The sequence below is a fragment of the Barbus barbus genome (assembly GCF_936440315.1).
Source record: "Barbus barbus genome assembly, chromosome: 8".
In the NCBI taxonomy this organism is placed as follows: domain Eukaryota; kingdom Metazoa; phylum Chordata; class Actinopteri; order Cypriniformes; family Cyprinidae; genus Barbus; species Barbus barbus.
In genome coordinates this window covers 5,591,693-5,706,601 of record NC_136736.1, presented here as the reverse complement: position 1 = coordinate 5,706,601, position 114,909 = coordinate 5,591,693, and the positions used below count along the sequence as shown (strand labels likewise).

The 114,909-nt window shown below is 37.6% G+C and overlaps 1 protein-coding gene across 2 annotated transcripts; it reads left to right on the top strand.

The window, feature by feature from the left end:
- Positions 1-544: 544 nt before the first annotated feature.
- LOC306873648 (cilia- and flagella-associated protein 58-like) lies at positions 545-113,626 on the top strand. Of its 2 annotated transcripts, XR_013784515.1 has the most exons (19): positions 545-777; positions 1,821-2,081; positions 2,216-2,364; positions 2,603-2,759; positions 3,406-3,600; positions 3,927-4,064; positions 7,561-7,720; positions 17,048-17,130; positions 18,730-18,921; positions 29,047-29,208; positions 30,795-30,941; positions 52,856-52,996; positions 56,260-56,483; positions 75,127-75,238; positions 75,324-75,428; positions 83,692-83,789; positions 85,298-85,417; positions 88,978-89,111; positions 113,307-113,626. XR_013784515.1 is itself a non-coding variant. In XM_079423091.1 (18 exons), exons 1-18 carry the CDS (start codon positions 772-774, stop codon positions 113,446-113,448), a joined length of 2,628 nt encoding a protein of 875 aa, XP_079279217.1. In that variant the 5' UTR covers positions 545-771; the 3' UTR covers positions 113,449-113,626. The 2 variants fall into 2 exon arrangements, 1 of the variants encoding a protein (XP_079279217.1); XM_079423091.1 differs by lacking the exon at positions 83,692-83,789.
- The last annotated feature ends 1,283 nt before the right edge of the window (positions 113,627-114,909 follow it).

The following is a 114,909-nucleotide window of genomic DNA, read 5'->3' as shown; positions in this document are numbered from 1 at the left end:
ACCATAAATGTTCAGCAAAGTGTGCCTAAAAAAAAAACACGTTTCAGTTTAAAATACATGGTTCATATAAGCTCATTAAAGTTCGATGACTAATGACTATATTCCATCAGAACAGTTTTAAAAAGTGCCCACCTTTACCCTACAGCCAGTAGGCTATTACAACATATCATTACTAATAACGGTGCATTCAATAATAATTTTACAAAGTTTTAAGTAGGTGATTTCTATTCTGTTAGATGTTGAAGCGTGATGATCCACTATTTTTATGTCAGATAAATTAAAACACTTCCAGAATGACAGTGTCCTTGTGCAATTATTAATGACAATTTTTAAAGGGCAGTTGGTACTAATTTGTCCCGCATTTGCTGAACTCTATGTTATGCATATGTTTAATGAAACTCGGTGATAATGACAGCTGATAAGTATTTTTCACTGCTTTTATTACAAGGCGTTGCACTGTGTAAAGCTGCCACCTAGTGTAAAGAACAACACAAACAAAGCCTGATGCACGCACTAAAAACTTTCCTAATTTCAAAGTGTCTTCTCTCTTGTATAATATTCTCTCCATAATATTTGGGAGCGCTATGTCCCGTTGCAATCATTTTGTGACAATAGTGCACAAAGTGTTCAGCGGGTTGCCAGGCAACGAGGACGTGTATCCCTGGTGACAAAAACAGTGTAGTGAGTGTTGTTAAAATATGTGTTACAGTTCACTAAATACAAAACAACAACATCTTGCTGAGGTTTAGAGTGGAACGACAAACGACTACAATGGAGGTATGTTAATCTGTGGAGTGACTTAACCACTGCTAGATCTTAGAATAAGATAACACCGCTAAAATGTAGTGTTTGAGATGCTAAGGACTAAATTAGTTATTAGCATTTCAAACACTACATTTTGCTGTGGTCCCAGTGAAATATTTTCAATATGTATTACATTACACTATATCCTGAAGCATTTCAGTATTTCGAGTTGTTACAGTAAAGTGAAAAGTAGGCTACAATCTTTGCTAAATGAAACAGCTGAAATATACGCTAAATATAATAGTATTTTATATGCTAAAAGATAAAATACAAACAAATACAAAACTGTTCAGTTTTATGGAACCTCGGTTTATAAGCCTTTTCCAGTTTTTTTATTTTTTTATTTTTTAGAAGTAGGCTACATTTTGTAGGATTGTCAACATTGTTGTAAATATTAGCAACTTAGTTTATGGTTTCTAAATACAGGTAGTGGGACAGATACTTGTAATTCAATTTGAAACAACACAATGGAAAATTATCAGAAAGTGTCCCAAGCACTGTACTCATTATTAGCCATTTACCCTTTTAATAACACAAGGATAAAAGCATTTATCCATTTATACAACAGAGATTGAAAGTAACAGTTCTTCTACTTTTTTTCCCTCTCCAGTTATTGCTTTTCTGCCAAAAAATGCCTTGGGCTTTTTCACCCCGTCAATCTTTTGTTTTAATTGCTGGGAGATCTGAAATAATGATTTCAAGGAATGATTGACAGCAATCGATAAACTGTATATTTAGATGGATTAGACAAAGCTTCAGTGAATGATCCCTTTAATATTTTTCTGTGATGAATAACATGTTCTGTATAAAAGGCAGCCTGCTGCCTTCTCTTTGTTCTTTGTGTTTGATCATAATATTTCAGTATGCTATCAGCAGTGCTACTGTAGATATGCACACTGTTACAAACTCTCTTCAACTCTTTCACACTTTCTTCAACATTTACATTGTCAGCATAGGTCCTAATTCATCAGGCAACATCTTATAATATCACTTACTATACATTTTCTGATTTTCAGACTGAGGACAGCACCTTTGAAACCTTGGAAAAAGACATCCAGGAGGTATTAAATGAGTTATTAGGAGACGAAAAATTCGAGAAGTTTCGTGTGGAATATGAGAAGGTCGCCAAAGCTCTACAGAAGTCCCACGAGAATGAAAAGAGACTGATGTCCAAATGCAGAGAGCTGAATGCAGAGATAATGTCCAACACTGTCAAAGTATCTACAGCCATGAAACTAGCTGATGAAGATCAAGCCACAATCACCTCCCTTAAAATGGTACATTAGCCTGAAATTACTGCACTCTATAATGGATGTTGTGCTCATTGTGTCTTCAGAAGTAAACACGATGACATCTGCACGATGTCCTTATTTGCCCTAGCAAATGGTCTGTTTATTTTACTGTTGACTAGGAAATTGACAAGGCCTGGAAAATGGTTGAAGCTTCACATGCAAAGGAGTTGCAGTCAAAAGAAACAATCCAGAAACTAAAGGAGGAAATAACTGGTCTCAACAAGCTCATTGAAAAAGGAGCTGGAGTCTCTGAGGGCCAAGAATACAGGTGAACAATATACAACTTTATGTTCAGCCTATTCTCAGTTTTTCTTTTGATTCTGGTAGAATAGAGGCAGTTACACGCTTTCATCTTACAGATAGGTTTTCTTTTTGTAAAATGTATTTTTATTCATAACTGTGTGCTATGGTATATGCTACGCGATGGCCTTCAGAGGACCTTTTTGAGGTGTTCTGGTGAGGATGAAGAACAAAGCTTGTTCACAAACCTTTTTGAATGTGTCTAGCGTTGGCGATCTGTTAAAGATCAAAGAAGAACTGACCAAGCAGAGAGACAAGCTTCTGTCAGAGGTCGTGGCTCTCCGGGAGAACCTCACTAAAGCCGCTGATGCTCAGCAGGAGATAGAGGCTGAGAAGAACAAAGCGATGGACACGATTGCTCAGGTATAACATAAAAAACAATGTGTATGACACCACTGGGTCTTGTGATCATTTTATGTGCGTACATATGCAAGTGCAAAAACATGAATTCAAAAATAGAATTCGCTCATTTTATAACAGGCATCAATATCAGCAGCGCTTAACTCCAATTTTGAAAACGTTTTAGGATAAATAAAAGCATTTTTGTCTCAAATGTCCATCTGTGTCAGCAAATCAATATTTGAAATATGGTGTGGGGTTTGTTACTTTTCATACGTATTAGAATTTCTAGCAGTTCTTGTCTCGTATCTTTGTATGTTGTGAGAAACGGAACATAAACCTTGTGAATGTGGCACTTAAACTTGTACATTTGGATGGATTTCATTCCTTTGTCACCTCCCTGGCAAAATAAACTAGCTTAAAGTGTTTACTGAGAATAGCACAGTAAGAAAATCAATAAGTGGTCTGACAAAGCACTTTAAACTTTGAATGTATTCCATTTAGAAGTGTCTCCAAAAGTTAAAGCGGTGAAAAGGTTGAAAGTAATGGTCATTTGCAGACACTGGCTGCTGCTAGTTAGACAGACAGACAGATGGATACTGTAGATATATAGATAGATAGTAGGGACAATTTATGCCATTTGGAACAAAACTGTCTCTCTCTCACACAGCTCCAGCAGGACATCCAGGTGCGTCAGAATGAGATTCATCGGGAAACCAGGAGGAAGGAGAAGTTGGAAAAAGAAGTGAAGCAGCTTCAAACTGACCTGGAGTCCAAACAATCTGACATTAAATCACTGACTCAGCAGAGTCAGCGTCTGCAGGAAGATCAGCAGAAACTGGAACAACAGCTTCAGGAACACAAAGTAAGAAACTCTGCTCTAGAGTCAGTGGATGGAGGAGTGATATGAAGTATCATGAAATTGAATGGTACGGCATCTTAGTTATTTTAACTGCCATAACCCTAATAGAAAACAACTTAATGTAAAAGCTACAAAAGTTGCAAAAGTATCGGTATTTTTCAACTTTAAGAACAGCATTTCCATTTGAGAATCTCTCTAGAGGGTGGGTTTGTCAAATTTAGCTAATATCTGAAGACATTTTTTCAACTATTTTGTCATACAGAATAGCTAGGTTGGGAACAAACGTATACACATGAACTTTTGAAAGTAATTTGTATTCTTTCTGACAGATTATAAATGAGAAAAGCAGTAAAGAAATGGAACAACTCCAACATCGAAACACTAAACTCCAGCAAGATTATGAACACAACGGCATGAGCCTAGAGCAACTCTCCCAACAGAACCAACAGCGCGCATTGGACCTGAAGGTACACACACACACACACACACACACACCAGGGATGTGATTTTTCTGTATAAATACGGATTTCCGTATTTTCCAACCTCTGAGGTATGACCCATGTGATTTGCGGAGATCCAAGGTTTTTTGTTTTTGGGTGGGGGTTACTGCATGATAATTGAAATCACGCAAATGGCCTTAAGCTATTACCTAAAATAAACTGTGAAAAGATTTTCTAAAACATCTTAGACTGAATGGTCTGCGAGCGCTGCACGAGCCCGCGGTGCCATCTGCAGGACAGTTAAAAGCGTTCAAATAATTCAAAGCACCAAACGCGAGTAGAATTAGCGCTGAAACGTGTTACTCGACCCAGTGACTTTTCATGAATGGCGGTGAGAATTTGAGATTGCTCAGTGCTGTCATAAAATTTGCAACGGTTGTGATGTAATTATATAATAGGCTGTTGTCTGATGTGCTACATGTCTGCTGTTACAGTACTGTTTTTAGTTCCGATTCACTGTTAGTGCTAGCTTTTGGTTTGAGCCGCTTTAATTTGCATTTGGGAACGCACCATTCATCATTAGAAACGTTTAGTTTCAGTGTCACATAATCCTTCAGAAATCATTCTAATATGCTGATTTGCTGCTCAAGAAACATTTCTGATTATTATCAATGTTAAAAAGTTTTGCTGCTTAATATTTTTGTGTAAACGATACCACTCAAACATTTATATAAGATTTAAAAAAGAGAGAAATTAATAATTTTATTCATCATGCATGAACGTGATAAAAAGTGAGTGAAAACGATTTATATTTAATAAATGCATTAACAAATTTAATTCATATACATATGCAAATAAATGCTGTTCGCAAAAAATCCTGAAAAATAAAGTTTATAACCATTTCCACACAAAATATGAAGCAGCAAAATTGTTTTCAGCATTGATAATAATGAGAAATGTTTCTTGAGAGTCAAATAAATTGTAATGATTTCTAAAAGTGACATGTGATAGCAACTGGAGTAATGATGAAGAAAATTCTGCTTTGCATCACAGGAATAACATTACATTTTATAATATATTAAAATTGTAATAATATTTTACATTATTGCTGTATTTTATTTTTTTTACTTTATTTTGATCAAATAAATTCAGCCTTGATGAGCAGAAGATATTTATTTCAAAATCATTAATAATTGTAATGTTTCCAAACTTTTGGAAGGTACTTTAATAATAATAACAATTCTCTATACTTTATTATAATATATTATATTGTTATGATTATTGATTATTATTTTACAGGACAACAGTATGTATTATTACAATATCAATATATTTGTGCTAAAATGTATATTTTTAATAATAAGTGTTGGGGGCGTGGCTTGGGGGTGTGCCCTGGGGGCGTGGTCAGATTTTCTTTCTTTTTTGTCTCTAGCCGATCACATGCCACACACACACACACACACACACACACACACACACAGGTATGTTTTTGTGAATTGTGGGGACATTCCATAGGCGTAATGTTTTTTATACTGTAAAAACCATATTTTCTATTGCCCTACACCAACCCTACACCTTACAGGAAACTTTATGCATTTTTAATTTCTCAAAAAAACTCATTCTGTATGATTTATAAGCCTTTTGAAATATGGGCACATGGGGAAATGTCCTCATAAGTCACCTTCTCCTTGTAATACCTATGTCATACCCATGTCATTATACAAATTTGTGTCCTCACGTCACAAAAACACACACATCTTTAATTAGTTAACTACATAAGGGCATACTATGGACTAATCATAAGAACTATATACTAACCTCTAAACATGTTTATACACTTTTCATTTTTTACAACTATTTATATATATTTTAAGTAATTTATTTATTAATTGATTTGTTTTCCAAATGAAGATGCCCCAAAACGGGATTTTGCAATTTTAGGTTTTTATTACAGCATTATTTAGAATTTATTCATCTATTTTTCCTATCATTGATTGGGTCTAGATATTGTAGGCCATTTTTAATTTTAATTACATATACTTTTGTATATGTTTTGCATTTTACAATTGAGGTCAGAATTTCCCCGAAAGGAGATTTTAACTACTGAGCTAAAGTCTGGGGACAATTTTATCCCTACAGTATCCTTATAGTACTTCACCACATTCCTAGACTAGAATGTACAAACCTCTACTCCACAGTACTTGGCAATCAATACTAGACATTAAAATGTAGGTGCACACACACAAACCTACAGATTTATGGAGCTGCCCTCTTTAAATCTGACAAAATTGTCTCGCTCTTATATAATTAGAGCTCTAGAGGACGAAGGTTTCCGTTCCTCTTCCTCTCCCGTCAGACTAGTGATGGATATTTCCTGCTCGAAACTTCCGTCAGGCTTCCAACTGAGTCACTGTGGGGGTTAATATAGCAAATGTTACATTTAATGAAATGCCCTGTATTCTCTTTGTTCTGGCATGTATTGTAGTGGCTTGAGTCTGATGGGAGATCATTGGGATGAAAGCACCTCTCTGCAGGATATACTGAAGCTGTATAGTTAAGCATTCTGTTTAATATGGGCATGTCTTTTGTATTGTAGTATTATTGACCAATAAGGCAACAAAAAAGACAAATTTTGTTTCACACAGACTGACAGAACACGGGAGGCTTTCTTTCTATCTTCATTATCTACAGCACTCTTGAAAGAGGGGCAAAGTCAACCTGCACAACACTTCTGCAAACTAGATTCCCATTTCTAATTTACTGCACCCTGTTTGTAGTGTTGGCACTCCCAGCTCGCCCTGTGAGTCAGTGTGATGAATGAGTAATGATCGCAAACCTCATGTTGGCCACAAGAGGGCACAGTTTCAGCATCCTAGAGCACTCTTGCTCCTAATACATGTACATGTGTTCAGCTTATACTCTGCAATTTTCATCTTGTGTATCTATTGGTATTTATATTAGTCAATTAGTCAGTTATTCAATTCACAGTGATGATATAAGCACGTAATCCACACAATACACACTTCAAGTCCACAGAGTACACTACCATTCAATATTTAAGGTCAGTATTTTTATTTATTTTTAAATAAATTAATACTTCTTTTTTTCCCAACATGGATTTGTTAAATTGATCAAATTATTCAAAAGTGTAGTAAAGAGTTTTCTGTGACACTAAAGATTGGAGTAATGGCTGCTTGAAAATTTTGCTTTGTTTCACAGGAATAAATTACATTTTAAAATTGAAAGTGTTATAAATGACATATAATAAATAGAAAAGGCTATTTTAAATATTACTGTTTTTACTGTATTTTTGACCAAATAAATGCAGCCGAGCAGAGACTTTAAAAAACATTAAACATATTACCGACCCTAAACTTTTGAATGGTACTGTATATATTTGATTTATGACTTTGTACAGGTCTTCTGAATAAACCTAGTTGTTTTTAAACTAGTAATGACTAGTTTGGGCTTCACATGTACACATACAGACATACACTAATAGCTCATCTCCTGTGTGGTTCAGATGAAAGAGGAGGAAGTAATCCAGCTGAAACAGGAGATCACTAAACTTATCAAAATGAGAGAAGGGGTGCAGAGGAGACTCAGACAGATGGAGGAACAGAAAGTGGAGGTGGAGAACCAGAGAGAAACACTCAAGAATCAGATCACTGGACTGGAGAGAGGCAAGAACACACACATACACTCGCACACACACTTACCCACAGTTGAATTCTACAGCATAAATGTATTATTTAAATCTGTATGAATATGAAATGCCACTATAGTAAAATTAATCCCCACATTCATATAGCATAACTATACATTTAATTGAATTTTTTGCAATTCCACAGCTCTATTCAGATCTTTACCACTGTACTGGTACTGTACTGTCCAGCCTACATTATTTCTTTCCATGCAGGTTCTAATTTATTTAAAGGAGTCATATCGTGGACAGCAGAACTTGTGATGTTTTTTGTTTTTATATAGCCTAGCTAAGAAATAAGACATTCTGAAATCACATTGGTCATAACTGTCATGAATCTGGTCCATGCATTTCCGGTTAATCACCACCAGAGGTCACCCACTCACAGCATGGACTCTTGCATTTCACTACAATCCCCATCATTCATTGTACTGACGACACATACAGCTGTTTTCACTGATTACACAGCTGATCACACTAATCACTCAGGCTTTATAAACCATGGACTTCCTCTTGCTAGATGCCGAGTATTGTTTGCGTATATCCTAGAGATAGCTACTCTGCGGAGCACTCTCAGTGATTATTGCCTTGCCTTGCCTTGCCATGCCATGCCATGCCTTGCCTTGCCTTTCGATATCTGCCCGTGTTTCCTGGATTAACCCTTTGCTTTACCGTTCGGACTCTGTTTGCACCTCGTTTGGATTATTGCTTGTGTACCTGGATTATCTCTCTGCCTTGCCCTATTGGATATTGTTCACCGATCGTCGACCCACGCTTGCCCTTGGATCTCTCTTGTGTCTTGCCCGTGCCATATCTGTTTGCCTGTGTCTTGACCATGTTTGTAAATAAAAGTTTGCACATGGATCCGCATGTCTCATGTCTTGTTCGCCCCGTTACAATAACGTTTCTCTAAGAAATGTTTCTTGAGCCGCAAATCAGCATATTAGAATGAAGGATCATGTGACACTGAAGACTGACGGTTGAAAATACGGCTTTTTCATGGAATAATTAAAATATTAAAATAGAAAAGTTATTTTAAATTGTATTAATATTGCACAATATTTCTCTTTTGCTGCTTGTTTCATCAAATATAATACTAGTATATTTGGGCAGCTTTGATTGGGGTGACAACCTGCACAAAGAGAGGTTGCAAAGTGGACAATTTATTATAATAACATTATCAAGAAGACTTGAGTTAAGACTTTTCTTTTCCACATCTGTTCAAAAGCCATCATCTTCCTTTCTTTGTTCTATTTCTTTTTTTTCTAAACGGAGGGAATACGTTTTGAAGGAACATAGAGCTGGGAGTAATTACATTCAAACAACGAATACATCTAATTTAAAACAAATTTTTCGATTGACCTCTTTACTCTCTACATGTCTGATTAAAATTTCCACTGGCACATACTGTCCTGTTCGTCTCCTGTTGTTCCCTGCTGATTTGAAAATCTAGATAGCAGGTTTTTGGTAAGATAAATTATAATTTTGTTGTCTCTCTCATTGTCTCAGATTGTGTTTATTTATTTATTTTTTTAAACGCTGACTTCTCACATTCATTGGCTCTCTCTCTCTTTCTGACTCTACTAATTTTAATCATTGCCTAGTAGGGATCTGAACGTTTCTGGAGGTAACAGTGGAGCGTGGAGACGTTGGAGAACAGGGATAGGAACACTGGAGCAACTGGTAAGTAGACAAAAGGTAAAATGGGTCAGGTTGGTCAACATGGAAAGTTTGAGACCAGACAGTGAGTGAACAGGAGGAGTGCAGGGATATAGTGCTGACGGGGCTCCTGACGCCCTATTACGGCAACGGGGTTGGCCACGGCCTCTGGGTGCGGGACGGTCAGGGTGGTTCTGGTGAAACTCAGCCTGGAGAGAGGGATCCAGCACATCGTCCCGGGCCACCCAGGATCTTTCCTCCGGCCCGTATCCCTCCCAGTCAATAAGATATTCCAGGCAACCACCCCGTCGCCGAGAGTCCAAGATGTCCTGCACCCTATAGACTAGGGGCTCCTCGATGATCTTTTTGGAGGAGGTACTGCAGGCTCGTCGGGTTCTGTGACAGAGGGAGAGAGGACATGGAATGCTGGATGGATACGATACCGTGCAGGGAGTTGGAGATGGAAGGTGACCTCATTTATCTGCCTCTCGATGGAAAAGGGACCGATATAGCGGGGACTTATCTCCAGGATGATAGACGGGGGTGGCAGATCGACAGGCATCTGCATAGGTCTTTTGTCTCTGCACTGCCTGCTGGAGTTGGACATGAACTGAGTCCCAAACTCTCTCGCTCGCTCGGAACCAGTGGTCGACAGCTGGAACGTCGGAGGGCTCTTCTGTCCAGGGAAACAGAGGGGGTTGGTAGCAGAGTATGCACTGGAAAAGGGTGAGGCCGGTGGGTGTCCAGAAGGGAAGTCCTCGAGGAGGTGGGCACATAGGTTTTGCCCTCTTGGCCTCTCAGCGGAGCAGGTTCGGTGATGGAGGCGATGCGGATCTGTTCATCCAGGGCCCACCGGATGGGGCTCACAAGGACGGCTAGAAGGAGTATGGGTTCAGGTGTGGAGGGTTCATCGGGGGCATGGATACGTGAGAGGGAATCTGCCTTGACATTCTTATCTCCAGGTCGATACGTGATGGAAAACTGGAACCGGGTGAAGAAGAGGTCCCAGCGAGCCTGCCGGGGGTTTAACCTCTTAGCACTTCAGAGATATTCCAGGTTTTTGTAATCAGTGATAACCGTAAAGGGGTGTTGAGCTCCCTCCAGCCAGTGTCTCCATTCCTCCAGCGCCAGTTTAATGACGAGCAGCTCCCAAATTCCAATATCGTAGTTCCGGTCCGCTGGGGAAAGCTTCCTGGAGAAGTAAGCGCAAGGGTGGAGTTGGGGAGGCTCTCCGTGGTATTGAGACAGCACTGCTCCCACGCCGGTGGTGGAGGCATCCACTTCCACTATGAATGGGAGTTGGGGTTCAGGATGTGAGGGGATGGGAGCAGTACAGAAGGCCTCCTGGACTGGAGCTGGACTGGAAGTGAGGGGGGCTGAGAGGAGACTGAAGTTCAGAATGAACCTCCGGTAGAAATTTGCGAAGCCGAGGAATCGTTGAAGTTCCTTTACTGACTGAGGCTGGGGCCAGTCCCGGATGGCTTGGACCTTCCCCTGGTCCATCTGGATCCCATCTGCAATGAGGATGTAGACGAGGAACTGTGCCGTGGCGCGGTGGAACTCACACTTCGAGCTTCAGGTAGAGGTGGTGCTTCCTGAGTTGGCGTAGGACCTGCGTCACATGATGGCAATGTTCGGCCAGGTTCCGGGAATAGATCAGGATATCGTCTATGTACATGATGACAAACCGGTGGAGGAACTCCCGGAACACCTCGTTCATAAACCCCTGGAGGACGGACGGAGAGTTGGAAAGGCCATACGGAATGACCCGATATTCATAGTGGCCTGAGGGGGTAATGAACGCCGTCTTCCACTCGTCACCTTCCTGGATGCAAATGAGGTTATAGGCGCTCCGCAGGTCCAGCTTTGAGAAGATGCGGGCCCCACGGAGTTCCTCGAGGGTGGCCGGGACCAGGGGTAGAGGATAAGGGAGCTTGACAGTGTGATCATTGAGGGTCCGGTAGTCGATGCAGGGCAGCAAGCCTCCATCCTTCTTGCCCACGAAGAAGAAGCTTGAGGCCGCCGGAGAGGTGGAAGGGCGAATGAACGGTTGTTGGAGAGCCTCCTTGATGTAATCCTCCATTGCCTTGGGCTCCGGGATGTATAGGGGGTATACTCAACCCTTGGGGAGTATAGCTCCAGGCAGCAGGTCGATGGCCTGTTTGCTGAACACATACTGGAACGGCAGGTAGTCAGATGGGATTGTCGGAACCTCACAAGGGGCACAGGGACATTGGAGAGACAGTTTTGGATGCAGGTTTTACTCCATCGGAGGATCTCGCTGGTATCCCATCTGACTTCGGGGGAATGTTGAGATAGCCAGGGGCGTCCCAGGATGATATCGACGGTGGGTCCCTCCAGTACCAGAAAGGAAATCCTCTCCTGATAAAGACAGCCTACTTGCAGAGTGATCGGCGGAGACCGGAACTTGATGTGCCCACGCCCGAGCGGTTTTCCCTGCATGATCTCGATCTTCAGCTCGGCTGTCTCTGGCGGGGTAAATCAAGCTGTTTTAGGAGGGCTTGTGAGATGAAATTGCCTGAGGATCCCGAGTCCACGAGGGCAGGTACTGAAATTAAATGACGTGGGGTGAGCAGTTGTACCGTTAGCAGTGGTAGGGTAGAGATAGCAGGCTCCAATTGGAGGGTACTCACCGCTGGATGTGGGGGGCGAGAGGGGCACACCCGAATGAAGTGCCCTGGAACTCCACAGGAGAGGCACAGCCCCGTGGCGAGACATTGAGCACGCTCAGTGTGTGAGAGGTGATTAGTATCATTTGCATAGGTTCTGGTACTGGAGGACAGGCAGCTGGTGAGGACGGAGAATGAGCGGTTATGTCCGGCTGACAAGCCGTGAGACGTTGGGAGATCTTAACGGCCTTCTGCATAAAGCTCTCCAGTCCGACAGTATCATCATAGAGCGCCATCTGGGCTCTGATCTGTGGATCCAAGCCCTGACGGTAAGCAGTGAGTAGCGCTGCCTCGTTCCATCCACACGAGGCTGCCAGAGTCAGGAGCTGCAGAGTATAGTCACTGGCCGAAGAATCTCCCTGACGGAGGCGGATGAGTTGGTCGGCAATGGAGAGCGAGCCGGTGGATAGGCCGAAGACCTCCTTGAAGTGCAAAGAGAAAGCATCGAAAGAGTTAATTATAGTGGTCTGTGGTTAATTCAACCACCTCACCCGAATAGTTTGCAGGGATGGCCATGGGACTGACAGAGGTAGACTGAGGGTGTGTGACCGGAGAGAGAGCTGTTCGAAGAGCGCCGACCAGCTCTTCGAGGGGATCCGCAGCGGCGGGGTTTGGGAACTCCATCTCCGGTCGTCGGTTCTGGTCTGGTCTTCTGTCAGCAGATAGACACAGGACACAGAGGTAAGTGCAATACAAACAATGGGTTTATTGAGTAGTAGCAGAGGGGAATGAGATGAGCAGAATGTCCAGGTATGCAGGCGGGGAATGGGAATGTCTCTAGGGGCTTATCTGAGTGTGAATGTCCTTTTTCCTTTTCCAGAGGATCCAGAGGTAACAGTGGAGCGTGGAGACAGTGGAGAACTGGTGCGGTGGAGAACAGGGATAGGAACACTGGAGCAACTGGTAAGTAGATAAAAGGTAAGTGGGTCAGCTTAGTCAACATGGAAAGTTTGAGACCAGACAGTGAGTGGAACGGGAGGAGTGCAGGGATATAGTGCTGCTGATTAGTGCTGACAGGTGGCGGTGATTAGAAATCAGGGGATTGGGATCTGGTGGGATGGCATTAACTATCAAAATCAGTTTGAAAAGCAATGTTTACAGGATCATGCGTAAATCAGTGTATTGTAAATCAGTACTGTAAATCAGTGGGTTGTGACCCAAAAATGGGTCGCAGGTCTGTTGTAAAAACGTTGTGTAGGGGCAAAGGGAAAAAATAATGCACATAATAAAATGCATTTAACCGTATAATTGTGCATAGGACAGCAAAATAAATGGGTCTATCAAATTATAAAAGCCAGGAATGGCTTACCAAATCTTTTGTTGTGCACCTCAGAGGCAAATGTATCACTTATATAGAGCAAAAGCAAAACCATTTAAAAACCACCATTAAAGAGGTCCATGTGCTTATATGTTTAAAAGTTGTGTGAATGTTTCATCTTCTGGTGGTTTGTGTTTTAAAATCTGAGACGCACACCTACGGTGAATGACATATGATCTGAATCTGTTCTTTGACAGATTGGTCTCTCTTTTCTTGCCTCTCCCCTCCACACCTGCTCATTCCGTCTTTCTTCTTCCAACCACTATGACCTCTCACCAACACCAGCATCCATTACCCTGATGATACCCATGATCTGTCCATCGCAGCTGAGCATGTGAAGATAGATTTCTCAGGGGACTCAATGCAGGAAAGGTAGTGGATCCTAATGGCTTCAGCTGTGTCTGGGCTAGATAGCGTATAGTGGTAAAGATGTAGTGTTGTAACCAGAATGCTGCAGGTTGAGCCGTCAGCATTGTGTCATTGAACACAGCACTTAGGTTGCTGCAGTGGGACTGTCCCTGTAAAGCTGGTCACTTTAGATCAAAGCATTGGCTAAATGATGAGGTCTGTGGAGTGTTGGTGCTTAACCTCAGTCTTATCTTCACACCATACAGTCTGCACTGCTCAGGGAAACCCTAAGGCCAGTGTAGCTGGACACTTCTGTCAGTCTCATCAATTATTGACTATCAGACCTGTAATCCAGAGAGCTTTGTCTGAGTAGTTTGTGTTAGTAGAATTGCTGCACAAAAGACCATCCTTCTGCTATTCTTTGATGTGAATGTAAACTTTGAAACAATCTTTTAATGTGGCTGTTTCATGATGTTCTATGGCTAGAAACTGTTTCTTGTGCTCTGTGTTTAGGAATCTATACAGTGGATCTACAAAGTTGGTTTTGCTTCAAGACTTCTGAATCAAGATTTTGTAGACATGAAGCTGCGTTTCAACATTGTACCAGAATGCATGAATATACAGTAAATAAATAAAAAATATTAATACAAAATAAATACAATATACTTTATAATTTTATTAATATGATTATTGTCAAGGTCATGATCTGTTTTAGTTTAGTTATGTCTCCGTCAGCCTACCTAGTTTGTTTCCATGGTTATTAGTTAATTAGCTCCACCTGTTACGTTTGCTCCAGGAAGGCAGACAAGGACTGGGCAGGCAGGAATATCAAAAACGATAGGCTTTAATCACAGAGAACTTGAGACGTGTAACACAAACAATAACTGCCTTAATGTAAGGCACGCCTGCCAGCGAAAAGTCCCAAGGAGAATTTTGCCGCTTGTGTGGAGTGGGTGCTGGAGAATATTGGACTGTTTTTCTCCATCTGCCCTGCCGAGGACAGCTCCAGCCCCACTCCCGATCCAGAGCCCAGCCAGCCCTCACCATCTCGCTGCACGGAGTGTTCGCCAGAGCCCACCGCAGCCGCAGAGCCTGAGCCGGCCGCGATTACAGAGCCTACCCCATTTAAAGTGACAGAGCCACTCATCGCCCCGGAGCCTGAACTCAATGCGACTGACCAGGTGTGTGAGCCAGCAACACCGTGCGTCATGGGAATTATAGTGGAGATCAAGGGAATGGAGGAAAACCCCGCCCACGCTCCCACCACTGAGGGTGAGCTGTTATCGGACTCTGAGCTTTTGGACTGTTTGAGTGAGGAGGATTTCTGGTTTCTCCCTTTCCCGTTGCTCCCACCCACCTCCCCATGTTCTCCAGAGCCCCTGCTGGTTCCGTCCAGATCTCCAGAGCCCCTGCTGGTTCCGTCCAGTACTCCTTCCTCAGCCAGCTCCTCTATGAATGTCTCAAGGAGGTTCCCTCCCACTCCCTCCTCTGTATCAGCCAGCCAGTCCATCAGCCCTCTCTCAGCTGCCTCAGGAAGGCCCCTCAGCTCACACTCAGCACGCCATGTCCGGTGGGTCGGTTGCGCTTCGGGACTTCCTGTTACCAGCTACCTCGGGGTTGGATGATCCCCAGTCTTCACCTCCAGCCTTCGAGACCCATCCTCGGTGTCACCCAGGCTCTGCGGCTGCTCAGCTCCAACCTGGGCTCCTACTCCACCGGCGTCATCTCCGTCAGTCGGCCCCCTGGTGTCGGCGGTCCCATCTCCACCATGGCTCCTCCCGCCGTCGACTCCATCGTGGGCCGCCATCCTGGCTGGCCTCTGGACTTCCACCTGGCTCCTCCTGCTCCTCCGGTTTCTGTCAGCCTACCTAGTTTGTTTCCATGGTTCTTAGTTAATTAGCTCCACATCTGTTTCTCCTTGATTGTGTTTAGCATTAAAAGCCTGTGTTCTCCCCTGGTCCCTTGTCCGTTATCATTTGCTTTGTGTTTTGCTACCCCATGCTCCTGGATTTCCTTTGTTTCTTCTGAGAATTATTATTAAAAGACTATTATTTGAAACCTTCCTTCGTCGTGCACTTTTATAGCATAGCACCCGTAACAATCATGAACTATAGGATCAACAATATTCAAAATAAAATGTATAAAATAATGTAATTAAATCAAAATAATATAATTTATAATATAATTGATATAAAATGAATAACGGATAAAAGTCATTTAAATTATTTATTATTAACACAGCATCAGAAAATTTGAACAGGAAATTTTCATTTTTAAATGTCTCCTGAATTTAGTTCATGTAACCTGAAAATGTTGTCATCTGCCTATTTTATTAAATGAGATAAATTTGATATTAAGAACAAAAGAGAAAGTTTTCTCCTCCCCTTTAACAGTTGTTATGGCTATTAATTTAGCTGTTTTATCTATTACATGCTTAATTGCTTCTTATTATTAGCATTTAGCATGTTTTTCTCTGTTGTCCTGAGATACAATTACAACCCACTGTAATATATGTAACATTTCTTCTTATTTCGTATGTGCTTTGGAATTGTCAAACATGGAGGGGAAAAATTGTGTGTGGAAGCTTCATGAAACGACAACAACAAAACCTCCTTACTCTGCACTTAATTTATTGCAGTGTCCTTGATCCCATCTGTGCAGTTTGACAAATGATCAGACTTGTCATCAAGCCAGTAATTTATTAAGAAATCCTCATATTAGTGAAAGTCTCCAGGCTCTGATTGGACGTTCGAATGTAGGGTGTTTGATGGCTGATGGATGGAGCCAGAGCCCTGTTGTCATCTTAATCGGGGTTTATACGGTGATGGATGTTGTCATCTTAATAAGGGTTGGTTGGGAGATTGATGAGATGCTCTGTGACAGCAGGGTCAATGAGCTGGCCGTCCGTGGAGAAGAGGAGGCGGGGTCATGCGAGGACAGAACATGGAATGGCCATTTCACATGACAGCGCAGTCCCACAATGTCCACTCATGCACGCCTGCTCGCTGACGACAGAGACATCATTTCTCTCATTCCCGCTCTTTCTTTTATTCTCTCCGTGTTCCAGTTCTCTTTTCTACCATCTTATGCCTGCAGCCGTATAATGGGCTTTTTGAATTGTGTAATTATTTTACATTGGTCATTCACAGACTGCGGAAAGTGCTTCTGAAAACAACCCTCTTAGCGGAAAGCCTTTCAAAGAGAAAAGTAACAATTAGCACTATATCCCGCTGACTTTGAAAGAAGAACTAAAAAATTTAATAATAAGCACTTAATTTTCTGTTTTTCTTAGAAATGGAGACTGCAAAAAAGCAGATGGATACGGACAAGAAGGCTATAGATGAACTGGTGCGGGAGAGGGACATCCTGAATAAGGTGTGTGTGGACACGAGTTTCTAACTAACTAACTTCTAATGATTTTTCCCAAGAATATGTCTCGAAAATGACCTCTATAGAATGTACAAAATGTAATAAAACCACCTTAAAGAAATGCACCTACAAGGAAAACATAAACGGACAAAGCAATGTTCATCTATAGGGCTGTACATTACATTCATACATACATACACACACACATATATATCATTTTATTAATACAATTTTGTTTATTTTGATTATTTGTGTTTAATTAAATTATAAATCAAATAATTATTACATTTCACACACATAAAAAGCCCCTTAAATATAGATTTATTTATTTATTTGGATTATTATTTAATTTAAAAATATATACAATAATTAATCAAATTAATCACACACATAAAAATTACATAATTATGTTTAATTAAATGATATATCAAATAAATCATCAAATACATGACGCACACACACACACATTAAAAGCCCCTAAAACATAAAAAAATATTATTTGTTTGTTTGTTTGATTAATTAAATAATATATCGAATGAATGAATGAATGATGCATTTATATAGTACTTTGTGTATTGCTGTACACCCAAAGCGCTTTACAATCATGTGGGTGGGTCTCTCCTCAACCACCACCAGTATGCAGCATCCACTTGGATGATGCGACGGCAGCCACAGTACAACGGCGCCAGTGCGCTTACGACACACCAGCTACAGGTGGAGAGGAGAGAGAGTCATAGAGCCAATCAAGTGTATGGGGATTATTAGGAGGCCATGATAGACAAGGGCCAGTAGAGGGAATTTGGCCGGGACACCAGGGTTACACCCCTACTCTTTACGAGAAGTGCCATGGGATTAATTAATGACCACAGAGAGTCAGGACCTCGGTTTAACGTCTCATCTTAAAGACGGTGCTTTTTGATGGTATAGTGACGGGGACACACACAGACCACAGGTTGAGCACCCCCTGCTGGCCTCACTAGCACCTCTTCCAACAGCAACCTAGTTTTCACCGGAGGTCTCCCATCCAGGTACTGACCAGGCTCAACCCTGCTTAGCTTCAGTGTGCAACCAGTCTTGGGCTGCAGGGTGATATGGCTGTGGTAAATAAATAATCAAATGGATCACAAACATTAAAAAGCCCTTAAAATCTTATTAATTTATTGTTTTTGTTTAATTAAATGGTATATCAAATAATTTTCTGCAGCGGTTCTGCATTTTCACAGTTCTCATAGCTTCCCCACGCTGTTATGATGCACAGATGGATTTCAGAAAACAAGAGAAGGTGCATGATGTTTCTGCTGACATGCTGAATATTGCATTGCTATTGTGCTTATGAAAAAACAGGATATTCATATTTAATTGCACAGGAGACACTCTGTCTCACACACACACACACACACGCTGTGGCATACAAACAAGGCTTTTGATATCAGCTTACCTTGGAGAATCATTCCTTTGATCTATTGAACAGCAATACATCACAGAATAAAATCATCCTATTCTCAAGCTCGGTTTTTTACGCCTGTTTTCTGAAAATCTTGAGTCACTCTTGCTAAGTATATTTACAAATTGATCTTTGCGTCAGCATGTGCATGTTTTTTCCAGAATATGATCAAGGCGGCCAATGAAACAGACAAACAGCAGACCATTGTTAAGCTACACGAACAGTCAAAGAAGTCTCTGGAACAGGAGATTTTAAACTACAGGGACGAAGCCCAGAAACAACGAAAAATCATCTACCAGCTGGAGAAAGAGAGGGATCGCTACATAAACGAGGCCAGTGAGCTCACCAAGAAGGTACAGCACACACACACACACACACACACACACACACACACACAAATTAGCCATTGCTCAGTGAAGGATTGAGAATGTCACCTTGAAGTTAATTTTGTTATTTTGAAATATTTTGAAATGTTGATGTTATCATACTAGTTTCTGTATTTTTTCTATCAAAACAGAATGATTTAAAGTGAGACAAGCCAACTAAACAAATAAACATGATGTCACTTCCTGAAGGATGATGTAATTAATGGTGGCTTTTATTGTAGGAAGTTTACAAAAGAGGATAGAAAGTAAAATTGAGGACAGAGGAAAAACCTACAAAAAGACTATTGATTAGTGCTGTCAAATGATTAATCGCATCCAAAATAAAAGTTTTTGTTTACATAATATATGTGTGTATACTGTGTATATTTATTATGTATATATAAATACAAACACATGCATGCTTTTATTTAAGAAAAATGTTATATTTATGTATTAAATATATTTATATCATAAAATATAAGAATATGAATATATAAATGTATAAACGTAAATATTTTCTAAATATATACTGTATGTGTGTGTATTTATATACACATAATAAATATACACAATACACATACATATATAATGTAAACAAAAACTTTTATTTTGAATGCGATTACTCGCGAATAATCGTTTGACAGCACTACTATTAATTTAAAGATGATTTGTATAAAATATTTAAATTAGAAAAGGGAAAAAGAAACACAATTAGGTGTAGGATTTACTTTGAAACAATATTTACTCAGAAATTGCTTGTAAATGGCTCAGATAATTACAAAGAAGCAGCAAGTAACACACTGAATTAAATGAATTGTGGAATTTTTAAGTATTAGACTAAAATTGTATTTTTTAAAAACATGCTACAATAATCTGTTTTAAATAAATCAGTCCATCCATCCATCTATCTATCTGAAGATTGAGTGTAATCTATAGTACAGTACTGAGAATGCAACAAATAATTGCGCTGAGATGTGAATTGAATTTGAACCCATTTCAAAACATGATAAATTAAATATTTTATCGTTTGTACGTTTAAATGTTTAATCGTTTGTACTAAAACGATTATTCGCGATTAGGGGAAGTCGTGGCCTAATGGTTAGAGAGTCGGACTCGTAATCGAAAGGTTGCGGGTTCGAGTCCCCGGCCGGCAGGGATTGTAGGTGGGGGGAGTGAATGTACAGCGCTCTCTCCACCCTCAATACCATGACTGAGGTGCCCTTGAGCAAGGCACCGAACCCCCAATTGCTCCCCGGGCGCCGCAGCATGGCTGCCCACTGCTCCGTGTGTGTGTGTGTGTGTGTGTGTGTGTGTGTGCGTGTGTGTGTGTGTGCGTGTGTGCGTGTGTGCGCGTGTGTGCGCGCGCACCTGGTATTCATCACGTCCTGGGGACCAAATGTCTTGTGGGGACATTTTTTGGTCCCCATGAGGAAACAAGCTTATAAATCATACAGCATAAAGTTTTTTGAAAATCTAAAAATGCAGCATGTTTCCTGTGAGGGCTAAGTTTAGGTGTAGGGTTGGTGTAGGGCAATAGCACATACAGATTGTACAGTATAAAAACCATTACGCCTATGGGATGTCCCCATAAAACATGGAAACCCAACATGCGTGTGTGTGTGTGTGCACTTGGATGGGTTAAACGCAGAGCACCAATTTCGAGTATGGGTCACCATACTTGACAATACGTCACGACTTTTAAATATAGCTTGTGTAGTTTGATGTATTTACATTCATACTTGCATAAAGTATGTTTTAGGTCTAAGAGTGAAAAAAATTTCAAACCCCCTCACATTTCTTTCTCTTACGATGTTTTACTTTCTAAGAGTTGGTGAAAGTCGAGAGTCTCTTGGTTTCTGTCTTGTAATCCCTGAAGGCATTTCTTCACTCTATAGTACTTCAGCATGCTTGTGTGAGTCATCTTACTGATGACTTTATAAAACTGTTGCTATCGCAACAGTGCGATGTGTGTGTGCCGTTTTATACACACTTCAAGGCAGTAACTTTTAGGCACTTATGGACAAACTTGTTTAGGTATAATGGGAAACTATCAAGTTAAATCAAGCGTGCCGTGAACAACATAATTAGAGAACGGTCTGATTGGGTCTGATGTTTAACCTGTTTTAATTACATGACGGTATTTCAACTTTATATCAATAATCTACATTTCTTAAGGGGCCAGTCACCCAAAAAATTAAAATTCTGTTATTTTCTGTACAAACTTCTTTTGTGTTCCATGGATGACAGTAAGTCATAAAGGTTTGAAACAACATATGGGTGAGTAAATTATGACAGGATTATTATTTTGGGGTGAACTATTCCTTTAAACGAGCTCTGCAGTTTGCTTCATTATCTCACCATGACCTTTTATAAGAGACCTTATAACATGAGGAAATTACAGTTTGGTTGATGTGTCGCCTGCTATTCTTAGTTAATGTCATTCATTTAAATAGCATACATGTGGAAATGCATTAGATGCAAAGAAGAAAAAAGTTATTTTTAAGATGACTGATTGGCCAGTCACTTAGTAAGAAATTACATTTTCTGCTAGAATGTTTCTGCTGCTCTCAAGTTATTCTTTTAAATGAAATTTTCTGATGATTAAAACCATCTGTTGACTGATTTTCTTTTTCTTTTTCAAAGCGGTGGTGTTAATTATAATTACAGACTATGATGTGATGGTCATTAAATAGCTTTGTACTAAAACTATCTATCTTGAACAGTAGTCCATGAAAAATGTGTCTTATTTTTTTGGTGTTGACACACCCCTTAGCATCCTGGCATTTGCCCTGACATTTGTTTTCTCAGGTTTTATGACGAGAAAGTGCACTGCAGCATGAACCAGAGGATTCAGGTTTACATTCAGCTCCAGGCACATCCTCTAACTCTCTTTCTGTCTTGGACAGATAAGACCAAACATAATATATTCCATATAATAGTGTTCCTGTTTCTGTGTAAACTAGCTGGATCATCCTTTGAATATCTGCACTGTAAAATATTGCCAGGATTTTACAAAATTTAACAGTGTTTCTTGCAATAAAATAATTATTATATTACATTTACAGAGTACAGTGACAGGCTGTTTCTATCTATAGATTCTTCCTTTACTCACAGCTCTCATTATACCGTCTTACACACCAAACAGTGCAAGCAGTCGCCTTCAGTTTTTAGTTTTCAGCTACATAAAGGTTGTGCTGCAGAAGGTGTATATTTTCGAACAGCTATCACAGTTTCCTAGGAACCAGAGGCTATTTGAGACACAACATCGCTTTCATGTATTCAGCACTGCTAACATTTGCTTTCTTTCAGAGAGATTTTTTTGAAAAGTTAATAATCTAATTCCAGGTAAAAAATGCTCAGCTGTAAGCATTAGTGAGGCCGCGTGTTGAAAAAGCTCTTAGCTAATGGTTTTGAGATTGCCTCCTGAGATCTGACTCCACAACTGTAGCTTGCTAGTACTTTGCAGAGAATAAAAATTCTTCTGATTTATAATAAGAAACACGGTTCAAACAAGTAGGTCTATAATGCCTGAAGAAAGCTATTCGTTTGCATTCCCATTCAGCTGGTGCAGGAAGCGTGCAAGAATGCCATTTTCCCAAAAATGAGTTGGGGAAGCCATTTGATTGTATTCTAGTTAAAACGAAAGAATCGCAAAGCTCGGGTGAAATGCTACAGAGCCGGTGCCGCTATAGAGTTAGAATCGGTGAATGCGGTTTACAGGTTTCATAGACAGAGGATGTGCGCCAAATGAGTCGCTGTAGAAACCGAATACTTCAATGGTTGCGTTGAAATAGCTCAAATCGAGAGCCAACGCAGTGACACGTGAAATAAAACGTCCTCATGTATTAAAGAAGAGTTGCTTGATTAAGTGCTGGAAACAGAGGATGATGGGCACAGAACGGTAACAAAACTCTGAGACATTTATAGTCACACACAGGTGTATTGTGCAAACTGTACTTTAGGGATGTTTAGATAGCTATATGAGAATTCACGTTCACATTTTTTTTTTTTTTTTTATATTTAACTTACAGATCTCAGTTTAAATGCTTCAGTTTGTTTTCTATTCTCTTCTATCAGTTTAAATGCTTAAGTTGTTTTGATATTATATTATATTACGTTAGGCGTATATTATAAACCTAATAAACAATTGACCTTGCTTTTTTTAATGGAGTCACTTATGCTCATCAAGTCTATATTTATTTGATCAAAATACAGGAAAAAAAGTAATATTGTGAACTCTTAGGCTATTGCAATTTCTAATATTGGTTTTCTATTTTAATATATTTTAAAATATAGTGTATTCCTGTGATGCAAAGCTGAATTTTCAGCATCATTACTCCAGTCTTCAGTGTCACATGGTCCTTCAGAAATGACTAATATTCTGATTTATTATCAGTGTTGAAACTGTTGTGCTGCTTAATATTTTTTGGAACCTCTTTTTCTTTGATTCTTTGATTAGGCTAATAAAAAGTTAAAAAGAACAGCATTAATTAAAAATATAAATATTTTCTAACACTATAAGTCAACAATCACTTTTTATCCATTTAACACATCCTTGCTGAATAAAAGTATTAATAAAAAAAAAAGAAAAAATTGACTGACCCCAAACTTTTGAATAGTGTATATTGTAACACAAAATTTCTATTTTGAATGAACACTGTTCTTTTTCACTTTTTATTTCTCAAAGAATCCTGAAAAATATCACAGGTCCCAAAAAATATTAAGCAGCACAACTTTTTCCAACATTGATTATAAATTAGCATATTAGAATGATTTCTGAAGGATCATGTGACACTGAAAATTCAGCTTTGCTTCACAGGAATAAATTATATTTTAAATTATATTAAAATAGAAAACTGTTATTTTAAATTGCAATAATATTTCACAATAATATTTTGCGAAATATTATTCAGTATTTTTTATCAAATAGAGCATTGAAGAGCATAAGAAACTTCTTTAAAAAATGTACTGATCCCAAACGAACGGCAGTGTATTGTACTGTAAAAAAATTTTCTCAGGTAACCTAAAATGTACATTATTTAGTTACATCAAGGGTCAAATCAAATATAAATAGCACATTAAAGTTAAAAGTTGCACACTTTTTTTGTGCGCGCGCTGTACAGGTCTGGTATAAAGAATGTTTTTGCTCAGGTGGCCGAAATGCCGAAAAGTTTTGCTCAGCAAGAAAAAAAAAATAGAGGGAACATTGCACATAAGTTTGTTATAAATATCAATTTATAATAAGAGTGATATTAAACATTTATTTGCAGTATTGCCTGTTGCCCCCTTCACACATCAGCATTGCATTACATCCAGTAGTTAATTAGAAAACAGCTGTCTTTTCAAATATAATTTTAAATGCAAATCTGTAGATCTTCAGTCTGTAATTTGATAAGGCCAGCGCATATCATCCCCAGACTGTCTCATTATATTTCACCAATGTTCCGCCATCATTAATGGCATGTTATTTATAGAAAACCATTAAGGGTGATCGTCCTTTAGTCCTGTATAATAAGATTGATAAAAATTTCTTAGCATTTTATTAGTGAACCTTTAAATAATGAGAGCATGCATGTTCTCCTTTATATCTGTACATGAAAAATCATTTGTAAACATTATATAAGCAGTAAATGTGAAGCTGTGTGATGAAGTGAGGTTTTTGAGCACATACAATTTTGATATATAAATCCTTTTTCCTTTAAAAGAGGACATGTGTTTTCATAGACGTAATGTAAAGATATGGTACTGTAGTGCTATTTCTCTTTGAACTTTTTCTAGGTTAGATTATTTGACATCTGACACGATTAATTACTCTATGCACTGCAGTGCTCCACATAATCCCCCAGTGGACAAAACCAATGTGTTGTCCTATAGGATGACATTTAAGGGGATAAAAAAGTATGACTTTTGTCAGGTTCAGATCAGTGAATTTAGCTTGGTTTATAGAGGAGGTGATGGAGAAACTCTACGGTGTTCGCAAGTTTGATTTATAAGGTCCTGGAGCTGACTATGAATTGTGAGTTGCTCAATTTACGGGAAGTGGCTGGCGTTATTTTCTCATGCTTTGGTTGATTATATACACACTACTTTCAGAAAGGCTGAGTATTTACAACCAGTGGGCTCATCTGACACATGCACCTTTCTTTATCTCTACGGACACAATATGCTTGGCCTGTATGTTTGAAAGCTGTTGTCAAAATATTTCTACAGGAGCTATTTAACCTTCAAAATAGCACATGTGAGTTTGAATGGCATGGCCTTAGACACATTCTGCTATCAATTTAACGTAAAAATCCCATGGATTTTTGAAGCCTGTACTTAAAGTAAATATATATTTTTTGTCATTTCAACCAAACCCTTCTAAAACGGTGTATTTTTGTGCTTTGCTAAATGCACAAGTGAAAAGGTTAACATGGATTGGCAACTATTCAGATTGCAGTGAAATTCAATAAAGGCAAGTTGTTCGGTTCTCTAAACATGACATGTGGTGAAAAAGGTAAAGGCAGTTCTGAGTCTGTATTTGCATCAGTGCAAGGTTGCATAACCTCTTGATGAATAACATAAACACCATTCCAAAATTTTGGCAGAAAGGCTGTACGAAGCAGCAGGCAACAAAATGATGTTGCCTCACATTATACCCTGTTTTGACCAAAATCTGTGGGAGCATCACTTTTGTCTTTCACAGATAAAGCAATCATACATTACGGTGGCCTAATTTTCTTTCAAAAATTATAGCAATATTTGAAAGCGTCCTAAATAATATTAACTGTACATAATATATTATTCATTGAAAGTGGGAGTGTTGAGTTGTCTGTTCTTTTCTAAAAAAAACTATAGGTATTGTGGAAAAAATAAAATAGATTATGTTTTTATTAGCATTTTCATTGTTAGATTATTTAAATATGATTATTTTAATGATTATTATTTTAATTTATTATTTTATTAATTAATTATACATATTACTCATTGGCTCATCATTGGGCCTAAGAACCACGTGTATATATATATATATACTTTTATATTGTAATATGCAGGTTTTTTTTTTCTGCTTATTAGCAGCATCATATTTACACTTCAGGAATTATGCAACTCCAAAATGCACTGTGATTGTCACGGTCGGTGGTTGTAGAAAGGCGCTCACAACGACGAATAATGAAAACGTATATTTATTGGCATCAACCACCAATAGCCATTTACAACATTAAGATCCGACAAACACAGAGGGAGAACTGAGGACTTATAAAGGGAGTGGAACAAACGAGGAAACAAGGTAATTAATAGAACACAGGTGATGAATATAACTAATTAACAAAACTGGGTCATGAACTAAAACAGGAAGAACCAAATATGGGCAGAAAGGAAACTAAACAGAAACAGATATATTACAGTATCTCCCCCTCCCGGAAGGTGCGTCCCGCACCGTAACAGTAACATCGGGGAGGGGGGGGCGGGCGTCCTGGAGGCTAGAGCAGGACCAGGATAGGACAGGGGAGCCTCCAGGACGGATCAGGAGCCTTGGGAGACCATGGCAGGACTGGAGATTCGGGAGGCCATGGCGGATCTGGAGCCTTGGGAGGCCATGGCAGGACTGGGGATTCGGGAGACCATGGCGGATCCGGAGCCTTGGGAGGCCATGGCAGGACTGGAGATTCGGGAGACCATGGCGGATCCGGAGCCTTGGGAGGCCATGGCAGGACTGGAGATTCGGGAGGCCATGGCGGATCTGGAGACTCAGGAGTCCATGGTGGATCAGAGTCCATTGTGGCCTTGGCCTTTGGCCTGGCCACACAGACTGGGACTATATGGCCCCCCCCCAAAATTTCTTTGGGAAAGTTCCCCTCTGGGGGCCACATTGGAGGAGCGGGCACTGGAGGGCGCTCTGGAGGAGCGGGCACTGGAGGGCGCTCTGGAGGAGCGGGCACTTGGGGGCGCTCTGGAGGAGCGGGCACTGGGGGGCGCTCTGGAGGAGCGGGCACTGGGGGGCGCTCTGGAGGAGCGGGCACTGGGGGGCGCTCTGGAGGCGCGGAGCTGGACGGAACCAGCGGAGACGAAGGAGAGCTGGACGGGACCAGCGTAGATGCAGGAGGGCGCTCTTGCAGCGCGGACTCCTGAGGGCGCACGGGAGGCGCGAAGCTGGATAGAACCAGCGGAGACGAAGGAGAGCTGGACGGGACCAGCGGAGACGCAGGAGGGCGCTCTTGCAGCGCGGACTCTTGAGGGCGCTCTTGCAGCGTGGACACTTGAGGGCGCTCTTGCAGCGCGGATTCAAAGGGGCGCTCTTGTAGCGCGGACATTAGAGGGCGCACGGGAGGCGCGGGGCTGGACGGGACCAGCGGGAACTCAGGTGGGCTGGACGGGACGGGAACTCAGGACGGCTGGACGGGACCAGCGGGAACTCAGGACGGCTGGACGGGACCAGCGGGAACTCAGGACGGCTGGACGGGACCAGCGGGAACTCAGGACGGCTGGACGGGACCAGCGGGAACTCAGGACGGCTGGACGGGACCAGCGGGAACTCAGGACGGCTGGACGGGACCCTCTTGCGAGGTGCGGGGATAGGCGGACACAAACGAGGAGCAGGCACAGGATGGCACTGGCGAGGAGTAGTTTCTGGCTTGAGCATGGGAGCCGAGAATTCCGGGGGAAGAGCCTCATCCAATAGCCCCCTGTCCTTAACCTGAGGCGTAGGCGGCGGAACCCTCTTCACCGCAGCTGGCGCAACGTTCATCGCCCTTTTCGGCGGCTTCCTCCTCGCCGCGGGCGGAACATTCATCGCCGGGTACGGCGGGATCCTCTTCGCCGCGGACGGCGCAACGTTCATCGCCCCTTGCGGCGGAATCCTCCTCGCCGCGGGCGGAACATTCATCGCCGAGTACGGCGGGATCCTCTTCGCCACGGATGGCGAAACTATAGGGTTGGGCAGGCGGGAAGAGCCGTTGGCGAGGTATGTGGAGGACCCCGGCGAGGAATGAGCTGGGGAGACGCTGTGCGTTCCTGCTGGAGCAGAATGACGAGTTTGGGGAATCTCCTCGACTTCTTCGTCGAGTCCATTGAGGAAGAAGATTAAGTTAATGAGCTCGATCAGGGAAAAATCACCTCTTGGAAGATCGCAACGTATTACCTCGTCATCCAACCCCAGCAGGAAACGCGCACCCAGAGCTGCGTCGTGCCAGCTCACCTGGTTGGCGAGCTCGAGGAAAACCTCCACATATCGCGCCAACCTCAGGCCGCCCTGCCGTAACCTGCACAGCGCGACTTCAGCCGGGGTCATAATTTCGGTGGTCACCGGCGTTCGTCTGGTTTTCTGTGTTGGTCGGATCTTCTGTCACGGTCGGTGGTTGTAGAAAGGCGCTCACAACGACGAATAATGAAAACGTATATTTATTGGCATCAACCACCAATAGCCATTTACAACATTAAGATCCGACAAACACAGAGGGAGAACTGAGGACTTATAAAGGGAGTGGAACAAACGAGGAAACAAGGTAATTAATAGAACACAGGTGATGAATATAACTAATTAACAAAACTGGGTCATGAACTAAAACAGGAAGAACCAAATATGGGCAGAAAGGAAACTAAACAGAAACAGATATATTACAGTGATGACCTAAGTTATGAATTTCATCCATAATGTTCTATTTAAATAAAATATATCTGTATTATTCAGTACTTGAATTTACTATGCATTTTGTGCTGATTTAGAGCGTTAGCTCTAGAATAGTGTTTTTTAATTTATGACTAAAGTAAGGTTTGTGTTTAACATATAAAGTGATTGTCATGTTTTGTTCTACAACATAAATCATACACAGTCGTGCCTTAAACATAAATTTGAAAACAGTTCTGTGTTTGGAAATGCAAATTTACTTCCTGGTTTTAAGACTACAATCTGAACAGATCTTTTTGAAAAAACTGTAAGTGTTATTCAAGTCTGTTTTGATCATGTGATGTAGCTAAATATGTGTGCATGTGAGTTACAGTTGTACTCGCAGTCATAAGGTAGGATACTTAGAAAGTAGCAGCCTATGTAGACAACAGACGGGTTTCAAACAGAGCTATAGACTAGTTGTAGTTTTCCAGATTTATCCCCACTGTCTCTGTCTGTCTTTTCAGGTTCTTGAGAATATTGAGGACATTAAACTGAAGGAGATGCAGATATTTGAGTATAAGAAGAGAATTGCAGAAGCTGAAACAAAACTGAAGCAGCAGCAGAATCTCTACGAGGATGTCAGGACAGAGAGGAACCTCTTCAGCAAGAACCTGATTGAGGCCAAGGTAAGTGTGTATATGTGTTTGTGTAGACCTTCATCTTACAGATCTACTCCCCATGAGCTTGAGAGCAGACGTAGAGGCCAGTAGATCCATGGGATGATGTCTTTGGGAAATTCGCCCCACGGAAGCTTGAGTAGGGTGGCGTGAACATTAATCTTTGTCCAGGAATTCGCCCATTTGCACGAAGTCGGAAATAGCAGGTAACCTTCCTGCTGTGCGGACTTAGACCTAAAACTACATGTAGCTTCTAGCTTCTAGTTACACAAAACTAATTTCCACGCATTGATGCATTGTGAAATGTGTCAGAATTCAATTCAAAATGCAACACAAGTTGCATTCTCAGCATTGCCGTGAGGAGCTCGATAGTGGAGAATTATAGTGTGAACTGTCATTTTCTATAGTCACTTTTCTCTTTCAGGTCTGATACTGTCATGGCTTGAATGTCTACTGCCACTTCTGTTATTAGAAGTGCTAAGCAAGTTAGTAAAAGAAAAAGTTCACCATGAATTGAAAATGCTGTTATTATTCACTCACCCCAATATTTTTCCAGTATGTTTCTGGCTTAAGTATAAGTTTAAATAGCAAAATTTATCCAGAAGCCTTGAAACCTTAATTAGTCCATTCACTGATATCAATAAAATCTAAATTTGAGTTTAGTGGCTTTTAGTCAATGTATATTAGCTTTGAAGCCATCTGTATGCTAATATTCTGCTATAAAACTTACCTTTATATGCACTACCGTTCGGACTTGTACCAAGGCTGCCTTTATTTGATCAAAAATAAAGTAAAAATAGTTATATTGTAAACACATTATTTTAATTTAAAATGACTATTTTCTATTTGAATATATTTAAAAAATTTAATTTATTTGTGTAATGGCACAGCAGAATTTTCAGCAGCTTTAGTCTTCAGTGTCACATGGTCCTTCAGAAATAATTAATTTCAAATTTATGTTGATTTAGTGGCCAAGAAACATATTGTCAATGTTGAAAACAGTTGTGCTGATTAATATATTTGTGATAAAAAAACATTTCTGGATTTTTTTTGATGTCCCTGCTGAATAAAAAAAACATTTAGTGTATATGCATTTATGCATAAATATACAGTATTTTTCTTTCAGGAAAATGGATCAAAATATTAATGACTCATCCTGCACTACACAAACTTTTATTCAGATTCCATTTAGAATGATAATATTCAGCATCCGAATGACACATGCAAACCGCTAGCAAATCATTGTTTATAGCTGTCATGTGAACAAAGTCTATTGCCTATATATAAAAAAAAAAAAAGGACAAGCCCAAAAATTTCTGTATCAATAGAAAATATGTCAACGTAGGAAAGGGAACCTTGAAAGCTGCAGTAAGAAACTTATTTTTCTGGTCTATAAAGGACTGTCCTTGTTGTCAGTTTTTTGCTGATGACCCATTCCTGCTGTCAATTTTTCTCACTTCACTGAAGAATAAGTGTGTGTTTGTGTGTTTTGAGTGTGAATGTGCTAGGGCGGTTGTCTACCTGTCTGCCAGGCTGTCTCTGTGTCTGTATAAGTTTGGCCAATTTCTCACACACCTCCATGTGTTCACTTCTAGGATCAGAACGCTGAGATGAAACGCAAGGTGAAGATCGTGAACCACATGTTCGAACAGCTAAAAGATGAAATCACCACAAAAGAGGTGGCTCTAGACAAGGAGCGCCAGGAGTTCCAGCGTGTAGAGAGAGAAAGGGAAAATCTCAAGGTAACCCATTTCATCCTTTACTGCCACCTGTCTCTCGCCATCTTAGTTCTGTATACTTTCAGTTCTAACATTACTATGCCTAGTCAGCTTCCTCACTAGGCATGATGGGACACGTTTCCAATGAAGCATGTACTAATCAGAATCAGAATCAGAATGAGCTTTATTGGCCAGGTATGTTTATACATACGAGGAATTTGTTATAGTGACAGAAGCTCCACAGTGCAAAAGAAAGACAGCAACAGGACAGGACACAGATAATAAAAGAATAATATACAAATATACAAATAGGAAATGTACAAAATAGCAAAAACACAATATATAATATAGACAATTATGTGTGTACAGGTCTGATATGTGCAAATTTGAAGTGAAAAAAGTATGTGGGGTGAATAAATAATGTTTAATAGTGTTGAGTGTTCCACATTTAATGTTAAGTGTTCATGAGATGGATTGCTTGAGGGAAGAAACTATTTCGGTGTCTGGTCGTTCTGGTGCTCAGAGCTCTGTAGCGTCGACCAGACGGTAACAGTTCCAAGAGGGAGTGTGCTGGATGTGAGGGGTCCAGAGTGATTTTGCCAGCCCTTTTGCTCACTCTGGATGAGTACAGTTCTTGGAGAGTGGGGAGGGTTGTACCAATGATTTGCTCAGCAGTCCGGACTACCCTCCGTAGTCTTCTGAGGTCAGATTTGGTAGCTGAGTTGAACCAGACAGTTATTGAAGTGCAGAGGACGGATTCAATGATGGTGGAGTAGAACTGTTTCAGCAGGTCCTGTGGCAGGTTGAACTTCCTCAGCTGGCAAAGGAAGTACAACCTCTGCTGGGCCTTTTTGACAATAGACTCAATGTGATTGTCTCACTTCAGGTCCTGAGAAATTGTGATGCCCAGGAATCTGAATGACTCAACTACAGTCACAGTGCTGTTCATGATGGTGAGTGGGGGAAGTGCAGGGGGTGTTTCTCCTGAAATCCACGATCATCTCCACAGTTTTGAGCGTGTTAAGCTCCAGGTTGTTAAGACTGCACCAGACAGCCAGCTCCTTAACCTCCTGTCTGTAGGCAGACTCGTCACCATCCTGGATGAGGCCGATCAGTGTGGTGACGTCTGCAAACTTCAGGAGCTTGACAGAGGGGTCTTTAGATGTGCAGTCGTTCGTGTAGAGGGAGAAGAGCAGTGGGGAGAGAGCCCTGAGGAGCTCCAGTGCTGATGGTACGAGTGCTGGATGAGAATTTTCCCAGCCTCACTAGCAGCCTCACTAGCTGCTGCCTGTCTGTCAGGAAGCTGGTGATCCACTGACAGACAGAGGTGGGGATGGAGAGCTGTGTCAGTTTATTCTGAAGGGTGTCTGGGATGATGGTGTTAAAAGTGGAGCTGAAGTCTACAAACAGGATCCTCACATAAGTCCCTGGTCTGTCCAGATGCTGCAGGATGAAGTGTAGTCCCATGTTGACTACATCATCCACAGACCTGTTTGCTCTGTTGGCAAACTGCAGTTGGTCCGGTAAGGGTCCAGTGGAGGCCTTCAGATAAGCCAAAACCAGTCTTTCAAATGATTTCATGGCCACAGACATTAGAGCCACAGGTCTGTAGTCATTAAGTCCAGTAATTTTGGGTTTCTTTGGGACGGGGATGATGGTGGAGCGTTTGAAGCATGAGGGGACTTCGCACAGCTCCAGTGATCTGTTGAAGATCTGTGTGAAGATGGGGGCCAGCTGGTCAGCACAGGTTTTTAGGCAGGCTAGTGACACACCGTCTGGGCCTGGTGATTTCCTTCTTTTATTCTTACTGAAGACCTGGCACACGTCGTCTTCACTTAGGGGGGTTGCAGGAGGTGTGAATGGTGTTTTTTCAAAGCTGCAATAGAACTCATTCAGGTCGTCTGCCAGTTGTTGATTCTCCAGAGTGCTGGGGGATGGTGTCTTGTAACTGGTGATATCTTTCATACCTTTCCACACTGAAGCAGAATCACTGGAAGATAATTTGTTCCTTAGCTTGCCAGAATAATTCCTCCTTGCCAATCTGATCTCCTTTTCCAGTGTGTATTTGGCCTGTTTATACAAGACTGTATCCCTCTTTCTGTAAGCATCTTCTTTGGCCTGACGGAGCTGTCTGAGTTTTGCAGTGAACCATGGTTTGTCGTTGTTGTAAGTTAGATGAGTCTTGGCAGGAATGCACATATCCTCACAGAAACTGATATAAGATGTTACAGTCTCTGTGAGCTCGTCCAAATCGGTGGTAGCAGCTTCAAAAACAGTCCAATCAGTGAGAGAGAAACAGGCTTGTAAATCCCGCTCCGTTTCATTAGTCCATCTTTTAACAGTTCTTAATACAGGTTAAGCAGATTTAAGTTTCTGCCTGTAGGTCGATATGAGATGAACCAAACAGTGATCAGAGAGTCCTAAAGCTGCTCGTGGGACAGAGTGATATGCGTCCTTTATCGCTGTATAACAGTGATCCAATATATTACTGTCTCTGGTGGGACATGTGATGTGCTGTCTGTATTTTGGCAGTTCTCAGGAGAGATTTGCTTTATTAAAGTCCCCGAGAATGATTAAAACAGAGTCCGGTGTTAAATGGTATAAGACATGTCTTAACTATAATTTCAAGAGGTCTTACAGTTGGAAAAAATATATTTTAAAAAATATATATATTAAAAAATATATATATTTTTTATTTGGGCTAGTTAAATTAATTTTCGGGCTACCAAAATCTGAAGAGTACCTGCCCGAAGGCCTACCAGGGATTTTGAAATTTTGCAAGCCCTGGGTGGAATGTAGACACTCACGAACAAATCTCCCACGGAGAATAGAACGGCTTGGAGTTAATGAAGAGAGTTTCTAGATCAGAACAGCACATCTTCTTTAACACAGTTACATCTGTACACCACCCCTCATTTATGTAAAAGCACGTCCCGTCGCCGTGCGATTTCCCCGTTGATTCTGCATCGCGATCTGCTCTGATCAGCTGGAAGTTAGGCAGATGTAGCATGTTTGTCCGGTATGGCGTCATTCAGCCAGGTTTCCGTGAAACACAGAGCAGCAGAGTTTGAAAACTCCTTGTTTGTCCGGGAGAGCAGAAGGAGTTCATCCGTTTTGTTGGGTAGAGAGCGGAGATTCAACAAACAAAAACAGTACAAACACCGAAGAGCAAAGCATTGTAGCTGCCATCTGCGGCACTATCTTAGATCTTTCTTAGATCTTAGATCTAATGCACAGCTTTGTATTTGTATCCAATGAGATTGCACAGATGGGCTACACAGTACAATGTGCAGAAATAGAAACCATGCAAAAATTATTATTTTTTTTTGTCATTCCAACTTCAATTATGATATATTACATTAAAATATTATTTAAAAAAATTATATATGTGTACACACACACACACACACACACACACACACACACACACACACACACACACACACGTATGTATGTATGTATGTATGTATGTATGTATGTATGTATGTGTATATATATATATATATATATATATATATATATATATATATATGTATATGTATATGTGTACAGTATCTCATAGAAGTGAGTACACCCCTCACATTTTTGTAAATATTTTATTATATATTTTCATGTGACAACACTGAAGAAATGACACTTTGCTACAATGTAAAGTAGTGAGTGCACAGCTTGTATAAATTTGCTGTCCCCTCAAAATAACTTAACACATAGCCATTAATGTTTAAACCGCTGGCTACAAAAGTGAGTACACCCCTAAGTGAAAATGTCCAAATTGGGCCCAAAGTGTCAATATTTTGTGTGGCCACCATTATTTTACTGCCTTAACCCTCTTGGGCAAGTATTGTCATAAATCTTTCTATAGAGTAATATTTGGTTTAAATTCTTAATTTAATTTAATTTAATTACTCTTTTGCGTCAATAAAAAAAGTTACATATACGTCCATAGTGGACAAAAATGTCCATGTCAAAAAACGGTCATAAAAATTTGAAGCTTGGGAGCACAGACTTAAGTGTGGTCTCATTATAAAGAAGATCTATGGCAGATTATTGTTGAAGTAAAAAAAGTTTAAAAAGTGAAACAAAAAAAAGTTATACAGGTTTAAGTTTATGAAAATGATTTATGAACAATATTTTATATAAAATATATATTTTATGAAACATGTTGTGAACTCTCAACCTGCTAGAAAATCATAGCCATAAATCTAAACAAGTTTTGTTCCAAATTTGAGGTTGATATCTAAAAAAATTAGCTATCAGTAAGATTTTGTTTGTGTGCAGTACCACATTTGCCCCATTAGATGCCAGCAAAACTCCGCTGGTGCACACAGTGGTTGGAATTGTGATTCACAGTATAGAGTTTTTCTCTCTCAATCATAACAAGAACACACACACAATTTTTTTTATGACACGTTCAAACCACACTCTGACATCCATACCAACACACCCACACAATTATAACTGCATTATTTATCCAATTGGCTCTATAATATGCAGAAGCAGAAAACAGGAATAAAGCGAGTATTTGCTTTATAGGCCAAACCTGAAAAAAGGGCACCATTTGGTAAAAAAAAAATAGTAAAAAATTTAATTTTGAAGCCTTGCCAATAGATTGAAAGCCTATTAACAAAAAATGCATCATTTTACTGTTAAACGACACTGCAATTAAAAATAGCAGTTTTAATGGGTTTCAATGGGGACATTTTTGTCCAACAGGTCCTTAGAGGAACTATTTTGTACCTAGTGCAAAATAGATTTATTAAAGGAAATGGGGGAGAAATAATAAAACATTTGTGTTTATTGAACTATTGTATAAAAGTAATGTCAATCACAACTGTGTTGTTTTTCTGACTATGATCGTAGTTGTGATTACCTGATATGCATGCATCCTTTATTTTTACTTCTTTAGCTGGTTTATTATTAAAGTTGAAGCTGATGTTTTTGTGTGTGTGTGTGTGTGTGTGTGTAAACACAGTGATAGACTGGTCACTGTCCTTAAAGGTGCTCATTTGTGGTGCTTGATATGACCAGACAACATAAGAAAAGTAACCTTGCATTCAACTTTGAGGAGATATTTTTCATAATCTTTTCATTATTACTTTCCAGATCTTTGTGCTTATCAAATACAATGGCACGTTTCTTCTTCTCTCTGTCACAAGCTTTCAATATCACCCTCACAAAGGATAATATTGGAATATCAAATAGGATGGCACAAAAAAGGACAGAAATAAAAGAAAACACAAAAGATCACTCCATATTTTATGACAGAAATATAAATGGGAGTTCAGAGAGGGCTTTGACTCTACGCACTTTCAAATTCAACATCTGACATGAAAGACTTAATGAATATGCAATGCTTTTTGGTGGTTATTGGAGTTGTAAATTATACATGACCTTGTTCTGAGGTATAGACTGAGGGGTGTGGCCACAGAGAGAGAGAGAGAGAGAGAGCAACAAAGCGAGAGAGAAACAACTGCTGTCAGATGACTGATGGTAAAGTAGCCACTAATCCTAGTTTAGCTTTACATGCATCGTGGACCTCTATAACAAGATACATGCAGCGGTGGATTTATATATTTTAGGTTTTTTTATTTCTAGTGTTAAACCTGGAAAGTTTACTTTTAAGTTTAAATAATGAAATGTCTTTAAGCTATAAAATTATATATAAAAAAATAATATCACAATTTAAATTTCATTCATTTATTCTAGTGCTGTCAAACAATTAATAGTGATTAATTGTGTCCAAAATAAGTTTGTTTACATAATATGTGTGTACTATGTATATTTATGCATATATAAATACACATGCATGTACTGTATATACTCATATTCTGTCACGTTTTGCTGGGAGCAAGGAGAACGCAGGAGACGAGGAGAACAATTAACGTTACTTTTAATGAAGATACCAGGAAACATGGAGCACAGGGATCAGACAAACACCGAATGACGATTAAGACCGGACACAGAGGCAGCGAAGCACAGGACTATTAAACTCTGGGGAAAACTAGATAATTAATGAAACACGGACAGGGACAAATAAACTAATAATGAATCAAAACGGGGCAGAAACAGGAACTAACCAAATATGGGCACAAGAGGGAGGGAAACACAAGACATGTTTTGGTGATTAGTTACGCTACAATAACAAACAAAAAAGATGCCTATTGTAGACCATTGAATTTTGAATCACTTTATGCTTTCATGTTGGTTTTTATCATTTTGAAAAATGTTAAACAAAGAAACCAGCATAAAATCTCAGACTTTTAGACCCCACTGTATGTTAATATCTGGAGCATGGTGAAATCGCTCCATCAGCCTGAACAGATTGTTTCAGAGGAGTGTGGACCAGTGGTCCGAACAGATGGTTTCAGACTGGAAGGTTCCTCTATGCATGGGGTGGAGGGTTGTGGAGTTCTGGACGACAATGAGTGGAAAATTTCAACTCGCACAGATCACAGATTATGAGCTGTCTCAGAACTAAATAGATCCACGGATAACTGACAGTCTGTTTTGATTAATCCAAATGCTGTCTTGGGAAGCGTATAGTCAAATGCTCTTAAACATCCTCTCCTGGTATCTGACTGCGTTAAGCACTGTTGAAGATCTTTAAAAGCTCATTCTGGGTGAAATATGGTGTGTGCATTAGTAAGGAACTAGACAGAAAGATTCATTAATAAAAGTAAATGGGTCTCGAGGGCTGGTGGGCAGCTACCCAACTTGAGCAGCTTTCCCAGCATGCCACAGGAGGTGCTGTCTGGCTCCCTGACTGGTTCTCAGGAAGCATGATGGCTATGATGTTCACCTCTCCTTTGAACCATGAAGTGAAAAGGCAAGACACCCAATGGAAGAGAAAAGGAGAGACAAGACCAAAAGATGCACTGAAGACTGACATGTCGAGAAACTTTACAGAGCAAACTAAAGTCTGTGAACTCGACAGATGCTGATGATCTCATGATAGATATCAACATAATCATTGGAGAGCACACTTCACTCTTGCTAATCAAAGTAAGAGGCATGTTTGAGCCAAGCTCAGCGCTCCCTGTGTTTAGATTCCTGTACTAATGAAGGAAAGCCACAGAGAACAGTAGAGAAAGACCAGTCGTCATCAAGAACAGAAGATCACTTGCAATTACTTCCAGAGGACGAGAAATTCAGACAAGATCTTTTGATAAACATTACACATAGTCAGTTAATTCATATTCATGAAGACTGAGCCATAAAGATCTGTACATCCTGCAGCAAAAATAGCTAAAGTAGAACTTTCTTTTTCTTCCTTCCTTCCTTCCTTCCTTCCTACATTTTAAATCAACATTTACCAAGATTTACACTACCCTTCAAAAGTTTGGGATTGGTAAGATTTTTTAAAATGTTTTTGAAATAAATATTTTATACTTAAAGCCCACAAAAAACAAATAAAAAACAGTAATATTGTAAAATATTGCTACAATTTTTTTTTTTTTTTTTTACAGTTTTAATTTATTGATTTCTGTGATTCTTTGATGTATAGTAAGTACAAAAGAAGTGCATTTGTTTTGATATAGAATTTCCTTGTAACAATGTCTTTACCAGTGTTGGGTAAGTTACTTAAAAAAGTAATCCACTACAAATGACTAATTACTTCTTTAAAATTGTAATTTGATTACTGGATCTAAAAAGTAATCCGATTACTAATTACTTTACTTTCATGTTACTTTCAAGTTTACTTTACTTTTCAAACCTAAAAAATACACTACAAAGAGAAACTCATAGTTCTTTCATTAATTTAATATTCACTGAAAAAAAACATAAGTAGGCCTATTATTTGTATATCCTGATTCACTCCCAATATCAACAAAACTTTTCTTTTTTTGGCTTTGTAAAATAAAGAAAACAAATAGGGTGCGCTTTCTGCATTCTCAGTCTCTGTGAATAACTTCTTGAAATGAGTCACTAGAATGAACGATGAGAAATACAGTATATCTAAAGAAAGCTTGTGTCTATTATTCTCTGGTGATTTATTAAAGGGCATACTTACGCACAAAACATGATTTTAACTTTTTTTTAACACCGTATTTGTAATTTAAGTAACGTAATTTTATTGACAAAAGTAACTGTAATAAAATTATATAAATTTAAAATATAACTCATTACTTTACTGTGTTTCCAGGAAAAGTAATTAGATTACAGTAATGTGTTACTGAGTAACACCTTATATCCAACTCTGGTCTTTACAAAGTCAATACCGGTTTTTCTGTATATATACTGTAATTATAGTTTAACTCATTGATTCTTTTTATTTGTTAAAAGTCATTTTGTATTTCCAAATTATATATATTCTGATTTAAGACAGAACTAGGGTCAGATGCACTATTCCCTAAATAGCCTACTTAAGATGTGGAGACCAAATATAACACTAGAATGAATTTATCATATTTGTGATAACATCACTACATTATATTCTATGGGTTTAATGCATTTGCAGACAGTGTCATTTCCTATAACATATAACTGTATATTCACTGTTTTAGAGGAGAGTGCCATTGAATGTGTTGCTAAAATGAAGTGAGTTTTCATGAAAAGAAAATCTAACTAAAATCAGAACTGAAAACTGCGCGAGAGCACCGAGATCATGAGCGCGAGATATCCGAGAGCGCGTCCGTTTTTGTGCGAGAGCAAAGGAAATCCGCGTGCGAGCGGGGAGAATTATATTAATCTACTTTCGCGCTACAAAAAATGCGCTCTCGACATTTGGCAGTAAAATAACGCCATAGGATGTGAATCCGTCTCTTATCTCGGTGCATCTCGGTGTACAACAAAGAAAAGAAGACAGGATCGCGGCCGCGCCTCTCGTTTCTCACGGCCGCTCCATACGCGTGCTGGACGGTGATCAAACGGACAGTGCGGCGCTGTCAGGAGTGGAGGTTGTCACTCCGCAAATCAAGTCATTTTCTTTTATCTCAGATGTTTTGTATTAATTTTAATGAGATTTAGCAAAATTTAGTCTAACAAAACCCCAAAAAAGAAACTAAAGTGAAAGTAAATGCACAGCTAACAAACACTTTAAGTAATTGCTGGAACTGTTCAATCACTGAGTAAAACTGTGTCATGTGATTAGTGTTGCATGGAAACCTCATTTTTCCTGTCATCAGAGTATAATTTTTCAGGCGTCATTTTACAAACAAAAAGCAAAAAGAACTTAAATAGACTGATGGGAAAGAAAATGGGAGCAAAGAAGATCGACAAACAACTAGAGAGAGAAATTACAAACAAAGGCAATCTTTCATGTTTTGAGGTGCCGCAGGGACATGATGCAGAAAACTTTAAATTGATAGGGAGTTCACTGCAGGCTTATGTAACCCTCTCTGGCATTTCCTTTCTTTCACCTTCATTCATTTGCTTTCTTGGTTTTTGTGAGCCTGTGTCTCACCCTTTGCCTTTTGTACTCTAAATCATACAGGTGCCCCAGAGCTGCAATATACCTATGCTTTCTTCTCTGGTTCCTCTGCCTTCTCCTTCCTGTTTTCCACCACTTCTCAAGTCAAAAGGAGGAAGAAAGATCCAGAACATGTGAATGAAGACAGGCTTTGCATTCACAAATCTTGTGAAGCATTTTTAGAGTTATACCATTTGCCAAAACTAGTAACGCTACTGCCTATATTTTTTGTAGTCTTTTTAAAGCACTCTAGCTTTTCCCAAAACAAGTGGTATGAATGCTACAAATCCTGCAAGTTTCTTTTAAACTCTCTGCTCTCTTTATGTAGAATTGGGAAATCTAAATAATTTTAGACTGATTCAGTTCATTCAAGTGGTTCACTTGTGGTACATGAATCATCTGAACCATCAGTTTGTTTGAATGGCTTCTGTCAAGGCATGGAATATATTGAGAAGCAATTGAACAGTTAGTTTTGGAATGTCATGTTTTTGGAAGTGGGAAAAATGAGCCAGTGAATTTTACCAAATAGTGATGGCTGGACCACTGGGTCAGAGTATCTCCAAACATTTTGAGAGTTCATGGGATGCAGAGGTGCAATAAAGGACAATAATAAAGGTCTGGACAATGAAACAATGGAAACAGGTAGCCTGGTCTGATGAATCTTGTTCTCTTTTAGATCAGGTGGATGGCTGGGTATGTGTGTGGGAAGGGATGGCAGCAAGATGCACTATGGGAAGAAGTCAGGCCGATGGAGGCAATGTTATGCTTTGGCCAATGTTCATCCGGTCCATAGACTTTAAATATAAATTATCATTAAATAATCAATAAATAAAAAAATCCATACTTAAATAGATTCAATACAATTAGCAACTCTTCTTAAGCAGAGTCTGTTTTCTAAAGAGTAGCTTTACTGTAATTTTACTGATTTGATAGTAGCTTGTAGTTTGGGATGCTTCAGTTTCAAAGCAACTTCCCAAACACTGCTAACACAAGAAGTCATGTTTAATTTTGCAAAATGTCACCATGTCTGTTTCACCCTCTGTGCTTTGAGGAGTATATAATTATGTAAAGTGGTTGGAAGCCTTTTATCATGTCGTTAACAGTAATTTCTGTATAGTTTTTACCTTATAATGCTTTTTTTTTTTATTTGTCACTTCACTTGCTTCCATAGAATGTGAGAGATTCATTATTCAATAAAGTCCTTAGCCACATGCACATGGAAGGAAGCAGGAGAACATGTCATTTGCCCATTTTCTCATAAAACCTTAATTTATCTAATGTATTATTCTTATGAGATGTCTCTTGGTTAGTCTTGGGTTTGTGCCCGTAATGAACTGCAAAAGAAGACATGGGAATCAAGAAAATGTTATGTTTGACAAGCTTTGGGCCGATTTTGTGATTGACTGATTGAACTTCTCATGACAGGAACATATATATTTGCAGTGAGGTTCAAAATTCATGGAAAGTCGTAAGTTTTAGTTTTATTTTAACCTAGAAAATGTCTATGGAGTTAGAATAAAAGGGAAATATATAACTAAATACCTAAGAAATCCTTGCTTCACTTAGCAGGTTTGTGACATTGATCATTTGAACTCCTTTGTACATACAAAAGGTCAGATTTTCTTGCTTCCACTGAAGCACAAGATGCTCTTTGGAACATTCACGAATCATGCTGGAGAACATGGATCATCTAACAAATTAGTTTATTCCAGTATAATTATTTCATTAAAGAGAAACATTTTTTTGCTAGTGTTTTAACCCTCATTAAAAAGTGGAAAATAATGACTCGGAAGACATCTGAGTGTTTTGTTTTACACACAACTCTTTGTGTAAAATGTCACGCTTCGTTCATTTCTTCAGGCTGAATGGTTAAAAAACAGGTGATTTGCACCTCCGTCATTGTCACCTCTGGTATTAATTTGTCAGATGTACTTTGTCAGCCAACCCACATATCTAACAATTGTCAGCAATATTACGCCTATGACGGAAAGTCAATATCACCCTTTGGTAAATGGTGACAAACTTGGGTTCATTACATTTCCATGGAGCAGCTGTCACAGCAGCTCATTCTCGGCTTCACGTTTTACCTCCAATCCTGTCAGGATGCGTCATTGTCAAAGCATAACCCATGCAGGTGATGGGAGTCATTGTCACAATACCATGTGACGTTTGGGATAGTGTTAAAGTTACCCACTCAACAAAATGGCCTTGGAGAGCCAGGTGTATTCTTGTTAATCTTTGTATTTATTTGTGAACACTGGATATATGAAATGGCAGGTTGATGGTAGTTGTGACAAAATCTCACTCGGTCAGCAGAGGGCACTCAGTGGAATTTGAAATCACATTTTTTACATAGTTTGATCTGTCTTTGATCTCTTTGTACTGACCTTGAATACTGGTCTGGATATTCTTCTGCATTATGTCTATCGTTGTTCTTGTTTTTCATAAAACTATATGCATCCTAATTCTAAACTTCAATGAAATGTTTGTTTTTCCCAGAATAGTATTTTTTTGAATTACATTTACCACATTTATGAAAAATGAGAAATGAAAAACACATGGGTTTACTATTGCTTCATCCTCTTGTTTGCCTTTTCCCCCATGAAGTCCATTCTGTGTCTTTGAAATGTATATTAAGCAGTAAACTGAGAGGAGAGTTGAGCTCTGAAGTATCTGCTTTGAAATCATTCTGAAATCAGAGAAATCTGGGAGCGTATTTTACTCCAAATTCTTGCAACATCAAATGACTGTGACTGAAATCGGTATGATCTAGTCCAGTGGTTCTCAACCACATTCATGGAGCTCCTCAACACTGCACATGTTGCATGTTTTCCTAATCAAAACCACCAGATTCAACTCATCAGCTCATTAGTAGGGGCTCCAAGGGTGAAATGGGTTTGTCAGACAAAGGAGACATGCAAAATATGCAGGAATGTGCCAACACTGATCTAATCAACAAAATTAGACAAAATATGCATCATGACAATCATGACATGACTGTTGATAAAATATATATTCATAAAAGAATGATTTCACTACTTGAGAGACAAGAGCTGAACACCAGTGAACTGAACTGCTTATAAATAAGATTAATAAGCTATATCCACATTATAAATATAATATTACAACTTAAATTGTGTAGGAAATTAAGTAAATTAACATGAATTCTTGATACATAAATGTGTATACTTCGTAAAATGAACTAAAATGAATATGATATTGACAAAATATCGACTACACTGTAAAGTTTATATAAGAGATTTTTCTTACGCACACAAAGATACTATTTCAGTCATTCTACTTCAGAATTTCCTGCCACTTCATTGTAATGATTTTTGAAATTTACTAGCAATTTCTGAGGGAAAATTGTTTCAAGATTCCAAAGGTTCCAAATTCAAGATTCAAGATTTTTATTTGCCACATAAACAGTTATATACAAATAAAACTGGCAGTGAAAAGTAAAACTGGACAGCTACTGAAACTGTACATTAAATGTATAAATAATATTAGATAAAAGATAAATTAGTAAGCGAAATGTGCAAAAACAGGAAGCACAAAATTGCAGATAAAAACTAAAATAGTAATAATAGTTGAATCATGTGCAAAAACAAGAAGTACAACATTTCAGGGTATGTAAATTCAAAGTAATCCTACACCATTTTTATTTTCTGTGTAAATTTAACAGTTTACCCAAAAAATTAGGCCACATTCACACAGCACCAGAATACTGTTACAGGGCGAACGAGACGTGAGACATGCAGATCCATTTACAAGCTTTATTCAAAAGCGTGGTTACAAAACAAGCGAGGTTCATTCAGTGGCAAACAGGAAAAACACATACAATACAAAGAGTAATCCTAGGGCAAGCGTGGGTCGACGATCGGTGAACAATATCCAACAGGGCAAGGCAGAGAGATAATCCAGGTACACGAGCAACAATCCAAACGAGGTGCAAACAGAGTCCGAACGGCAAGGCAAAGGGTTAATCCAGGAAACACAGGCAGATATCAAAACACGAGAAAACAGGCAAGGCAAGACTATAACAACTGAGTGGGCTCCGTAGAGTAGCTATCGCTAGGATATACACTATACAATACTCGGCAGAGAGGAAGAGGAACTCCATGGTTCATGTAGGGTGTGTGATCAGTGCAATCAGCTGTGTGTGTCGTCAGTGCAATGGATGATGGGAATGGTAGTCTGAGGTGGCGTGCAACAGTTAGTGTGGTGCAAGAGTCCATGTGGTGAGCGAGTGACCCCTGGTGGGGAGTTAACGGAAGTTCATAGACCAGATTCATGACAAATACATTGTCAGTTCTGTATTTCAGTCATTAATATGGTTGCATTCACACACATCTTGGATATTTACTGAAGTGACAACTGCATTCTATAACCAAACTCACACCCGTACATTTTCAGGACTCACAACTGTATTTTCAGCAAACCCCTGCTGTGTGAATGCAACCAGACTGGACAACTAGTTGTCTGTCATGGTGTATTATCTGCACATACACGTCTAGTGTGTTATGCGTTTTCATTTGTGGTTTCGGTAACTTACAGAGATGCAGATACGAGCTGTGTATCATCTGACGTTTTAGGTTCAGTCACTGTTCTCCAGCGGAGCTGCTCCTGTCAGTTTTGTGGTCTGTGCATGACTCAAATGCTTCGCTCTTTACTGAGGAATAAAAGCTGCTGTCAGTTAATTAAGATTTGATGGAAGAAACCGTGCCTTAATTAAACTTTTGTCATATCAAATATGACCCGGCGTTCTTCAAAATATCTTCTTTTGTGTTCTGCAGAAGAAAGAAAGTCAAGACAGGCTTGGAACGACATAAGGATGAATAATCTTTTTTGGGTGAACTATCCTTTTAAAGGGCATTTTCAAGCATTTAGATGGCTTCCCTCACAGACGGCTTCATAGGAAGCGATGCCCTTTTGTCCTGCTGGTCTCTTGTCTCCACACACAAAGACTATTGTGCCAAGACATTGACCTTTCAGCTCTTCTTGTTGTTGTTTATTACCTCAAGCCTTCACAAACTTACCAAGAAAAAAGCTCTTGTGTTCTTTGAAGCCAGACAGCACCGAGTCTGTCTACTGGCTAACCCTCACCCCATGAAAAAACAATTAGGCCACTTCATAAGAATTGATTAGCATGTTAATGAATGGGCTACACTTTCTCATCACGAGAGGCTACGGCAGGGGGTAATGAGGGGAGAGGCTGCTCTCGGCACCAGCTCCGTCCAGCTGGTTGAAATGCATGCCGAGAGGCGACATCGATCTCGGAGAAATCTTATTACATGCTCCAGACACTGTCTGCAAATGTTTAGCACTGAACCGAGAGAGGTGGGGAGAAAGTTTCAGAATTTAATGGCGTAAAAAAGGAAGTGATGATGTGTAAAGCATGCAGCAGGGTTCTAAACGATGTTCTCCGCTTTTTGAAATTTCATCAGCGTTTCACAGTAAACGGGAGATGTGGCGAACGACCTTTAAAATGACCTCGCGCAGTTGTTCCCAGTTTAGTGTTAACGAGCCAGATTTTAGATAGAGTCAAAGGTCTTGTCATCTTATATGAACACTGTTTTCCGTTTATTATGCTGTCAGAGCCCCTTCATCAAGGCACCCGATGAAGAAAACGCCTTCTGAAGTCTCTGAAAGCACATTTATTTCATTTGTCTGCTAACAGTGCTCAAAGTGGACACATATTTTCCAATGATATATAATATTTTACTCTGTTATTATATTTTTAGAATAAAATGGCAATTTAATAATGAATATTTCATATTTTAAGATAGAAAGTCCATTTATGGGACAAGTGTAAAACATTAAATCTGTACATACACTGACCAAAAAAAAAAAGTATGCTTTACTTGTCCCTCAGAAATTGATAGTAAATTATTGAATAAAATGTGAATTTTTGAAGTAGACAGACTGAAATCGTATTTTCTTTACTGTTTTATTTGATGTATATTTTATAATTTGGTTTAACATTATTTTTAAGTTTTAAAAGCACCAAACAGAAATGGGAAAGGCATCCCAAGACAGTAATTCTGTATAACACGAAGAAAAAAAAGTTAAAATCACTTAGTTTGAATACAAATCAACCCTTAGACAAAAGTGCCAGAAGCTGAATAAAAAAAGCTTAGATGTAAAGTTTTCCTGACAGATGCCAGTGGTGATTAGATTGTAAATTATTGACCATTTTCGTCTGGAGCCCTGATTAATTCTATAATTTTAATATGAGAAAAGAACAAATAAATAAGACAAATGGCTGTCTGTCTATTAAATTATAAAATTGCAATTAATTTAATAATTTGTTAACATTAATTTACATTTTAAGGAAGGAAAAGAAAAAAGGGAAAAACAGTTTCTCTAATTTTTGTAGATAACATTCGTAGTATAATTGTATGCCATAGCATTTTTCTCGTCTCACTTTTATATGCACTGTTCAAGTATTTGGTTTTCTTTCTGCTTTGAAACATGCTTTCACTCGGCAAAGACTGAATTGATTAAAAGTGACAGTAAAGACATTTATAATACAAAAGATTTCAATTTTAAAAAATTAAGCAGCACATTGATAAGAAATATTAGAATGACTTCTGAAGGTAATAACCACTGAAAATTCTGCTTTTCCATCCCAGGAATATTGCACTTTAAAATGTATGAAATAAACAACAACAAAAAAACAGCCATTTTAAATTGTAATAACATTTCACAATATTTAATATTTTACTGTATTTTTAACCAAATACTTGCAACCTTGGTGAGCCTAAAGAGTCTTCTTGCAAAAACATTGGGAAAAAAATAAAATAAAAAAATTTAACTAACATTTTTCAACAATATTGTTTATATAATATGACTTGCACCTGAGCTGGTTCTGAAAACAGGATCTTTAGTCTTTAAGACAACTAGCCTGCTGCTCCTACAGCCTGACTCTGGCTCTGTTGCTCTCTCTTTCTCTCTCTTAGGAAATAAAGGTTAAGACTGGAATCAAATGAAGTGTAAAGCACTCACACCTGTCTCCCCTCGGTCTCTTTTTATCCTTCCCTTCCACTTTTTTTGTCTGTTTTCTACCTTCTTGGCAGACCTATATGTTTACCCCCCTGTATGTGCCGCAGGCAAACAAATAAGTGTCAAAGAGGGGTGAGAGACAGATGGATTTTGAAGTCAAATGTCTTGATGAAGTACCACAGTTTCCCACCAAGGGACAATTACAGCAGCGTTTCGACCTCTTGTACAACTTCTGACAGACAAACATCCTGACTTCTTGATCAAAATGCCTGTCTTAGCATAATATTAGGTTAAACGCAGCAAGCTATGTCTCTATGAATAGGTGAGACAATACAAATCTGATGTCAAACTATGGGATCTGCCTAACAGATCTGTCAGCATCTATTATGTCATTAATATTTATTAAACAACATTGCAGAAGAAAAGAGAAACCCCCCATTGCTCTTGGATGGATTAATTTAGTCATTTTAATAAGCCCTTTAAAACCAAACATGAACACATTTAAGTCTAAATGAAATAACTGTAAAGCTAATTTAAATTACAAGCCTCCTGCTTCTCAAAGTCAGACAGTGTTCAATTTATATTAATGTATTAAGCTATGATTCATGCAGTGCAAATATGACTACTTATTCATTTTATTACAGGCTCTGTTTAATCCTCTTGAATAATTTCTTTATTAGAGAGATTTTATTTTACCGATATCACGAGCAAAAGCATTATAAAGAAATAATTTCTAATATATAGATAAAACAAAAGTTACTAAACACTTTTTATTAATATGTAAATTACAGTGTGTTTCTGTAACAATAGTCCACTGAACGGCAAGTTTTAGAACTCAAGTGAAGTTTTATTTACTTTAAGTTTTATTAAGTATAATCCAAAATCCAAACAAACGAAGACTTGAAACACACTTGACTTGGCACAGACTGGACCAGAGACAGACTTGACTTGCCGACAGCGGGTTACAACATCAATACACGACAGCAGACAATGGCAATAGGATACTTATAGCAAAGTCTCTTTAAGACAAGTCATGTCACTCGGCGGCCATCTTTGAAACGCCTCTCGGGCATCCAAATGCAGCTCCTATCACTTTGTATGGGGCAACATCAAATTCTCCAAAACTGTTCACTAAGCTTACGATTAAATTTCATATTTGAAATCACCAATGAAATCGGACAAAAACTGTCATAAATGTTGTTTTTTTTGCTCAAATAGCGTTATAAAAAGCTTATTTCTCAAGCCTGATCTCACAAGCTGACTTTACTGATTAGCGATTGGTTCTTTCATTCAGAAGGCGGGGCTTCCTGTGATTGAGCAGCCATATTAAGCGTTGCATTTTTCCCCATTCAAAACTATACGAGTGACATGTCTTGGGTATTCTATAGTCTTTGCTTATAGCAAACAATACAGATCACATGACAAGAACCAACCAATGAGAGACAAGACACATGACTAGGACAACCAATCAGAACATTTGACACAATGAACAAGAGAACCAACAGCATGAATACATGAGGGAAAGGGAAGCATGAAACAAACAGTGACCATGCCTAAACTCCAAAATAAAAGACATGAAAACAAACAAAACCCAAAACCCCACTTTACAGTTCAATAGTTATCAAAATTGGTGTTGAGAACCATTCAATTTCACTTTTATTGACTTAACTTATTGACTTAACTTTATTGGCAAAACTACAATATTGAACACTGAAATGTCATGCAATAAACTGTTTTAGGGGTAAGGCACAACGAGACTTGTTTACCAACAAGTAGAATATAAAAACTGAAATCACTATCAGAATCTGACTAAATTAATGGATTAATTATTATTAAAACTGCAGTCCGTAACTTTTGGCGCTCTAGCGGTTAATAAACAGAACTGTGTGCGTCTTGTGGAAGAACATTGTAGCCGGAGCTACTTCTCTCTGTTTATGTCTATGACGAATCACACTCGTACCAGGTTATTGCACACTGAGTCCGAAATTTTCGTGTGTTTTTTCCGTTTATTCGTATTCCTCATCCTATCAAAATGCATGCAACGGATGCGAAAACGCAGAAAATCAAACTGAATTTTGATCCAAATTTTTTTTATGACGGACGAAAGTTTCGGAGGTATTGTGCAAACGTGATTGACACAACATGAGGTCGTATTTATATTATTTAAATTTAGTAAATTTTGAAGTTTACAAAAGTTACGGACTGCAGCTTTAACTGATTAAATTAATTAAGACTAGTAGAATTTTTAGATTTTACTAAATGAGACAAAATTTTGCAAGCAGATTTCTGCAAAAAACGAAACATAAAACACCAGATAATACCTGCAGAACAAAATTTTAGCTGTGATCTCTGAAGGCATATTCACAAGCCTGATCTCATAACGAAAACGTACCTGTGAGAACTTTTCTGCAAGACGCAAAATACGTAGCACCATGTACGTTTCGTGACATATTCGAAGTGAAATGTCCACTGAGTGGCGCTAAAACAGTGTTAGTTTTTTTTTTTCCTGGAACAGATGAACGTACAGATGGTCCGTTTTTATGTGACGTTGGTTTTATACGTGTCACCGCAGTTCTGACTTGAAATGTCCATTGAGTGGCACTATAACTCTAATGCTCTGCGACGTTTTAAAATGACACACCATCTGCACTACTCCTGAGTAAAGTAAGTAAAGTCGTGACGTATTGTCAAGTATGGTGACCCATACTCGAAATTGGTGCTCTGCGTTTAACCCATCCAAGTGCACACACACAGCAGTGAGTAGTGAACAAATCCACACACACACACACACACACACCGTGAACACACACCCGGAGCAGTGGGCAGCCATGCTGCAGCGCCCGGGGAGCAATTGGGGGTTCGGTGCCTTGCTCAAGGGCACCTCAGTCGTGGTATTGAGGGTGGAGAGAGCGCTGGACATTCCCTCCCCCCACCTACAATTCCTGCCGGCCGGGGGCTCGAACTCGCAACCTTTCGATTACTAGTTCCGACTCTCTAACCATTAGGCCACGACTTCCCCCCAAACCCACCTGATAGTATGAACAAAAGGGGATGTGATGTAAAAACATGCCGTTTTAGCTCGTTTTTTGATCTCTCATCTTTCAGCTCTTCCATCATGAGTCATGTTTTTCGCGAGATTTGTACAGGTCCGATTCTGTGCCGGTTGAGCTATCGAGCAAACTTGTTACGTCTGGAAAGCGAAACATTCTGTAAGGAGCTGTTATCATAACTGTGTATGAAATCGATTAAAAGTGCTCGCTGATTTACCACCTCTGGTGTTCAATTCTGTTGGAAACGTCAGTGATATGCACTTATTGATACGTATTTCGCGTTTTGCGAAAAAGTTCGCACAGGAACGTTTTTGTCATGAGATCAGGTCAGAGTGCACCAACAGATGCAGACCAATGCCAATAACTGACTGAGTACAGTAAATCACTTCTCAGACATTCCAAGACCCGACAAATACCAATTCAGCCTGTTTAATTGGTAAAATAAGCACTGACCAATGGCAACAGGCATAGCACACTGAACATGTCTTTGGCCATCTGTTGGTGCAGTGTGAATTGGCCTTAAAATAGCCTTGTTCTCACCGAGTCAGAGCAAAACATGTTCAGCAGGACCTTATAAGTAAAAAAAATGAATCAAGCCAAATTAGATTATCATGAAATTAAACAAAACTACTTAAAGCTGATGCAATTTGTTCTTAATATTGTGTATTCATCAGGAAATAATGCAGGCTGGGGTTTAAAAAGTGAACAAGTGAAGGCTTTGTTATTACTAGTTAAAGTTATTTTACTCTCACAGTTCTCCCTTGGATACATCAGCAAAAAAAAAAGCTGCAGAGAAAAGGATTACCTGTTGCTGAATGACTATAAAAACAAACATTGTTTTCTTTAGAATAATATGTGCTGATGAATTGCACGTAATAAAACCAGGGACATTTATTAGGAGAGTAATTAGAGTCCATTTTTATTTCAGGTTTTCTTTTGTACTCCAGGCGGAAATTACAACAGAAGGAGAGAAATTGTAATAAAATACATCATAACAGAATACCTGACTACCGTGACCAACCCCGAACTTAAACTCTTGACTGCTTACAGACTCAGCAAACATAGCCTAGACACAAAGAAAGCCAGACACAGACAGTCCTCATTGCTGAAGGAGGACACGCTGTGCTCCTGCTGCACACAAAATGAGTTGGAAACACAATTGCACTTTTGAACCTCACGCACTACACATAAATCAGCAACATATTCGATCTTTTTTATGCAAACCACTATAAAGAGCATCTATTGTGCATGTGTGTAACGTTTACTAATGCTTTGTGAATGTAAAACAGTTTATCATGTCAGTAAAGCACATTTTAATCTTGAATCTTGAGAGAGAGAGGAGAGAATGTTAATATCAGTGCTAAATGGCAAACAAAATTATATGTGATAAATATTTTTTTTCCATATATTTTAACAGCAATAATCAATATGAGATTAAAATAATATATAATATTATATTATATAATATATAAATATAATATAATAATATTTATATAATTAAGGGATTTTAATAAAAAAAATGAAATGGCAGATGTTTTTGTAATTTTTAACAGTCAACTTAAATGTTTCTGTTGACTAAAATAAATTTAGAAATAATTGTCCTATTAAGGTTAAATAGACTAAATTTCATAATGTAAGTCTCTCTCTCTCTCACACACACACACACACACACACACAACCATACATTGTGTTAACACAGTGAAATGCTTTTAAAAAATTAAGATGTATGAAAATATAGAAATAAAATTTAAAAATTTACAGAATCAAAATTATATTCATTAACATAAATCAGATATATATAATTTACAATGCAATCCAAATAAAAAAAAAATACAGTGCTGGATATTAAGTGATTTTATGTAATCTTGAAAACATAATCAGAAATAAAGTACTTGTAATCACATTATATTCCATTTTAAAATGTTCATAATCAGATTACAGTTACTATAGATTACATGATTGCATATTATTCACACAATGACAGTAAATTATTCATAATTTGATTTGCCCTATTTCTTCTTTTTTCATCTCTCTTAAATTTTATTTTCTAAAATTGTACCGCTTTTATACATTTGGAAAGTCTTCCATCTTTTCATAACCTCACAAACCCCTTGTAGTTTACTCATGAACCCCAGTTTCAGAAACCTTGGCATGACACAACATTTAATACACTTCTAAAGAATGGAATCTATTTTTGATCAAAAGTAATCAGAATACATTACCTAATATGTGTAATCCAAAACATTGTTACAAACTATAATTTCCATCATGTAATTTGTAATCAGTAACAGACTACAATGTGTAAGTAATCTACCCAGCACTTTATAGTGAATATAACATGATAAACTTTGACTAAAGCATGTAGAGCATTAAAAAAACATAAAAATGAACATTGACATATAGAGAGGTAATTTCAAAGTTTTGTTTTTAACTGTTTTTTGTTCTCTTTTGCATCAATTACCCTGTTTCTACAGGCAGAGCTACAGAAGATGAGGCAACAGGCTCATGAGACGAAGCAGTTCATTGAGAAACAGGAGGCAGAGGAACGCGAGCTGCTGAAGATCATAGCAGAGGCTGATGTTGAGAGGATCCGACAGAAAAAAGAGCTCGATCAGGTACAGACAGGTGGAAGGTTTCAGTGAGTGTCCGCGTGTCCTTGTGTTCCTTCTTCAATAGGCTGTTTATGCTAAAGATGAAAGAGACAGTAATCTAGGTTCACTCAAAAGTCATTAGATCTGGAATCTCACTTCTGAGAAAGTCCAGCGGAAAAAGCAAATTGAGTCAGTGGGGAGGCCTAAATTTGGTCTTGGCATTTTGAAACATTTAGTGCTTCTGATCTCAGTAAGTCAGCAGTCGAAAATGATTAACCAGCAGTCAAATAATTCAAATAGTAGGCACTGATGTGATGATCAGTTTTTTGTGCTTTAATCTATCAAGTTTATAAAAAAAAAAAAAAAAACTTGATTATGCATCTTATGATGAACATGTCAGGAGAATGTTTTGAAGTTAAAATTGAAAGGCTTTAAAATAATTTTAGCCTAATTTTTTATTAATATGACTTCATAAATTCGGTAAAGTGTTGTTGTTTTTTTTGCGCACAAGTTAATCAATTTTTTATTATTCTTATTATAAATGTTTCTTATTTTCTTATTATATTTTTTTTATTATTCTTATTATTGTAAAACAAAAAAAAGACAAATTGTTAAGGTAACCAGCTTCAGCAGATTTCTCTGAACTTATGTTTGTAGGACATTCTCAACTTTTTGTTGTATAAACTTAAAACAACAAGTTGAGAAAACTCAAAAATCTGCTGAAGCTGGTTGCCTTAAGTTCAAGTTTATTTGTATAGAGCTTTTTACGATACAAATCGTTGCAAAGCAGCTCTACAGGAAATTAAGTTTCCACAATATATTTATATATTGCAGAACCTTAATATATTTAACTTATGGCAAAATTGGTTAATTCTGTATGTTGTCTGAGCGTTGGCATCCTCTGAGGTCCTCTGAGGGGTTGGCATTATCTTTTCTCAGGTGTTCGGTCATCTCAGATCATTTAAGGGTTGGATCCAGAATGAAGCTTCTGTAATTCCTAGTTACCATGTGATGTTAATCCCGTGACAGAAACAGAGAAACAAATAGAGACATAATTAGCATAGCTGCTGTTCCATCTAAGCAAAAATTATTTGTTCAACCCAAGCTAAAGAATAATAATAATGTACATTTGATCCGATATAACTGCAGTGCAAGATTATAAAATGCATTATGTGAATGCTTGGCTAAAGAGATGTGTCTTTAATCTAGATTTAAACAGAGAGAGTGTGTCTGAACCCCAAACGTTATCAGGAAAGCTATTCCAGAGTTTGGGAGCCAAATGTGAAAAAGCTCTACCTCCTTTAGTGGACTTTGCTATCCTAGGTACTACCAAAAGTCCAGAGTTTTGCGACCTTAGGGAGCGGGTTGGATTATAGTGTGGTAGAAGACAAGTTAGGTACGCAGGAGCTAAACCATTTAGGGCCTTATAGGCAAGTAATAATATTTTGTAAATGATACGGAACCGAATAGTTAGCGAGTGCAGAGACTGTAAAATTGGGGTAATATGATCATATTTTCTTGACCTGGTAAGAACTCTAGCCGCTGCATTTTGGACTATCTGTAGCTTGTTTATTGAAGATGCAGGACAACCACCTAGCAGTGCATTACAATAGTCCAGTCTAGAGGTCATGAATGCATGAACTAGCTTTTCTGCATCAGAAAGAGGTAGCATGATTTGAAGCTTGGCAATGTTTCTAAGATGGAAGAATGCTGTTTTTGTAACATGGGAAATATGATTTTCAAAGGACAAGTTGCTGTCGAATATAACACCCAGATTTTTTACTTACAGTACAGTACATCCGTCTAGTTGCAAATTGTAATCCAAGAGATTCTGTGTACTGTTTTTTGGTCCAATAAGTAATATCTCTGTTTTATCTGAATTTAATAGGAGGATATTATTGGTCATCCAATCTTTTACATTTTTTACACAATCTATTAGCTTAGATAGTTGAAAAGTTTCATCTGTTCTTGTTGAGATATATAGTTGAGTATCATCAGCATAACAATGAAAACTAATCCCGTATTTTCTAATAATATTACCAAGGGGCAACATGTATATTGAAAATAGCAGAGGACCTAGGACAGATCCTTGTGGTACTCCATACTTTACTGGTGATAATTTAGATGACTCCCCATTTAAATGAACAAAGTGGTAGTGATCGGACAGGTAGGATCTAAACCATCTTAAAGCCTGCCCTTGAATACCAGTATAGTTTTGTAATCGATCTATGAGTATGTCATGGTCTATAGTGTCAAACGCAGCACTAAGATCAAGTAATACTAGCAATGAGATGCAGCCTTGGTCTGAAGCAAGAAGCAAGTCATTTGTAATTTTAACAAGTGCAGTTTCTGTGCTATGGTGAGGCCTGAAACCTGACTGAAATTCTTCATAGAGATAAAATTTTAAGTTTGCTCAACTTTTTTTTTTACAGTGTAGAGATCATAAAGTGGATGTAATGTTAACATCTGCTGCTGTACATTGCTGACATTGGTTCTTTGGTAAAGGGTAACCCATTCAAAGGTCATTCTGTCCAAATTGCCTCTGCTGAAACTAGCTTCCATACCCTTCTGGATATCCATACACATTAATAAAGCTTAATCGTCTGTACATCCCTCAACTCCCCAAACCGTATCATATACTGTATGTCATGCAACAAATACCTTATAAATACCATACAATACACATATAGCTGTACATTTCAGCATTGCAGAATTTTGTGCATACAGTTTAGCTTAGTGAAAGTTCAGAAAGAAAGTCAATTACCATTTTACATAACTTCCTTCCTTATACATATGGTGTGAAGAATAACACAAAAATGATTTAGATGTAGAAGGAAATGTTATGTTTATTTATTGCGTATGGCCTTCCAAATGTTTTCCCCCGGACGTTTTATTAAAATCCATTAAAGTAACACCACTATGTAAAAGACCCTAAAACTTCTTTAAAAGACATTTTCCCACAACATTTGTCATGTTGCATGAAGTTTTTGGCTATTATCCTGAAAAGACTAAAACTGCTGAGTCATCAAATCTTTGCAGAAAACACTGGCCTGCCTTTTATTTCTATAATATATGGTCTCACCTCAGTCAGAGGTGAAAGTACTTTGAAGGCTTTCTCACAGATGCTTGAAGAGGTGTTAAAAGTACCAGGAATTCGGGAACAAGCTAGTATAAAAATAAAAAGTAATGTAACAAAAGAACCAGCATTTATACACAATCAATGACTTAGTATGTTGCCTTTATCTACAGTTGTGTATTGATTGTGTATTTCTGTGTTTGTTTTCAAGGTGAGAAATGAGCGTGACCTCCTGGGGATGCAGTTGATGAAGAGAAACGAAGCACTGGCATTGCTGTACGAAAAGATCAAAATCCAGCAGTCCATCATGAACAAGGGTGATATTCAGTACAATGAACGATTGGAGGATATCAGACTCCTGAAGCTAGAGATCAAGAAGCAAAGACGAGAAAAGTACATTCTCAACAAGACCGTCTCTAATGTGGAGGACCTCAGGTAACACACAGTTGCTGCAGTATGTCATTTCTTTTCAAAGTATCTGTCCACACATGGAAGTGTTTCGGTTTGACGTTGCACACTAAGAGTAGGTTTAGGGTGGTTTCACACTAAAACGTGTTTGACTTCAGAGATTGATTTGTTTGGTTGGTGTGAAGGCTGTTTACGGTTCATATGGAATGGAGTAAGCCTGAAAGTATTTTGGCTTAATGTTGTATAAGTGAATCACTTTTGAACCCCTTTATGGCTTATATACAGCTATAATTTCTTTTTTTTTTTCAAACATCTATTGCTCTAAAACCTCATGGAAGCATGTGTTTGATTGCTTTTCTGCAACACTCGTGCACTCTTCAGAGGTATAATGATTATGCCTCAATCACAGGTACATACAGCACAAAGAGACGGAGCTAATTGAGTGCTTGTCAGATAATTCTCTTGTCTGTATTGACCCCCGCTAGATGTTTATTGATGCTTTCAAAAGCTGTAATTCACCACTCTCAATAACAGTCACTTTTTCGGTCACAAAAGACGTGCGATTAAAAATCACTTTTAATGGAGTTCTTAGCTGAGTAAAAAGGAGGTGGCAACAGCTCACTGTGGAAAATGAGGGAACGTTTGAAAGCACTGGCAGGTCTCGCATCTAAAGTCACACCAGATCTATAATAGATGGGTTTTACGAAGCTTCTATTCGTTATTTTAGTAACATAAGGGGTGGTGATGACCTCACATTCGCCTCCATATCTCAAGCCAATTCAAAATGACTAAATATTCAGTGAGTCAGAGTCTGAATTATGGACTGAAATTTCCATTTCCCCAAAATAATTTAATTAATTTAACCAGGTTCTCTCCAGAGAATAAGAAAGACAGTCACCGAAAGAGACTTTTCTTCTTCTGCTTTTTTGGTTAAATTTCACTGATCTTTTTCAACCACTTAAATGAGCAAAAATCTCTATATACATCTATATACAAAGAAGTGATAACAAGCAACCAATTTGCTCAAAAACACTGATTCAGGAACAACAAAACTGTGTTTAAGTAAGAGCAAGTCATTGAATTATTGAATTGTTGAATCACTAATTGATTTAATGAGTGCCTCACTGAATTGTTCACTCAAATTATTTTTCACTGCTTTGATTCATTCATGAAAGAAATAAGTGGCTATGGCTGAATGCAGAATCACATACTCGTACTATTTCTGCCATATAACTATTTAACAAAAAGAAGTTCGCAGTTCTAAATTTAACCTATCTTTATGAGCTAGTCATTGAATAATTCACTTGAATGATTCATTCACAACACTAATTGATTCTGGAAGAAAACAAGCAACTGGCTTTATTAGTGAGTCTTTGGATGATTCACTGAAATAGTACGTTCACACCTCTAATTCATTCATGAATGAAACAAGTGACTTGCTGAATTCCAAACCATGTACTAGCATTGCTACTCTTACTGATTCTGCCATAGAAAGATATGATAAAATAGTAAGAGTAGTATTATAGTACGTGGTTCTGAATTCAGCAAATGTCTTTATAAGCGAGTCAATGAATAATTCACTAAAACTATTTATTCACAACTCTGATTCACTGAAGAACAAAACAAGAAACTATCTTTATGAGTGACTCATTGATTCATTCAAATGGATTGAAAGCTCTGATTCATTCAGGAACAAAACAAGCTACTGTCTGTATGAGTGAGTCATTGAATCATTGACTCAAATAGTTTGTCCACAACACTGACCGATTCAAAAACCAAACAAGCAACTGTTTTTATGAATGAGTCAATTAAATGTTCGCTTGAATGATTCATGCACAACACTGATTCATTCAAGAGGCAGCTGTCTTTATGAATGACTCATTCAACAATTCACTCAAAATGATTTAGTTCAAATGGCTGATTCATTCAAGAATGCAACTAATGTGTGTTGCTCAGTGCAAACTTAAGGGCTTGTTCTTTTTTAATAACCCATAGACATTCATTTATGCCACTTTCACATACTATGGTTTGCTACATTCTATTTGGCTGCAGTTGAATTGGCAATAAATGATTCTGCTAATAAATGAGCAGTCACATCTCTCTTCAGATCAGCCATGTCCTTGAAGCACTCTTAATGGAAAACATACACGTATCATTGTATTTCCTATACTCTGAAACATGTGAAAATCAATGAGCTAGTGGTAAGGTTTCAGAGAGACTAGTCAGCAGCCGCTGTGCCAGATGGGTTGACTTGATGCCCGAGCTTGGATGCCAAGATCTCTGCTGATATACAAGCCTCTATGGTAAACAGGTGGCAAATTTTAGTCATTATTGCTGTCATCAGTGCAATGTAGTTCCCTCAAAGACACTGACTGTAGCATATCGGTGCCTGGCTGTGGAGCAATATTTCCTTTAGGTTTAAGGGTTTCTGTGACAAGTCCATGAAAGAAAAGTCTCATGAGGAACTGACATCCTTCTCTGTTTACATTTATACACTTAGCAGACGCTTTCATCCAAAGTAACTTACAAATTAAACAAAAGTAACTTAAAAAACTGCTTCTTGTATTCGAGCAGCTAGGTTGAGTACAACAGAACCAAACAGTTGCTGTATACTATGCCCCTTAAAGTATCTACTCATTTGGGGAAGAAAAAGTACACACTTTTGAGTTTGTAGTAGAAGAGTACCATCACGTCACACAACTGCGTCTTTAATGGACCGCTCTGTCGCATAGTTACACGCAACCTGTCACTGTAAACTGTCCTGTCAATCATCTAGTCACAATTAACATCCTCCAAATTTCATTTAATTTAACTTTCTACCGTATGGAAGACAAAAAAAAGTAGCTTGTTGATCTGCCAGTCACGGGTCTGCTGAGAACTCTGCTCATATTTTCTGCATAATGATGCATTTGAAAGTTAACGACCAAACAGATGTTTATAAAAGTTCAAATTGCTGTTGCAGATGAAATATAAAACAGATAACATTAAATGTTGATTATTGGTAAGTTAAACCCCTTTTTCTAAACCTCTCTACCTAACCATCAATTGTGTACATGCGCCATGTTTGTAGTTTTTTTTTTACACTTTTTTTTTTTTTTCGTGTTTGCACTGAATCCTTCTCCAAAGCGCAATTGCTTATGGGTGATATTAGCCATTAGAGTGTGCATGGATCCACACTTCAAAAATCGACCTGAAATAGTAGACCATCCGGGAACTTTTGGCATACTCTTTTCAACATACTATACTTTGGGACACACTTATTTAATCTCACATACTATTTACCATGGATAGTATGAACATTGGGATGCAGGGAGTGTGTTTATAGTGTGTGTGTACTTTTTTTTACTCCTTTTACCATTTATTTATTTATTTAACTAATTCATTTTTAATGATCTTTTACTTTTTTGACAGTCCTCAATAAATGACGCATATGGAATGCATTTGCACATTTTGCGTGATTGGCTCATTTGAAATGTACATCTATGCTTATATCTATACTGAAGATACATTAAAAGGAATGGTTGCATGCGCATTTCGAGAGAAAATGAGAATCTGTTATGGCACCTTTTATTTTTGGTCCACTTTAAAACTTGATGGACATGCTCTCTGTGAACTGTCATTGTATACCAAGAAATGTGTAAAAATCTACTTTTGTAATTCATCGAATGGTTTGGAACAATGCTTCTACTTCATAAAAGAATATCTAGGAATCTCATAGGAAAAGATTCTTGAAACATTTGAAAATAGTCTGTATCTGTGGTGCTCCAAAAATTCAGATGGGAGTTCATCTATTCCTGTAGAGTGACCTAAGGAGAGTTTACTGCTGTTATCACCTACTAAAGCGGAAGGTGCTAGGGTGATAACTTTGACTTGACGTCTCTGTGTTAGTTTGTCAACTCATGGACCCCTGAACGCTTGTCAACATGCTTGTGATTCAGTCACAAATAATTATCTGCCTCTATGCAACTTAGCAATTAAACAGTACTATATACAACCAAAAATAAAGCTGTAGAAAAGACGGTTGAAAACTCCTCCGGTCCATAAGAACTGCATTCAAACATGCCAAGGAAGCTTACTTCTCCCAACATCCACTCAACAGAGACAGAGAATGATTGGAATGTAAATGCAACCATTTTCTTAATAATGACAGTCGAATGAACTGTACTTCTCAAAAGAGATTGCAATCAAGGCTCATGTACATAATGATAATGTATGCAATTTTAAATCATACATAGATACATGCTCAGACTTTTCACACTACCCACAAGGTCACCCCGTATCATGATAAGGTACTTAAAATCTGCTCCTGTAACAGATGGAAATTACAATTGAGAGATTACTTGTGCGTTCTTTTGAGAAGGTTTGTGACCTCCCCGTTAAGTTTTAGATAGGTAGAACTATAGGTCTGCACAATTACTAGAATAAATAATTGAGATTGAGGCAACTGTGATAAACAAATCACATTCAGTTGGCGCCAACAGCCTCATGGCACACAGCAACCCAAGTTCGATTCCCGTCTTGAGGTCTTTTGCCGATCCCACTCCCCTCTCTCCTCCCAGTGCTTTCCTGTCATCTCTCTACTGTCATATCTCAATAAAAAGGCATAAAAGCCCATAAAATAACTTTTAAAAAAAATCACATTCAAGTCTTTACATTGTGTTTGTTTGAATGTCCTTTGTGTGCATGAATGCAGTGGTCAATTGGAAGCATGTATATTAGCCACTGTTCTATATAAATGACTGGATTGCTTATATAATTCTAAACCGCCATTAGATGGTGAAGCCACCAAAAGTTTTCGATGCTGTTCCACAGCAAGTTGTTTTTACTTAACAATGTTTGCAGTAAATGAGACCACGATAATTAAAGCCATAATGAACTAAATTCTGTTGCATTTTGCCTGAAATATTCATTAGAAGATTCAAACCACCGAGTGGAATGAACAATACAGAGCATGGACCAGTGATGTGAAAGTGTGTGTTTATGTGTGCATGAGTTTTTTCTTTGATCCAGCTTTGAACCAAATTGTTACATTGTGTGTTTGTCTACTGTAATGAGGAGGTCTTTCCATTTCAAATGATTTGAAAGAGCCCATACTCCAAAATAAATTATGTTTGGCTAACTCTGCCCGAATCACAGGGTTACCCTTGCGTGCACTTCACGTCAATTAAAACAGCGTTAGTACGTGTTCTACTGCTCTCAAACTTCTTTCCCTTGCTCCATTCTCCCTTTTTCTATTGCATTAGAGGAACATTATATAATTGCTCCTCTGAAATAAGGACCGAAATAGAAAGAAAAAACAGAATGAGAAAGAGAGAGATTACAACAGATAGACCTTACCTTTGACATTTTAGCTCACTACTGCACATTTTCCGGACAGAGGCCTTGGACTCTATCACAGCTCATTGTTTTATATGTGTACTGCTGTAGGCACATTTCTGTAACTGCTCTATTTTTTTTCCTCTCTCTTTTCCTCCATATCTGTCTCCCACCGATGCCTAGTAGCACTTGTCTTCCATTCTTTCTACTTTTATTACTCTATTTCTTCTCTTAAGCATGAACATTTGTAGTTTAGCGGTCAGTATATCATTGAAATATGCCACTTTCTACAAATTAAGAAAAGGTGAAGATTTTTTTTGTGTGCGTGTCGATCATGGCAAATGTGAACTGTGATCAAGTATGAAACATTATACTCTTTCATTCTGCTTGAAAGTGCATTTAGTCTTGCACACTAAGGTTGCATGGCATGGTGATAAAAAATAGTTCCCAATTAAAAATAAACGTACTACTACTACTACTACAAATAATAATTTAGGAACAATGGTTATTCCTCTTCTTCTTCTTCGTCTTCTTCTTCTTATTATTTAGCAGATTTAGATCCCTGTCTCGGGCGACAACATGCTCTGTTTCAAAAATCTGTCAACAAGACTTCCATCTTTTATTCACCTCTGGTTGAGCTAGGTGAAGCATATGGAACCATATGTTCCTCCCATCTTCTTTACTCATTAGAAAATGGAAACTTGAAAAGCAGCTGAGTGGCATCCTGACAGATGAATTCCCAGTAATCCGCTTCCATTTAGATCAGCATGAATATTTCATAAGAAATTAAATAAATGTACTTTAAGCATTGTCTAACTGCTAGCTGCGCTACCTTGAGCCTTACTTGTAACATGGCATTATAGGCCGCTTTTAATCAATCAAACCAAAGATATAATCCCTCAGATAAAGGGGGCGCCATCTTGGAAAGTGTGAGCGGCAGGTCGTCAGGTGTGAGCTCAGATTTGATGGGTGGTTCTGTTTTTGTTAATGGTGCTGATGACAATTGGGCCTATACATAGTAACAAGGCCAGTTCATGACACAATTGCCTTATGTTTTACCATTTTCTGCTTTTGCCTGCAAATTTGTGTAGTTTCAGTGGGAAGAGACTGCGTTCTGCAACACAGGAAAATGTGTGTGTGGGCGAGAGTCCTGAACTCTATATGCGTGTTGATTAAAGTTTAAGTCCCTGATATCAACCCTGCCTTCCTAAATAAATCAATCTATATACCCCATCCCACTCTTTCTCTCGCCTTCCATATCTCCATGCAGGTCTCAGTCGAAACAACAGCAAAAATAAGGAATCCAAACTAAAACAATGACTAAGAGAAACATATGGATAAAATGCATGTGGGTTTCTTTTTTCCATTATAAATCAGTTATTTGTTTGTCATAGTGGAATTAATTTGTTGACGGCGAAAGATGGATGGCTTGCTTTCTTTTAGTGGACAGTGATGTATTTATGCAAAACACAATTGAGAAGAGAGAATAGTGAGAGCAGAAAAACAAAAGCTTTGCCAAAATCACAATTAAAATGCATAAATTAAAGCCACAGCCAGCAAAAGGCAAGCAAATGGAAAGGCTGCTTTTATTTTTCCCAATCTGGACAGGAAATCCTTTCAGGGTTCTATTGTCTGCTGTAAGGTGTAGTAAAATGACCAATGACTAAGATTAATATGGTCTCCCTGGTGCACTAATGTCAGTAATTACTGTATGCTCTTGTTTCACATGTAGTATATTCTTTTCAAAGTAGAATATACAGTTGGACAAAAAAGTATTTAGTCAGCCACCAATTGTGCAAGTTCTCCCACTTAAAAAGATGAGAGAGGCCTGTAATTGTATCATAGGTACACTTCAACTATGAGAGACAGAATGGGGGGAAAGAATCCAGGAAATCACATTGTCTGATTTTTAAAGAATTTATTTGAAAATTATGGTGAAAAATAAGTATTTGGTCAATAACAAAAGTTCATCTCAATACTTTGTTATATACCCTTTGTTGGCAATGACAGAGGTCAAACGTTTTCTGTAAGTCTTCACAAGGTTTTCACACACTGTTGCTGGTATTTTGGCCCATTCCTCCATGCAGATCTCCTCTAGAGCAGTGATGTTTTGGGGCTGTCGCTGGGCAACACTGACTTTCATCTCCCTCCAAAGATTTTCTATGGGGTTGAGATCTGGAGACTGGCTAGGCCACTACACCCCAAAGCATGATATTTCCATCCCCATGCTTCACAGTAGGTATGGTGTTCTTTGGATGCAACTCAGCATTCTTTCTCCTCCAAACACGATGAGTTGAGTTTTTACCAAAATGTCCTATTTTGGTTTCATCTGACCATATGACATTCTCCCAATCCTCTTCTGGATCATCCAAATGCTCTCTAGCAAGCTTCAGACGGGCCCGGACATGTACTGGTTTAAGCAGGGGGACACGTCTGGCACTGCAGGATTGAGTCCCTGGCGGCGTAGTGTGTTACTGATGGTAGCCTTTGTTACTTTGGTCCCAGCTCTCTGCAGGTCATTCACTAGGTCCCCCTGTGTGGTTCTGGGATTTTTGCTCACCGTTCTTGTGATCATTTTGACCCCACAGGGTGAGATCTTGCGTGGAGCCCCAGATCGAGGGAGATTATCAGTGGTCTTGTATGGCTTCCATTTTCTAATAATTGCTCCCACAGTTGATTTCTTCTCAGCCTGGTGCAGGTCTACAATTTAGTTTCTGGTGTCCTTCGACAGCTCTTTGGTCTTGGCCATAGTGGAGTTTGGAGTGTAACTGTTTGAGGTTGTGGACAGGTGTCTTTTATACTGATAACGAGTTCAAACAGGTGCCATTAATACAGGTAACGAGTGGAGGAAGTGTACCTATGATGAAAATTACAGGCCTCTCTCATCTTTTTAAGTGGGAGAACTTGCACAATTGGTGGCTGACTAAATAGTTTTTTGCCCAACTGTACTACATGTCATGCATATGTGTGCACGCAATACTACGTAGCTTTCGTTAAGAACAGAACAAACTGAGTGCCACTAAAAGTGCTGGCTATATTTCCCACATACAAACTTATGTTGAGAACTGGAGTAATCGAAATGCAACGTGAAGAGGTCTTAGTGTTTCAGGGTTGGATTAGACCTGTCTTGAGCAAAGTGAAAGAATACTTCCTCTCACCTAATAAAAGTTTGGACAAATTAAATGGAAGTGGCATTGGCAATTGTGGGTTTCCAATAGATTGCTGTTTTGATGTTGTTTTCTTAATAGTGCTGTAATAGTAGATTTGACTATATGTATGATAAAATACGTTTACATTTTTTTTCCAGATTGTCTGTTGGAATTTCCAGTGACTATTTCTGAACATTACATCTGCACACCAGTATCTGCAACATATCTATTGTTGTGTATAATTTAGAAGGCTACACCCTCCATAGGCCACATTCACATAATTGAGGCTGTCTCAATTCAGAAAAGTAACCATTAGATTCCAAAGAAGGTAAGAAATTACAGTAATAGGCTTCAAAAGGAATAATGGTTACTTTTCTGAAAGGAGATGTGAGAAACGCACAGTATCTGGCCGACAAATGCAACCTACATATGGGTTTAACCTTAAAAATGAAACACAGGTTATATAAAGTCGCTGAATCATTCGTTTACATGATTTGTTCAAAAAATTGTTCAGCAACAAAATGAATCACTTACTCAAATTACCAAATGATTAGAAATAAAACATTTGATTGTGGTTATCATTGATTCAATTTGCTTATCCATTCAAAACGATTAATTGAGGAACGAAAAACCACCAACTGTGTGTTGCTCTGAGATGTGCAGTGGTTCTGTTGTGGATTTGTTTGGAACTATTTCCTTTGGTGGAACATGGTACATATAGGGCTGGGCGATTTTTCCTGTTTTATCGATTAATTTGAATTTAATGTTTTGCCACGATTTTCTTTTTTAGATTAGAAATATTACCAAATGTCAGAACTAGACACTTTGACAATATGCCGGTGATAACAGTAAAGAGAAAATAACGATCCAACTGCATTTTGGCACACATGATTAACCGCTCACGTGTAATGCGCTCAGTGAAGGACTGTGAGTAGAATATATCGCTGGGTGCTGTTCACGCAGAATGCGCTTTTGTGTTGAGAAAGATGCGACATGGGCAGAGGAATAGGAAAAACATGCAAATAAGATGGGAGTAAACTTCTTTTAACTTGAGCGCCACGTTTTTAGAATGCTGTTTCATGCACGAGACGCTGCAAGAGACGCGAGCGCAACAGTCAAACACATCCATGTTTACATAGATAAAACAATAGAAAAGTGCAATCGAATAATAATAATAAAAAAACCTGTAAAGAACTACTACTGTATGTCTGATATTTCATGTTTTCAAATCGAGATTTAATTTTTTTTTGCCAAATCGCCCAGCCCTAGGTACATGGAATCCATAATGTGTAATGTTGTGTTGTAATATGTAATGTTTTCTTTATAAAGACAGTTTTCCTGTACACCAGCATAATCAGAGAACACCAACTGTTTGTGTGTGTGTACATCGTTGCCTGACAATGATGCAACAAGTGTACAAGAGGATTCCTCTTCACATCAAAGTGCCTGAGGTCTTGTTTGTTTGCTTTGCCATCAATTTTAATGAAGGAAGACACTTATTAAAGACTCAGGTTAGGGCCTAAACAATTTTTTATAATTTTACATCTTTAATAAAATCTATTGTAATTAGCATTTCTATTAAATCATGGGTAACACTTTAGTATAGGGACCAATTCTCACTATATTAACAAGTTGCTTATTGGCATGCCTATTATTAACATATTGGCTGTTTATTAAAAATTATAAAGCACTTATTTTGCACGATCATATACTACATCCCTAATCCTACCCAATACCTAAACATAACAATTACCTTACTAACTATTAATAAGCAGCACATTAGGAGTTTATTGAGGCAAAATTCATAAATAAGAGAATTGGACCTTAAAATCAAATTTTGAATGTATTGTTTTTCACAGAGCTTGTTGATTTTTTTAGCAATATTTTTTTTAAACTTAATTTGGCTAAAAGTGCCTTTTGTGGCAGCATAATAAAGTTTACCGTCTAAAAAAGGCTTTTGCAGTCAGGAGCACGGCTGTGATGCCTTAAAATTCAGCCTCTGTATAGCTCAGTAGGTTTTGGAACGGAGCCGTTGAGACAGTTATACATATTAAAGATGACAAGCAACCCAAAACAAGAGCTAATGCCAATTTTTTCTCCCTCATACATAGCAAACACTAACAACATTGATTTTGTCTGAATCATCAATGACGAAAAAAGACCTTGTAAGTCTTGAGAAATCAATCCATGCCATTAAGAAGCAATTCCACTGTCTTTTAGCACAACAACATTTGCAAAAACCTCTCTAGTTTACTCACATTGCTAGAGAAATGACAGTTCACTGACGATTTTGGTTTGGAGTCTTTTTCCCCAAAGGAAATTACTTATTGATAAATTTAGCATGCTAATCGCTAACACCCTCATAAACTCAACCTGCATTGCGCTCAGGTAAAGCTGAGCTGTGCGTTGTGATCATCCATCTCTCTCCATTGCTTCACAGAAAAAGTTCTAGGACATACTGTTTGAACAGAGCGTCATATCATTTCGGTTGAGCATTCAACTGGTTACAGTGTGACTCTCTGTCATCTCTAGTATACAAGGGTTAAAAGACCCTCTTAAAAACCCTCGTTTTTTTTTTTTTTAACAGTATTTTTTCGTGTCGCATCACTCCACATCCAGTGTAGCCAGACATCCAAAATCTCACACACTGTATAGTACATGCAGGTACTCCATTCGGTTTGAAACTTGCTTTGCAATGGTTAAAAAAGTTTGTTCTATATAGTATGATTGCGTGTGGTATGAATGAAATTTGAATGTACAGTACTACATCTGTCATGTTTTACTATCATGGGACCAGTTTCAAGCCTTAGACTGGCCCACTTTTTTTCTTTTTTTTTTTTTTTTTTTTTTTTGCTGGCCTTTTCAGTGCCTCCTTTGTGCTTTCTATTATCCATTTTTTTATCTATTATTTTTTGCTCGCATATCTCCAACAACTGACTTTTTTTTTAGCAAGGTGCAGCTGTCAGGGAAGTCAGATGACGACAGATAATTACGTCATCATTAGGGTTGCCAATTAGCTTCAGAAATGGAAAATAAGGGATAATTGTGATTCTTTATCTTTTACTCTTTGAGAAAATAGGGTTTATTCTTGTATTCTTGTAGAAAATAAGTGTTTATTCTTTAAGAAAATAAGGAGCAGAATAAGGGATGCACCAAATATTTGTACTGTACTATAATGTAGGCTGTTTGCCTGCAGTTAAAAAGAAGTAATAATCTCTGTGTAAATTGTAGCATTATAGAACTATGACTTCACAAGTGTACTAATTTAGGAAGTGAAAATACTGTGAAATTGCATACATACAAATGGCATGAAATTTGAAAGCATAACAACTGAAGGTCTATGAAACGTCAGTCAATAAAGCATTATTTTTTTAAAACAATGGCACTTAAAGTTTTGAACTAAAATATTATTGCAACTACAGCCTTTGAATGAATGAAAATGCATATTTTTCAATTAAAGAAAACTTACAGAGTGTGGCGCTTCTGGTGCTTGGATTTGTAATTTAATAATGAGGTCCAAGTTTAAGAATAGGCTACTAGAAGTTTATTTATCTTTATTTTTATTAATGTATTTTTTTTTCTCTCTCTCTCACTCTCTCTCTATTTAACAGTATTACAATAAAATATGTCTTCCCTCAGGTAGATTGAATGTTTTCCTGCCTTGCTAAATGTTGGTCTCATGATCAATAAGTTGTTTGCATTGGCCAAAACTGATTTGGCAGAGTCAAAAGGGCTACCAAGGGCTCTCCAGGTAAAGGGCTACCAAGCCACTTCTGAAACAGAAAAATCGTCAGAAGCATCTTACCTGGGCTAATGAGAAAAAGAACTGGACTGTTTCTCAGTGGTCCAAAGTCCTCATTTCAGATGAAAGCAAATTTTGCATTTCATTTGGAAATCAAGGTCCCAGAGTCTGGAGGAAGAGTGGAGAGGCACAGAATCCATGTTGCTTGAAGTCCAGTGTAAAGTTTCCACAGTCAGTGGGCTGCCATGTCATCTGCTGATGTTGGTCCACTGTGTTTTCTGAAGTCCACAGTCAATGCAGCCATCTACCAGGAAATTTTAGAGCACTTCATGCTTCCTTCTGCTGACAGGCTTTATGGAGATGCTGATTTCATTTTCCAGCAGGACTTGGCACCTGCCCACACTGCCAAAGGTACCAAAAGCTGGTTCATTGACCATGGTGTTACTGTGCTTGATTGGCCAGCAAACTCGCCTGACCTGAACCCATAGAGAATCTATGGGGTATTGTCAAGAGGAAGATGAGACACTAGACCCAACAATGCAGATGACCTGAAGGCCGCTATCAAAGCAACCTGGGCTTCCATTACACCTGAGCAGTGCCACGGGCTGATTGCCTCCATGCCACGCCACATCGATGCAGTAATTCATGCAAAAGGAGGTCCAACCAAGTATTGAGTACATAGAAATGAACATACTTTTCATAAGCCTGATATTTCTGTTTAAAATATCCTTTTTTTATTGATCTTATGTAATATTCTAATTTTCTGAGACACTGAATTTTGGGTTTTCATTATCTGTAAGCCATAATCATCAAAATTTCAAGAAATAAAGGCTTGAAATATTTCACTCTGTGTAATGAATCTATATAATATATGGGTTTCACTTTCTGAAATGAGTGACAAAAAATATTGACCTTTTTCACGATATTCAGATTTTTTGAGATGTACCTGTACTACTTGATTCACATACCTTTTTTTTTTTGCCTACAATGTAGTTTGGAAGTAGGTATATTTGGACATAGGGACTGATTATATAATGGGTTTTCGTGCTTTTGTTGTGTTGTGCCAGGGTGTTATTTTATCTCCTTTTCATTCACTTTTCTGTTCCTCTGTTCCATGATTTTTGTGTGTGTGTGTGTGTGTGTGTGTGTGTGTGTCCTTAGAGAAGATGTTGGCATTTATTTATTTCCAATGTATTTCAAGAGGCTTTACTATTGTGGCTGAAATGGCGTAATTTGCTTTTTCCAGATTTTGGCAAGCCACTAGTGCTAATAGGTTGGCTGATGGAGCTTTCAAGTTGTTTATTTGCAGAGTTGAATCACTGTAGCAGGTCAAAGGAACACTGGCTGTAGCTAGACTTGTCATAAGTGACACTGTTGTAGGGGTGGTGTACACACAGAATATGCTGTTGTGCAAAATAACAGGTGGATGCAATCTAACAAAACACAACAGAGCACAGGGATCTTTTCTCCAGTTGTCCATAATTACCACAACACATCAAGCATTGCAACAGACAAATGTTACAAACTAGTAAACCCTTGAAACGCTAGTTCCACCCCCCAGATTTTTCTGATTTGTTCAGTGAAGGAATAGTTCACCCAAAAATAAAGATTTGCTGAAAATTTACACTCAAGATGTAGATGAGTTTATTTTTCATTAGAACTAGGGTTGTCAATGATTAATTGACGATCAATTAATTGTCGATCAATTAATTGTCAATAAGAGATTTAATCGATAAAAGCTATCGATGGGCGATTAAGCAATTTCATTTTGCGGTGCATGCGGCTCATGCGCAAAACACGTGCAAACGGCTGTGAGTGAAAATATCACAAGGATTTCTGAGATAACACAAAACAGGCTGAATAATATATTCAGAATCAAAAATAAAAAAACTAAAGTGACTTCTACATCATAAAAGCTGTTGTGTTCAGCCCTTTAAATGTTCCTTTCACAGCTTAAGTATGAAAATTATCATCAATGTACAACATAACACAAAACATTTTGAAATAAATAAATGAAAGCAATCTGAATTATGATTCAGAATCAATTTGGAGAAACTCAGCACCAACAAATGCTATTATGGACAACCATAAATGATATGCATTAAAAAAACAACATAAAAAAAAAACAGAAAAGCTGCTCAAAAATGAAATCTATGAGCAATTTTCAGCCTAACCACAAATTAAGAGTTGCATGTCACCAACTTAAGTAAGCTGTGTGTATTCAAAGTGCAAAATCTGCAGTTGTATAAAAACAAACAAAAAAACACAGCATTTTTCCTAGCAATACAACGTAATGAATTTAATATAAAATTAGTGTTCTAAAATATAACAAATGTCACTGTGGCTACTAAACAAACAAATATTTTTAGTTACAAATGTGTGCTTATTTATTTGAAACAACAAAAAGTGTTTACTAGCAAGGACCTGAATGAATGTTTGAGTTGAGTTTTACCCTTCAAACCAGTGGTTGTACCGCATGAGAAGAAGTCTCTCAAACCTTTGGTCAGACAGCTTGTTCTTCTTTGGAGACAGTACCAGACTTCCCAGGCTGAAAAGTCTCAACAGGTGCACTGGATGGAGTAGCTGCATTTTTCTTCAAAGAAATTTCCTTTATTGTGGGAAATTGTTTGAGAATCTCCATCCCTGTTTCGGCTGTTCTCAAGTAGGTCATTAGTTCAGTTTCCACAGTGCTGAAGGTATCATTAGCCTCCTCAAAAGAGAAAAAGTCATGCAAATTGAAGGACCTTGAGTCTGGTGTTGTCGGAGACACGGGCATCTTGGCTACTTGCTGAACAGGGCCAGGGCGAGGAATGAGCTTGTGACACTCTGCTGCCAGCATTCCTTTGACCATCTCTTTCTTCCTATGGTCTCTCAACCATCGCAATTTGAACATAGGAAGTGGGACAGTTGCCAGTATTGCATTGTTGCTTTCCAAGAGAGATGCAAATCGTGTTTTGATTGCCTGCCAAAAAAAAAAAACATAGTGACACAGATATTAGAATGAGTGAAAGATTCCCTCTATGTACATTCTATGAAAGCTGTACACCATTATGTGATTTTTGACCTATAGATATGAGTTGTAAAATCATTTAAACATCATTAAAAAACACACATTAAGAAAATATATGTGCAACTGATTTACATTCTTTGCATTTCTTAGGCTATATTAGTGCTTGCTCAACTAAAAATATTAATGTTTACATCTATAAACTTTTTTTGAATATTGACAAATGTTTCTTACCTGAACTATGGCATCAGGTAGGCCAGTTGCAATAATCAGGCCTTCTTTAATCTCCAGTATCTTCAACATCAAAACCTCTATTGTGGACAGGAGGGTGCCATAGTAACAGTTTTCTTCTCCTTGCAGGATATCTAGAGCAACTGTGAGAGGCTTCATAATGGCACAGTATTCCCTCAGAAACTGAAACTCCCTCTCACTAATACATTTTAGCTCTAAACGATTAGAGATCGTACTTAAGTCAGTCATGGGTATTTCAACTATTCTTGCCACAGCATCATAAAATGAATTCCACCTTGTGGAGCATGACACAAGCAGTTTTTTTCCAACCAAATCGCCCACTAACTCTGAAGCCAAAGTCGACCGGCTAGCCTTACTCCATAGTGCTGTGCATTTGGCGGTAGCACTTCTGTAGATAGCTTTAGTCCCAAGATTTGAAAGCAGCCACTTGTCCACATCAGAGCATGAAATTAAGTTAAGTGTACCTCTGGTGTGGTGGTAAAACAATCCCCTCCTCTGTGGAGGTGTCAAGCACGTCTGCAACATCTGTGAATGTAACCTCTTCATCATCATCATCGTCAGAGAGCAATTCCGGCTGATACATTTGGAAGGCTTTTACAAAGTTAGAACCGTTATCAGTAACCGTAGCTGTAACTTTCGTTGACAGTCCATATAATGAATGAATGTGATCGATCTCAGCAGCAATGACATCATACCTGTGTCTACCTTTGATCCTTTTACAGGCCAACGCAGCTTTCTGGCGTTGAAGAGTAGCGGTGTTTATCCAGTGAGCTGTCATGCCTAGGAAGCTTCTGTTGTGGACAGATCAAATGTCTGCAGTGGTCGCGACGTAGTCTAGCCCCTGAAATGTTGTTTTCAGCTCACTTTCCATTTTTGAATATTCGTTTTCCAAGTAGTTGGAAAAAGTTTTTCGTCCCATTTGCCGTGCACCGCCTAAACATGTTATCATGTTAACGAGCTGCCTGAAAGCCGGTGACTCCACAGTAGAAACAGGCTGCATGTTTTCAACAACATACCGTGCAGTAGCTTTGTTGATCTGTCCCTGGCTAACAGTCCGGTTAAAATCTGTTGTTTGGCTGGAGGGGCTTGACTCACATCGAGCGTGTCTACCGACACCGGGTTTGCTTCTAGCTTCGTCGAGGCATGTAGTTTCCGGAGGTGCTTCGACAGATTGGAGTTGCTGTTTATCGCAGTAGATAGGACCTTCGAACCAGAAAGACACAGCTTACATTTGACTAAAATGTTTTTGTCTTTATGCTCAACTAAAGTGAAATAATGAGCATATTTCCACTTTGAGAAACTCGTCTTGCTCTCGCCTTGACTCACCATGACCGCCGCACATACTTGAATAAACGCAAACACGCCCACAATGCGTCGCCGCTGTAGGCTACACTTCAGCCAAAATTAATGAATTGAAAAAAAAGTAACGGACAAACGCACCATATTGTAATGGTAACGGAGTTATTTTATTTAAAAAGTAATGTGTTAGAATACTAGTTACTGTCAAAAGTAACTAAGATACAGTAACGCGTTATTGCCCAACACTGCTAATCAGCATCTTGATATGCCACACCTGTGAGGTGGATGGATTATCTCGGCAAACGAGAAGTGCTCACTAACACAGATTTAGACAGATTTGTGAACAATATTTGAGAGAAATAGGCCTTTTGTGTACATAGAAAAAGTCTTAGATCTTTGAGTTCAGCTCATGAAAAATGGGGGCAAAAAAACTGTGTATATGTATTGTATTTTTTCAGTGTATATACATACACATTTATAAATTCAATATATATATATATATATATATATCATTTAATTTCCATTTAGTTTGTTGAAGTATTAAAATAACTCAAATTAAATAAAACTAAAACTTAATAAAAGACCTATACAGACATAATAAATTCAGACATTATTTAACTAAAATTAAAATAGATAACAAATACAAATCTCAACAGTATACTTTATCAGTAATCCTAAGAAATAACACTGCCAAACACACATACTAAAAACATCAACTTAATTACACATAGTAAGAAATGGTTATAAAAACTGAAACAGAAGTGAAACAAGTAGAAAAGAGAAGAAATAAAAAATGATTCTTATATCTTTTGCCGGTGTCCCTGCCCGGTGGAGTCGCACGGTAGAGTCGATGGTCTTTACACTCTTCGGTCTTCACACAAGGACGCCTTCACGTGATGGCTGCTGCTGTAAACTAAGCTTTTTTTATACCCATCTAACAAAATACTAATTGAATTTAGCTGAACATACTTTCGTTATTTTTCCACAACAAATGGCCAAGCAAGCATAGACACTGACAAGATACGCGAGACAGAACGAGACCAAACGCGATATCAGCACGTCTCCACAGAGTAAACAAAACAAGGATCCGGTGATAAGGCAGTGGTGTCATGTTCCAATGAAGTAACAAACTAAGCTACACCTTGGATGGCTTGAGTGTGAATAAATGTTCAGCAAATTTTCATTTTTGGATGAACTATTAATTTAAAGTAATGCTAGCTAAGCAGAAGTTTATTACTTTTCTAAGCCATCAGGCATACAGATGGAAAAAACATTATTAAAAATTATTAAAAGAATCCACTTACATTGAGAAGCCATATCTTGAGACAAAAATATCATAAGCAACCACTTGTAACACCCTAACTGCACAGCAATTTTGGAAGCAAAATTTTACTGGGAAAATCCCACTCAGAATTTCTTCAAAATGGAAAAAATCTAACTTGAAACCAAATGCATACCTAATCTGAAAAATGATGAGACTATGCAGTCCAACCCTAAAATAGCTGCGAATGGTAGAATATATTGTGTGTGTATGCCTATAGAAAGCATACATGTCTACAAGTGTCTTTTCAAACATGCTTGCTGCAGAGAGGGAAAGGTCAGCTAGGATTATGTTATGAGCCATAACCTGTCGATTTGAGATCCAAGAGATTTGTTTCTCCCTCTCGCTTCCATTCACCCTCTTGTTTGCATTTCCTTGTTTGTGCCTGTTGTGGTGCATAAGTAAATAAGTGAAGTGCAGGCTTTTAGAACCTCTCACAAAAACTCATTTTCAAAGTGCTATTGCATCCTGCCAGAATGCAGGGGACTTTAAATGACTCACTATAAATTAGTAGATTATTGTTGCTTTTATTATGGCCTGGAAACCAGAGTTACTCTACCGGTGTTTCTTTGTTCTGATGGCAGACATGAAGTGTTTCATATTCAGAGGGAGCTGCTGAAAGAGAGGACAAGGTGTCGAGCTCTAGAGGATGAGCTTGGCAATCCTTTGAATGTACACCGCTGGAGAAAACTAGAGGTATGGGCTTACATTGGCTTGTTAATGAAACAGTTATATAAATAATACAGTCTTCCAAAATAGTTTGATTTTGCTTTCTTTGTAGGCAAGTGATCCAAGCAGCTTTGAACTTATTCAGAAGATTCATTCTCTTCAGCGGAGACTGATAGCAAAGACTCAGGAGGTTGTGGAGAAAGAGCTTATGCTACAGGTGAGATGATTCTCTAACTGGTGCTAGTGCCCCTTCTGCCTCACCAATCACTGTCCTACCACTGATTCATATCATTAGTTGAAGCTCAAATGTCAGACAGCACATAGAAAATAGAGAAATAAAAATGATATACACTACTGTTCAAATATTTGGGGTCAAGAGGTATATTTATTTATGCATTTATTCATGCATGTTCCTCAGTAAAGTGACAGTAAAGATATTTATAATATATAATGCTGCAAATAAATGCTGTTCTTTTGCACAAAGCACCACATATTTCCACATAATCAGAATGTCCACCATTAGTTTTACTCTTCCTCCGTGCCATGCTTGTTCCATTATTACATATTTGGACTAATTTGATTATGCTTTCATCTCCTAATAACAGTAAAGTACTCTCTACTTTTATAATTTAAAATCCATTCCACAGAATTCTGCAGATTCTGTCTGGACTGATAATTAGTGATTTTTTACTGGAATCCATTTTTAAAGTACTGTATTTGAGAGACATATTTTAATGTCCTCCCTGCCATTCAATTCAATAATATACAACAAGTCTATCATTTATACGTTTAGCCATACATTACTTACATTATAGTCTAGAACTAGTTATTTTCCCCTCTTTGTCCTTGTGTATGGTCTAGTATTCAGAGAGCCCTATGTTATCTGTAATAAAGTGATCCGTGCTGTTCATTGCTCAGACTAGAAACAAATGTGATTTCTCAGATGTAGCAGGTGCTCGAGTAGAGCTTCTTGAGGGAGCAACGTTTGTTTACATAAATGCACTTGGAATCTCTGATTAGGTTATGAATAGAGAGATGGAGAGAGGTGCTGTTGTAACTTTTTATGCTTTCATGATTCTGTATTTGAGATTTTTAATTGGGTTTGTTTGTTTGAAGACTATAATGGTGGCTCCAAAGCAACTAACCAGAATCGTTATAGAACTGAGAGAGGGTTAAATAAATACGATGGAAAAGTTCGCAGTTTGTCTGAAAGAGACAGACAAAATGTTCTAGGAGTAACTGTCCACTTTCACCATTACGAGATGGGTAGACATGGGCTGTGATGTTCAGTTTGATGGTGTTAAGAGTTTTTTTCTCACTTTGGATCTTCAGCTCCGATGCAGTGGAAATGATCAAATTATTCAAAATGCCATTAACATCAGACAGACAGCCAGTTTAAAAAGGTTCCTTTCACTGCCTGTATCAAATGAAGCTTAACAGACTGGATTGCAATCTTAGGACATGAGCAGCCGTTTTCAGGCATCAGATGATATCAAATCATGTTTGATTTCTTTCAGGTCATCACTAGATTCACCGTTTCTTCCTAAACTCAATTCAGAAAACACTATTGATATTTACACAAGCTGTGGTGGAGAGTAAATAGTGTCCCACATTATTTCTATTGGACCTTTTAGGCTATACCAGAGCCATGCAGTCTTTCACTTCATAGCGTAAAGATATGTACACAATAAGATTAATGTCTTTGCCCATTGCGTTGTTGCTCAGTGTTGATAATTTTCCACCCCCAGGTAAATGTCTCTTAAAGGAGTTTTTCTGGTAATATAATTTTATAATGGAGAAAACAAAACCTTGTATCAAGTTAGAAAAATGCCAAATAAACCACATTTCTTTTTGGGGTATTACTTTTTTTAAATTGTAATTTATTGTGATGGCAAAGCTGAATTTTCAGCATCATTACTCCAGTCTTCAGTGTCACATGATCTTTCAGAAATCTGTACATCTGATTTGCTGCTCAAGGAACATTTCTTATCATGATTATTTTCAGTGTTGAAAATGGTTGTGCTGCTTAATATTTTGTAATATATATTTTTTCATTGTGATATATTTTCCTGATTCCTTGATGAATAGTATATTGAAATATAAATCTTTTGTAACATTTTAAATGTCTTTACTCTCACTTTTGATCAATTTAATTAATCCTTGCTGCATAAAAGAATGTATTACTTAAAAAGAATTCTACCCTAAAACTTCTGAACGATGAAAGAAAAGTCTTTAAAATAGTCTCAATGTGCTGCTGTGTGGTTTGGAAATATGTGTTGTCTTTATAGTCTTTGTGCAATTCTGTTTTATGCAGCTATGAACTTCTTTTAGAATGCATAAATGAACCAGCATTGTGTGATTTCTCACAACTTCAGTTCCAGTCTGAAAATCAATGAATATGCCGATGGACTGCAGATGAACATTGGGATGCAGTGCTAATTAGGTTAAAGCTGACTGCCTTACGACACCCCTATAACTCATTGTGTAATTATGAAGTCGCTCAGCTCGGCTCTGTGTATCGGCTTGAGCACTGTGTGAGTCTTGAGCTGCCTTTGATGCCTTTTAAAACAGCCCCACCACAGTTGTTAGACAGCAGGGCATTGTTGTATTGTTTTGTAGCTGTTTGCAGTGAGAATTGTGACAGCGTGTACAATATAGCACCGTTTAGGACACAATAGCAAAAATCCATTGCAGTCAAGACAATGCTGCACTTCTGTAGACGGAGGACAGTGGTGATTCAGAAACGATGTGAGACAGGCTTCATTTTGAATACATTACCCATAATAGATCTTGAAGTATTCACAATGCAGCACTTTATGGCAAACAAAGAGCAGGCGCTGTTTTTCACACAGATACAGACTCTAATTGTCGCATTATTTGCTTTGAGGCAGTGCGATAATAAAAGAGGCACAGAACATATCATGTCAGTTAATATTCGTGCTGGCAAATCTGGAGAGGCGATTAGCGGTTAACTATTTATTCATGCATGGTGGCCGCAAGATATGGCCCAGTGACTCACCAAATTACCAACTGAGGTATGACAGGAAGGTCTGTTTTGCCTGAGTTTATTAAGCCCTATACAGTTAATGTAATATAACACTGTAACAGTAAGGTCTGCGAAAGGTTTGCATTGGGTGCCGTAGAGTTAGATTGAGTTTTCCGAGTTGAAGTTTTCATTTGGGTAAAAGAGAAAGGAAGGTGATATTGTATCGCAGGAGATCCAGCACTCAGAGAAAGCTTGTGACCTCTTATTTCCAAAGCTCTGATGCATGAACACTTCCTGTCTTTCAAACACTATACTCCAGTCCTAACTCTCTCGCTGCTTACACACACAAACCTGTTTAGTGCACACTACTATGAGCTATGTTAAGCGCCATGGACATGACAAGATCTTCAGGTATTTGGTGGTGATCCCTAAAAATAATTAGAGCCAGTTTCTGAATCATTTCTTCTTGGTGATTTTGTTTTGAGAATCAGGGACAGTTGCCCTAGGGGTGTAATGAGTACAGAGCAATTGCACTTATGGGTATTGTGTCAATTCTTTTTTCTTTTAAATTAGATTGAAGTATACTAATGTTCAGCAGTTTGAGGTCAGCTAATATATAAAAATATAGTATATATAAATACGCCAGCAGGTGGCGAAAAAGAGTGCCTTATGTGTTATGTATGAGTCAACAAACGTATACTTGCTAAAAAAAAAAAAAAAATGATTTGGCTTCATTAAAGTTCATAATTTGTGCCTAATCTACTCATTGTGGTTCAGATGACCAAGCGCAAGCATTAACATTTTAATTGTTTGGGCAGACTTACACATTCATAAATCTGGGATTATGTTTAACGTGTTGTGGAGTTATGATCTGTATGTTAAATATGAATTTATGAGCAACTGTGCACAGTACGCTTTGCATCCACTTTCTGCTGATTGCTGAACAAGACTGACTCAAATGACCGGCGACATTCATTCAGGAACGACATGTACCAGTTCGTTCAATTTGTTCACGAACGAGATCTCTCTCTCGTTTAGACTCAAAAACGCGACTCGTTCAGTGATGTGTGTATTCGTTCAGTAGATCCAATTGTTTGTGAATGAACCAGTTGTTTAACGATAATGAACAGAGCAAACAGAGCTCGGCGCGTGTAGTTTGGCATATTTACAGCAAATTTACACTTTACCATTGTAATGAAAACTGGCCAACTAACGTTACGGTGTTTTAGACTTAGTTTTGTGGTATATTTGTCACTTTTAACAATTTACTTGACTACTGAATGAGTCTGAATGAGAGAGATCTTGAGAGAATTGTTCAAAGTGCAAAATACACCACAAAACTAAGTCTAAAACACCTAGTAAGTCAGTTTTCATTACAACGGTAAAGTGTAAATTTCTTTCTTTGCTGAAAATATGCCAAACTACGAGCTCTGTTCGCCATCTTTATCGTTCAACAACTGGTTCTTTTCATTCACGAACGAGATGTACCAGTTCAGTTATTTCGTTCATGAACGACATGTTCATTCAACACGTTCACAAACGAGATCTCTTGCTGCGTCCCAATGTGCCTACTTATACTACACCCTTAAAGTTTGTACTCTTTTGGTGAAGAAAAAGTACACACTTTTGAGTGTGTAGTAGAAGAGTAGGCAAGCTTTGGGACATACTAACACGTCACACAACTGCGTCTTTAACACACAACTGTCGCATCTGTTACATACACCCTGTCACTGTAAACTGTCCTGTCAATCATCCTGTCACAGTTAACATCCTCCACATTTCATTTCATTTAACTTCCTACCGTATTGGAGAGAAAAGAATAGCTCGTTGATCTGCCAGTCACGGGTCATTCATGCAGAGAACTCTTGCTCATATTTTCTGCATAATGATGCTTTTAAAAGTTAACGACCAAATGGATGTTTCTAAAAGTTCACATTGCTGTTGTAGATGAAATAATAACATGGATAACAATAAATAAGTATTTTTTTACCAAGTTAAATGTTGATTATTAGTAACTCAAACGCCTTTTTGCAAACCTCTCTACCTAACCGTCGATCGCGCGCATCTGCCACGTTTGTAGTTTTCTAACGCGTTTTATTCATGTTTGTAGTTCTGGACCGAATCCTTCGCCAATGTGCAATGTATTGTGGGCAATTACTAGCCATTAGAGTGTGCACCGATCCACTTGATAATGTAAATGTTCTTTACTCTCTGTAAAATAAGTGTTATAATTATTTTACTATATTGTTATTAAATTCACATTAAATACAAAGTTAGTCGTATTAAAAACATTTTATGGCATGACACCCATATCTGGTACTTAAGTAAAAAGTCTGGGTTTTATGTGTAGTTATTAGATTACACTAATAGTCTACTTTGCCATCACCATTTATTTATCAAATAACAATCTACAAAGGTGCAAAACGCATTTACTTCGACTTTCCATAAAGGAAAAAAATAAAAATAATACAAGTCTATATCAGCTATACAGTGCTATCGTGGCTGCTGTGTGTCACATGACATGCATGACCCCCCACGTGCCCCCTCAAAAATCATGAGTGCATGACACCCCGATTGCATCTATTGTTTTTTTCTGTTTGTGCTGTTGTTGACCTTATGAGACCTGTGACCCACTGATTGAGACCCACTGCTTGAAGTCACAAAGGCTTTTCTCCACTCATTTGTGACAGAACTTGTGCCATGACAGCAAGACCAACAAAATAAAGTAATTGCGATTGTCAAAATCTTAGCTGTCAAGGGAGGATGTCTCCATCGTAAGACAGGTCGGAAGCCGGTAGACGTGCAATTGTCGTCCGAATTCTTTGGCTGAGAAATCTGTTGCGGGGGTGTGAAAATTGTCACTGTCAGTCACAGCGTGTCTTCTTCATCTCTGAATGGACTGACACACAGAACATCAGTTTGCTTTTAAATCGCACTTGTTGTCTACCGATCTTGCTGAACAGGGACAGCAGAGCTAGTCCAGTTACTTCAAGTGTTCTTCACGTCACATAGCCTCATTCTGACTTCATTTCCTCTATATGTCAGACTGAATAATCACAGAAGCCTAAGCAACGTGACTTCCTGTTTGTTAACAATGTGTAAAAATACTTCTTACGTAAGAGGATGACTGTAGAAGACATGCTGTTAAATATGAGTTTGGGGGAGAGAGATGGAAATGGAGTAAAAGAGAAAGAAAGTGAGTGAGAATATGGAGAGATGAGGATTTGAAGGGCCCTGTGGTGGGGTCATTGGATAAAAGCCAGATATTATTTGTCATTTCCTTAGGGAGGATGAATTATTATCAGAGTATTGTATTTATAGACACTCTTTTTTAATTCAGTAGGTAAAAGATATTTTTAATAACTATTATCATCTGAGAGAAGCATTGCCTGTGTTTCACAGTAGATCATTTGACCTATGTTTTACATGTGCCAGTTCATGTTTTAGTTGCAAAGCTAAGAATTTCAGGCTATAGGTAAAAATGAAATGAAATTAGACATAAGCTATACTTTCATATTGTAATTTTTGTGAAAGAAATATTGTGAAAGCAGTTCCCAAATAAAGCAGTATTTTTATATAATGTGTTCATGAGAATGAAATACTTCCAGGGGAACTTGTGCAAAAAAAAAAAAAAAAAGATTAAAATACAAAGGTATTTTATGTCTTCCCATCATAGTTCCCACACTGTTCAAAAATGTAGAAGATTTTTAATATGCTTTTGAAAGAAGTCTCTCATACTCAACAAGACTGCATTTTTTAAGTACAGTACAAATAGTAATTTTGTAATTTAAAATAAAGGTTTTCTTTTTTAATATATTTTAAAAATGTATCTTTTTTTTATTTTTATGGCAAGCTGATTTTTTAGCTGCCGTTACTCCAGTCTTTAGTGACGTGATCTTTATAAAGTATTTTAATTTGCTGTTTAATGTGATTATTCTAAGTAGTACTCAAGAAACATTGTTTTTTCTTTTTCTTTTTATCACCGTTGAAAACTGATGCTAATAATTGAACGTGTCACTTGTAGAATTTCAGAAGAAATCTCAGTCGTGCCACAAACTGTACTCAGATGTGCCCAGATGGCAAGCTCTGCGATCGACCGTCTGAGAAAAATAATTTGATAGCGCTTAAAAGGAGCCACAAAAGACTAACCTCAGAGTAATAAATCCTTTCCTCTGAGAAATCCTAAGGCTCCAAAATATATGTTGACATTATTCTTAGTGTTATATTCATGATAAATAGAGTAAGACAGACCAACAGAACAAAGCTGGAGACTGAGGTAAACAGACAGGTTGCGGGGTCTCCGTCGAGGACACATGCAACTGCATTAGCATTATCAAAGCTCAGCCCACGTTGGGCCATGGAAATGTTTTCGGATGCTGAAGTCATGTATTCTTTGATAACGCTCCATGAGTGCAGACGTTTGCGCGAGACACAGAGTTGGTGAAAGGTAGAGTCTGAGACTGGGTTTGATCTTGGCCTTGTTGTGATCCTATAAAAATCAGTGTATTAAAATCCAGACGCCTCTCAGTCATAAATCATTCATCGACTGACTCGCTCTCTATCACACACACACTTCACTATTGATGAAATTATGAAGAGACGGCCACCATGGCTGTGAAGAAACGGCAAAAAGAAAAAGGACAGAAAATATCTTGAGAAAAATCCTGGGAGCTTCAGAGGAAAAAATGTGTAAAGCTTTCAGCTTTGCGGTAAATCTATAACGTGCGTGTGTGTTTATGTGTGTGTGCAGTAATGTGTTTGAGACAAAGAACTGTTTTGTGGTTGTTGAGGCCATGAGTGTGTCTTCTGATTTTGAATGCTGGTCCTTTTGATCATGAACGATCTTCTTTCAGTCGTCCTAAACCCCCTGAATTCATGATTTCTCCTGTGGCACATCATTTATATTCCATTGAAAATTCAGAGCCTTTATATTAGTGATCCTTTTAGACACCAGACAGTCTGCATTTATTAGCATTGATGAGTTTAAACTGGTCAGTACTCCCTCTCTAATTAGCAACATTGATGATCCATATATATGTGTGTGTGTGTGTCATTACATGGTCAGTGCTGCGATGGAGTGTTAGTTATCCATTTTTCTTCTCTCCACACACTTGGATAATTAACACCAGCTTACAAAATGAATTAGCTGTCAGTCCCCTGAATCTAGCTGTAGCTTTTTTTTCTGTGATGTGACACTGAAAAATAGCATCATTGCTTAAAATTGTACGACTGACGTTAAAAGAGATCTCATGCTCTGAACTATCAATGAACTAACACATATCTCTTTTGAAAGCTTTCCAGGGGAAAAAGAGTGACAAATTTTGAACATCTCAGAGAATTTTCATAGGGTTTTATAGGATATGATTTATTGTAGAGTTAGTTATGTTCCTCAATTTCGTTTGAAGATATTTAGGGTGTATTCACACCTGTCTTGTTTGGTTTGATTGAATCGAACTCAAGTTCGTTTCCTCTCTTGGTGCGGATCTTTTGGCAGGTGTGAATACAGCAATCGCACTCGGGTGCGCACCAAACAACCGCACCGAGACCCAGCTGAAGAGATGGTCTCTCGGTCCGCTTCAAAAACTAACTCTGGTACGGTTGAATGGATGAACCAATGAATGAATGACCTTAAGCACACGTGGGGTTTTGTTTACAGCTTCTGGTTCACACACAGGGCAGTGTGAAAGCGAACCGCACCAAAAAATAAATAAATAAATAAAAAATCAACATTGTATTAGGTCCGGACCAAAGCAAGTGAACTAGCAGACTTTCCTGGTGTGAATACACCCTTAGAATAACAGCACTGGGATTTTTCACTTTGTATAAAATAAAATAACAATAGTGAAAATGTTAATGTTATGTACTATTTGTTTTAAATTAAATTAAATTATATATGTGAACCTGGACCACAAAACCTTAAGTTTTTCTTAAGTCGCAATAGCCAAAAATACACTGTGTGGGTCAAAATTATTGATTTTTCTTTTATGGCAAAAATCATTAGGACATTAAGTAAAGATCATGTTCCATGAAGATATTTTGTAAATTTGTAAATAAAACTGTAAATATATTTTGATTAGTAATATGCATTGCTAAGAACTTAATTTGGACAAATTTAAAGGCGATTTTCTCAGTATTTAGATTTTTTTGCACCCTCAGATTCCAAATATTGTCCTATCCTAACAAATGGAAAGCTCATTTATTCAGCTTTCAGATGGTGTATAAATCTCAATTTCGAACATTTACCCTTATGACTGGTTTTGTGGCCCAGGGTCACATATTAAATTAAAAGTTACATTGATATTACATTTTTTATTTGTTTAATTTAAATTAGTAAATTAGATTAAAAATGACATAAAATTTGCTTAAATTCAATTTGGTGTTTTACGATACTTCATATTTAAAATTAAATTACATTTATTTTCTAAAATCTTTGTAAAAATATTTTATTGTTATTTGTTTATCTATTAATATTAATTAATGTCTTTATTATTTATTTATTTTTTGATTCTACCAAGGGATGGGATGGGTTGGGGTGGGTTTTAAATTTGTACAGCTGCTTTTTTTTGTACTACCGTTCCACAAAATAAAACATAATAAACAGTCGTTAACAAATTTAATTTACATTTAAAAAAAAATTACATTTACCTGAAATTTAAAAATAAATTAAAAATGGTGCTTTATGATTTTCATGTTTAAAATTAAATACAAAATTACATAAAATGTTATTAAAAATGTAATTAAAAGTTACATTAAATTATGATTTTTATTTGGTTAAATTAAACCATTAAATAACATTGTATTAAAAATGTAATTAATTTAATGAAAATTAAATTAAATTAAATTAGGTGCTTTACAATACTTTGTTTAAAAATATATATAAACTACATTCAAATTTTATTACAAAATTAAATTTAATTAAAAATTTAATAAATTAGGTACTTTATGATTCTTCATGTTTGCAATTAAATCAAATTAAATTTGGTGCGTTATTATTAAAAATTACATGAAAATTGTATTAAAAATGTAATTAAATTTACTTTGTTACTTTATGATACTTCAAGTTTAAAATTAGTTTGATTTTGCTTTACTTTGTGTTGCAGGAGAAAGAGAAACTTTACATCGAGCTGAAACACATCCTTGGTCGGCAGCCTGGTCCGGAAGCAGTGGAAAAACTACAGGTTTATCAACAAACACTCCGGGAGAAGACCAAACAACTGAAGGTCCGGTCCTCTCCTCTCCTCTCCTCTCCTCTCCTCTCCTCTCCTCTCCTCTCCTCTTCTCTTCTGAAAGAAAGCAAATAAATAATAAAAAAAGTAGTATTACAAAATAAAGAATGTATTGTAAAATAATTTATATTTTAAGTAACATTTTTTATTAAATTATTTAGTACAATAAGTTTTTTTTTTTCTTTCTGCGATATGTCAGCCGGATCCCGCATCCTTTTCTCACATAAATCATTCCTCCTCTCAGGCCTCTCCCATCATTTTCATCCCCTCTCACCATCACACAAATGAATAATTAGTTACTTCACCACTTAATTAAGAGTTCAGGTCCATCTGGAGACAGCGACCACTAATGTAATTTTTAATGAGTCGGTTCGGTTTAAGCTGCCTCGTCCTGTCCTATTAAATAGGGAGCAGTTAAAAAGTTATGAGTCTCAGCTGAGCCTTCAGTGACCTTATAATGTCCATATGGCATTGATATACGTTGATCTTTGAGCTGCGTTTTTTGATGGCTAACATTGGGATCTGAAAACCAGTCATACCATCATCTGCAGTCAGGACAGCAGAAAGTGCTTTGTTACATTCGCCATTCTTTACAAAAATGGATGTAACAAACTTTAAAGACTCCAAAGTCCTTAGCTCGGCAGAAATTCAGAGCTGATCTATTAGAATATCTGCAGTGTGGAGTATAAAAATCTCAGGCGCCCTTGAACTTAAAAAATAATGGCCCGAAGGTAGGCATAGGGGGGCTGGGCTTTCTGATAATTTATTGCCAAGCTTAAAATGAGTTACGCACCGCAGGCATCACTAGCAAAGCTTTAAATAAACAAAGCTCAGCGTAATTATCATTAGAACAGAAGCCTTACTAATGAGCCAAACAGAAAAATCATCCCATTCTTTGTTTTGATTGAAGCATGTCCTCCCGCTCCAGCCCCCTTTAGGAAATTAACATTAATTAACACCGGTCTTTTGACTCTCCATGCTTGTTTGGAAGATGTTTCCAGAGTTTGGTCTTTGTAAAATACCCAGTAGTCTGAATATTATTATACACTGTATGAAAACTTCACAACAGATGAAGTATTTTGTTCATTTAAAACTGTGCCAAAAGTACAGTTTTTGCTTGAAAGTTGATTAAACAATGCAAATTTTGGCCCAATTCACCACCTGCATCTGAATTTCCAACAAACATGTTTCAGTAGTTGCAGATTCCATTGGAAAAATAGTAAAAATAAATAAATAAATAAATAAATAAATAAATAAAACAAAAATAAATAAATGAAAAAATAAAATAAAATAAAAATAAAAAAAGATAAAATGATAATTTGTGGCAGACTTGGAATTGATTAATTTTTTTAAGTTGTTGTTATTATTATTATTATAGTTTTGTATTATTTAAAAAAAAAAATCTTTCAATGAACAGAAACATTTTGAATGTTTGAGCAATACTCAATATGAAAGCAATTTCTCAATATGAAATAAACAATAACATTTAAAAAAATGCTATAAAATTCATAAAAAAATTTAACAACTAGTTTGCCAAGAAATATTGATTTGGAATAAATGTATTTAAATTATATTGTTTTGTTTTCTAAAAAAAACAAAAAACAGACTGCCGTAATATATATGCAATATCTTTCCCAAATTGTCCAATAATTATTATCATGTTCAATAAATAATCAAATAAAAAAATGCAAATAAAAGTAATTCAAAAGTACCAAAAATAATTATGATTGTTTATAGCTAAACAATTATTCTGCCAAATAATACTGATTTGGAATTGATTTATTGAAGATTTCTTTTAATTTCATTAAATTATTATTATTATTTAATTTTTTAAATTATTTTAATTATAATATTGATATGGAATTGACTTATCGGCCACGCACACACTACAAGTTTCAGGAGTGACAACCACATTTAAATGCGGGAGTGAGTCCCGTAAATGATCATTCCATGTGTGTACGGAACATCACTCACTAACCATTTGTAACCATAGCAACATTCTGTCATCTTGCGGGAGTGAGTAAAAGTTTAGCCGTTTGTTATGTGCCATTTTTGTGACTAAAGACTCTTTTTGTTCGTCGATTTTAACTAAACTACCGCTGATAGACGTGCAGCGTTGTGTTTATGCCCGGGAGGCTGCTTTAGAGAGCTCTGTCTTGCAGTGTTGCCATGTCCTCATATTTACAAGCGCTTTTAGGCATGTTGTTTGGTCTTATCTCATAAAGATAGGCACTTTATGAAGTTAATAAAGTGATCTGTTGTGGATATGAGATGTTTTTTGGTGTTATAAAACAAAATGTTAATAAATATTTGGGTGTTTTAGTGTTTTTTGTCTGTGAAGATCTGGCAACACTGACACTTTACTGCAGGGCTCATGAACGCAGCTAGCCCCGTGCTAAGTTAAGACTTCTTTCACTGTTATTTTCTTGCATCTCACATACAGACGAAGACACCGATACATCATTAACAACTAGTTGTCCAGTTCAGCACATTTAAATAAAAAAAAAAAACTTTCAATGAGCAGAAACGTTTTGAATGCCTGTCGTGTGCAACACCCTTCACAAATCATCCAATCCAAAGCCAGCTCTGCAGCAGAGCACATCCGAGATTTCTTCATTTATTACTTCCTCTCTCTTTCTGTCCATCTTCCTTCTTCTCTTTAGCATCTCTCTTCGCTCTGTTCCTTTGATTACTGAGCTCTGGGCTGTTGGGTCACCTGCACTATGTGGGTGGTTTTGGAGCACATTGGATGAATGACAATTAGAGCTTGACTGATATGTGCAAAGATTGACGGAGATCAATGAGATGCCGCAGAGGAAATCACTCCGTTCCTTGCTCGGAGGGAGAGATGAGGTGACCGTGTTAAGCCGAACACCTCATCAGTGATAGATCACAACTGTACAACTAGGACACATTTATAGCAAAGAGGTGCCTACTGAAGGGTGAGCGCAGCTTTAGGAAACATTTCAAAGTAATTGACAAATGGGCTCTTAAACGCTTTGCAATATTTAGATGGTTTGCAACATAACTGGAAGCACCAAAGCAGTGGATATAAAAGCAATAAACTGCTTGAAGCTGTGAGTTACAGTGTTTTACTGTGATTATGTGGAGCGCTTAATCATGCTGAAATCATTGTAAGAATGTATTGCTTTCATAATTAAAAACATTAATGTTCAGTATATAATAACATGAAAAAGATTCCAATGAAATTAATTAAAAAGTACAGACATAATCACTGTTGTTAATCACTAAACAATTAGTCTGCAAATTAAAAAAAAAAAAAAAAAAAAATATATATATATATATATATATATATATATATATATATATATATATTTATTATTATTATTATATATCTTTTTTTTCATAAAATTTTTTTTTTTTTTTTTTTTAAATAACCATATTTGCCTACAAATTTTTCAAATTATGAGATGTACTGTACCATTTTGTGCACTTGACCCGGTTATGGTTGCCAAGCAAGTTTGAAGCAACCAAGTGCATAAATATAGAATTCACATGTAAAGTCACAATATTTGAACGGTTTTCTTGCACAGGTCCTAACAGCAGAGCTCAACATGCATGAGTCCCAATCAGAAGACTACAAGTATGAGATCGAACGTCTGGCCCATGAACTCCAAGAAGTCAAGAAAAAATACCTCGCACAGAAACGGAAAGACCAGGAGCACAGGTGAGAAAGGAAGGTTTAAACCCACAAATGACATTGTCCTTCTAAACCTGTATGACTTTCTTCTGTGGAATACAAAAAGACAACTTTTTCAATTTACAGTAAATGTGGACTGAAGCATTCAAGCTCAAAAAAGGATGCAAAAGCACAATAAAACTATCATAAAAGCAGTCTAAATGGCTCATAAAGCTCATAAAGTTCTAAAGTTGTATAGACCACGTTTATGATGCTTGTGGTGCTTTTTCATGCTTTTAAAAAGCTTTAAATCATCAGTCACCATTAATGAGGCTGAGTAAATGATGACAGAATTTTCATAAGCGTTTAAAAACAACCGTGTGCCAGTATTTGAGTGTGTGTGTGTGCATGTGGGTTCAGGTGGAAGACGTTAATCCCAGATCAGCATAAAATGTAACGTTATACCCACAGTATAAATCAGACCAGCAGAAAGCACTTACAGTGTTTGTATGTGTGTGGTGTCTGTGTATCCGTATATTTCATGGTCCTGACAGCAAATGACCTTCGATATTGCCAACAAGCAGACAAGAACGGCACCCTCTGACACGGCCGAAAATGATACCTCAGATAACGGTGAGAAAGGATAAAGGCATTTGGAGTTGGAGAGAAATCAATGAGCCAGTGAATTGGAAAGATTTCTCTCATTTCGTCTCTGTGTTCTTGGGAGCAAATCGTGACACTGAAAATTACAGAGTGATGCAAAATCGCTCTCTTTTACTCGCTGATTAGTAGGACCCTGCCAAGTTTCACTGCTATTGGCCTTCGATCTAATGAAATTATGACTAATCGTGTGGTATTTTGGAAGCATGTATGTTGTTCAACCTGGGGAGTCTTATTTTGTAATGCAATTGCTTGGGAGAGAATGTTGTTTTAGGGGGGCTGACGATTGATTTGTATGCAATCTACTAAACACGACTGTTACCCATATACACACTTCTCACACCAGCCACTCTTTCTGTCCCACACACACACATCCTTTTAGAACACACACATTGGGCCTTATTTCTGAAGCATGAGCAGAGCAAATTTGTGTGTAAATCCATTCTTACGTAAATGACTTGTTGAATTAAATGGGACAATTTATGTAAGACTGTTTTTACTAATTAGTTCTGCAGGTGTTTCTCGAATAAGGCCTATACAATGCATGTTTCTGCCTCAAATATGAAAAAAATTAAAATAAAATGTAAAGTACCTTAAGCTTATTAAACCGATATGACAAATAGGTGGGCTTTTTTTGTGGTTGAAGGGCTGGAAATTTGGATGTTTCTTTTTTTGAGATTCTCTCTGCTTACAAAACAGAATTGGACAAGGCTTTCTTCAGTTAGAGGTTGGCACGTCTATGGTAACAGACACAGATTGCATGGATCTGATTGGCCGGTCTCTGCTGCCTGGTATAGAAGCAACACTGCTCTACTTCCTGTCACATCACGGAATGTCCCACTGTTTTAACTGGACATGTTTCAGACTTCATGGTTGACCAATAGGAATCTAAGGAAAATGCCTGGTTGCCTTTGTGTGGTGTCTTAATAAGAGTGAAATTAATAGCATCCATCATCTCTGCTGATCTACAATTTCATAACTGTATCTCAGAGAATGGCTTGATTTCTAATTGAGATATATAGGTGAGTTAATTATTTACTTTTCTCAGATAAAAGTTCCATCAGTCCTCACGGTAGATTTATTCAGTGTGTTTGATCTGTCTATTAATCAAAGTAATGAAGTAGAAATACGTATACTAACGTTGAAAAAGTTTGGGGTTGAAAGAACTCTTTTTTGCTCACCCTGGCTGCATTTTTTAAATCAAAAACCCAGTAAAAATAGCGAAATATTATTACAATTTCAAATAACTGATTTCTATTTTAACATATTTTAAAATGTAATTTATTCCTGTAATGGCAAAGGTTAATTTTCAGCTTCCATTCTTCAGTGTCACAGGATCCTTCAGAAATCACGATAATATCCTGATTTGGTGCTCAAACAGCAATTCTTAATATTATTAACGTTGAAAACAGTTGCTGCTTAATATTTTTATAAAAACTGTGGTACTTTTTTGATAATTTATTTAAAATATAAACTCTTTTGTAATAGTATAATTGATTTTACTGTCAAGTTTTGATCAATTTAATGTGTCTTTGCTGAATATTTATTTTACCATCGCAAAAAAAAACAATAATATATGGACCTCAGCAATAATGTAAGTAATATTCTAAAAAGTACAAATGTTCTAAAACGCACAAATGTTTATGTTTCTGTAAACTTGTACTTTCTCACTTCTTTTTTTAAAGAAAACGAATAATAAAATTAAAATGAACCTTATTGTTAGTGTTAAAAGAAAACTGGTTTAACCCAGGCTATGATGGTTTGCTGGTCTTAGAAGGCCAAGAAGCTGGTTTCTAAGGCTAAACGAGCAAACCATCATAGCCTGGGTTAAACCAGTTTTTCAGCAGGGCTTGAAGATCTAAACAGAAGACACAATCAATATGAGCTTTAAATGTGTTTTTAGATATAAAATAAACCTGATACCTTGTTGGCTTTATAAACATTGTGAAATGCTGATGAATTAATGTGCCTTGAGATTAGGTTCATATTGCTGGAGTCTCCCGCTGTCCTATCCCGGTGAACTGTTTGCATATTTATCAGATATAACATTCATAAGGTAATGAAATGTGATTACCTTGTCCATTTTACCAATTGTGCCTTATAGTTAATATAATGTCCTTGCAACTGTTTTCTCATAAAACCGTCTAACAGTATTTACTAAGTAGACAATGCTGCAAAAATCTCATAGCTTTGTCTAGTTTTTTTTACATATACAGCTTTAAACTCTTTGTCTAGTCCAAGCACAGACATCACTTCCTTCTCTGTTTTGAATTCTCCTGGCTGCACGTTTAAACATTGCACTTAAGCCTTGCTGATGGGCAGCATATTGATTTCCTTTTTCCCCCTCTGACATCTCGTGAGCTCAGACCAATGACTTAATTCTACACAAATCCCACACCAGTGTTTTCACACCAAGTAAAACAAGTCGTTCATAAGTAATGGAGAAGGTCTTGTTTTCCTCACACCAGCAGAGGGATGAAGGCATTTAGCTGAAGGACAGAGATATTTAAGGAGAGCACTAAGCGATTCACAGACTGTTTGAGACAAAACAGCTATTGTACATCGAAACAGCTCTGTTATGAAACACTAACACCTTGATATCTAACTGAATCCTGGCTAAATTAAACTGTTTGTTTTTACAAACAGTATTCACAGCACAATGCTATCGGTGTTATGGAGTGATTGTGGCCTTTTTGTTTTTATTGTGGCCATGTTGTAGTAATTTGTTCCTTAATCTAAATTTAACAAGGGAATGCATAAATAAAATGTGGCCACAAATTAATAAGTCGTAGGAACAAATGAAGTTTCATTTCATGTGCAGGGCTCCGTTGTACAATTAAATTTCATTTTCCTCAGCAGTGCAACATCCAATATAAATGTCCTGCTAGTATGGAAGTTATAATTAGCTTTTCTGACCATTTACAAACAGTATCAGTTGCGTTAAAATATTGGGAGAAAACAATGTTTATATTAAATTATTTATATTGAATAATAAGTGGTTTGGTAACACTGAATGCTGCATGCTATGAATTTTACATTTTCAGTATATTGGATGAAACAGAGATTGTCGTATTTCCTGAGATAAGGCAGGAGATGAGAGGAACACACACACAGCATCAAGGGAGCAGATATATGCTTGCTTAGCTTGTTTGAACCTTTCTGGTTAGCGCATGTTGCAGCCCGTCTACATTCGTAATGGGCAGAAAATCTTTCATGGCTTAAAGCAGCAATTAAAGCAACATCAATGAATAGATTTAGATGGGTCAAAATGAGTGGATGGATGGATTTTGATGGTTAAAAGGTTGAATAAATAATGCAGGACCTTCGTGTGTAAATGTAACTGACCATTATTAATTGCTATTAAGTCTAATACAGTTAGGTTCGAAAACCCGAGACTGATAGCGAAAATTATTTTTCTAATTTAACACATTTATTTCCCCTTTGTAAATAATATTGTTAGCATAAAAATAGTTTAACTGAAAACTTTACATGAATTTCTTACAATATGTCCAATATGTCCTCGTTTTGCCATAGAAAATCTTGAATATTTATTTATTTATCCAGCCATCCATCTGTCTGTCTATATGTATATTTATTTATTTATTTATGACATTTGGCATCATAACGTCTTTTAGATTTTTTTCTGACTTTTGGACCGGACTGTCTATAGCAGATAGTGTATGTGTAAATGTAATGGGGTAAAGTTCACTGCTATAATGGCATCAGTGGTGTTGCATTGGAACAATCTACTTTGAATTATGCATTTACACATTTATATGTTTAGCTTTTGGGGAGTTTGGGGAATGTAAAAGGTTTAAAATCCAGTGCATATGTTGTGAATGGCATTTCAAAGAATCGACAATGGCATTATAAAGTAAATGAACACTCACACTCCCTTTGTTCCTAATAGCAGTCTCTTGCTGATCAAAAGCTTGGCGCTGTGTAATTTTGCTCCTAATGTTAATGATTGTATGGTTGCTTTCAAGACCAAATGAAATTCTCCTAATTAATTTTAGATTAAAAATAGTTGCCCCCGCCTTTTTCCCCGCTATCAAATATTCTGTCAGCACTGAGCAGAAACTAAAGCCACTGTGTTTTTGTTTTGATAGGTTCAAGTGTGTTTACTCTTCTGTATTCTTTCCTGTCCTGTTGGGTTTTATTCTCCATCTTTCACTTAAAGGCTTTTATGCTTCATGCTATTGTTTTCCATTAAATTTCTTTTGTCTTCCTCTTTTTTTTTCATTTTCTCTCCTTCGCTTTTCAGATGTGCTCACAGACCATTTAAAACTTAATCTCGACCAACCCTTTCTGTTCTCTCTGCTTGCATGGTTCAGCTCCACTGAGGTGTGGTAACTGGCTCCATCTGCTCCAAAACTCCGGAAGACATATTGGTTCGCTCAGGACATTTGGATTAACTGCTTTAACCACACAATGGTGGTGTTTTATTTTTTTCATACACCTTGGCTTCATGCAAAAAGTGCTACCTACTTGTAAACATGAAGGCTTGGCAAGCTGGTGCCGTGTCAAGAGTAAGCTAGACGCCCACCGATATGAATGCCATTTTTTTCTGGTGTTACTGGATAACACCGCTAGTATCTTACCATTCAGCAAAAGCAGTGCAGATCATTTTGCTTTTTAAGAAATAAGTAGATGAGTAGAAGTTCATCAAAGAGTAATGGGTTTTACTTTTTGGATTCAATTTGCTGTTTAGTTCCACTATTTCAGTGTACACTTTTATGCATTTTTATTTTCTTTTTCCAGATCAGACCACAAATCTCCGTTTTAGCATTGCTAAAGAGCTCATAAGGTTGGACATTTAAGTCCAAATTAAATATTGCAATACCACAAAATAATTTTCAGAAGGGGAGTGGGTGGCAAAGCCTTCATTTCTAAGAAATTTCTGTATTGAACCACAGCACCACACACACCACACAAATTTTATTTTTTGTACTACATTTATAGAACCGTTAAGAACACATTGAGAGCAAAGCAAATAAACACTGTTTGCTTCCTTCTTGTCTCCTAGGGAAAACACGTAATAAGCTCCAAGCATTTTTTTTCAATCTATTGATTGAATAAGGCCTAACAAACCACACATCGAAATAGACCTTGCTTTTCCCTTCTCTCTTACAAAGAAACGTAGGCCGTTTAAATGAAATGTCAGAACGGCAAAACCAAGAATTCAATAGCAGTTAGGAATATTTTAATGCCATTGCTTGATGTCCTAAATGTTATATGAAGTTTTTTGGTTTTTTATTTTGGGGTTTTGGGACAGTGAAGTAATATTACTCAAAGATTTCTTTTAAATCAGAGCACAGCAGTTTGTTACATGTGCCGAAATTGACTTGAAGAAATAAACTTGTGGTGTCAATTAACGGCTCTGTGTCCCTAGACAGCATTTTATCGCAAGCCATCAATATTTCGCTAACCACTGCAAAACAAACAAATCACTTGAAACATCTTAAACTTTCTGATCATCCATTTTCTGACTTTTTTTTCTTGCTTGCTGAACGGAACCAAGAGAAATGTAATCACAGCTGGCTCGGCTTGTAAATTCTCTGTTTCAGATGACGTGCGATGAATGATGGTGTCTTGATGCCTTCATTTGAAATGAGAGAATAGACAGGAGGCAACCACGACGCTGACAAGTTCACAATAAATTGCATGCAAATGAGGAGATGTGGATTATTGCATTCTGGGTAGCGAGTGAGACGGGCGGCATCAGTAGCCATGTTTATGAGGTGTGATGCAAACAAGAGGCAGTAATGAGAGTTGATAAAGCGTGACAAGGTGCAGAAACACTCAGCGTGCATATAAGCAAATTTGAAAGTACAGCCCTTCAGGAATAACTTCTTGGCTCATAGTTGAGTGAGCGCTTACTGACTGGAAATAACTTGTGGAGGTTTGGTTGAGAACAGAGTCGGAGGTTTTAAATAGGAATTCCTTACTTGTAAGACTCACAGCTGCCACAGTTTTGTCAGTTTCCAATATGCAAGTTGTTTTTGTTTACTCCACTTTTGACTTTGTTGGAATTCACATTGATTTCACAAGATGTGGACACAAGAATATGCTACAGCTATTTAGACTCCCCCTTGGAGTCTAATCACAATTAATTGTGATTAATTAAGCTGTCAGCAGGTGCATTGTTTTTTGTTATATAAAAATCTCACTGTATATTTAGAGTGGTTCTCTTAGAGTGGTGGTTCTCGAAATAATGCCACCCAACAATGCTGTTATAGCACTTTTAATGTGTAAATGAGCTTAATATTTTAATGTGTTAATTGCATGTTATAATGTGTGAAATATAATGTGTATATTTCACTTCTTTGTTTAACAATCATTCATACATATGTGAGATGTGTTAGAGTAAAGCTTGACATGATTATTGTGAAAGAAAACGTTTTCAGTTAATTCAGGGGTTCTCAAATCTGGCCCTCGAGATCCACTTCCATACACTAGAGACATCTGTATGCTGCTTGCTGCCAATTACACACACAACATCAAATAAGTATATAAACTTGCATAAAGCTTCATGGGTGAAGCAATATATATGGGTAGTCACAAGCTTCATTGCACAGGATATGCACTATGAGAAATGTGTTTATTATTTGGCAATGTGCAGTTTCACCCACTATATTTCCAACGCTATCAATACCAATTCGTACGTATTTTACATGGTGGCTAATTTGTAAGAATCCGAATGACCTCACTCGTACGATTTTGTACGATTTGTCTAGACTCCATTGATATTTAGGTTTAGGGGCGGGGTTAGGTGTAGGTCATTCGTACAAATTCATACGAATTGCGCAACTCGTAAAACACGTACGATTTAGCAAAAATCGTGTGAATTTGTACAAGTGAGGTCGTACGAATTCCTACGAATTAGACACCTCGTAAAATATGTACGAATTGCCGTGAGATCGGGCATACAGTGTTTTACCTTCCAAATGCTCTGAAGGCATCATTCACTCCATTTGGAATACATTCTTTGTGTGTGTTCGTTACAGTATGCTGCTATGTGTAACTCTGCTTGAGCAGTGAAATGCATTTGCATCTCAAATTGCTTGTATGCTGCAAAATTACAGAGTTATGTCTTAAGGACAGGACAAAGCATTTGGAGTGTTAAAATAGATCTGCCCATTAGACCTGCTGTCTATGATGTCATTAAAAATAATCAAACAGTGATAATGCTGAAGAAAAGAGAAAAAAATGTTTTTGGGAGGCTTATTTGGACTTTTTGGTCTTTTTAAGCTAGCATTAAGGTCAGGTCAGTTCATGCGTATTTGTATACAACATCTTCACAATCCATGTTGTTTCAAAGGAAAAACAAACATGCCTTAACGTCTCAAAGACCTCAGTGACTGTTGCAACTGTGATAAGGGAATCAAAAACCATAACATGTTTAGGTAATGGACGGAAAAACCTTGAGAGGAACCAGGCTCAGCTGGAGGAGTCCATCCTCCTTTGACATTAGGATGAGACGCACTGTATTTAACCGTACTGCGATCACTGTCTTCAGATTGAAAAGCAGCATCTTGCACTTTAATTATGGAGGGAATCTTGGTATTTAGCCAAGTCTTGTGGTTAAGGAGTAGTCTACTCCAATCTGCTCTAGCGATTCGCTGAGTCATGGGTGTGGTTGTAGCCACTTTTAGGCCATTACAATAAAGATCATGGTCTCATGGGATAGACGTAGAGAAAAAAAAAGTGGAGTGAGATTAAGTGAAAGATGGCGAGATGGTTCTTGGTCTGTCTAGAGCAACCTCCAGTTAAGTCAGTGTTTTTGCGCCAAAACATAATGCAAATTATCCTCTGTTGAGCACTGTGGAGAGATTACATTCCACAGACGGCAGCTTTCAATGTCTAGCTGACATTGACATTGATTACATTAGTATTCGGTTGATAGATGGAAACGCGCCCAATGATGTTAAAAAAGGAATCATTTGTTTGGCTGTTTGCCTGGACTTTAGAGATTTGTTTGACGTCTCTGTGAACTTCATTTAAAGTGGGATCAGTTTCAGATATTTCATCTGTAAAGGGAGATTTGCTTACATCGATACACAGAGACATGAAATTAGTAGAGAAGAAAAAATAAGTTGGAAGTTTGATTGCTCACACAAAACACATAAACACTCTCAATGCTACATTAAACTGGCACCAGCGTTGGATTATGTGAAGTTTGAATGTACTGAAAAACCATAACCTACATCAAAACGCCTCCTGAATAGACTCTCATTGTGATGTCTGCTGGATTGAAGATCTCTGCTTCGTGGAGAGCTGTGTAATTGCTCTCAGGTATGAGAGGTCTTGTTCTGACCTCTTCCCGCTGAATGGGACACGTCCTTGATATAGAAGAGGTTGCTTCTTTTAGAAGAGTTTTGCAAGCCGGATCATAGCGTTCTGTGATGGCAGATCTCTATTGTCTTAGCAAAGGAACCAGCTAAGTCAAAACACACACACACACTGGAGTGTGATTAAAAATGCAGTATAATGTCTTTGCTACTAGCAGCATAGTGCAGAGTTGTAAAATAATGAGTGGCAGTGCCTTGTAGTCTGATTGCTATTGTTTGTGAAACTATTTTTAACTTGACAAGCTTTCTTGTGGATGCAGTAAAATATGAATGCAGCAGGTTTTTTGGCTGTGACCAAAGAAGTGCATCTTCTAAATTAAAGTTAATGATTTTTTAATTTATTTTTAGCATAAATGTTAAATAGCACAAATGGATGCCAGTACTCTGTTGATTTATTTGTAGAGGACTAAAATTACCAGCATGCTCATCCCTAGGTGCATTTGATGTATTATTTGTTGCACGAAAATTTAGAAAGCTATTTTAGATCTTTTATTAATCGTTGATTGCATCATTGAATGTAGGTTTGAAAAGACATTAATATGTGCTAACATGTTAAGTGTTCCTATCTTTCTATCATCCTTAAGTATTTAACAGAATATTGTGAGGGAGAGGGCATGAAGACCGGTTGAGCTGTTTGAAGAAAGAAATGCGTTTGGTGGAAGATACTGTATCATTTTGCTGATGAGAAGAAAAACAAAAAAAGTGTGAGAGGAATATTCACTGCCGTACTCCTAAAGATGTGAAACCTTCACATTCCAGCCACACACAAATCACTGTCTGTTATTGATTTATAATCTCTAGAGCGGCTATTCTTCCCTCCCTCTTTACTTTATTCTCTGTTTCCCTCATTATTTCCCTGCCTACGTGGAACTATAGATCATAATTGAATTACTGTGGTAGAGGGGACGTATAATCAGCCAGATGGAGTGAGCTGCCTATTTGAAAGACAGGCAAATAATCATATCTTTCCCTTTATTATTTCTGCCGGCATGGGGACGTATTGAATAAACTCGGCACGTAATGTAACTGCTTTCTGCATAATTCCATATAATATGGTTATGTCCTGATTCCTAATTCACAGATTTTTAAACTTCCCGTAGATTGTTACTACAGCGCTGCTAAACATGCTGATTGATATATTTGCTCCAGTAAATGAATCATGCTTTTAATAAACAATAGATGGATGTAATTTGATGGAGGGCCATAGTGTAATTAAAGACCAGAGACAATGGGAACACTGTGGTATACCTTGTTTTTATATACCCATATAAACAAGTAAACAGGTGTTAAATTGGGCCAGAATGATTCAGAGCTGTGTTCAGCCACCTTTTATTCAAAACAGACAAAAATACTGGCTGTTTGTATCTTTTCTTTTCATTTCTTGGATGCTGCTGTAGTTCAATTTACCACACTTGCTGTAGACTTAAAATCTGGGCCCGGTTGCATGAAAACCCTTAAGTAAGGGTATCCCTGAAGGGGAAAAGATCCCTGAGGCAAGGGATTTCCTTAAGAGAGTTGCAACAAACGTCTTAACCGTCACCCTTACCTAAGTGTTTATATTAAGCGTTTCACTGTAGTTTCTGGCAGCGCACGGCAACGCGAGCTGCGGTTGCCATAGTTACTCTTCCATATCGCACTATAAACATAACGGACCGCAAAAATAACCTTACAACTACAGCTATAAAATATTTTTTATTTTTTTACAAAATATAATTTTTTTGACAAATTGATCTTCATATAGGTGGGGGGCTTGAATTCGCACTGATGTGAATGTGTTCCATCTATCACTCCGCAAACGCGTGGGAAACCAGCAACTGCAAAAAAACGCTCCGCTAATACGTCCTGCTCATCTCTGGAAGGAAATTTTACATATGTGTCAATTCGGCGACACAGGGCTAAGGCCACTCGATGGACAGCTCTGCAGACAGTGGATTTGTGTACTCTGAAAACGTCGCCAATGACAGACTGAAAAGTACCGCAAGCGAAAAACCTTAAAGCAATCAAAACTTGAAGCAGTGCTGGGAGTGCACGACTTCGTCGGGTTTGGTGTTCAAGGTCAGGCTCAAGCGTTGCGGTGAGATGAAGGATTGACTGACGATCAAACCTATATTCTCTCAATAACTGCACATCATTCATAGTCTCCAATGGATTATTTCGATCATTAAAAATGCGCCTATGTACTTGCTCCTCTTCTATGAACATGAAATCAGCCATCGTGCTAGAGTAAAAGATGACTTAAGGGAGCTATTTTGGTCCCTTAATTTTTTAAGGTGAAACGGTTACTAAGGACTTTGTAGCAACGCATAACAGAACTTAAGGGAACACTTAAGGGAAGTTAAGGCTGTCACTTAAGTATTTCCCTTAATTGCTTAAGTAAGCCCTTAGGTTTTTTTCTTGCAACCCATGTTTCACTAAGGGTACCCTTAACCTTATAATTAAGGGTTTTCTTATCTTAAGGGTTTTCGTGCAACCGGGCCCTGGACTTTTTAGGGTTAAAGCATGTAGTACTAAAACCCTATTGTAATTGTTATAATGGCTCAGCTCACCAAGGATCAGCAATCTCCACCTAAAACTGATCGGGCAGACCAAAGTGTAAGTCGTAGAGACTTGAAACTTGGAGGATAGTACTTAAACCGTCTACAACGTCACTAAGGCTCACCCTAATCAGCTTGACAGTGGCGCTACAGTAATCAAAAGTACAAAATCGTTCATAACTCCTAAACCGTTCAGGCTCAAGTGTCTTATATCGTTGGAATCCTTGGCTCACGCCGGACAAAACGCATGCCTCACTGAAATTTTAGGGTATTTAGCATTTTTTGATAAACCTACTTTTGCAAACTAGTCCTAGGTTTTTTAGCTGATCATCAACCAAACCAGTGCAGAAAGATTCTCTGGAGGGTGAATATCAGTAATTATCCAAAAAAAGTTGAACATTTGACTCACTGTCATGACGGGATTCCAAAACTTTTTTAAGGGGCGGAGCTGCTTTTACTAAAACGCCTAGTTTGGCCACTTGATGGTGCTGCATCATAATTCTAAACAACCATGCAAACATTTATGGAAATTGGGGAGAAAAGGCACTATAATAGTGAAAAAGATTAAAAACACTATTTCTATGGTAAATTCCCTGAAATTGCTTTATACATTATTAGTATTACCACTTATTGGCTTATTCTTCTCGCTGATATGCTTTTTTCCCCCTCGGGTTTTACTTTTGGATTCACATTTAGACATTATACAATCAATATTATTAATCCATTAGTCAAAGTTTACCACTTCATTTATACAGTCAGTTTTTACAATTATGCCAGATTATGATTATAGCGAAACCTGAAAATTATATATAAATTCTTAAAAAAAAGAAGAATCCATCTATTGCTAAGAAAATATGCTATTTAGCTTGAACAATTTAAGCTTTTAACCCTCAAGAATCTTTTTTCCTTATGAGAGAATCCACTGCCTTTATCTCACAGTGTCTGGCGGACAACCACCGTATAGCATTTCTCAACTTTTTAATGTTCTCTCCGCTTTCCCTGCTTGTCAATCCCATAATCCCCTGCGTGAGTCAGCTCCAATAGAGAACGCATTGGAAATGCACATTCGACTCTGCGCCAGTGGACACGTACGGTTAACCCGCTGCACAGCGGAGACGCTCTGATATCAGCAACTAGTTCAAGTATGCCACACTCAGAACTAGAAATACTGTTGAGTCAGTGTGCAGCTCTGACACAGAGGAGACCTGTGAGCTCAAGCATCTGTCAACAAGTCTGCTTGTGCTGTAAAAGATGGAGATCATCGATAAAAGCAGGTTTTCAGCAAGATAAAAAACTGCTCTTTTACTACAAACAATTTAAACGGTCATGAAACATTAAATGACATTTTCTGATATTTTAACAGAGGTGTGTGCTGCAAACCACTGAAGATAATGTTAGCATCAGTTGATTTTAATTCTAAGAGAAAACTGGTTAATTTTAATCTTTTTTGTTCTATTTTTATCTTTTGGGTTTGAATTCTTCATCATGTCAGTGTCACAGGATGTGATGTTTTCTTACATTTTAGTACAGAGATGACTCATCGGTGTCTCATAATTATTCATGAGACTGCGTGTTCTTATCCAATGAGAAGATGCTTTACTTAATTATTCACGACAGCGCGTGTTGATTTGCTATGACAGACACTTCAAACTCTAAAAATCACTTACAGTAGTAGAGACACATTCATGGATCAAAAGGGAGTAAAAACAATCCTTTTGTGAAATATTATTAGAATTTAAAGGGACTGTGTTCTATTATTTAGAATATATTTTTAAAATGCATTTTGGTCATTCTAATATGCTGATTTGCTGCTCAAGAAACATTTCTTATTTTTATCAATGTAGAAACCAGTTCAAAATATATTTTTTTAAGTAATTAATAATAGTAAACAGTAAAGACATTTATAATGTTACGAAATATTTCTATTTTCTATTGAAAATTGTACTCATCGAAAACAAATCCTGAAAAAATTTATTTTGGTTTCCACAAAAATACTATGCAGAAAAAAACTACTTTCAACATTTATAATAAGAAACATTATATATATATATATATATATATATATATATATATATATATACACTCACTGGCCACTTTATTAGGTACACCTTGCTAGTACCGGGTTGGACCCACTTTTGCCTTCAGTACTGCCTTAATTCTTCGTGGCATAGATTCAACAAGGTGTTGGAAACATTCCTCAGCGATTTTGGTCCATATTGACATGATAGCATCACGCAGTTGCTGCAGATTTGTCAGCTGCACATCCATGATGCGCATCTCCCGTTCCACCACATCCCAAAGGTGCTCTATTGGATTGAGATCTGGTGACTATGGAGGCCATTTGAGTAAAGTGAACTCATTGTCATGTTCAAGAAACCAGTCTGAGATGATTTGAGCTTTTTGACATGGTGCATTATCCTGCTGGAAGTAGCCATCAGAAGATGGGTACAATGTAGTCATAAAGGGATGGACATGGTCAGCAACAATACTCAGGTAGGCTGTGGCGTTTAAACGATGCTCAATTGGTACTAAGGGGCCCAAAGCGTGCCAAGAAAATATCCCCCACACCATTACACTACCACCACCACCAGTCTGAACCATTGAGACAAGGCAGGATGGATCCATGCTTTCATGTTCTTTAGGCAAAATTCTGACCCTACCATCTGAGTAATATAATATAAATGCATCAATCATTCATTCATTCAAATTCCTGTGTGTGGGAGAGCGAGAGAGCGGAGCCGATCCTGAAGAGCGACAGAACAGCATTTACAGACGGATTTTCTATCATTAAAGTTATGGTGAGTACTGAGCTTTGTATTTATTAAGTCATGTTTCACGCACTACATTATATTTTGCAGAATAACAGTGAATTCACGCCTTCACTGGTGTCATGTTGGCGTTTATAACCTAGATTAGCCCATACTGATCTCTCGGTAGGGGTGTGCGATAAATATCGTTTGTGATAATATTGTAATTGTTGTTTAAGGATGAGGGATTTGATATTGTCCTGTATCACAAAAACCAAACAAAACACGCCTAACCTACAGAGTGCACGAATACATTAATGTTACGTTACGTGATGAAGATTAGACTAGTGCGCATGTGCATTTACAGTGCGTTTTTACACTGCATTATTCAGTCTTTCACAACAGTTCAATAAACAAGATGCGTTTTAGACACATTATTACCTGTTTTTTCTCTATTTTGCCAACAAAAATCATTCATATCAAAAACTTTAGGAGCCGGCTGTCCATGGTAGTCCTTAAGATGCCAGCACAATAATACAGTCAGCAAAATATTGTCTAATTATCATTAATTGATAAAGTCCCAGAAAAAATATTGAGTCGTTCCAAACCCATTAGACATTTGTTCATCTTCAGAAAACAAATTAAGATACTTTTGATGAAATACAATGGTGAATTTTTTTATGAAACAGTCCTATTGATGTGGAACGACATGAGGGTAATGAATGGCAGAATTTTAACCTCAAAGTACCTCTTATGAGTTTTTGTTTTGTTTTGTGGCAAACATTTGAAGTGTAAGATGCAGTTTCATGCAAAGAACCTCTTGTGAGAATGATATAGTTCATGTGAAATTACTCTAAACACTGGGTGAAGTAACCTCCCCATTCCTTACATTTGATGGTGTTTTTGACATTTTTAATATGTGAATTTATTTGATGTTTAATGTTTAAATAGTTAAGATGCAGTTTCGTGAGCTCAGAGTACCTTTTGTGAGAATGGTAATATTCAGTGACATTAACCTAATCACTGGTTGAAATAACCTCAGGTAAATTATCATTATTAATAAAATTGTTATTTTATGGTGTTTGACATTTTTTGCATGTTTGTGAATGTATCAATATATAAGGTGCAATTCATCAGCTTTGTGTATCTTATGAGAATTAAAATGCATGATTTTGTAAGGTATATTGTCTAGAAAATTTCAATCTATTTATAATTTTAAGGTATTTTCACAATATTGTTGTATATTTCTTTAAAAGATTTCAAATGTGGCAGTATCATTTAATAACTTCATTTTCTTTTGGGACAACAAGGAATAAACAATTCAGTAAGGTTGCTTTAGCACCAATATACATTTTTAAATTAGGTAAAACCAAAAATGTATGCTACTACTATTTAAAATATTTAATTGGCCCAATAACTTGGTTTGGTAGACTTCGTTTTTCTCAACATACTATTTCTCATTGAGCCAATGTTAACAGACTGTTGCCACAATTGATCAAATTCAGTTAGCAGAAATCAAATTGGGCCAATGGAAAAATTTAGATGTAATCAGTCACTAGAAAATTTTGAGTTGGGGAGGTCTGAAATTTTTTACAGTGCAGATGTCTAGAGCCACATCCAAGAATCAGCATATTTCATCTTACCAGCAACATTCATTTCATTCTGTTTGTTTACCAGTGGGAGAAACAAAGGTTGGACGAGCTGCATGTTTTCTCATGTTTAAAGCTTGTTGCCAAATGTCTTCATCGGCCTCACTGTGAAATTGCATTACACAGTCAGTGAATATTAATTTATGGCATTTGCTATTGGACAAACAAAGTAAGTGAGAGATGCGTGTGTGTTTGAGAGGTCCTGGAATAATAGTGTGCTGAACGAGAGATCCATGATCACTGGAGCACAGTTAAAAGCAAGCTGGATAGTAACAGATGTTTCCTCCTGGGAAACAGAAAGAGTGTGTGGCTCTTTTTGTCTGGTGTGTGGGTGTTGGACGGGAGCGTAAGCTACAAGAGGACAGAGAAAGTGTATATAAATGTGAGTTTGTGTGCGTAGCTTGAAATGTTTTTTGTGATTTGTTTAGATGTGGGTGCTTCACCTCTCAGTGGATGTTTATCTGTGGGACGGTAACAGAAAAGCATACCCAGCTGTGCATCTTTCTGCACTTTAAGGGGTCGTAAACACTCAGAATGTTTTCTTGCGTTTAACAGCCGTTAGACGAGTGCAATGGAATGGAACATCTCATGGTCTCGAGACATTTTAACAACTTGTCACTAGTTATTCGTAATGAAGACATAAATGTTACCGTAGTTTGTGTGAACACTCAGTACACTCAAGATCGTTGTCCCACTGCCAGCTTCTTTTGTTTGGTTTATTGATTTAAAACTAACTTTGAAGCACTGCATAAAAATTTTACTCTTTGTTTGTTTGCTTGTTTGTTTTTTGACATGCTGTTTTAAGCCTATTATGCCTATTATTATTGGAATTTCTCAATTATTGCCATAAGTTTTGTGAAGGCCATATGATACACATTCACATTTAGTGTGCTGTTTTTACAGAATTTTTTTTTTAATACCCCTATATATATATATATATATATATATATATATAGATAGATAGATAGATAGATAGATAGATAGATAGATAGATAGATAGATAGACACTCACCGGCCACTTTATTAGGTACACCTGTTCAATTGCTTGGTAACACAGATTGCTAATCAGCCAATCACATGGCAGCAACTCAATGCATTTAGGCATCTAGATGTGGTGAAGACGGCTTGCTGAATTTCAAACACAGCATCAGAATGGGGAAGAAAGGGGATTTAAGTGACTTTGAACGTGGAATGGTTGTTGGTGCCAGACGTGCTGGTCTGAGTATTTAAAAAACTGCTGATCTACTGGGATTTTCACGCACAACCATCTCTAGGGTTTACAGAGAATGGTCCGAAAAAGAGAAAATATCCAGTGAGCGGCAGTTGTGTGGACGAAAATGCCTTGTTGATGTCAGAGGTCAGAGGAGAATGGGCAGACTGGTTAAAGATGATAGAAAGGCAACAGTAACTCAAATAACCACTCGTTACAACCAAGGTATGCAGAATACCATCTCTGAACGCACAACACGTCAAACCCTGAAGCAGGGCTACAGCAGCAGAAGACCACACCGGGTGCCGCTCCTGTCAGCTAAGAACAGGAAACGGAGGCTACAATTCGCACAGGCTCACCAAAATTTGACAATAGAAGATTGGAAAAACATTGCCTGGTCTAATGAGTCTCGATTTCTGCTGCAACATTCAGATGGTAGGGTCAGAATTTGGCGTAAAGAACATGAAAGCATGGATCCATCCTGCCTTGTCTCAACGGTTTAGGCTGGTGGTGGTGGTGGTGTAATGGTGTGGGGGATATTTTCTTGACACACTTTGGGCCCCTTAGTACCAATTGAGCATCGTTTAAACACCACAGCCTACCTGAGTATTGTTGCTGACCATGTCCATCCCTTTATGACTACAGTGTACCCATCTTCTGATGGCTACTTCCAGCAGGATAATGCACCATGTCGCAAAGCTCAAATCATCTCAGACTGGTTTCTTGAACATGACAATGAGTTCACTTTACTCAAATGGCCTCCACAGTCACCAGATCTCAATCCAATAGAGCACCTTTGGGATGTGGTGGAACGGGAGATTCTCATCATGGATGTGCAGCCGACAAATCTGCAGCAACTGCATGATGCTATCATGTCAATATGGACCAAAATCTCTGAGGAATGTTTCCAACACCTTGTTGAATCTATATATATATATATATATATATATATATATATGTGTGTGTTTTAGAACGCTGCTGATTCGTGTAGAGAAGAATAAAAACGGAAGTGCATGTACACCTGAGTAGTAGGGTGCTTCTCAAATGGAAGGCTGCATCCTACAAAGGCTGCATTTCTCGGCTGCCACATCATCAAACGTTGCTGAAGGCCATCTCAATCGGAAGGATCCTTGGAAGGCAGCCTTCGTTTCGTGTCCTTCATTAATGAGCTTGTCTGAATTTATTATGAAATGTTAGACAAAAAGAATGTTTTCGGGCATGAAAGCATAGATGTTATTTTTTGTTTTGGTGTGTATTACTCAATAAGCACTAAACTGCCATGGGGAGACTGTAGACAGCTGTGATGCATTGTAGAGCATTAATAGAAAGCCAAATAATATAAAGATTTGTAATACAAAGCATTTTTCCAAAACTAAGTTTTATTAGTATTTTCGTGCCGTGACGGTGAGGGCGGGAACATATGTGATGTAGCCACGCGCACTTACTAGACAGTCTTATTCTAGCATTTATGTGCTGAGGAGGACTCTATACTACAAGACTCTGAAGGACTGAACTAGGAAGGACGCTGCCTCAGCAGGATGCAGCCTTCCGTTTGAGAAGCACCTGTAGAGTGTGCTGAGCAGCACTCATGGCCTTGCTACCCTGCGCTGCTCAGATGTCGTCTGATTTTGGAAGCTAACGATGAGAGTTTTGGATTAACTATCTGGAATCTTAGTACTGCGAGAGCTGATCTAACTCCTTCTGAAGTAACTATGGATTAAATCTGACAACAACTACAGAAAGTTTCTGAACTTCCTGATTCATAAACAGCGGCTGAATCTTCATGACTGACGCTACGGGATGAACAAGTGTTTCACTGCTTATTTTCTTTCTGTGTTGGTAGCCGGATACCATGCTTCTAAATGCTTTAAAGGGGTCATATGATGTGATTTCAAGTTTTCCTTTCTCTTTGGAGTGTTACAAGCTGTTTGTGCATAGATAAGATCCCTGAAGTTGCAAAGACTAAAATCGCAAAACCAAAGAGATATTCTTTATAAAAGTTAAGACTCTGCCACGTCCCCCTAAAACGGCTCGTTCAAACACGCCCCCAACATGTCTACGTCACGATGTGGGGAGATTTTCATAACACCGCCCAAATGTATACGCAATGAAAGAAGGCAAAACTATTATTCTCGCTGTAGTGTTGTTGCTGCCGCCGGCGCCATGTCCTGGAGACGCTGTTTCATTGTGAAAGCGAAAATACTTTGTTTGGGCTTCCAAAAAAGGACACAACTAGAAATCAGTGGTTAAGTTGTATTTACAACACTGTTCCAGAGCAGTATAACGCAAATATTAGAGTGTGTGCAGCACATTTTACCGAGGACTATTTCCTGAACTTGGAAGCTACAATGTTGGCTCGAACAAAGGCTGTTTCTGTTTCTAAATCTGTTCAATTCCAACTTTGCAAGGAGAGTCTGGCACTTCTGACTCACAGCCTGTAAGTACATTTCTGCCACTGACGATTCAAACACGAGTTTTGAGCAGTGTAGAGTAGTGCTTGTTGTTTGTCATTTCTCCGATCACAAATGCAGACATGGTAATGTTTATGCAGCGCATTGCAATGCAACGTGTAAAAAGACAGTATAAGTCATTATAATCAGTAATTATGTCCCCACTGGATGCAGTAAATGCCTCGTTTGTAATGGGATTTATTTAGGGATGCACGATATTGGATTTTTGGCAATATCCGATATGCCGATATTTTTCAACTATATGTGCCCCGTGCTGGCAAAATGAGTCGGAATGCGCAAATTTTCAAAAATAAGTTCTGTATATGTTCACATTCTCCATTAAAATACCTTCAAAATTATATATGACTTGTTGGAATTGGACAAAAAATGACTGAGCTACAGCCGTTTGAAAGCAATGGAGGCAGCCGATCTGATTTCGAGAAAAAATCGAGTTAAAGATTCCAAAGCAAAATCACAAAGCAACATTGCTTATTTTCCTCCAATTCTTTTCTTAATAATAATTACTATATTATTAATCAAAATATAGCTATTTTTCTTTTATCTTTGTTATTAAAAATAAGAACAAAAATGCAAATAAACTGTAGCCTAGTTTAATCAAGAGCAGCGAGTGATTCCGTCTTTTCTTTTAATGTATGATTAGCATTGAGACAGATCTATATTAAGACCTACTGTAATGCATGGATCAAATATAATGTTACACATCAGATTTTCCCCCAACCATTAACTAAACGTTCAAGAAAGACATAACAGATTATGATTGTGTGAATCTCACTAAGCCATATTTCGCAATAATGTACTTTATAAGGGAGATCACACGCTCGCGGAAAGGCACACGCTTTGCAAATGTCAGTCAGCGCGATCGTTTTGTTTTCATCAGCATGGGTTTAAAAATCATATTTCACTGGTTTGGACTCATGTCATTGAGAATTCGATATGAATATTCAGAAAGCTTGAATGCTGCACTTTGTAACAATAGACCTACAAATTGTGGTGAGAAGCAGCAGCAGTCATCCAGAAGAGAGCATAGAAAAAGTTACTCCTCTCAGAAAACGTACAAATAAAGATAATTGTAGATGTTTAATTACTATTTGGAGCATTGGGATCACTAGACGAGGGTTTGTGAAAACCTCAAATTCGACCAAAACTGAAATTTTTCACTTCTTTTGACTGTATAGCTCAAAATTAGTCTGTGCGCATTCCGACTCATTTTGCCAGCACAGGTCATATATTTCCTTTTGTTTGGAAACAACACCAAGTCTCTTCTGTGCAGAAATTATAAGCAAAATATTTTTAATTTTGATTAGTTTTTAATAAGAACTTATTTGTTAGAATTAAATTAAATGAAAATAACTATAAATAAACTATCAATCGCTGCATTTTTTCCCCAGAAAGATGCAGTGTTAACCCAAACATTTTGTTTTAAGATTTAACATTTGTTGATGGTCTAAAGCAAAAGAGTTGTAAAAGTTCTGAAAATCTTTTAGAGCTTATGATTAATTTAAAAATAAAACATATGACAAATTAATGAATAACATAGCTTCATGTTTGTAATTTTTTTTTCATGTAAGCTAGCTTCAGACCTTTAAATCAAAACATACACATTATTGTATGACATAAATTACTGCTTTTAATCAGAAACAGTCTAAATGTTATTTGTGTAGGCCAACAGCACGCTCTACAGATTAAAACTCCGTACCGAATGGGATTTAGGACCCGGGGGAGGCTGACACTGCTGCCGCTGCACGTGCTATTACTGTTACACCGAACTGTATGCTGTCACTAGCACACCCTGAGCACATGTGAGTTAATGTATTCCACTTATCAGCAAGACATATCGGCATAATATTTCATATCGGGCCGATGCCGATATTTACATGTAAAGCCATTATCGGCCAATTCCGATATCACTCCGATAATATCGTGCATCCCTAGTTTTATTGTTTTTGTGTGGTCGCGCCGTGAAACACCACCACAATACGGTGAGGGGCGTAACATTTCCGTCTCACGCTTGAGGTATTCGGCCAATCACAATGCACTGGATAGCTGGCCAATCAGAGCACGCCTCCCTTCTCAGAACGATGAGCTTTGTAAAAATCGATGTGTTTCAGAAAGGCGGGGCTTAGAGGAGCAACAATAATGTACAGTATGTGGAAAATAATGTGTTTTTTAACTTTAAACCACATAAACACATTGCATTACACCAAATACACAAAATAATGTTCTTTTTAGCAACATCATATGATCCCTTTAAAGACGGTTCGGATGTCGTTTGGAAAAATGAATCAAGCATTAATCTTGACGATCTTAATTGAATCAGAATTAGATGGAATTGAACTAGTGGAAAATAAGATCCGTAATTTTTGTTCCTTTTTTTTTTTTGCCTTATTCCCTCTCCCTCAGAAGTAACAAAGTTCACTGAATCTTTGAACAGTGAATAAGAAGCGCTCGTTGAATTTGTTTTTGTATGTTAGCAGTGAGCTTTCAAACTGTTTGAAATGAATCTTTGAACGTTTGAACTGTTTGAATTGAATCATTGAACTTCTGAATTGCTGGAACTGAGACACCTATAGTTTGAACCAGGGGTGTCATGCACTCATTATTTTTGAGGGGGCGTCATGTAACACACAGCAGCCACAACAGCACTTTTTTTTTTTTTTCTTTTTATTCGAAACATTCCCAAACGCATTAACTATATCATGAAATATCTCGATTCTCACCTTTATAGATTATGTTAGTTGATCTAGTGGGCAATGGTCAAAGTAACCTAACAATGTAATATATTAACTATGCATAACCTGTCTGTTTACTTAATTAACAGATATGGGTGTCATGCCATAACATATTTTAATACGACTGACTTTATATTTAATGTGAATTTAACATTGAAAGTTAATGTGAATAAAAACATTGTAAGTTAGGCTACTAATCATTTTTGTACAGGGCAAAGAACATTTAGATACATTATCAAAGAACATTTTTACTGACAGTAGAGTTCAAGCACTCTCAAAAACTCCCATTAAAATCACTGAAGCTGTTTACATTATGAAATGAATATCTTACTTACATATTCGTACACACATTTGCACTTTGTTGTTTCCGACGAGAGAATTCGCCAGAAAGAGGTATTCAGTCAGCGAGCAAGTGAAGAAAACACCGGCATTTTAGCGATGACTCATCTGAACGCCTCTAATTTGTCATTGCATTCATAAGCTCAACAGAATCGTGTGTGATTGGTTATAATGCGCAGTGCTGTAAAAACGCGTCTGGCTCAGCGCCAGCCAGCGAACGCAGATTTGAATTTAGCAGCTGATGATATGATGCGCTGAACGATTTAATCACGCCGGTGGGATTGTATTAAATATAGAAAATATTAATCGGCTATATTTTGTCTTTTGGAAGCTGCATTCAAAATCCACTTGGCTCAAAAATCTGAGGGGGCACGTGCCCCCTCACTTTGAATGGGCATGACGCCTCCAGCTGTTTGCAATGAATCTTTGAACGTTTGAACTGTTTGAATTGATTCATTGATTTCGAACTGTTTGAATTGAATCATTGTGGTCAAACTGTTGAATTAATCATTGAGCTCTGGTTAAATTTGAAGTATTGATGTGAAGGGGAGAAAATAACTGAAGATAATTCCTGTGCTTACAAAAAGGTTTATGGTAATTTACCTAATTAAGCCGTTCAAAGATTATTTATCAGCGTAAAAGAGGTACCTCTAGGTTAGTTGTGTAAAGAGTTTATTTGATTGTTCAAATGACTTTTGAGAGTATGTACATATGATTTTGTTTTCTTTTTTTGAATGGTTTCATGTAAAATAAGTTTGAATTATTATTTTTTTTGTGTATGTATTAAGAAAGGAGGGAAAACTGGAATAATACCCCAAAGCAAGTTAAACTGGTTATTTCTTGTTTGTTTTTTGTTGTCTCTGACTCAAAAGGGTTCACAAGGTTTATCATTTTTTAATCTATGAGAATCCTATGTAGAACTGACTTTATAGTATTATTAATATTATTATTTTTACTTATAAGTCATTTATAACCAGTCAGTCCGCTACAACACACACACACACACACGCACACACTTGTTCAAATAAATGCATGCAACCTTGGTGAGAATAAACTAATTCTTAAAAAAAGGTCTTATTATGAATATGATTGATTATGAAAAATATTAAATATCATATTCAGATTTCAAAGTATGAAATAAATTAGCAAGCTGTTACTTAGGAGATGATTCCATCCAAAGCAATTTACTGTATAATTATTACAGCAACATTCATCCTGAGGTTAGACACACACAATCTGAATTATAATTAAAAATATTATTTTTTAATAGGACTAAACAATTGTATTGACTTCAGAGGTCTTTATTTATTTATATTTGTATATATTTTTTTTTTCTAAATTAAATTTAACAATACAATTTCAACCCTAATGGAGTGAGACACAAATAACACTGCAAAGAAAAATAAATCAATAAAAAAATAATAAAAATAAAATAAACATCTGTTGCATGTTTACATGCAGACAAATTCAGACAGTGTAGACAGAACTTAAGAGCACATCTTGTGTGTATGACCCCTAATATTGTATCTTTCTGCTCTATGTCCTCTCTGCAGGGAGAAGGAGCGAAATCTCACCCTGGCAGGACAGCCTGTGATTCAGCCTCAGCGTCCGGATGGCCCTAGATTCACTGGAGGAGGCTTCAGTTTTAAGCAGCACAACAGGATGACACTTCAAGCTCTGGAACAGCAGTCCTGATGCCCGCCAGAACCCTCTGAGGACCCTCTTCACCCATCATAGCCTCTTGATAGACCATATTTTCTCGTGTTTATTCAGCTCTATTGGTGCTGGCCAACTACCCAGTCAGCTGCTGTAAGCCATGCACTAAAGTCAGTTCTTTTTGCCTTCTGGAATAAATAAAGTATTATTTTCACTCAAAAGTTTCTGTTTTATTCTGCACTAAACACTTACACAAATCTGCACACAAACACAGTCTCTGTTTGCCTCTCTAGTCCTCTGTCGCTCTGTTTGTCTGTGTCGCTCTCAGATGTAGTGTACTCTTGTTTTCTAGTGTGCAGGTGCTGTTGGCTGCCGAGTATAATATGACACTGTGTGTACTTGTCGCCATCCCTTTTTTTTTTTTTTTTTTAAGAACATGGGCTTTTTTGTGAGTATGTGCAATGAATTTAATTTAATTAGATTTTCTAATGGCCTAAAAATACATAGCACACAAATATTGGGTATACAGTACATTTATCTATTTATTTATTTTGGCCTTTTATCATGGCAGGACAGTTTAGAACTGACAGGAAGTGAAGTGGGAGAGAGAGAGTGAGGGAGCAGGATCAGAGGCCTGTTTCATAAAACAAGTTTACCAAATAAGCCAGGTTTATTTCAGTTAGTCTGATTTATTGTCAGTTGATTTGGTTCAAAATAAGTCACACTAACTGAAATAAGCCTGGCTTATTTGATAAACCTGTTTTATGGAACAGGCCCCAGGAAAGGTCCTCGAGCTGGGATTCAAACTCGGGACTCCCGCATCACAATGTCGCTGTATGGCGCTACTTACAAGGTTATCGGTATGGACATACAGTACATTTTTAAAGATACTGAACTATTTTTTATAAATTTTAATAGAGTTTTGCATTTGGCATGTTGCTAAACTAATGCCATGATGTTCAAATAATCCAAAATAAGATACTTTTAATATGCATACAAATATAGCACACACAAATATTTGGTAATCAGTACATTTTATTTATTTATTTTTTAAATAGGACTGAACTGGTTTTATTGATTTTAATAAAGGTCTGCATTTAGCATGTCGTTAAACTATTGACAAGATGTTCTAAGCTAATGAGCTTACAGCAAAACACCCTAATATGCATAAAAATACACAGCGCACACATTTTACATTTTTAATAAGACTAAACTTTTTACTGATTTCAGTAGAGGTTTGCATTTATGCTAATGATAAAATGTTCAAATGAACATAAATAATCTAATAAGCATATGGCATAACAAAAAATGCCCGTAAAATAAACAGCACACACAAATATTTGTTAAAATATCATAGAACTGTTTTTATTGATTTCAATAGCATGCTTTTAGCATATTGCTAAGCTTATAAAAAGATGTTCTAATAAGTATAAAAATACATAACACAAACAATTACTGGATTTTTAGTTTTCAGTAACATTTGTGTTTGTCACAAATCTT

What these genes read in the sequence shown, in the direction of transcription:
- LOC306873648 (XM_079423091.1), top strand. An exon ending in CCAGTGAGCTCACCAAGAAG is followed by an intron (nt 18,922 to 29,046) that starts GTACAGCACACA and finishes CTGTCTTTTCAG; the next exon opens with GTTCTTGAGAATATTGAGGA. An exon ending in GAGAAAGGGAAAATCTCAAG is followed by an intron (nt 30,942 to 52,855) that starts GTAACCCATTTC and finishes CTGTTTCTACAG; the next exon opens with GCAGAGCTACAGAAGATGAG.